General features: G+C 42.2%; 4 protein-coding genes and 1 pseudogene across 10 annotated transcripts; 1 reads left to right on the top strand and 4 right to left on the bottom strand.

Annotated features, from left to right (window-relative positions):
- Positions 1-4665: 4665 nt before the first annotated feature.
- Positions 4666-31978, bottom strand: MALL (mal, T cell differentiation protein like). 4 transcript variants are annotated; one of them, XR_009054631.1, is made up of 5 exons: positions 31790-31978; positions 10381-10548; positions 7610-7732; positions 6254-7535; positions 4666-5850 (listed from the first exon to the last, which is right to left on the bottom strand). XR_009054631.1 is itself a non-coding variant. In XM_057741163.1 (4 exons), exons 1-4 carry the CDS (start codon positions 31892-31894, stop codon positions 5436-5438), a joined length of 411 nt encoding a protein of 136 aa, XP_057597146.1. In that variant the 5' UTR covers positions 31895-31977; the 3' UTR covers positions 4666-5435. The 4 variants fall into 4 exon arrangements, 3 of the variants coding, with proteins under 3 accessions (XP_057597146.1, XP_057597145.1, XP_057597147.1); XM_057741163.1 differs by lacking the exon at positions 6254-7535 and having other exon boundaries at positions 4666-5450; positions 31790-31977; XM_057741162.1 differs by lacking the exon at positions 6254-7535 and having other exon boundaries at positions 31790-31974.
- Positions 31979-43146: 11168 nt separating this feature from the next.
- Positions 43147-105785, bottom strand: NPHP1 (nephrocystin 1). Of its 3 annotated transcripts, none has more exons than XM_057741159.1 (20): positions 105687-105785; positions 102844-102917; positions 92334-92394; positions 91130-91254; positions 84118-84337; positions 83702-83803; positions 80564-80664; positions 80191-80233; positions 79242-79329; positions 77664-77758; positions 75930-76058; positions 65569-65643; positions 62758-62868; positions 61598-61680; positions 59646-59722; positions 58611-58710; positions 49660-49772; positions 47508-47581; positions 45265-45309; positions 43147-43616 (listed from the first exon to the last, which is right to left on the bottom strand). In XM_057741159.1, the coding sequence occupies exons 1-20, from the start codon at positions 105753-105755 to the stop codon at positions 43344-43346; spliced, it is 2058 nt and encodes a 685-aa protein (XP_057597142.1). In that variant the 5' UTR covers positions 105756-105785; the 3' UTR covers positions 43147-43343. The 3 variants fall into 3 exon arrangements, 1 of the variants encoding a protein (XP_057597142.1); XR_009054629.1 differs by having other exon boundaries at positions 43523-43616; positions 47445-47581; XR_009054630.1 differs by having other exon boundaries at positions 43533-43616; positions 45976-47581.
- LOC130856604 (glucosamine 6-phosphate N-acetyltransferase-like) lies at positions 68861-70146 on the bottom strand. Its single transcript, XM_057741160.1, has 2 exons — positions 69625-70146; positions 68861-68962 (listed from the first exon to the last, which is right to left on the bottom strand). Exons 1-2 carry the CDS (start codon positions 70075-70077, stop codon positions 68861-68863), a joined length of 555 nt encoding a protein of 184 aa, XP_057597143.1. The 5' UTR covers positions 70078-70146.
- LOC130856751 (60S ribosomal protein L17-like) lies at positions 98772-99339 on the top strand (annotated as a pseudogene).
- A 4000-nt stretch (positions 105786-109785) lies between the features above and the next one.
- On the bottom strand, positions 109786-110828 carry MTLN (mitoregulin). 2 transcript variants are annotated; one of them, XM_057742848.1, is made up of 2 exons: positions 110401-110828; positions 109786-109883 (listed from the first exon to the last, which is right to left on the bottom strand). In XM_057742848.1, exon 1 carries the CDS (start codon positions 110795-110797, stop codon positions 110627-110629), a length of 171 nt encoding a protein of 56 aa, XP_057598831.1. In that variant the 5' UTR covers positions 110798-110828; the 3' UTR covers positions 109786-109883; positions 110401-110626. The 2 variants fall into 2 exon arrangements, with proteins under 2 accessions (XP_057598831.1, XP_057598830.1); XM_057742847.1 differs by having other exon boundaries at positions 110490-110828.
- Positions 110829-144179: the final 33351 nt, after the last annotated feature.

Below are 144179 nucleotides of genomic sequence, written 5' to 3'. Positions count from 1 at the left end.
GCAGTGCTGCATTGGCCTCAGCAGCCGCCCCGAAGCTGGACCATCAGAACTGGATGGGGCCAGAGTGGGACTGCCAGAGATGCAGCTGAACTTGAGGCAGGGGTCAGACCTGTGTTTACGGTCTGGGCAGCCACTTTCCAAGGGGTTTGGACTTTATTCTGAGGGAAGTAAAGGATTTGGAGCCAGGGAGGGACAGAATCTTATCCACGACTGGCTGTCCGGCTCTGGGGACCCAGGTCCTGGGATTCCCAGGGATGAAGACCTGGGAGGGAGTAGGGAGAAGACAAACCCCAGGTTCATTTAGGGTGTAGAGTGTCTGGGTTCAGGCCGGAGGGGAGGCCAGGCTTTGGGGGTGGAGGGGAAGGCGGGAAAGAATGCGCGTCTCAGGCAGCAGTGCTTTCGGCTGCTGTGTCGGCCAGCTGACCACGGTGGATTAAACAAACAGGGAGTCATCTTTCTCACATAATGAAAATCTGAGCAAAGAGGTGGCTGTGTTGGTCCAACAGTCATCTATATCTGGGCCAATGTCTTTGCCCTCTCCTTGACAGTAGCCTGGCCATGATGTTCTTGTTCAAGGCAGGAATGGGACACGGCTGAGTAGTGGGTGTGGTGGTGCCTGCCCAGCCCACCTCTCCAGACTGATGGACATGCTCCCCCTCCCCTCCAGAAACGACCTGACGCCAGTGATGCCTCATGTGGGAGACAAAGGCTCTGCCCTCTTGACTCAGGCAGGGCAACCCTGCAGGGGTGGCCAGCTCATCCTCCAAGTCCTCGGCTACAACCTCATCGCAGGCTTCTTCCTCCCTCCACCTGGTCCTGCCTCCCCAACCTGTCCCAGGTGCATCTGCCAAGAGCCCTCCCCAGTAAATCTGCATACACACAGCCTCAGTCTCAGAGTCTGTCTCCAGGAAACGAAGTAATGTCTGACCCTTTTATCCACAGAGCAAAAGGTTTCCCAGATCCTGCATCCCACCCTCCCCTGGAGCAGACCTGTTTCTCAGTGGCCAGAATTGAGCCCCAGCTGCAAGGCAGCCTGGGTACATTGCTGCCCTTGGCAATAGGAGGATCCTGCCGGCAAAGGAGGGGCCACACATGGGTGTGGGAACCCTGACTGTCACACATGCTTAACAAGCCGGCACTAATGTGAAAGTGAGAAGAGTGTGATTCAGGGACTCACAACCTTCCTGGGATGAAGTTCTGCATGTTTTGATAAACTGGGTTGTATTTTTCTGTTTCTGGTGCTTTGAGAATGTCTCCTTACAGCTAAGGGTCAAGACAGGGAAGAAAACGTGGAGAAACACCGGGGCTTTGAGCCATGACTTGATGGTGCAGAGCTCTGGATGTGCGGTCCAGATGTTTTCCTCTTCTGTAAGGTGAGGGTGAGGCTCCTCTAAGTAGGCTGATACAGGGAGCAGGGCTGGTGTAGAGGCCTGGGGTAGGGCGGGGGGGGGGGGGCACCCAGGAGGGGAAGGGTGGGCCAGAGATGCCCCTCCTGTCTCGAACCCTCCAGGAGATTCAGCCAAAGGCCTTAGAGAAGGGGTGGAAGTGCGGGGAATGGGGCCAATGGCACACCGTAAGGTAGGCAGAAACCAGTGTGCTTCCTGGATGCCCCGGCGAGTAAATTAGAATAAAAGAGGTGTCTAGGGATTTCTCTGGTGGTGCAGTGGTTAAGGATCGCCTGCCAGTGCAGGGAACATGGATTGGATCCCTGGTCCGGGAAGATCCCACATGCTGCAGAGCAACTAAGTCCATGTGCCACAACTACTGAGCCTGTGCTCTAGAGCTCGTGAGCCACAACTGTTGAGCCCATGTGCCACGACTACTGAAGCCTGAGCTCCTAGAGCCCATGCTCTGCAACAAGAGAAGCCTCCACAATGAGAAGCCCACGCACTGCAATGAAGAGTAGACCCTGCTCGCCGCAACTAGAGAAAGCCCGTGTGCAGCAACGAAGACCCAATGCAGCCAAAAATAAATAAATAAATAAAGTATTAAAAAAATAAAAAAAGAGGTGTCTAGGTGGGGTCTTGAATCACCCAGGTGCATAATCACTACCTCTGACGTTTCTTCTCTGATAAGACACACATATAGGAGACAGAGGGTCTTACACTCCCATACCAGATTTGAATGCAGAGATAAACCCCAACTCAATCAGGCTGAGGTCCACCAGGTTGGTGAAAGTTCCAGGGGAGGCCCAGCGTCACCATGGAAATGTCACCCACACACCCCCAGCCCACGAGTTTCTGAGAGGTGACGGGCCAGCTGCCATGTAATGACCAGGCTAAGATAGAGGCAGGGACATGTGGCCTTGGAGATGGTTGACAGGGGGACAGGTGTGCTGGGAATAAGAGCTGTCATCTTCTGGTGTCCCACGAAGCACCAGGTCCCACCTGGGATAATCTAGCAGCAGAACGTGGGGTTTGAGCTCTGCAGATGTCAGGGGACGTGGGCGCTGATCCCCCACTGCCCATCACGTTGATCAAGAGATACATGTAGCTTTCACGGAGATGTGCTCCATGGCAAATTCCTAACGGGAAGGTCAGTGACAGATCTGGGGGCAGGAGGGTGGGGGCAACTCCCTGTCAACTAGGGATTTTCCATTCCTGCTGAGGTAGACCCCAGAGCTGAGTATGTTGTTTATTTTTCAAATTTTAACTTTTTTTTCCTATCTCATTTAAAGATTATAGCCCCATCATTTGTCAAGGCAGAACTCTGGCAGTCTTGACAAAGCTGCCAATCAAACCTGCTACTGACTTGTTCAGCAAGGACCACAGGGTGTGGCTGGTGGGACCCTGCATCCCAGCACTTGCATCCCCAGCACCCGGCACAGGCTTGGGGCTCAGGACAAGGTCATGGGATCGAGGCAGCAGAGAGATGGGCCCCAAGCTGAGCAGCTGGAGTCTGTCCCCTGTGGACAGATACTCCAAAATAGCAGGAGAGAGGAGCTGAGCTCTGCCCAGATAAGAGATAGAGACCACATGTTTCTCATTCTCAAGGTCAAAGGAGACCTTCGCAGCTATACACACTCAGAAAGGCTCCCTGGAGGTTGAAAAGGGAGTGATGTCAACCTACCTATATGCATCTTTGCTAGAAACCGTCTTGGCTAAGAGATGCATGGGCACACATGGGAGGACCCTGAGACAAACCAAATACAGACTCAGAACCAGGCAAAACAAGATAACTGGCCAAACAAAACCCAGAAGAAAGGCCCCATATAAGTGATTCAAACTACCATGAGGGTGCAACTCTCTCTCTGAGTTTGCCCGTGTGTCTATACACGTGTATTCTTTTTCCTCCTAATAAACACTTTACTTGTTTCACTACTTTCCGTCTTTGTGAGAATTCATTTCTGCAAAGCTGAAGGGCCAGGGGCCTTGTCACTGGCCATTGTGACTTAGTGGCTAGGATTCAGCATTCTGGCTACCGCGGCCGGACTTTAATCTCTGGCCAGGAACCGAAATCTGCTTTAAGCAGCTGCAGTCCGAGGCCACCCGAGATAAGGATGTCTTAGTCTGAGCTCCCCCAAAGACCACCCTGAGGGGGAGGGCTTGGGTGCAGGATCTAGGGAACCCCGTGGGAAAGCGGGGTGGGGGAAGGTGAGGGAAACCCAGCAAAGCCGAGCCTCGGTCCAGGGGGTGCACCCCTGCTGTGGGCTCTGAGGAGCCTGGTAGGGTGCCTCGGGGCTTCCCAGAAGAAGATGGGGGCTGAGGGGGGAGAGTCCTAGAGAGAGAGGAGAGACATCCTGAAGGCAGGAAGGTGGCTGGGAGCTACAGCAGCTGAGGGTGAACTAGGGGGACCCGGGGCTCAGGGCTGGGTCCACAGTGTCTGCCCAGTGGATGAGGGGCCTTGCAATGCGATGGGAGGAAAGGACGGCACCCCATGCAGGAGAGCAGGGACGTGAGGACAGAGGGCCAGGCAAGAGGTCTTCTCCCGCCCACCCAGGCCTCTGCACCTCCCAGGCCCGGCCCGGCCAGGGCATCCCTAACTTTGCTTAAGTTGCATGGCTTTGGTTTCTGGAACTTGCACCTGAACTATTCTTACTGAAATGGAAATGATGCCACAAACCTGAGTGCTGGAGACAGACTCAGCCTCGCTCTGAAGTAGCCCCAGAAGCAAGCCCAGGTGGGCTGGGTCTCAAAACCCCACCCAGGCTGCTCTGGGTACAGGTGCAGGTGCAGTCAGGACCTGTGACGTGCTGGCCAATTGCAGGGCTGACACCACGAAAGCGACCAACTCCCGGCTTTTGATGCTACAAACGACTTTTATTCGAATGTGGCTACTCAGTACATATTTAACAGTGGCCATCCCAGACAGCCACCAGGCAAGACCGTGAGAGACGAATGGTGGCTTTTCAAGCTATGGGGATGATTAGAAAGTGAGCTGTCAAGGAATGAAGCCAGAGTTTTCTCTCCAGTGACTCCCCCTCCCGCTCCCTTCCGCCCTGCACCCCTTCCGTCCCTGCCCCACCCCGCCCCCAGCAGAAAAGAGTTGATGCAAAACTGTAAGCCCTAGAATCAGCAAAGACAAGTCCCTTCCACGTAATAATTTATTTCATTTCAAAACGGCATCGAGCCCATGCAGTTAGGTGGCTGAGCCCTGACTCACATCAGAGACTGAAGTCACGCAGCTGGAACTCGAGCACAGGGACAGAAACCAGACAGCACAGCCTTCTTTTGAAAAACATTTACTTGGAAATCCAGCATCTTGGTTTTACATTTCTCTGTGCCTTTTCTTTGAGAATGGCCGCGAAGTGCAAATGCCTTTGCATGTCCTGGCCCCTGGGAGCCTGTCACTGCAGGAGGCTGGCTGGGTGGTCCCAGGCCCTACCCAGCTGGACCACTGGGGGATGCACACCGAACAGCAGGGACCCTGGGATGGGGTCCTTTCCGGCCTCTTCCATGTCCCACATGTGACAGGAGCCCAGAAGAGAATCCTGGCATGTAACATCCTGCATGCTTCCTTGGTGGTCTTTTCTGAGAGACAAAGAGACTCCCAGTTCTTCCTCCTGACCCAGGCGTCCTGCAGCCCTGCAGTTCTCTGAGCAGCCTGACTTATAGAGAAGCGGGTTACACCCTTCCTTCCCCTAGGTCTTACTGTATAACAATTTTGCAGAGTCAATCGCTTATTTTCCCCACAAATCTACCCTCAAAGCTGATTTTATGCAGGTTTCCCTTGGCTCCCAAAGCTGGGGAGGGAAGGGGAGGGGACGTGAATGGGGGGGTCAGGCAGCATGGAAGGGGGCGGTGGGTTTGGTCCACTGCTGCGAAGCAGAGGCAGGACCACGGGACAGGAACAAGGTCTGTGGGTCTTCAGCACCATTTGATTTTAAGAAAATGATGAAGGTTCCCAAAAACCTGCTGTGGGGAAGCTCGTTGCTGAGGCAGAATCCCCAAACAGGCGTGAGGATGGTAAATCTGGAATTTTCAGCAGTGAGGGCTTCAGATGTTAGTTTTCTAGAAGAGAGATGTTCATTGTCAGATAATTCCAAGAGACACTTTCCTAGGCAAAACAAAACAAAACAAAACAAAACAAAACAAAACAAAACAAAACAAAATAAAACATCCCTCCCCCCAGCTCTTTCATATTCATTGCAATGACTTAAAATGTCCAAATGGATCTGCCAGGGTGTGATTTCATCACTCAGTCTCAAAAGATGGTCTGTTGGTCCCATGATGTCATTGTTGAGCTTCTGTTTATCATCCAGATGGCGAATGTTGAAAACCACTTTTGGGAGCTGATACTCCAGGTTTTAAAAGAGCATTTCCCATGCTGGTCCAGCTCCCTGCTTCTTCAGTGGTAATAGATGCTGAAGGCATGGAGGATGTAGAGCAGGGTGGTGATGAAGGCAAAGAACTGGAAGAGCCAGAGAAGTTCCTGTCTTAGGGATGCTGGTGGTCACTCCTCCCTCCCAGCCCCTGGGAGGCCTGTGTTCTGACCTGCTTCATCCCCTGTCTGCCCAAGCCCTGCCTGGTGTAGCATCTGTCCCACCTGCCTTGTCCTGGGCACTCTTCCCCCACCCCCTTCAGCCACTGTCTGTGCTCTGATGACAAGTTTCACTCACCGGCCTAGAACTCAACTCTGCACACCTGCCTCTCGGCTCCTCTGAGTCTCAGAGGCCACACAAGCTCTCTATGGTCCAAACTGAGCGCCTGAGATTTCCTCAAAAGCTCAGTTGGCCCCAGGACCCCCATCTTGTCCAGCTACTCCAAGCCCTCCCTGCCCCACCCGCCACGTCCAAAGCCATCCCCAAAGTCACCTGCCCGTATTGCCTGATGATCTCTTGGCCCAGCGGATGACTCCAGCCTCACTTCACCCCCCTGCTCAATCACACTCTGTTTCATTCATTCATTCATTCATTCATTCAACAAATATCTTGTAAGCACCTACTATGCTTCAAAAACAACTGTGGCTACAATAATGGGAAAAAATTCAAAAATCCCTATCCTCATGGAGCCTACATTTTAGTGGCAGAAGCAGAAAATAAGTAAGAAAAACCGATAGAGTAGTAGGTAAGGTGGGGCTAAGTGCGCAGCAAGAAACAAAGAAGGGAGGGGCACGGCCTCACCCACAAGCGGACACGTGAGGAAAAGAGCAGAAGGTGGCGAGGGAGCTGCCGTGCTCGTCCTGGAGCCAAGGCCACGGGGACCGCAGGTCCGGGGCAGCAAGGAAGCTGGTGTGGCTGGAGCCGCTGAGCAAGGGCGAGAGCACCCGCAGAGCAGTGGGGGGCAGAGTGGTGCTGGGCCAGGAGCGGGAGGAGGCAGGCAGGCCAGAAAGGCAGCTGAAGAGCCCTGAGGCCACCCAAGCGGGTCACCACGCTTGCCTGACATCTTTCTTACAGTGGGCTCAGCACCCCACACCGCACCTCTTCCTCCTGCTACCTGACCCCTGAGGGAGCCCCCGACTAACACGGGACCTCGCTGGTCATAGCGACCGGTGAGGGTGGACTGGGGCCCAGCCTGGGAATTAGAGCCTCCTGGGAAGGATTAAGAAAGGTTAGGCGGCTCCAGAGGAGGAATCCGTCGGCTGTGAGCCACCCGCCACGCGAGGGCGCCATCCCACCAAGAGAGGAAGGAGGCCACCGCCTGGGGACTGGAAAGGCGGGGCCCTGCTGGCCTGCAGTCTCTGGTTCCATTAAACCTAAGTTCCGGGGGTCCTGCTCACTCGCCTGGACTACCTTCACTCAGATGCCATGAGCCAATATGTTACCCTGTGGATGTCTGTCCCTGAACTAAAAGGACATGGGAACTTTGGTCGTGCTGAGGCATTCAGGCTCCATTCCATCAGTAATGGGAATCGCCAAGGACTTTCCATAAGCGATGTGTATTTTGGAAAAACATATTCTGAGGGCAGTGTAATGGATGTAAGACAGAGCAAAAAAAAGAAAAAGAAGAAAGAAACAAACAAAAAACAACAGAGAGGAGAGATGACACCTGAACTTGGGCTTGGTGCCCTGTGAGCTTGGGCACACCTGATTACACACACACACCTCCTCCCATCCTGCAAGGCTCCTTCAGCCTGAGGGCTCAGAGTCATCTGTCCTGCAAGAGACAGAATTAAACTTCATACATTTCCCTCCCCCATGGCGGCTGTCGTGTTCTTGTCCAGCACTCACCGAGGCTGCCGTGTTTATGTAGTAATTTTTCAGGTCCTCGATCTCAGACACGATCGTGGCGTGCACTTGCAAGACGGCGGCGCTCATGTACAGGATGCCAGTGGTCCCGTGGTACAGGCTGTCCTAGAAGGATGGAGCAGAGGCCACGGCCACCGTCACGCGGGCACGCAAGCAGGTAATGCTTTCCCCCTCTGACTATGCAAATAGTCAGAAGAGGAGGGGGCAAAAGAGACAAATCTGCTCCCGAAACTCCTGCTTTTTTCTTTTGCAGTGTTTCTAGTGAAATTTCTATGTCTTGAACAATAGTGGATCAATATATGGCAATAATAATAGCAATACGAACAAATATTTATTGAGTACTTCTTCCCAGCTAAGCTCTAGGTTCAGCTTTTTCCCCACTTATCTCATTTAACCCTGTCAACTGTGAGGTCAGTACTCTTTATTGCTAGTGCCATTCTGAGGAAATAGATGTTCAAGGCTAAAGTCAGTGAATAAAGGCTGAGCCAGGATGTGAACCCAGGCCACGTTAACACCAAGCCTGTGCTCCTAACCATTAGCGCTGTGAAGACCTGCTGTGTGCTGGGAGCTGATTACATGTGTCATTTCATCTTCAAAGCTAATTTCATAAGGCTGCTACTATTAACATCCCCACCCTACAGATGAGAAAACTGAGGCTTAGCTGACACGTGGCAGAGTCAGGCTAATCTGACTCTGGATTTCAAACTTTTTTATTTTTATTTTTTAATTTAATTTTTAAAAAAATTTTATTTATTTATTTATTTTGGCTGCGTTGGGTCTTTGTTGCTGCCCACTGGCTTTCTCTTTAGTTGTGGTGAGCGGAGGCTACTCTTTGTTGTGGTGCACGGGCTTCTCATTGCAGTGGCTTCTCTTGTTGCAGAGCACAGGCTCTAGAGCGCAGGCTCAGTAGTTGTGGTGCACGGGCTTAGCCGCTCCGCGACCTGTGGGATCTTCCTGGACCAGGGATCGAACCTGTGTCTCTGGTACTGGCAAGTGGATTCTTAACCAGTGCACCACCAGGGAAGTCCCTAGGTTTCAATTTTTGAACCTCTGTGCTAAACTCTTAGCAGCGTCTTCAACGCCACAAGAATGCCACAGTAATCAATTCTGGGAGGAATGTTACAATAGGCAAATCGGCATTTTGCAACCCCTAATGAATATTCATCAATAGATGAAAGAAAGCACTAGAGAAAAAGTTGATGGGGTAATGTTGTTACAGTGAAAGAGGGACCACCAGTCACCATGTGTGATGTGACTTGAAGCCACTTATGAAGTGTTCTTGCCTGAAAGGTTTAATGCATCTTCCACTTAGCCTTTAGGTGCTAACTTCCAGCTTACAGAAAATTCAGGGACTAGAGCAGCAAGTGAATCGCACCAGGAAGAAGCAAACAAACCCAAAATGTGGGACCTTCTACAGGACAGCTGACCACCCAGTTTCTTCAGCAAGTCACCAGCAAGGAGAGCCATTCTAGATTAACAGTACCCAAGAACCATCACTACCAAGTGCAAGTGGGCCTGGTGAGGACCCCAATACGAACAGGTCAACTGCAAAAAGACATTTCAGTTATAATGGGGGAAACTTGAATGTGACTTGCATCTTCGATGATTCTGAGGAATTATTCTTAACTTTATATAAGTGTGTGATAATGTAAGAAAGTTTGTGTATTTTGGGGAGGGATACTGAAGTGTGTAGAATGGAATGACATGATGTTTGGGGTTTGCTTTAAAATTCTTCAGGGGGAAAATAAAGGTTAGGTGAAGCAAGTGTGATAAAATCTTGAAAATTCGAAATCTGGGTTTTGAGTACATGAGGGTCCATAATATAATCTTCCCTACTTTTTGTATATGTTTTGAATTATTCAATATAGAAACATTTTCCATACAGAGTGAAGTAAGTCAGAAAGAGAAAAACAAATATTGTATAGTAACGCATATATGTGGAATATAGAAAAATGGTACAGATCAACCGATTTGCAAAGCAGAAATAGAGACACAGATGTAGAGAACAAACATATGGACACCAAGGGGGGGAAGTGAGGGTGGGGGAGGGCTGGGATGGGATGAATTGGGAGATTGGGATTGCCATATATACATTACTAATAAGAAAAAAAATCAAATTGTACACTTTAAATATATGCAGCTTATTGTATGTCAATTATATCTCAATAAAAGTTCTTTAAAAAAAAGAAAAATTTTCAATGGTTATCAAGATGTTGCGATGACATGAAAAAAATTTAATGACATAATATTAAATAAAAGACTCTACATCTAAAATTACTGGTTCTGTGTGATTTATACGTTTTGAATAACATTTGCCGGGAATATGGAAGAATGAATTGTGATAGGTGACTGTGATAGGACCTTGAGATTGGGGTGACTCTTCTCCTACTAGCATTTCCTTCAATGCTGCTCCAATGATTTCACCATAAATTAAACTTAGAGGGAAAATGCATCAGGATGTGTCTGCTGCGGGAGTAGCTGGGCTGTGTGTATTCCTAACAAGGAAGGCAACAGGGGGGCCGCGGGGCAGGGAATAAAATGAAGGATGGACTCTGGCAGAGGAAGGCTTTCATTCCAATCATTCCGATCTAATAGTAAACACATTCAAACAAAAAATTGGGGTTCCCTAGGGGCCCAGCCCAGGGAAGTTCTCTGGTTCTTCCTCCCACCCAGGAGGCCTGTTGTTCTCACCACACCCAGGGCGTTGGTCTGGGAGGAGCCCAAGGGCCTGGGTTGCTCTCACTGGTTCTTACCAGGATTTTCCAGGACTCGAGTCTTTTGTAAAATCCAAACACGTAAGACAACAGGAACATCAGGGAGATGAGGAATGAAGTGAGTGAGACATACATCACCCATCCTTGCAGCAGTGGGTTTGCTACCTGGGTGGCTGCTACCAGGATCCAGACCCAGCACCCAAATATCTGTAAGAGAAAACCACAGATGAAGGGGCTTTATTGACTGGTGTGGCACACGTTTCCCTTTGCAGGCCTTCTCTCTCCTCCTCTGGCTCTGGTTAAATGCCCTTCAGGTGGAGTTAGATGGGATTCAAGAGGGAAATGGGGAAGGAAGCCTGGCCCCTGAGTCAAGTAAATTTTGTTAGGAAATTCAATTGGTTAACACAGAGGTTGCCAATGGAAGGACTTGGCTAAATTTGGCCTGTGGATGTATCTTCTTGGCTCAAACATTATTGGCATCTAGAGTTTTTGAAACATTTCTGAATAAGTCACCAACATTTAAAATAGGATATTTCACACAAAAAATGCAGATCTCACACATTTCTTGAGAAATCCATAGTTCTGGCCACGGTGAACCCATTTTCCAGACTAGAGTAGGCTGAAACCAGTTGTGACTGTCTCTTTAAAAAGGACCTTGAGTTCTCAGTGGACCACATCCTCAACCTTCCCAATCCCAATGCCATTGTGTGGCACATTCCCTGTTACTCACTTTCAGTGTGGAATAGTATTCTCCTTCTGGCTCCCTTCATCCACTGACAGTGCCTGCCTGGCCCTGTGGATGTTTGGTTTGAAGCCTCCTGGTTATAGTATCTGACACCTTGGAGTGAGTTACCAGTTGGGCAATACAGTTCCAGTTAAATCACCTCTCAACTCTATATAGCCACTTATTATCCCTTTGGTGGAAAAACCAAACCTTTTTCCTGCTGTCTCTGGCTCTGTGTTTGTTTGCTTTGGGGGGTGGGCTTGCAGCCATGTTGGTGAGCCCAGGGAGGAACTAAACGTCCACCAGACAGCACGCTTGGTTAGAGGCCTGGAGGAGGAGGGTTTACACACGTGTAAGCACCGAGGAGTTTTGTTCTTGGTTTGTCTCCTCTCAAAGGAGCCTCCTTAAGATGTCCTGGCAAGTCTCCTGGGTTCCCCCTCTCCTCACTCCTGTTACATCTGTGCTCTTAAACACCACATGCGCTGGTGATCCCAGGAACCCAGCTGCAGCGCATTTCTCTCAGTTGCCTTCAGCCCCACATGCCCGCTTGCCCAATAGATGCCTGTATTTGGATGTCTCTCTGCACTTGTGTGACCCCTGAGAGCAAGTGCCTCATTACAATACGTACCCTCGTACCCCACTTGCCTCACCCCAGTCCTGGTCCTGTCCCTCAAGCTCTTCAAGTCTAACAGTACAAAATCTGAACTCATTGCCACTCCCCAATTCCTTCACAACCCTCATCAACACCTCCTAAGAATGAGCCTTCTGAGGAAGAGAGTTATGGGATTGGGAACGAGTGTACAGTGGCCTCCAGAGATAATGATAATGTTCTATTTCTTTCACTTTATAGTAGGTACATGGGAGGATATCTTTTATTAAGTAATACAATAATTCTGAAAAAGAAGAATTTGTTGGACTATCAGACCATTGGAGATTTAGGGTGATGGGAAACGGGGAGCCAAGGATGGCTTTTGGGTTTGTGGTTTGGAGGAGTCACACTACTAGATTTTTAAAATTTTCTCTAAAGTTACATAATCAAAAGATTTGTCAGTGCAGGTGACTCACATTTCTGTCCATCTCAGGAGATAGCTCATCCCCTTCCCTAGCTCTATTGCCTTTCCACATAATTTTAGAATCAGGTTGTCAATATCTATAATATCTGTCTGCTGGGATTTTGATTGTGTTAAATCTATAGATCAATCTGGGGAGAACTGACATCTTTACTATATGGGTCTTCCAATCCATGAACATGGTATGCCTCTCCAATAATTAAGATGTTGACTTCTTTTATCAATGCTTTGTAGTTTTTAGCATACAGATACTGTACACATTTTCTTATTGTTATGCCTAAGTATTTTATTTTGGGGAGCTATTGTATATAGTACTGTTTTTTTTTTCTTTTAAGTTTCCATTTCCCAGTTGTTCATTGCTGGTAGATAATTGATTTTTTATTTGTCAACAATGTATCCTGCAACTTGCTAAACTTTATTATTTTAAGAAGGTTTTTTTTTTTTCCTAGGGGGAGGGGATGTTGTGTGATAGATTCCTTGGGATTTTCTATGTGTCTCATTAGATTTTAATTTTTATGATTACTAATGAATTGAGCTTATTTTCATATGTTTCATGTATTTCCTCTTCTGCACAACTTTTTAAAAATTGTTTTTATTGGTTACATATTTCTTACAGGGTTGTCTTTTTCTTATTGACTCATAGGAATTCCTTCTAATAGTGTGGACCTCACTGACTGTTATAAATATTTCAGATATACTCTGTCAGCATATGTCTTTCACTTTTTTCCATTTTGTTAGACTTGTTCACTTGTTTTATTTTTTAGATTCCACATATAAGTGAAATCGTACAGTATTTGTCTTTCTCTGCCTTATTTCACTAAGCATAATACCCTCCAGGTCCATCCATGTTGTCACAAATGGCATTATTTCATTCTTTTTTTATGGCTGAGTAATATTCCATTGTATGTATATACCACATCTTCCTTATCCATTCATCTTTTGATAGACAGTCTTCCTCCATATCTTGGCTGTTATAAATAGTGCTGCTATGAACTTTGAAGTGCATTTATCTTTTTGAATTAGTGCTTTTGCTTTCTTTGGATAAATACCCAGGAGTGGAATTGCTGGATCATATGGTAGTTCTATTTTTAATTGTTTGAAGAACCTCCACACGGATTTCCATAGTGGCTGCACCAATTTATGTCTCACATTTTATGATGTCTTTTGGTGAACTGAGTCCTTAATTTTAATGTAATTGAATATGTTAATCTTTTCTTTTACAGACTGTGCTTTTTTGGTCAAGTTTAAGATCTCCTTAATAAATGAAGATATTCTTGCATCTCAGATATTCCTCTGGGATCACTTTCTTTCTTCCTGCAATACAACTGTTAGTAGCTTCTTTAGGAAAGGTCAGTTGGCAGTAGTCAGTTTGATTTGTTGGAAAATGTCCTTATTTCCCCCCTGACAATTATTTCTTTCTAAGGTATTTTCCCACTGTATTCTACATCTTTCCATATTATTCCATTGTGCACCAGTTTCATTGCCACTGTGGAATCTGTCTTAGGTATCTGGCTGCTTTTAGAGTCTTCCTGCTGTCTCTGGTATTCTGCAGTTTGTGCAACAGTGGTACAGCGTGTTGAGATATGGGTGTCTCTTCATTAATTTTGCTTGGTATTAATTTTATATTCAATATCTGATGATTCCATTGTCTTGGTCTTGGTAGCCTGATTCTGTAGTTTGTGGCTTCTGTTAACTTTCATCCCTATTCACTTTTTCCCACTTATGTTTCTCTTGAAGTTTGATTGTGATCATGACTGTGGGGGTATCTCAGTTCTGAATGATGCTCTTAGAGAGTTTCTGGAAGAAACAACTTCACTTATTTCTGTCCAGCTCAGCTGGAAGATACACAACTGTTAGGGCCTGCTCTTCTGGGACTAGCAGCTCTCATCTTACACATAAGCAATACATAGACATAGATACATCACCCCATCCCTTATAAGGCTCCCACTGCTGTTGTCCTGGAGAGGAAAAGCACTTTGAATTTATGGAGAATTCTCAGGCTCTTCTGAGGAGAAAGGCAACAGGAAGAGAAGTCAGAATAGACCAGGGAGTTGACCACAAGGCAGAGCTCCTCAGGTTCTTGTAGGGCTGGGCAACACCCCTGGAAGCCTGGCCACCTCTGAAAGCACCAGCTCTGGGAGCACATCTCCCTAGACCTCAACAAACAATCTCCAAGTGAATTTTGGAAGTTCTAGGCTGGATATGGGACTGCCTGTGTGTGAGCTGGGGCTGCCCTGTCCTAAGGAGGGAGTGTTGAGGAATGAGAGCCACTGTCCCCCTGAACTGGGCTCTTGCATGTTGATCCCAGTGACGGGGGCTGCTGACGCTGCAGGGAGGTGCCAGGGCTTGGCTTCTGGACACCTGCCAAGCACCTTCCCCACCAAGCCATGGGAAGGGCATGAAGATGCTGGCCCACTGCCAGTACCAGAACAATAGTGGCTGTTAGTGGGAATGGCATTCAGGACTTAGTGACTGAACTAGAACCTATAAAATTTTAGACTCACATGAGACCTCTGAGGGCAGAGAATGGTCTGCCTGGTGGCCAGTGCAGGGCCTGGTGCAAAGTAAGTGCAGAGAGTGTCAAAGAGCATTCTTTCCAGTGACTCAATGATAAGCCCACCATCACCTCACTTTCACTAGGGGCTTTACGGTTTATAAAATGCATTCACTCAGATGACCTAATTTCTTCTGTACACCAATTCTAACTCCTTTGGGCTTTCTAAGACCAGAGAGCTGCCGCTTGATACCCGCCACCACTTACTGCCAGCTCACCTGTGCCAGGCCTGGGGAGCAGGCAAGTGTGCCACAGTCCTACCAGGCCTGTCATGCTGGCAAAGGGGTCCCCACCGGCTCCTGCCATCAGAGGCCGCCCCGGGCAGACACTGCCACATGCACACAATCTACGTGTCCCCACTTCATCCTCACCAGGGTCTGTGAGGTGCTGCTGTCCGGGCGGGGACTGAGGTCTGAAGCCACACAGGACAGAGGGTAGGGCACCTGTGGGTTTCGCCTCACGTTCAGATTTCACACCCCAAGGGCAGGGCCTTTGAGCATTTGGGAATCTACTCATATTGCATAGGAATCATCTTGGCACAAGGGTTGCATGATCAATGTTACTCAGAGGAATGTTATTTACTTTTGATTTCCACACCCTCTACCTTCTGAACAGTTGAAGGGACCAGGCCAAGGACAGACTCCAGGTGAATTGAAACCCAGTGGAGTTTATTATCCTGTTTCTGTCTCAAGCAGCCTTGGCTGGTTTCATTACAGGGAAGGCAATTTCAAGTGTTTGCCTTGACTTTTTTTTTAAACTTATATTTAGCTTTCCAAATTTTCTTGGCAACTTAAACTGCTCTCTCCTTTTAATCCTCACTTTGTATTTCTCAAGAGCAGGAGATATTTTTAGATGTTTGGGGCTGGCCTTCAACCTAGAAGAATATTTCATTAGAGGCAGACATTCCGAGCAAGTGTATTTCAAGTACAATTTCAGCAGAGTCTGTTCCTTCAGAACAAACACAGATTACTCATCTATGCATTTTGTAAAGGCTGAACTGAAACTGGAAAGGACCACTTAAGGGAGGATACAGCTTAACAATAAGTTTATTTATTACTCATTCTTCTCTAGAACATGGAGAATAGCTCCCTTACATTTAGAGAGCTGGTTAAAGAACTAGGGGATGAGAACTGGGGTAACAGCACCCAGATGGGAGCGATGCCTGATTCCAGGTCTGAGGCGGGAAGCTGGGCCTGATACCTCATCCTACGAGATAGCAAATACTCCTAAAGTGAGTTTAGGGCAGAAGGATTCAGAAGGCTCCTGCTGGGCAAAGGTGGGACAATTTGACTTTCAAATAAGTACAATAACTACTATGGATTGGACTATACCAACTAAGTTGAAATCCATGAGTTGAAAATGATACTTTTTAAAAAGCCTACTTTGGTCACTTTGGGAGGGTGCTTATTTTGGAAGGCAACTATGTTCACCAGTATACCGCCAATAATTATTATTTTGAAAACTGCTTAATTTAGGAAAAGATTGAAGCCAAAAATATGGCATAAGGGTGAGGAGCTTCTAAAATACATGGATTCCTGAGTCTTAACCCTCAGAGCAGCACCCTGAGTCCTGCTACTCCAGGAACCATCCAGGGACTTTGAGGAAGCCCAAGGTCTGTGTCCTACCCCAGAGGTTCTAATGGGACTGGTGAGGGAGGCTGCGTTGTGAAAAGTTCCCAAGTGATGCAGCTGGGGCTGAGGACCCCGGAGCCCCTCCTTCTGCTTCCAGGCTCATCCACTCCACTTCGTGAGACAGGCAGCATCGTTGCTCCCCGGTTCGAATTCTAGCTCTGCCTGTTGGGCAGGTTAATTAACTCATCTGTGTCTCCATGCCCCAGTCCATCAAACAGAGGGGGTGGGGGTGGCTTCTCTCTCCTGGTTCCTGTGAGAATTAGACGAGTTTCTCTGGCACAGGGTGAGGGCTGAATAACCATTATTGGCCATGTTATTAAGGAGATGGGAGGGAATCGTCCCCAAGAAAGATTCAGAAGAGGGAAAGTCCAAGGCCAGTCTTCCTGAGGGATGGGAAGTTCACTTCTGGAAGAACTGGGAGACCAACCAGCGGCGTGAGTGAGAACATTCCGGGGGCACAGACCCTTTTAAGGAGCTGATGAAAGCTTTGGTTGCCTAGAAAGATGTACCGATGTACATGCATGGTTTTTGTCTACAAATCTTGGGACTCACAGCCCCTCAAAGCCCACCTGCAGTCCCCAGGTTGAAGTCCACTGCCATCTCCAGGTTAAATAATGGCACCATCAGCCAATCTACTATTTCGACAATATTGATCAAGACATTATACCGTTTGCCCCAGTAATTTCACTTTTTGGCATTTGTCCTATAAATCATGCACATGCACAAAATGATGAATGTATGTGGTTGTTTACTGAAGCCTTGCTGTTTAAAGAAAGAAAAGGAAACACCCCAAATGTTCATCCAGACGGAGCTAGTGAAAGCAATTATATCTGCACAGTGGAACACTCAGCAGCCTTCAATAAGAATGAAAAACTCTGTATAAAAAAATGGAACAAACCCTAAGAATTGTACAAGGCAGAGCTCAGCGTGCTCAGTGTGCTATGATTTATATAGAAAAAGAAGAAAATGTATGTTTTTGTGTTTGTGTATATGTGCATTCGTTTGTAGACACACAGAATATTTCTGGAGACTCAATAGATCAGTCAGTGCCCTGGCCTCCTGGGAGGAAAAGTTCTTGGCTCGGAGACAGAGTTCTGAAGCTTTCAACTAATCCAAATCACCAACGTATACATTGAAAGAGAAAGAAGAAAGATGCTGTACTAGATGATGGGTGCTCACTTCAAAAGTCAGAAGATTTTGCAGCAACAGGGCTAGACCTAGAGATTGTCATACTGAGTGAAGTAAGTCAGGCAGAGAAAGACAAATATAATGTGATATCACTTATATGTGGAATCTAAAAAAATGGTGCACATGAACTTATTTACAAAACAGAAATAGAGTCACAGATGTAGAAAACAAATTTCTGGTTACTGGGGGGAAAGAGGGGGAGATGGATAAATTGGGAGATTGGGATGGACATATACACACCACTATATATAAAATAGATAACTAATAAGGACCTACTGTATAGCACAGGGAACTCCACTCAGTACTCTATAATGACCTATATGGGGAAAGAATCTAAAAAAGAGTGGATATATGTATACGTATAACTGATGCACTTTTCTGTACACCTGAAACTAACACAATGTTGTAAATCAATTCCACTCCAATAAAATTAAAAAAAAAAAAGACTTTGAATGAGAGAGACAAGAAGATGATCCTCCTTTGGGGAGGATGGATCTGTCCACCTGGACAGAGCAGTGGGGAGTTGAGGGGCCTTCGAGGGGCTGGTGCTGGGGCTGGGCTGGGCTGCCACAGGGCAGTGAACTTCACACCCTGAGAGCTTCTGAAGACAGAGCTGCCCTAGTGATGACCTCATGTGAAGAGGGAGGAGGCACCAAAAGACGCCCAGCTCAGGTCTGCACCTGGGCTCCTGACCACAGCTGGGAGGCGTGGTCCAGGTGGGGCGGATGGAGATGGTGGTGATACTACGGACGATACCAGCGGCAAGTTTTTCTGCATAGCTGGTAGGTATTTCAGCCTGGCTGGTCCGCTCACCACCAACACTGCATTCCTTTTCTTACCACTTGCCTTAATCTTCACTTGAAGGAAGCCTTCGTGGCCCCTCCTTCCTTTCCTTGTTACTCAGGTGAATACAGGCTGCACCACGAAGCCTTAGAAACTGCAGGCTGGGAGGAAAAGGTCCGACTCGAGGCAGGGAGACCCAGGAGGTCAGCAGTGCCAAGTGAACTGGGGGCTCCCGGCACCTCTCATGGCCCAGGAGGAACGGGCTCCATGAAGGACAAGTTCTGGCCTTGCCCGCGGTGGGAACCAGGACTCCCTGAGGGCTCCCTCTGACGCGGAGATGTTTCGAGATGAAGAAAACAATTGTCCCTCACATTCAGGTAACCGTGGCCCACATCGTGTCAGTCCAGGGTCTTTTAGCCATTGTTTACCCCCTCCCCTTTTAAAACATTGTAGTAAAATACCCAGAACAGAATTTACCATATTAACCATTTTTAAGTGTACAGTTCAATGTTATTAAGTGCACTCACATGGATGTGTAACCATCTCCACCATCTATCCATCTCCAGGGTACCTTTCATCTTGCAAAACTGACACTCTGCACCCACTCAGCAATAACTCACCATTTCCCCCCTCTCCCAGCCCCTGGCAACCACCATTCTTTTGTCCCTATAAATGGGACTACTCTAAGTACTCATGTGAGTGGAATCACAGAGTATTTGTTCTTTTGTGTCTGGCTTATTTCACTTGGCATATTGTCCTCAAGCTTCAACCATGTTGTCAGAATTTCCTTCCTTTTTAAGGCTGAATAATATTCCATTATATGAACATACCACATATCTATTTTACTTATCCATTCATCCATTGATGGACACGTGGGCTGCTTCCACCTTTTGGCTATTGCAAGTGGCCTTGCTGTGAACATGAACATATAACTACATATTTGATGCACATCCTTTAAAAGGGAAAAATAAGAGGAGATGCACCCAGGGGCCGCACTTTGGACCTCACCAGGCAGTTCTGGTGCAAAATGCCCAAGAGTCACAGCTCCTTTGAACAGAGCACCCCATGTTTATGCCACCGTGGCCAGAGCAGGCATCCTTCGGGAGTTTGGTGCCATCCGCTCAAAGTGCCTCAACTCCGGGGTGATTTAAACGGCTTAAACAGCATGCCAGGAATTAGATCAGTTATTATTTTTCAACCCTAAGATTTTAAGTGATTGTATACATAATGTTAACAGCAAAGGAATTTTTCATTATGTTATGTTCCTTCCCAGGCCTACTGCTGATGTGTATATATATATATATATTCTTTACAAAGTTGTAAATCGTGGTGAACATACATTTTGTATTCAACTTTTTATGTTTTTCTACTTTGCTACAAGGCTTAATGATACAGTCGATTCTTGTCACTCAAGGTAGTTCTGTAAAGATGCCCTCAACACTGGCAAGTTGTGAACCGTGAACCACTGCTCCTGGGGAAATACAGAGCTAGGATCCTGCGAGCTTGTGGTCACAATATTTTCATCACCTGATCAACACATAACTTTGTTTTATGTGTGTTTCTGTTTAAAGATACCTTATTTAATATATATTGTGGATTTGTTAACATTGAGCTCTCAGCCAACGGCTCTACAAGCTTTTCTAACATGTATTTTCTACGTAAGGCAAATTGCTGCCTTGTCAAACTTAGGAACACTAGAAATAACTTTAGCAGTGCCCTTGGGGCTATTTTAAATAGCAAAATCACCAACAAAAAGCATAAAAAATATGCAAGACATGGCACTAAACAGACCTGGGAAAGGACCTTGTTTGCAGTATGAGCTGTGAGAAGGCAGGTATGGACCCCAGGTTGAACGTGTGTGTCTCAGATTTGTGACTCAAGTGTTTTTCCGCTCTGCACAGGTCCTCGAATGACAGTGACAACACTGCAAGTATTGATTTGGGGGTTACAAATAAATTATAGTAAGTGAATTTGCAAATGTGGAATCTGTGAGTGATGAGGCCTGACTGTACTTTCAACACCGTTACATTCCATCAAGTTGATAAAACTTCATTTTACTCAATGAGGCCCCGGGGCAAGGAGGTTGGATGGCTCTAGCTTTTCCCTGTTATAGATAATGCCACAGTAAATAACATTGCAGAGTCGGTTGTCTTCTTTGAAAGTCTTTCTATGGAGTAAGTTGCCCAACTGGGCGTACTGATGGGCGGCGTGGGCAAGGAAGGGATGCAGTGGGAGACTTTCCAACATCCATTAGGTTCAACTTATCCTCTGGCTGGGACACAAATGTGACCACCCAGGCCAGTGAGATGCAAGCCTTCTGGGGACTCCTGAGAAGGGTTCTTCCTGCCTCAGGAGACCTGGGGTGAGAGAGTCCTGCCCTTGCCCTGGCCATGGCTGTGTCTGGTATTAAGCCTGGAGCGATGATGAGGAAGAGAAGAGATAAGGAAAGAGACTGGGCTGGATGACACAACTGCACTGCCACAGAACCAGCCCAGGCAGAGCCTGCCCAGCTCCCGGCTTCCCGGGATATAAGATCGGCTGCTTCCCTTCTGTTAGAGCCAATCTGAGTCAGCGAAGGCCCTTGTCACAGTACTGCTGAGGACCTGGGATGCGAGTCTGTTCTCATCACCCACATCCCTCACCCCCTCACTGGCTCCCTGGGACCCCCCAGGCCACACTCGGCCACCACCCGACAGGCCCTGCCTGTACCGGCCTACCTGAGCCCCTGCAGTGCCCCCAGCACTGGGCCTTCCAAACGTGGGCTGAGATCTGTTAGTGGGTGGTGGAATCCATTTAGTCACCACCAGCATTAAAAAGTTGAGTAGACTAGCAGGGACATGAATGGACCTAAAGATGATCATACCAAGTGAAGTAAGTCAGACAAAGACAAGTACCATGTGATAGCACTTATGTGTAGAATCTAAAAAATGATACAAATGAACTTATTACAAAACAGAAACAGACTCAAGGACACAGAGAACAAACTTATGGTTACCAAAGGGGAAGGGGGAGAGGGATAGATTAGGAGTTTGGGATTAGCAGATAAACACCACTATACGTAATGTAGATAAACAACAAGGACCTACTGTATAGCATAGGGAACTATATTCAATATCTTGTAAAAATCTATAATGGAAAAGAGTCTGAAAAAGAATATATATATGTGTGTGTATATATATAATCAGTTTGCTGTACACCTGAGACTAACACAACATTGTAAATCAACTATACTTCAATAAAAAGTAGTTTGTTTTAAAAAAAAAGTTAAGTAGCCTAGAAGAGAAAACAGTGCATTGTCTGTAGGAAAGGGAAATACTGTTTCCTGAATCTTCTGTTTCAATTACACACACTCATACACACAAAGTGGCCATGAAAATACATTTCTTTGGTACATCACAGTCAGCTGTGGAAACCCCAGCTCTAGCCTGCCTTCCTTCCTCTGGCCAAGGGCCTCCGCCCAGGCTAGTGGTGCCCACCCCCACCTCCACAGTGCCCCCCTGCACTGTCCAGGGGGCAGACACTCCCGGGCATCAGCTCACAGCCGTGGCTACCGCAGCAGGAGCCCCATCCCGGGTCCTGGGAGGCCACGCTGAGGCCTGTGTGTGAAGTGTGAGCCACTGAGAGGAAGGGAGAGGGGATGTCAGGTTGTCAGACATGCAGAGGAGTCCTGGAATGTCCCCATCTGTGGTGATGGGACTTTGCATAAATGCACCAGGGCCTCCATGGCTGGAGGGTCCGGGTGCAGCCTCTTTCAGGCCGTCCCCCGGGGAGTGGGGGCAGGCACCCCTGGGCAGTCCTCATGTGGCTGCAGGCTTCCCTGGGGGCAGCACAGGGACCTCAGTGCCCACGTGGGTCCTATTTACCACCCACGAGGCCACTCCCGTCTCTGCATCAGGGGCCCTCAGCCTGCGAAGCTCTCTGGGCTGGCACTGGCATGTCACCTCATTTGACTGGGGAGGAAACCAGTTGTGAGAGGCCAAGTGAGCAACTTCGCACAGATCCCCGTGGAGGGTGGCAGGCCTGGGCTGCAATCCTGGACCCGCAGACCACTGGCATTATTTGGAAGCTCTAACCTCCATAATTCAACCCAGGACCCTTCCAAACACCAGTCACCAGGTCCTGACTCCTGGAGTGAGAATTTTCTCTCTGTGGCTTTAAGGTTAGCAGGAAATTGCCTGCCCAGGCCCCACAGCCGGCCTCCCATGAGGACCCCTCTTATCCGGTCCACTCCAGGAACAATGGTGCTGGCCAGAGCTCCACCCCCGGCAGAACAAGTCTTATAAGGAGTCCCTGGTACCCACAAGGGCGCTCAGGTCTGGGCTGGCCCCATGCCAGGGAAATCAGTGCCTGCCCTGGGGTGTGAGCCTGGGAGGGGCAGGATGCCGCTGGGAGGGGCTGGTGAGTCAACAGCCAGGCCTCCTCTGCCTTCCTCCCCTCCCTCCATCACTTCCTCCCCCAGGACCGCACCCGCCCATTCAGACCCCCTCCACCACTGACCCAGCTTCTCATTGACTCAACAGCACAGATTTACAGTGTCACATAAACTAGGATAATAAAAACATTCTTATTTCTCCAGAGTCTAAAGGGCTTTTTCTTCTTGTCTCAAAAAAACAAAACAAAACAAAACCCACAAAAAAACAAAAAACAAACAAACAAAAAGAAAAAAAAACTAAGCATTTTAGGGGGTGATTTTTTTCCTTTTTTTTTTTTTTAACTTGTACACCTTAGAGAAGTTAGAAACTACAGAAAAGATGTAAAGAAGCGGGATAAATGTATCCTGCTCGTCACAGTGGTCCCCATTCCCAAGGCCACAGCCCTGGTCTCTTCCTCCTGGGCTCCCACTATGTTTTTTAACCTTGGCTCCCTTCACATGTCCCCAGGAAGTCCCCAGATGAGCCCTGGAGTCAGCTCAGGAGAGGTCCCCACCTCCTTCCCTCAGGAACCGCAGACCTCTTGTGACCAGCGGCCATGATCCTGCCCTTCATCAGGCACCGAGGACCCAAGGATGTCACCATTCACTCTAGTCTCAGTTGATTCCTGCTCAGCTTGCTCTTCCCCCGCTAGTCTAAGACCAGACTCTCTTGGAGGGCAGGGACCAGACCAATGTCGCCTCCTCTAGGAAGCATCTCCTGCCTACTGCTCCCCAGTCACTGAGCTGCTGGATGCAGGACTCTGCCCTGTGGTCTTCGTATCCCTGGTGGGGGGCACGGAACCTGGCAGGAAGCAGGTGCGCAGCACGTACTGTTGATCAACTTGAGAAAAGAGCAGCTTGGTGGACTCTACACTCATGGGCAGCTCAGTCTCGTCTTCCTGGGCCTGATGCCCACACAGAGGGCAGCACCTGACGCCTTCTAGGCCAGCCACTGGCCCAGCCACGGACCGGCATTTCTGCCAGGGGCTGGGACCAAATGGGGACAAACACCCATCTGTTTCATCCTCACCCATTTCCTGCTCCATCACCTCCTGGGCCCTAGAGATTCTTTAGGTTGGGAGCAGCTGGGATTCCCTGGAAAGCGTTTCCCACCCCTCCTGACTCCTCTCCAGGCACATAGGAAGGACTAGGCAAGAGAGGACGGTGCTGTCAGAGAGGATGGTGTTCAAATAAACACTGTCCCCACCTCCCACACACACTCCCACCCAGCATCACGTGGGCAGAGAGAGGGGCCGGATGGGTGGGGGGGTGTCTGAGAGCAGTGCCAGGGCAGAGAAGCTAAGCTCAGAGAACCCCTCCAAGGGAAAGGGCTGGGAGGGCGATGTCTTTGAAGCAGGTCAGAGGACTCTGGGGCCCCGAACCCATGTGGGGAGCTGTGCCCCAAGAAACTGTGGGATGCGGACACCACCGACTCTGCTACCACAGGGCTGGGCAGGGATGGAGAAGATCTGACCAGGTGGTGAGAGCTGAGGGACAGGCTGGCTGGCAGGTAGGGAAGGAAGCAGGGAAGGGCTGGTGAGAGATGAGAGGGAAGGGAACCGGCGTGGGGTTCCTCCACCCCACCCTACTCTGGCCTGCTTCCTGCCACTTGCCTACCTGGACAGCACTCTAGAAGCCTCTCCTGCTTCCCATGGAGCTGCCTTGCCCTGGGGAAAGTTCTCCAGGTGGAGAGTCCCTGGAAGGGCACTGGCTGCAGGTGGGGCCTTCTTATCAGCGAGATTTCTTATCTGGGGCTCCCTCGGTCCAGCGGAACTCAGTGTGCTGGGCCCCTCCCTGGTCCCCTCTGCCAAGGAACCGGGTTATTTCCTTCAGGGCATCTGTTGGTTAAGAGGAATCCTCCTGGTGGGCTGACTTTCCAGCAGCAGGCCTGGTGGGCTGTCTTGTCCGAACTGAGAGAGACCACCAGCTCAGGGAAAGTTGCTTATGGTCTGGCTGAATGGTTGGGGGAAGAACAGGACCAGACGTCCAGACACAGGCAGAGGGGAGTGTGTGGACGTGTGGATGCGGAAAGTTAGTTAGTTCCGAGGGTCTCTCAGCTCCAGCCCATCTCTGCCACGCGGGCTGGACTTTGCAAGACACAGTTCCCGGCTCCCTTTGAAGCTGGATCTTTCTAGGCTCTGGCATGGGGAAGACTTGGAGGGGGACTGGAAAAGGAGGCTTTCCCAGGTCCCGTCACTGTCACTCCAGCGGCAGTTGGCTCCAACTCCAAGGTCCTCCTCTGGAGTGACCACTGCCTCGCCGCACCCCCACCCCACCCCTGCCAACGCCCAAGTGCCAGCTGGGCTGGGCTTCCTCTAGAGGGCTGTGCACGGGCCATCTCCCTGCCTGACTCCGGGGATGCATGGTGGTCCTTGTGGACTCATCACTCTCTGGTACTGCAGCATCTCCTTTCTGCTCTTTCAGCCTTTCAACCATTGTTGAAACAATGCCCTCTGTTGAGTCCCCTCTGTGGGCAGAAACTCCTGTGCTTTCCGTCCCCTCCTGCACTCTGACAGCCACCACTTATTGGCCTCCGTGGCTTGTCTCCACCTGCATCAAACTCCCTAAGGCGGGGCCACGTCTGTCTTCTTCCTCTTTATATTCCTGTGGTTGGCACAGGGTAGAAGCTCAATAAATATTTGTTGAGTGAATATATGGGATTTAAGTGGGGCCATCTTCCTCTTTCCTTACAGCATTATTTTATATGCTTGTTAACCTCTCAGTTCTAGGAAGTCTTAGTCTGAACAAACAAATACCTAACCCCTTAATCCAGACCCTTTAAGACGGCCAAGTTGCCACCCTGAGCAAGCTTGTCCTGACAGTGTCCTCGCTCCTGGAGCCTAGGACAAGTGTGGCTGTGCACCCCTACTTTTTACCCTGTTTCCTATCTTGGGGTGCTGGTCAGTGTTCACCCATCACTCCTTTAAGACACGGTCCATGACTTACCATAGTCCTTTTATTACTACCTTTCTAGTCTTGTATCCCCCTGAGAGCAAAGCATGGGGCTGGAGTAGTAGTAGCATCTCAGTAAATATTTCTTGGTTTACAATTGGAATTTGCTCACAAGAGACCCACACCTCCTAGTAAGAGGTCCAGATGACCACCAACAATAACATAGTGTGGGTTCACATTTTTAGACCAGTCATCATGTGCTGATGCTTCCAGGGAAAGTCCTTACTGAAACTCCAGAGCTGTCGTAGGAGATCTTTGCTGCCGCTGCCCCATTGTTGAGGCTCAGAGTGGTTAAGTAACCTGCCCAGGGTCTCACAGCCATTAAGCAGTAGAGCCAGGTTTACCCCTCCCAACTGACTCTATTTTACTGAACCTGAACACACCTGGGGGCCTTCCAGGGTAAGGGCTGGACCTGGGGTCCTGGAAGCCAAAGTGGATCCAGGCAGCTGGGGAGGTTGACATCCAACTGGTTTCCATGTGGCCCCTCCTGTTCTTCTCAGGAGCCTTGCTCTTCCCCAGCCCCCACTTTAATTTTCCTTCCCTTTGCCCTGTTCTCCCTGCCACAGCCTTCCTGGGGCCTCCTTGGGCATCATTGCTTTGGGACTCGGTGGTGTCCTGGCCATGGAGGTTGTTGGCCCCTTGGTCCTGCAGGGGCTGGGCGAGGTCAGGGGAGAGGCCAGGGACCCGGTGTGGAATGGAGGGACAGACAGATGCCACAAAGATGAAGTAAAGCTGGGGCAAATGGAGTTTACTTTTACTGCTCCCCAGAAGTATGGAGAATTGAAAGGGAAGCAGGGGGAAACACGAGAAAGGACTTTTCCTTTTGGAAAACTCAGCTTCTAAAGAAGTGTTATAACAAAGGGGAAGTACCTGCCCTCAGCCAGGCCTGGGGTGAGCCCTAATTCCCCCTCTCAGCCCCACACAGTTGACAGACAGCTCTGGGGCTCAGTAAGCTCCCCCAAAGGCGTTTACATATAAACAGAGTAGAAAAAGAAACAGTCTGAAATGAAGGGGAAGCTGGGGATTTGGATAAGACATAAAGGTGAGCTTCCCCAGCTGGAAGGTTCTAGAATGAGCTTCTAGGGGTTCAGAGTCAGAGTGTTTCCTTCTGACCACTGCGCAGGCACCTTAAAAAGCTGAAAACACCAAATGCCTGACCATCCAAATCGTCTCTCCTTTTAACTGGCTGACTCTCTAGAAACCTTCTTAGCTGTTTCTTTGTAATTAGCCAGGTATCTAATTAATAAGTTAACTAGTGAAAAGGTTGAAACTTAAAAGACTTCCTTGGACTCTTATTCATAAAGGTCTCCCTCAGTCGTAGTCACCGGGATTAGCTCTGTGTCCACTTTTCATTTTATTAAAAAGCTGATGCGCCAACTCACAGCAGGCAGGCAATCAGGTAGTCACATGACACCTGACGCCCCGCCCTCCCCCCCCCCCCACCCCGGCCAGCCACCCGCGCGCTGCTGGCTCTGAAGAGCCAGGCATGGAGGCTGAGTCACCTGGTCCCCAGCCCGCCCAGTGCTGGCACAAGCAGCCTCCCACACTCACTGAGGGAAGAAGAGAGGGAATAAGCCATGTCTGTTCTCACCTTAAAATGCACTGATTCAAAGGCTCCTCATGTTTAGAGCTTATGTTTTGAAATTAATATTGTTTTCAGATGAGAAATCTGAATTCCACTGTAAACCGAACAAAATACAAACTTTAATGTTAAAATCTCCAAAGTCTTATCCACTGCCGGTGGGAATGCAAAATGGTCCAGCCACTCCGGAAAACAATTTGTCTGTTTCTTAATAAAAATGAAACAGACACTTATTATACAACCCAGCAATCACACTCATGCTGGCATTCCCCCAGAGAAGTGAAAATTACATCCACCAAATAACCTATATGAGAAAAAAAAATCTAAAAAAGAATGAATGTATGTATATGTACAATTGAGTCACTTTGCTGTACACCTGAAACTAACACAACATGGTAAATCAACTATACTGCAATAAAATTAAAATATTTAAAAAAAGAGAAAATTATATCCACTCAAAAGCCTGTATGTGAATGCTTATAGCAACTTTATTTAGAACAGCTAAAAACTGCAAATGACCAAAATGTTCCTCACTGGGTCAATGGTTGAACAAACTATAGTAAATCCACACTGTGGAATACTATGCAGCAATGAAAAGGGAGTCACTACTGATACACACAGGACTTGGATGGGTCTTGAGGGCATTATGCCAAGTGGAAGAAGGTAATCTCTAAAGACCACATACTGTACAATTCCAATTATTTCTATAACTTTCTTGAAATAAGAAAATTATAGGGATGGAATTAATAGTTTCCAGCAGTGAGAGAGAGAGAGAGAGTAAAGGAGGACATGGTGGATTGACTATAAGATCTTCATGGTGATGGAACAGTTCTGTGTCTTGATGGTGGTGATTAGGTGAATCCACGCATGAGACAAAATGGCATGGAAATAGAGACAAAGCTTATGAATGTCAGCTACCCGGTGTCGATGTTGCAGTAGAGAGTTTTTACAAAAGGTGTGACTACTCGGGAAGCTGGGGGAAGGTGTGGGAGACCTCTCTGAACTATCTTTGCAACTGCCTATCAATCTATAGTTATGATAAAAGTGTTAAAATGTGCATTTTGGTGTTAAAGACTCTAAAATAAAGCCACTTACGGGACTGCCCGGTGGTCCAGTGGGTGGGACTCTGCGCTGCCAATGCAGGGGTACCCAGGTTCGATCACTGATTGGGGAAATAGATCCTGCACGCATGCTGCCACTAGGAGTCCGAGTGCTGCAACTAAGAAGCCTGAGTGCCACAGCTGGAGGATCCCACGTGCCACAGCTAGGGACCCTGCATACCGCAACTAGAGATCCTACATGCAAGCGGCGAGGATCCCACGTGCCGCAACTAAGACCGGGTGTAACCAAAATAAAATAAAATAAACAAACAAACAAATAAATAAATAAATATTAAAATGAAATAACATAAAACAAAATAAAGCCACTTAAGTAAAGATCTGTAAGAGCCAGCTGCGGGGAGCAGAGCTGGTGGGGAACGCCAGGACCCCCGGTGCCTGGGCCATCCTAGTCTGTCATTGCCATTGACATAAAAGAGCTGGAGGCTGTTGGCAGTGGGAGTGGTATGAGGCCTCAGGGGAGCCCTTGTGGAATTCTGCTCTCCCTGTGTTTTTGGCCCCTCGTTCCGTGGGAAGGCCTCTGCCTGGCACAGGGTCTGCTCTCCAGACTGCACAGTGGACGCTTAGGAAACGGCGGCTGGCGGGAGGTATGCCTGCAGTCACCACCCATGTGCACCCTGGCCACCCCCCTCATGGACCACATCCGAGTGCAGGTTATGGATTTTGCTTTCTCTGCCCCTTTTTGCTGGCCTGAGCGCCCAGTTTTAGAATCCACTTTCTGGACTCATGGCCTTAGAAAAGCATACGTCTGTCCCAGCTGAGAATCTGGGACCCCAAGGCCTGGGGCTCTGTGGTCAGCCCCACAGGCGGCAGACCCAGGCGGCTGGGGACAGAGGGGCTTCTGCTAGGCTGCTCCTGCACTCTCCTCTCCAGCCCAGCACATGGGGATCAGAAATAACCACCAGGGACTCCAGTGGTTAAGACTCCGCGCTTCCACCTAAGGGGGCGAGGGTTGGATCCCTGTTTGGGGAACTGAGGTCCGCATGCCACGTGGCGAGGCCAAAAAGAAAGAAAAGGAATCAACCACCAACTGGACATTCTCCCCTCCTCTCCCATTTACCTCCCCACCCACATCCTAGATATGACACACACTCAGTCCTATAGTCCATGCCAGGAACGCTCATTTAAAGAGAAAGCAGGTGCAGAGGAGCACATACAGAATAAACCCATCAAATATACCCATATGTGTATAAATATGAATGTATGTATCCATATGGATTATAGTTCTTTCTGAATTTTCCAAGTGTTCAACAACTAATAAGGATTACTTATGACCTGAAAATAAAGTCGTGATGAGGAAACACCAGACAAGGCCAAATGGAGGGATGTTGTACAAAATGATCAGTATTCTTCAAAAGCTTCAAGACAAAGATGGAGGAATTGGCCCAGATTCAAGGCAATGAAGGAATTACAGCCACCAAATGCCACGAGGAATTCTGACCTGGATCCTGGACCAGGAAAAAGGACATTTGCAGGGAATTCAGTACAATCTGAACAGTTGATAGTATTAATATAATATCTATGTTAATCCCCTGATTTTGACAGTTGTACTATGTAAGATGCGGCCCTTAGGGGAAGCTGAGTAGAGAGTATGTGGGAACATCTGTACTATTTATTCCTAGCATTGCTATACATCTAAAATATCTCAAAAGAAAAAGGAATGAAATGGAACCAGTGACAGCATCCCATCTGCTGAGATACTCAAGGCCCCAGAGCCCAGCATAACCATGCACTTTTCTCCCCTGGGAATTCCACTGTTGGAGCCCAGCGTCCTGAGGGTGGGGGCACCAGATGGCCCTTCTCACGACTGCTGGGTGCTTTCCTGACTCCGGAAGCCCCATCCCTCCAGTCTCCTGCCGGCTAGCCTCTCCAGGGGTCCAGGCCTTTCCCTGTCTTACCCCCTAGCCTGGAAATCCAGCCTGTCCTTTGAGGTCCAATTGCAAAGTCTCCTCCTCAGTGACAGGCCCAGACCCCTCCCCTAGGGGTCTGTCCTTGCTGGTGTCACAGCTCAGGATCGTCACCCCTCAAGCACTGTCTGACTATAGCAAGGAAGTGCTCGCAGGCCTCCCTGTAGCAGACGGGGAACCTGGGAGGGCAGGGATCCTGTCGCCAGTGGCTGGTGTGACTGACAGGGAACATGTGCTCTATAAAAAAGGGAGGAGTCAACCCCAAGCCTGGCCATTCTTGTGGCTGTTCCGAGGCAAGGGGCACGCCCGGTCAGAGAACGCACAGGAGCTCTGAGATGCCATCAGCCTGGCAGGACGCCCTGACTTGTGTACCCCGGGTACCAGGCCTGGCAGAAACCTGCTTCTCAGGTGGGGTTTCAGCTGGAGCCACCCAAACGTGGGGCCCACCCTGCCTGGCTTCCCATTTTCTTTTTCTTTCTTTCTTTTTTTTTTTAAGGGCATGCCACAGGGCATGTGGGATCCTAGTTCCCCAACCAGGGATTGAACCCATGCCCCGGCAGCGGAAGGGCAGTGTCCTAACCACTGGACCACTGGACCAGCAGGGAATTCCCAATCTTCCCTTTCTTATTGCCTTCAATGGGCACCCTTTAGCCAGTTTGCCAAAAGCTCGCTCCATCAGGCCAGCCTTCCAGACAGATGACAGGGTGAGAGGGCCCTCTGGTCCAGTTGAAAGTTGGAACCACTTTCTGTCTTTTCCTTCCTGCCTGCAGGCAGCACTGCCAAACCCAGAGTTGGTAAGAAAATATCACCCACAAGTGAGATATTTCAGAAGGTGTTCAAAACCCGAAAGAAACTCCTCTGCCCTAGATTGTTCACCAGACTTGCGTCCCGGTCAGTGAAAAGGACTAGTGACAGCCGGACTCGAGTTCTGTTGGACACTCTGGACCCGGCAGGGGTTAGGTCCCCAATTAAGCCGCAGGGACCCGGAGAGGAAGGCAGTAACAGGTCGTTGAGAGCACCCAGGCAGTCTCACTTGACTGGTTTATGGCAGATGTTGTCATAAGCAACCTCCCGTGGGGAGGCCACACAAGTCAAAGTTCATGGTCAGACATGACAATTCAGAAAATACTGGAAGAGCTGCTCTCGGAAGGAAAGACAGAGTGCTCCAGTTTTGAACTTTAGAAAAGCACAAACAAGTAGTTGGAGAGAAGAAACCACATAATAAAAGTCCATCCCCGACATCTTCCTGAGGACCCAGGGTACCTGAGCGGTTCCCCCACACCTCCTATCACCAGGTGTCCTGCCCAGTGACCCCAGTCGGTTTCGTTTTGGGAGGAGGAGACCCAACCATACTGCAGAAGTCCAGAGGCTCTCAGGGAGGGATTAGGAGCCCGGTGGGGGAGATCGGAGGCCACGGCAGCTCTGGCCCTGGTCCCCCTTCCCCAGGGAGCTGCTTCCAGCTCCAGGCTGGCCTCTCCCTGCCGCCACCCCCTCCTATTTTGCAGGTGGCCCCCACGGCCGTACTCACCAGCTCAGGCAAGAAGAAGGCATACGGGATGGTGAGGAAGAGCGAGACCCCCGAGGGCACTTCGGGCGGGGCATAGCTGGTGGGGGGCGGGTCCCGGGAAGCCATGCTCTCCCCCACTGCCTGGCGCCCTGGCTCCGCGGCCCGTGCCCGCAGCCCTTCAAATATCACCTCCTGCCTGACACACCCATCGGACGTCGCCTGGAAGGAAAAAAAAAAAAAAAAACGTTCCAGCCGAGCAGGTCCTTCCACTGGCTCTAGCCAAGAGAATCCTCAGTGAAATGCGGTTTGTGCATCAGGCGGGCTTTTGCCCGGGCTGGGACAGAGCCACTAAGGAAGGAGAGCGGAGCCTCTTCCTAGATTTTTCCTCCTGAGGAAGTTTTGAATCCCCGGCGTGTTACTCCAGGGGAGGCCAGCTACAGCCATCACCTCAACCAGGTGCCCAGAATACAGGCTGAGCTGCTTACGTGGCAAGGACTGTTTACTGAGGACCTACTAGGAGCCAAGAAATCTGCAGGCAACTTTTGTGCTTCCCTCAGCCCAGCACGTGGCTGGTTTGCCCTTTTCCAAGTGAGGAGATCAAGAATCTGCCAGGTCAAGTCAAGGTCACAGCTTGCCCTGCTCCCATCTTCTCCATCCCTGGGGGGCCTCAAGCCAGATGGAGAGGATCAGCTCCTGCCCTGTCCCGGGGACATGGCGCGTCCTCCTCTCTCTGCACCCTCATCAACCATCCTCTTCTTTTATTTTTCTCACCCAGCACATGGAGGAGGCCTCCCTCTTTGGGAAGAATCCACCCCAGCCAGCACCCAAGCCCTCCTCCCCTCCCTGCCCTGGCCCCTCAGCCAGTGCTGCCGGGAGCCGGGCTTGGGGCCAGGTGGTTCCTTCCTGCCTCCCGCCCGCCTGCTGGCCGAGCTCCGGGGCTGTAACCCAGAGGTCAAGCGGCCCCTTTCCCTCTAAAGGAAGGGCCTGGAGATGTGCGCCCTTTGCCTTAGACCTGAGAATCAGCCACCCTGCAGGAAGGCCTGGTGCCCCAGAGTCTGCTGGGGATGATCAGGGTTCAGGGGTCCCTTCTCCCTGCCCTCCACGGCCTCAGTCCTGGAGTGGAGGGGATGCAGAAGGACTGCCCTGTGTGCTGGGGTCAGGATATGTCCACTGCAAGAGGTCAGTTCCTGAGCAAGGGCAGTGCATCCCGGGGCCTGCTCTCCTGGGGAAGGTCGGGGTAGCAGCCTACAGGGTCTTTGCCTGGTCGGAGGAGAGCTGCGTGAGAGCCAGGGGTCAGGAGAGTTTGGACAAATGAGCCCAAAGCAAATTCACTGCAAAGAGAGGCAAGGGGTACGTGGAGTAAAGATCAGGCCAGCCTGGTTGTGCTCTCCTCCAGGCCGGTGGGAGTCTAGGGGGGAGGTGAGGCCCTGATCCCGCCTGCCTTCCGGCCCCACCTCTTTGGCAGGATGAACCCAGCACGGCAGGTGCTGCCCCAGGAATCCCAACTCTTGCCACCTCTCCTGAATGTTGTAAATCAGCTGTGGCCACTCTCTCGGGCTGTAGGATACCTTGGACTCGGCCACTAACAACATGGCACGTAGTCTATGGGAAGAGCTCAGGGAAAGCAAGAAGGAAAAGAACGTTTCTCAGGCTCATTTCTCAGCTACGAAGTAGGGGTAGTACCAGAACCTGGAGCCCCTTAGAGGTTGACAGGGCCTGAGCCACTTCCACCTTCTGAAACAATTCATATGTTAAGAAATGGAGATGTGACAAAACAAGGTTGTAAAAAACTTGGCATATTTTAAACATTGTACATTTGGCCAAGTCATGTTTTATTACATGCAATGAAGCATCGCACACTCTACTGAGGCTCTTGAGAAGAAAACTGTAGGACTCATAGTGCACTACAGGCAGTGGGATCCCAGGACGGACAGAAGTTTAGAGCTGTAAGGACATCTTCGCCTTCGAGCCCAGTTGATGTCCCGCCGGGGCTATGGGTGTGAACACCCTTGGAGACAAGGTCAGAAGCCTGATGTGAGGCTGTGGGCCTTCCAGACTCCTCTGCTGGTCTCCACCTCATGGAACTGAGACTTAGAGTTCATCCTGGAAATCACTCACACAGTACCTCAAACTGTTGGTTACTATCATTTTTTCCATTTTCTCCTTTGCTAGTTGGGGCGAGTCCAATGAGATAGTATATCTGAAAACGCCCAGGACAATTCTGGCGTATGGCAGATGCTTTGTAAGTACCCGTTCATCTAAGTCTAATCCTGAAGTCACTTCTCTTTGGTTCTCCTTTCCACAGCAAGACCAGCACCTCCTCTGTTAATACTTCCATTCTGATTTTCAAAAATTGTTTCAAAATTGTTTTTATTGATACAGAATGTACTTATAGAAAAAAATGCATAAAACGTACAGACCATGAAACCACCACCCAGAGCAAGACATGGAACATTGCCAGACTCCACACAATCATTTCTCCCCCCCTCCTCTCCAGGTGTCTGCTCCCAAGATATCTGACCCCATTGGCTGGTTCTGCCTGATTTTGCATGAATTTCTGTGTGTCTGGCTTCTTTCACCCAACATTATGCCTGGGAAACTCATCCACGTTGTTGTGTGTTGCTGTAGTTCACTCATTGCTGCGCAGTATTCCACTGTGTGAATATTCTACACTTTATCTATTCTACTGTTTATGGACATTTGGGTTATTTCAATTTGGAGTTTTAATTAATAACACTGCTATGAACATTCTAGGACAGCGGTCCCCAAGCTTTTGGTACCAGGGGCTGGTTTCATGGAAGACAGTTTTTCCAGGGACAGGAGGAGGAGGGGAGGGATGGTTCAGGCAGTAATGCAAGTGATGGGGAGCGATGGGGAGTGGCAGATGAAGCTTCGCTCACTTGCCTGCCGCTCACCTCCTGCTGGGCTGCCCGGTACCAGTCTGTGGCCCAGGGGTTGTAGACCCTTGTTCTAGAAACACATCTTTTAGGGCACCTAGGTATGCATTTCTATTGGAAATGTCTTAGGAGTGAAACTGTCGGTCATGTGGTGTGTATTTTTAGCAGATAATGTCAAGCTATTTTTCAAAGTGGTTAAACCATTTATACTCCCACCAATAATGTATGCAAATACTGTTGCTTATAATTGATGTTTGCATGTTTATTATAATACACTTGGTGTTTGTGTGATATGTATTTTCCTATTCTTTTATTTCTAACTTACCTATATCACTATACTTATAATGGTTTGTGTGTGTGTGTGTGTGTGTGTGTGTCTGTGGTTATGATAGAGTTGGGCCTTTTTTTAACTCATTCTGCAATCTGCTGCCCCTCTTTTTTTTTTTTTTTTCTCTTTATGGGCCACTTAGCACGGCTTGTGGGAATCTTAGTTCCCAGACTAGGGACTGAAACTGGGGCCATGGCAGTGAAAGCACTGGACCACCAGGGAACTCCCAACAATTTGTGGCCTTTAATTGGTATTTTTAGACTATTTACATTTAATATAACTATTGATATGTTTGGACTTTGGTCTACCATTTCATTTTTTGTTTTTTATCTGTTTGCTCTGTATTTCATTTCTTTGTTTCCTCTTTCCTGCATTCTTTAGGATTTTAAAAACATTTTTAGTATTCCATCTTAATTTATCTCTTGAGTTTTTTACCATGTCTCTTTGTATTATTTGTTTAGAAGTTGCTCCAGGATTTACAGTATACATAGTTAATTCCAGTCTACTCAGAGTATTTTGCCACTTTGGATGGAATGAAGAATGTATAGGTCCCTTTACCCTTTTCTTTTCAGTTGTAGTTGTCGTTCATATTATAGACGCATACGTTGAAAACCCCATTAGACAATGTTATGATTTTTGCTTTCAACCATTATACATAGTTCTAAAAACTTAAGAGAAAAAATTAATCTGTTTATCCAGATATTTACCATTTCTGTTGCTGTTCCTTCATTCCTAATGCCCCACACTTTCCGCTGGTATCATTTCCCTCTGCCTGAAGAACTTCATTTAGCATTTCTTTCAGAGCGAATCTGTTGACAATAAATTCCCTTAGTTTTCCTTCATCTGAGAATGTCTTTATTCCACCTTTGTTCCTAAAAGGTATTATTGCAGAATATAGAATTCTGGGTTGCCAGTTTTGTTTTCCCTTTCAGCACTTAAAAAATGTTCTGGCCTCTGGTTTGTGATGAGAAATTCTCAGTAATTCAAACTGTTGTTTTCTATATTGAAAGCATTATTTTTTCTTTGGTTGCTTTTGAGACTTTTCTTTGTGTTTAGCTGTATATTTTGAGTCTGATGTGGCTGGGCATGGCTTTCCCTGAGTTTATCTCTTTTGGCATGCACTAAGCTTCTTGAATCTGTAACTTTTAAGTCTTTCATCAAATTTTAAAAGTTTTCAGCCATTATTTCTTCAAAAGAACTTTTTTCCTTCTGTAGTACACTCTTTCTCCCCTTGTACTGAGACTCTGATGAGGAGAATGCTAGACCTTTTGGTATTGTCCCACGGGTTCTTAAGGATTTATTTTTTCCAATCTATTTCCTTTCTGTTGTTCAATTGGACAATTTGTATCGATCTATCTATATCGGTTTACGTTAACCTATTGAACTATCTTTAAATTTACTGACTTTATCATTTGCATTCTGTTATTGAGTTCACCCAATTAATTTTTTTCATTTTGGTTATTGTACTTTTTATTTTAAAACTTCAATTTGGTTCTTTTTATATCATCTGTTTCTCTGATGAGACTATCCATGCATTTCGAAGGGATTTGCCCTTACTTCTTGGAGCACAATTATAATAGCTACTTTGATGTCTCAATTCCAACAACTGTGTCGTCTCAGAGCTGTTGTCTCTTATAGTCTTTTTGTCTTTTCCCTTTGAGAGATGCTGAAATTTTCCTGGGTCTTCAAATATCGAGTAACTGTGGCTTGTACCCTGGGCATTTTGAATATTATGTTATGGGATTATGGGTCTTATTTATATCTTATAGAAAATGTTGATTCGTTCGTTTGTTTGTTTTAGCAGGCAACCAGCCTGGTTAGATGCAGGCTGCAAGTTCCTATTTGCCTTCTCTGGTCTGAAACCACCTGAACAATGTCCGTTTAATTTTTAAGGCTTTGCAGTGCTATTCAGACCATTTTGGCATGTGTGCTAGTCTTGGACCTGGGACCCATCTGGGACGGTAGAGCTCAGTTCTAAAATCCTCAGGCATGCGTTTTAGGGGCAGCTTTGGGGTGAGCTCGGATAGTCACACACTACTTTATGGAGTCACTTTCTTTAGCGTCCTCCTCCCCGTGATCCCCCCACACTCTCCAGTGCCCAGGTGACCCTGACCCCTCCACCCTCACCTTGGTTCTCTGGCTAAAAAGCCAGGGTTTTACTTTCCCTGCTCTGCTGTGCCAAAAAGCAACAAGATATACTCATACAGAGAGAGAGAAAGAGAGAGACAGACAGGGAGAGAGAGAGAGATTTCCCCTCATGCTCCTAGGACCACAGTGCCTTTGGTCAGAGAGAGGGATGCCCCTCCTCAGAGTTTAGTCACCTGTCTGGCTGTCACTGCCATTGCCCCCCTTACTGTCCCTAGATTCACTGGGGGCAAGAGAGAATGGGGAAAAAAACCTACAAATAAACATGGGTTTTCTATACTCTCTCTGACCTGTACGGGCTTTCTTTCCCATTCCTCAGTCCAGAAATGGAGGGCTTTCGTGGAGATGTTTCTTGTCTGTATCCTGAGCACAGTTCTGGGTTTCATGTTGTCTCTGAGCCCAGGACTGGAGAATCTGGAGAGAAAAAGTGGGAAACTCACTACCAGTTTGGTAGTTCTTGGAATTCTGGCTTTCTTCCCAAGTCCTCTCATTTCTGCTTATTTTTCAGAGTCCTCAGAAAGCTGTTCCATGCATTCTGTCCAGGGCTTTAGTTGCATTCAGTGGGAGTAAAGGCTGAAATATCCATTTCTATTTGACCAGAACCAAAACTCCACCAGCCCATTTTGATTCTCCACATAGCGCTTATCACTACCTCATTTTTTTTTTTAAATATTTATTTATTTGGTTGCGCTGGGTCTTAGTTGTGGCTTGCAGGCTCCTTAGTTGTGGCATGCGAACTCTTAGTTGCAGCAGGTATGTGGGATCTAGTTCCCTGACCAGGGAAAGAACCTGGGCCCCCTACCTCAGGAGCGTGGAGTCTTAACAGCTGGACCACCAGGGAAGTCCCACTACCTCATTTTTTTGTTTATTGATTCGCTTGAATATTGTTTGTCTCCTGCCCCTCCCTAGGATTTTGGCTTCAGGGGAACAGTAACTTTGTTCCAATTGAATACTGCCTGCCACACAGTAAGCACTCAATATATGTTTTCGAATGATTGAATCTACCCTCTTGGTCAGAAAAAGACTTTGGCGACAACTGCTTCTCTCTCTTTTTTTTTTTTTTTGTTTTTTCGGTCTCCTCTTCCTCAAACTCTCTCCTCACCAATAAATCACTTTGTACATTTTTCAGAAGAGATTTTTTGGTTGCCTGATATATAAGGTGCAGACTGGGAGAAAGACAGAGATGCTTGAGGAAAACAGACAGTGTATCCAAGAGTTGAAGAATCCATCCCAAATGGCTCTAACAACCAGGGGGATTCATTACCTCATGCAGGTAAATAAAGATGAGAAGTTGGCTGAATGTTGGCTTCAGGTGAGGCTTGATCCAGTGACTCAAACAATGCTACCAAGGACCTAAGATGCCCTGTTTGCCAGCCCTGCCTGTTGCTGTCACTACTGTTGGCTTTGTTCTTAACCTCACTTGATGCTACCCCCCTGCACACACAGCTCTAGCCTCTTGCTTCCTGGTAATGAAATTGCTGTAGCACACAGTGGGTCTGGATCTCATATCTCCTGCTACGCTGAGCAGGGAAGGAGAGGGCTCTGGAGTAAATCTTCTGGGATTGGCCCAATCCCCATCCAATCACTGTGACCAGAGGAGTGGGATATGTTGATCTCCTTGAGCCAATCATAGCCCCTCCTGGAGCTGTGATGAAAGGGTGTGTGTGTGTGTGTGTGTGTGGTGTTATGGGGGCTCCTTCAGAAGCAGTAGGGGGGTGAAGCTAATAAGAGAGAAGTCTATGGATATTGGGCAGCAAAGGCACCAGATGTCTGTGCACTTGCTTCCCCTTGTAGAAAGAGCAGCCCAGCACTCCCCCTTCATGCTGCAGGGACACTCATGTCCCACTGGCTCTGGCCTGCTCATTCAGACACAGCTGGATTGTAGCTACCATCCCCACAAATCAAGGTCACTTCGACTCTCAAACAGGGGAGTTAGAATGCACACACCCATAGGACCAGGCTTGGGAGGGGGCTGTGGTTAATGGTGTGTTTGTGGCCATCAGGCTGAACTGAGTCTGGGTCCCACTGTCCTTGGGGTCTGAGCAGGCACAGAATGCTTCACGGTCAAGGGTCAGACTCATGGGATAAAGTTTGGGTCATCCAGAGAGACCTACCTGGAGAAGGGCTCTGAAAGCCTGGAGGCTTTTTTGTTATCTCCCCACGTGGCCTCTTCGAAAGGACAAAGTTCTGCAAAGTTAATCTTTGTTGGCAAAGTCAGATACAGATGAGCGGGTTAAGGTCCAGCCTGTCTCCAGAGCAGAAGAAATGGACTACACAAAGTCCCGGGTTCAAGCTGTTTTCCATCCGTGATTTCTGATTTCCATTTTATACTCTGCCTGCAGGCCCACGTGCCCTCATTCAGCGTCAGTCACTGAGTCATAAAGTCTGAGGCCTCCGTTCTCCTACCCAACATGGCACAGCCCTTCACTCACCATCCATTTTTCCCTCCTCCCATCCCTCCCCGTTGAAATCTACGTGATTGCTCGACTAGTGCCTTTGAATATCAGAATTTCAGCCAGCAATTCTGGCTCTTGAAGGATCCACGTGTTATGAAATCCACATACTCCTGAGTTTCAGACAGTGAACGGTGGGAGTTCAGAGAGTAAGGGATGCATCCAAAAACTGAGCAGAAGCCCGTTGGTCCCCAACGTGGGACGGTGGTGTTTGGAGAGGCAGAGCATGGATAAGAAGGTCTACCTGCGCTGAGCACTTACTCGGTGCCCGCTGCAGGGCGCTAAATGCCCCAGCCACGGGATTGCTGGAATTTAAATATCACAGCGACAACAGAAAACACAGGGAGAGGTCTTCCAGCAGTCTGTGCCCTTCTTCATGGCTCTCACGTGTGATCACTTCCACATCGTGCCGTGTAAGTCAGGACAGGGATCCCAGCAGGGCTGCTCCCACCGGGTCCTCAAAGCCGAATGCAGTGCCTGGAGCGTAGTAGGTGCTCAGCAAATACAGAGTGAACAAACGGGCAATTATAACCCTCAGATGCACGGTGCCTTGAATCAGTAGGGTTCGGTCTCAGATTCTCTGTTTTGAGGAAACAGAGCACAAAGCAGCTAGGTGACAGCCAGCTCTGGTCACCTCCAAGCCCTGAGAACACCTCCCAACTTGGAATGCTTCACACCAGAGGAAGTGAGCGAGTCCACGACACAGGATGTCCTGCAACACTGTAAACTGACAAAGCCCTGGGCTGGCAGATGCCACGCCCAGCGTCCTCCCTGGTCCTTGGGGGTTTCCCAGATGCTGCTGGGTGGGCATATCCAGGCTGCTCCGTTTGTATGTGGGATCATGCATTTCAACCCGTCCCTTGTGAGTTGCTCTGGCCTCAATCTTAGACCATAAAACCTCGAGTGACTGAGGTTCTATCTGCTGTGTAGAGCATGCCCCAACCCTCACCATCCAGCCCAGGCCTTTGCAACATTTTCTACCTCCAGCCGACCTGATGCATGGGATGCGCAATCTATTGTATGAGGCTGGAGGTGGGGGGAGAGGGCCGCGTCGTTTACAGTTTAAAATCACCCCTCCCCCACAATGGTTCTGACGCGGGGACCCCCCTCCCAGGCACCATGCACTTGGTGCCCTCCTGCTGCTCCCCTCCTCGGTTCACAGTTAACTCGGTGTGTTGCCAACTCACGTTCCTTGACGCTGACCCCCCAGGACTCATTTCCAGGATGTTTTTGGCTCCTTGACAACCTCTTCCTGTTTTGGAAGCGAAAAAGTAGCATTAAAAAGCCAGAGAGGGTTTCATTGTTTAAAAAAAGAAAAAGAAAAACAACTCCACTGACTGAAGAGGGAACGTCAGTCTCTCACCGGCAGAGAGACTGCCCTCACCCCACGGAACATCCCCTCCGTGCAGGCTAACTGCTTTTGCGCCTTACTTTTGGGCCTAAGCATTACTGAAACGGTTTTCTCTCCTGTCTCCATGTTTTTCTTATGGGTCAGAAAGTCTGAAGTTGGCCAGATTCGTTAACCATGACACATTTCAAACGCACACAGAAGACAGTCTGTGAAAACACCCTCTGAAGAAAGCTCCCTCTCTCCACGCTGTACATTCATTGAAAGGAATTCACCAGCAATGTTTTCTTTCACTCAAAATGCCCCACCTCTGGCTTGGTGCTAAGAAAAAGCTAAACGATTAGAAAAATTAAAGGGTGGTAGTTAGGAATTAAAGATTCTACAAAAAAATGACCTTCACAATGGGGAGTGACATGGCTTCATGTTCTTTCAAACAGGACAACAGGGGCCTAAGATGCGATAACTCGAACAGAATGGGGAGATCTCTGTACACACTCTTGCCACCTCCGTTTGCAAAGGCGGGAGCCCCTTTCCCATTGCCGGCACGGGGGAGGGCCATGGTCCCAGAGGGAAGGAGGCACCACTTTGGGAAGGGGACGGGCAGCTCATCATGGTGGACAGATGAATGGTGCCTGGGCACGCTGCTTCCCACACAACACTGAGGGTGGGCGTGGGGGGGGGGTGGAGATATGCTGAAATCCTTTTTCTAAGGCCAAGTTCCCTCCTGACATGGGTTGCTGGGGGCCCTTTCACACCATGTTAATTTCGGAGCTGAAGGCCAAATTGTTTTGGTTAAGGGTTTAGCGTACGCTAACTAAGATATAGCCCAGGAGTTTTATAATACGATGGATCTCTAAAAGTAAACGCCTCCTTTAAGGCAGCACGCTGTCAAAACAGGTTCCTGAGTTAGTACTCTGATAACTTAGGTTAAACTCTAATTTGATTGTAATTTTCCTCCAATAGCCTTCTCATGTTTTATTCTCACATACAATTCTTAAATGTTTGCACTGATGAGGGAAATGTCTTAGGTTGTAGATTATACATGGTGTCTCTACATGGCATGTTAGTTGTGCCACTTACTAGCTCTGACCTTAGGAAAATTAAATAATCTGCCTGGCCTGTTTCTTCAGCAGCAGTCATACAGGAAAAAACTGGTGCTGGTCTCCTATAGCAGCTGTGAGGGGTAACCTAGTAAATGAGAACATACACAGCAGGCACTGAACAAATGCCAGCTGTACTGTTATCATCAACAGCGAAGGCTTGGGACAATTTACCAGCAGCCACAGCTTTATTTGAAATGCAACAAAACCTTTGTTCTTTGACACAGGGGAGGGTTAACTTACTCCCCAAAGCTTAGAAATGTTTGTTTGTTTGTTTGTTAAGAGCACTAAGTATATGGACTTAAAAAGGTAAAACTAGATTTTATTTTTATATATAATTAGAATAAACCACATTCAAATATTAGACTAAATTCAGTGATTAATAACACAAACTTCTCAGATTACTCTGATTTCCCCTTTTCACAACATAAATTTTATTAGCAAGAATCACACATTTAATATATTCTGGATCCTAGACTCTTATCAGATATAGCATTTGCAAATATCTTCTCCTATTCTGTGGATTATATTTTCCCTTTCTTGAATAATCATAAATTTAGCTTTTGATAAAATCTGGCTTTTATCAAATCTATAGATACAGTCAACTTAAATTTGTTAGTTGGTATTTAAATACAGAATGGATGGACAACAAGGTCCTACGCTAGGATAGATGATAACGGAAAAGAATATAAAAAAGAATGCATGTATATATGCATATATATATGCATACATATATTATATATATATATCTGAGTCACTTTGCTGTACAGCAGAAATTAACACAACACTGTAAATCAACTATATGTCAATTAAAAAAAAAGACTCACAGATATAGAGAACAAACTAGTGGTTACCAGTGCAGAGAGGAAAGTGGGGAGGGGCAAGGTAGGGGTAGGGGATTAAGAGGTACAACTAGTAAGCATAAAATAAATAAGCTACAAGGCTATATTGTACAGCACAGGGAATATAGCCAGTATTTTCTAATAACTTTAAATGGACTATAATCTTTAAAAATTGTGAATCACTACAGTGTAACAAAATAAAACAAAAATTTGTTAGCTGGTTTTTGAAAACAATTCTCTTTAAACTTAGATATAACAGTATTCTTTATAAACATTTATTTCTTTGTATTAACACATTCAAGTTATCAGATAAATACTTCTTATAGAATGTGGCCTGTACTAAAAAGAATAAAGCCTAAGTTATGATGGGACAGTTTTACTTCTGGTTGTGTCATGTGATTCAGGTCGTCGTGGAGGGTCTATCAGATTCAGCAGGAAGCAGAGGATCAAGGGCCACTGCTGTCAGGCTGCATTCTTTCTTACTTCACCCAAGAAGTCATAGGTCTGCTCTGAAATGTCGAACGGTTCATGGACCCCCTCTGGCGACAGCAGAGCCTGGAGGGAGCCCTCGTTTTCTTGGTTTTGCTTGAGGAACTCAGTGATGACTTTCCATCGGGCGGCCTCGGTCTCCTCCTCTGCCCACCTGAACGGGGGCAGGAGCGCAGAGTGGAGGAGAGGGAGCACACAGTCGTGGTAAACCAGGAGGAACATGGTCTTCAGGAGCTCCTTGTCTCTCTGGGAAAACACCATCACCACCAATGACTGTGAGTGGACCACGTCATTACTTCTCAAGTGTTACATTCTATGGACTCTGTTAACTAGAAGCCATCTAGGGGGTGGGATGGAGGTGCCATTGGTGCCTGGCAGGTAATTGGTTCTGAACCAGCTGCTCAGTCAGGACGTGGACAGGACAGGAGTCACCGCGGAGAGAGATCAGCGGTTCTCTCTGAAGGTCTGTGAGGGGCTCCTTGAGGCCACGGCTCCCCCTGAGCTTCACTGAGTGCCTCGCACATTCCATCAAGGAGACTGGGGTGCCGGAGTCTAATTCTTGGGACAAGGGTGTGGTTCCAGGTAAATGGAACTAAGATACAGTGTGAAGTCAGCGGTATTGCTGAATTAGGTCAAGGTGATACAGGAGAAGGGTGGCCAGGGCTCTGTGTGAAATCCAGAGAAAGGCGCCCCAAGGAGTAAGAATGTGTTGTCAAGCCCACCTCCCCCATAACAAGAGCATGGCACTATCCACACAGGCAGGCGGCCCGGCTCCGACAGCTGGGGTGGGGATCGCAGCCGGCACGGTGGGCTGCACTGAGATGTGGCCCCTCCAGGGACGCCATGTGTGGAGGGCCAGCTTCCACAGGCCCGAGGCCCAGCCCCTGTCCACTGCTGAGCTAGAAGAGCATTAAACCTGCCAACTGGTCAAACAGAAGCTCAAATGAGGGTACAATACATAACTGCTTTTTTTTTTTTTTTTTAAGTTTTAGTGTCCTTCTCCCATGTTCCTTGAGGAAAATGAAAAGTTTGGATTAGAAGTCCAAAAACCATGGATCATGGGCCCAATGCAGCCCATCGGAGTCTCTTTTTAGAAAGAGTTTTATAGAAAACAGCCCTGCTTAGGTGTTTACGTATTGCCTGTAGCTGCCTTGTGTTACAATGGCAGAGCTGGGTATTTGAGGTGGAGAGCACGCGCCCTGCAAAGCCAAAAGTATTTATTCTCTGTCACTTTACCAAAAAAGTTTGTCAACCCCAGACTAGAGCAGTCAAGCCACTACTCACTGATCACTGCAAGTTCTATTTCGTAATGACCACGCTCTCCTGCCACGTAAGCACAGCCATGCGTGCTTTCAACGTGTGCTACAGCTTATGCCAGTTTTCTTCCTTCTCCTTACCTGATATGGACTTTGAAAGCTAGGGGCATTTTTTTTTTTTAATCGGAGAAATTTGATAGCCAACTGGGACACTTTGGCTTAGAAATTTCTCCTCAATTCAGTAAAACTCAGTGATCTGAAGTGACTGTCTTGATCAAGTGTTTCTATTTTTTTTTTAAATATTTATTTATTTATTTATTTTGGCTGTGCCAGGTCTTAGTTGCGGCATGCGGGATCTAGTTCCCCAGCCTGGGATTGAACCTGGGCCCCCTGCATTGGGAGCAAGCAGTCTTACCCACTGGACCACCAGGGAAGTCCCCATTAAGTATTTCTTTTTACACTTGGAATCGATCACCCCTACCCTTCCTGGAAGGTGTCTCTGTGACCGTAATAACATGGTTTAACTGTCGAGAGGGATCGTGACCACAGCTATTTCAGCTAAAAAAGAGGCGTGATTAGGATGTGCAGCAAACGGTGAGCACAGACCATGTGAGGCTCAGGGTGGACAACCACGTTACCTTCTCTGATCTTTTTAACGTACTCTCTTTCTCAGCCCAGGAACTCTAAAAAGCAAATAGAAATATTATGTTAATCTGAGTATTCACAAGTCTTTGACACACGTCTGCAACTTCACTCTGTAATTAAACTTACGGACAGGATTACAAACGCTGTACAGAACCTGCACATATAAGAAGTGAATCTCTAATTAGGTCTCAAGTGCTAATGGCCCAGAACCAGATCGACTAGGCGGGATGTATCAGCAAATGATTCCTCAGGAACCCGTGGTTCTGACAAGTCAAAACTAATTTAAGAACAGAATCAGTGAAATGCTAACACATCTGTGCAAACTGCACCAATGCAGCACCTGAACAATAAAATACTATTCAGCCTTTTTTTTTTTTTTTTTTTGGCTGCTTTGGGTCTTCCTTGCTGTGCGTGGGCTTTCTCTCTAGTTGCAGTGAGTGGGGGCTACTCTTGGTTGCAGTGTGCGGGCTACTCCTTGCAGTGGCTTCTCTTGTTGCAGAGCATGGGCTCTTAGGCACACAGGCTTCAGTAGTTGCAGCACTTTGGGCTTAGTTGCTCTGTCGTACGTGGGATCTTCCTGGCCAGGGACTGAATCCGTGTCTGCTGCATTGGCAGGCAGATTCTTAACCACTGCACCACCAGGGAAGTCCCCACTAAGCTTTTAAGGTAAGAGAGTCATGAAAATAGAAAACTCTGCCAAATACCATACTTCTCGACAGTTCTGTCTGCCGAGATGAGGACCACGGTCAGGGAGAGATAGCATGAAGTACAGCTTTGCAAGTAAATATTTCCAATCTGTGCACACAGCTTCACAAAAACATCTTTAAAGAAATAAAAAACTCAGAGTTCAATTAACCCCACACAAGTATGAACTGAAGACCTTCTAGGGTCCAGCACAGTGCCGTAGCCACCGTGGGCTCTCGTGAAATATCTGTTGAATGAATCAATGTCTGCATGTTTTGTATAACAAGCAAATATTATGATACTAATGCTTTACAGGGGAAGAGAGAGAAATCCTGCATTATCTAACTATAGTGCCAGATGAACTTGTCTGAAATTACGGGTAAACATGCCAAGAACATTTTCTTACATCTTACTGCTAAAACCTCATCATTACTATTGACACCCCCACCCCAGCCAAACCAGCACATGAAACAAAGTCTAATAAAAACCTCTGTAGGTGAGACTTCCTCCTTTCATCTCTGCCGGGCCCTCTGACCTCCCTCCTCATCAAGAGGACTCACCTCCCAACACAGCTCCCCTCCCTCCTGCATGTGTGCTTTTCCACGTCTCTGTGCTATCAGGGGTCTTCCTAAAGCAAAACCCTTCAGGGACGGCCCACCACCGACCGTACTCTTCACCCACAGGACGAGACTCAGACCGACCCTGACCGTCGAGCGACGACATCTGACGTGCCAGACTGGGTGGTCTGCCCTCCTCAAGAACACGCCCTATGCCTCCCTGCCTCAAAGTGCTTGCCCATGCTCCCCCTCCCGGCTGACTCTTCCTCTCCCTTCTCGGCATGTCGAAGCCCGACCTGGCCCCCAGCCTTTTGTTAGGTGCACCTCACCGAGGACCTCTTTAATGAACCAGGCTTCTGCTCCCCATTTGCTGCCTTCTTTAAATCTGCAAGGACCTGGATTACACATCCCTGCGGCACTCATGTTACCTGAGTATTTGCCTTGCAGGCATACAGGTCTGATGTTGTTGACGCTGATATTTAAGTTGAACTTTATGAAACTGCCACTTCTGAAGGCCAAAAAATGGCTAAAAGGTACAGATTTCATAGGGTTCAACTCAACATCCAGCTGCTATTTCATTTAGCGGATAACATGTGTTGAATTAAAATACAAACGATACGCAGGCCCTGACTCTCCCCTGAAAACTCAGTCAGTTCATCTAACAAACCATGCTGGAGTTTTGCTCTTAGGACACAATCAGTGGCCATCTTAAGTCAAGGAACAAACAATAGGGAAGAGGCTGTAGTGGTGTATACAGCAGGCACTCCATCTGCTCATTGGGTCGGGGAAGGCAGCCCTGTGAAAGTAACATCCGTGCTAAGAAAGGACAGGTGAGACCAGGTTAGCGAGACAACAGACGGGGATTGGGAGACATTATCCAAATAGGGCAAAAACAAAACCCACAAAAAGCTAGCGTCGGTGTTGGAACTCACGAATGCGTGTGTTTAACCGCTTTCAGAACCCGCCAGGTTTCCCTCACGACACACACCACCCACCCTGAGCGCATCCATTATGTCAGGCTGCTCCAGGAGCCTGGGGAAGGTGGCCAGCACTGGGTTACTAATTAAATCTGAAATACAAAAGAATAAAAAGGATTTTATATAAACTTCATCTGATGTGTTTTATAGCAACAGACATAGAAACATTCGTTCAGATTAAAATGATTGTGCCACGTGATTTGCTGATAACACATTCTACCCACTTTAATCTCTCGGAGGGCTGGAAGCCACCCCCTCAGCCTCCATCTGTCCCCACATCCACACCCCAGGAGTTCTGAAATGAGTCTGGTACCAAGTAGATAAAGCTTTCAGGGTGGGAGTCACGTGGCTCTGAACAGACTCGAACATTTTGTTCCTCTTTCTTTGTTTTTTGACAGCCTCTCTTTCCTCCTCATGACTGACGTGTGGTGTGGTAAGAGGCATCTTCCAATTAGGAGGCACCCACGCTCTCGAAGGCTGAGCGGGAACCAGGAGGCACCGAGGGAAAGGAGGCGGAGGGCGGGGGCTCAGGCCTGCCTCCAGTCCACCGCTGCTCAGGACCCCAGCCCGGGGCCAGCAGACGGCAGCGGCTGACACTGGAAGGAACCAGGAGCTGGGGAGTCTGGCCATGTGCCTGAATACTATGCAAGAGAATACTGATAGTTCGCAATGAATAACAGCACCTGGAAGGCTGTGCAAACAGGCCCCCCAGGAAGGACACTTCAGAAATGGCAAGGGCCAAAAAATAAAAAATTAAAACAAAAAAAAAAGAAAAGAAAAACAAGAAATGGCAAGGGCAATGACTTCTATAATCTGTGTCCTCAGTAGAGGAAAATCCTTTCTCTAGGTCTTACTAGGTTTATGCTGATGCAGAGATTCAGATGAAGTCAACAATTCTGAGTAGCCTTCTCCTTACCTATAGGAAACCTAATAAGCCTTATGCTCTTTAAGGAGTCATGTCATTCATGACATTTTTCTGGAGTCATTGAAATAAATTCAAAGGCAAGTGATTAAAAGGCTTAAACTGTCCTTCCTTTAGAGTTATAATTATTCCTTGAGAAATGTTGGTGCTTCTCTGACTACCTATCCAGGCGGTGCGTCCCTGGGAGGGGACTTTTGTCTAACCATGAACTGCACTTGCCCACAAGTGCCAAGCCATCATGGGGTTCTCTCTCCCTTTCTCTCTATTCCAGCCACACTGGCCTGCCTTCAATTTCAATCCTTCCAGTACACTCAGGTTTTCTTGCCTTGGGTCTTCAGACATGCTGGTTCCTCCGTTCAGAAAGGATCCGCCCCTATCCATCTCCCCTGTGTGTCTAACTCCTCTCTCAGGTCTTATCTTAAATATTCCTTGCCCAGAGAAGCCTTCCCTCCTCCTACACATTAATTCAGGTCTTCCTAGTGCATGCTCTTGTTGCATATCTCCCTTCAGAGCACTTGAGGCTGAGAAGGATTATTCACGTGGTTTTGTGTTTGAAGTCTGTTCCTCCACGAGGGAAGGGATGACGATGCCTGTCTCATTCATCACTGGGTCCTGGCACAATGCCTGGTATATACCAGGCACTCAATAAAGAATATCCAATAAAACTAAACTTTTTTTGGAGGTAATTCTCACAACACATGCATATCTCTGTGCAAATTCAACCATGTGTGACAACTCACTGATTTTTTTAAAATTACTTTTTAACATTTTGCTTGGAAAAAGTTTCAAGCTTACAAAAAAGTTGCAAGAATAAAAACGGAACCCCTGAATACCTCTTACCTGGATTCACCAATTTTATCAATTTTTAAACTTCCCGCATTAAGAACCAGTTATTCTGGGTAATTTTGGTCTTTTCCCCAAAAGATGATAATACATACCAAACACATAGTAAAAACATTACTAAAGACATTAAGGGAAAATATGATTATATCTGAAATTTAGGATCTCAAGTCTCCAGAATTGGAAAGGTGAAAAGTGTATATTGTAAAGATCGATACACATGTGGAGCTCACACAGGATGCTGAGCACAGTGATTTGCATCCTAAGTAACTGATTGACACTGATGCTCTTCTAAATATTTTATTCCAAATGTCACCTTCAGAAGCAGAAGATAAAGGCTGGCAGAGGCTACATTTACTCAAAGCAGGATGCACTGTTGTATGTAAGGAAATGGCAGAAACCTCTCACCCGCACTGTGCATGCTCATCCTGTCTTTCAGGAGCACGTCTCCAAGAATCTGGCGATAAAATATCAACAAATGAACGGAGCACATACTTCCAATTAATATCTCTGGCAGTAGACTATTGAAGAAGAAAAAAGTTGTATTCATTAAACAATCCCCTACAATCCAACCTATGGTGTTTTTTAAATGTATACTTATTACTCTAATGAAGAGTTCCAAGTTTTGCATCATTATTGAAAAAAGTTTTAATAATTTTAAGGAAAATGTCCACTATAAGCTGGCCCTGTTAAACTTCAGAAAACTTTTATTTTATTTATTTTTATTTTTTTTTTCTTTCTTTTTTTTTATTTATTATTTTTTTGGGGGTACACCAAGTTCAATCGTCTGTTTTTATACACATATCCCCGTATTCCCTCCCTTCCTTGACTCCCCCCCCCTCGAGTCCCCCCCACCCTCCCCGCCCCAGTCCTCTAAGGCATCTTCCATCCTCGAGTTGAACTCCCTTTGTTATACAACAACTTCCCACTGACTAGAAAACTTTTATTTTTATGTGTATACTTTCAAGTCGCAACTCTGGGTTACCACCACTTCTGTGTTTCCATGTTTGCATATACACTCATGTTAAATGTCAAATAAAAGAGAAAACTCATCAATTATGTGTTTTAGAAGAATGAGACTAGTCAGCACAAGTTTTAACAAAGCCATGCTGCTGCCCCACCTGATGTGACGAATGCAGAGGGAACACGGGTTCAGACTGTTCACGGTGCTGGGTGGAACACGGGAGGGTGTGGCAGATCAGACTGAATTCTGACTTTGCTACTTTCTAACTATGTGATTTTGGGTGAATTATTTATTCTCCTTGTGCTTTGGTTTCTTCATTTGTAGAACACAGACAGTCATACCTGCATCTCAGGTTACTAAAAAGATTAAAATGAGGTAAATGTGGAATGCTAAGTGCAATGTCTGATACATGCTGTAGTAACGTCTCAAGAATAAAAATATTTCAATACTGAAGTCAAGTTGATATCAGTTTAAAACAGACTGTAAGAAGAGTGAAGTGAGTCAGAAAGAGAAAAACAAATATTGTATATTAACACATATATGCAGAATATAGAAAAATGGTACAAGTCAACTGGTTTGAAAGGTAGAAACAGAGACACAGATGTAGACAACAAACATGGACACCAACTGGGGGGGGGGGGGGATGAATTGGGAGAATAGGATTGCCATATATACATTACTAATAAGGAAAAAAATATATCAAACTTTACACTTTAAATATATGCAGTTTACTGTATGTCAAATGTATCTCAATAAAAGTTCTAAAAAAAATAAAATAGACTGTAAGAACTTTAAGATGTTGTATGTAATCCTCATGGTAACCACAAAGAAAAATCTATAGAATATACACAAAAGAAAATGAAAAGGGAATCAAAATGTATCATTACAAAAAAAATCAATTAAAAACAAAGGGAGGAAATGAGGGACAAAAAATAATCTTAAGATGTACAGAAAACAAATAATAAAATGGCAGTTAAGTTCTTCCCCGTTAGTAATTACTTTAAATGTAAATGGATTAAACTCCCCCATATCCAAAGATATAGATTGACAGAATGGATTAAAAAAAAAAAAAAGGGTCCAACTATATTCTATCTACAAGGGACCTACTTTAGATCTAAGGACAGTCATAGGTTGAAGACGAAAGGATAAAGATATTCCATGCAAACAGTAAACAAAAGAGAGGAGGGGTGGCTATACTAATATCAGACAAAACAGACTTCAAGCCAAAAAAGCTGTTACAAGAGACAATGAAAGATATTATATAATGAAAAAAGGGTCAATTCATCAAGAAGATACAACAATTATAAACATATACAATAAACATCAGCGCTTCTAAATATATGAAGCAAACATTGACAAAAGTGAAGATAGAAATAGATCTACAATCATAGGAGGAGACTTCAATACCCCACTTTCAATAAGGGATAGAACAACCAGACAGAAGATCAATAAGGAAAGAGAACTTGAACTACACTGTAGACGAACTGTTACTGACAGACATATATAGAACATTCTGCCCAATAGCAGAATATACATTTTTCTGAAGTGCACATGGAATATTCCACAGGATAACCATATGTTAGCCCACAAAACAAGTCTTAACAATTTAAAAGACAAATTATACAAAGTATATTTTTTTTTAAAATATCTTTTCTGATCACAATGGAATGAAACTAGAAATCAATAGCAGAAGGAAAACTGGAAAATTCACAAATATGTGGATATTAAACAACATACTTTTAAGCAACCAGTGGCTCAAAGAAGAAATCACATGGGAAATTAGAAAATATCTTGAGACAAATAAAATGAAAACACAACACACTGAAACTTATGGTATGCAGTGAAAGCAGTGTTAAGAGGGAAAATTTATAGATGTAAATGCTTACATTAAGAAAAAAGAAAGATTTCAAATCAACAATCTAACTTTATACCTTCACTGGTGAATTCTACAAAACACTTAAAGAAGAATTAATACCAATCCCTCTCAAACTCTTCTGAAAAACTGAAATGGAAGGAATACTGCCAAACTCATTCCGTGAAGCTAGCATTATCCTGATACCAAAGCCAAAGACACAACAAAAAAACTACAGACCTATATAGCTGATGAATATTGATGCAAAAATCCTCAACAAAATACTAGCAAACATAATTCAACAGCACATTAAAGTTCTATATACTATGACCAAGTAGGATTTATTCCCAGAAGGCAAGGATGGTTCAAAATAAGAAAATCAATCAATGTAATATTCTACACTAACGGACTGAAGGAAAAAACCCACATGATTTTCTCAATTGATGCTGAAAAAGCATTTGAAAAATGCAACATATTTTAATAATAAAAACACCCAACAAACTAGGAATATAAGGAAACTGCCTCAATATAACAATGGCCGTATGTGAAAATCCCACAGCTAACCTCATGCTCAGTGGAGTATGGAAGCGTTCCCTCCAAGGTTAAGAACAAGACAAGGATGCTTGCTTTCACCACTTTTATTCAACATATTACTGGAAGCCCTAGCCAGAGCAATGAGGCAAGAAAAATGAATAAAAAGCGTCTAAGTTAGAAAGAAAGAAGTAAAATTATTTCTGTTCACACACAACATGATTTCATATGTAGAAAACCCTAAAGATCACACACACACACACACACACACAAAACTGTTAGAACTAATAAACAAATGCAACAAAGTTGCAAGATATAAGCTCAACATACAAAAGTCAGTCATGTTTCTACACATTAACAATGAACAATTTGAAAAGGAAATTAAAACAATTCCATACAATAGCATCAAAAGACAGAAAATATTTGGGAATAAAAAATAGAAATAAAATTTCAACCTCGAGATTTCAAAGTAATAATCTGGAACTATGACAAGTGAGCACTTTAAAACTTGATACCTGGTACACACTAAATACTGGGAATACTGAGCACCAGAGCTAACCTTAGCAGATACTCAAGAAAATGTCTTGACGCATTCTAAACATACATTTTCTAAGCATTATTTTTAGAAATACATGAACTCTGTCACTAAGCATGAAGAACGACCACGTAGGAAATCTCAAAAACCTTGCAAACAATGTCCTCTATCACAGAGGAAGATGTCTTTGGGCTAAGAAAAACCACCTAAAGTTAAAAAAGAGACTTTAACTTTGGAAATTAATGCTTTATTCTAATTTCTAGGATGAAAATTTTATTTTTTTAGTGGAGTATAGTTGATTTACAATGTTGTGTTACTTTCTGCTGGACAGCACAGTGAATTAGTTATACATATACATATATCCACTCTTTTTTAGACTCTTTTCCCATATAGGTTATTATATAGTATTGAGTTCAGTTCCCTGTGCTATACAGTAGGTCCTTATTAGTTATCTATTTTATATATAGTAGTATATATATGTCAATCCCAATCTCCCAATTTATTCCTCTCCCACCTAGGATGGGAATTTTAGAAGGGAAAATTAATCACAAAAATAATATCCAGGCTTCCAGCCTATTGGAAGAGAACAGAATGGATGTGACCCCTGGGATGGTGCAGGAGTAATGGGTCCCCATGGGGAGTTTCATGGAATTTAGATAAGTATCCTTGACCACTCCCTAACCCTTGCATTTCTAGAAACGCCCAAAAACATAAGATAAATTCTCTTACCACACTTACATAGCATTTGGTACACAGAGCCAGAAACCATCTTTTTTCAACCCTGCTAAAATTCTGATCTTGTATATACCTGACTTAGATTTCAGACTGGCTGCAGGGAACATTTAAGCTGCCTGATGCCACCACATGCCTTCCTGGTGTTCATGCTGTGATTCCCAAGGGCTGTTCTACATCCCGCCCTCTGGTCTATGGCTCATGTGGGCAGTGTTTCAGCTGCATGCCCAAACTCATGCCTCATGCTGAAAAACAGCCATTAATTTTGTGAGGGGAAGGGGTGGAACCTTCCTTCCATTCTCTCCCCTCCTTCTCTCCCAGATGGGCCTGCTCCATCTGGCAGGCATCGCGGCCAGCCTGCAGTAGAGGCCTTCAGCGCCCACGATGCGGGCACTCCTTTCCTTCTGCCACCTCCCCATGAACATGAAGCAACGTGGCCGGCTCTTTATCAGAGTTTCCTTTAGGGAAATCTTTTGATTTTCCCAAACCCAAGATAACCAGGAAGCTCTGAGCTGAAGCAGTAAAGATACACTTCTTTCTAACTTCACAGACCAGCAGAAGTGCAATGAACACAGTAATGGGCCCTGGGCAAGTAACACTATTACTTCCTTTATTTTTAGCAACAATATAATGGAAGTGAAAGAAAAAAAAAGATGGAATACATCAAAAAGGCAAAGAAAAATAAACAAATTTATAGCAAATGTATACACAGGTAATAGCCTACCGCCACAGACCAGTATTTCTCAGTGTTCAGAACCCGTGCACTCGGAGTCTGGGTCTAAATTCAGGGCTTTCTCTCATCAGGGGCTTAAAAGCGTGAGTTTGGCCAAATCATACGAAGTTAAACCCCATCAAAAAACAGCTCCAGGGACTTCCTTGGTGGTGCAGTGGTTAGGAGTCTGCCTGCTGATGCAAGGGACACGGGTTCCATCCCTGCTCCGGGAGGATCCCACATGCGGCGGAGCAACTAGGCCCGTGCGCCACGGCTGCTGAGCCTGCGCTTAGAGCCCATGAGCCACAGCAACTGAGGCCCGTGTACCTTGAGACTGTGCCCCACAACAGGAGAGGCCACTGCAGTGAGAGACCCGCGCACTGCAGCAGGGAGGAGTCCCCGCTCACCCTCACTAGAGAAAGCCCATGCAGCAGCAAAGACCCAATGCAACCAATAAATAATTAATTAATCAATTTAACTGAAAAAATAAACAGCTCCAAAATCAAAGGCAAGTCTTGGTGAAACGGAAGTATCTACTTGCTCCCTCCTCCATCTCAGCGGATGGTCAACACAATCACAGTCATCTCCATAAAAGAAGACCCAGGGACAGGATTCTGGTTCTGTTTCTTTGGTCAAGAAGATGAGTCCACATTGATTCATCTGCATCTTCACAGGGCCCCTGACAGCCAGAGGAGACACACACGGAAGACTGCTGGCTGCTGAGAGGGCAGGAGGAAGCCAACCACCAAGGATACCGGGGAAACTGGGCACTAACACAGATTATAACTGGACTTCGCGCCCTCGGCCCTGCCCGCATTATTGTAGGTCCCTTTGCGTAAAAATAAGAGCCCCTGTCCTTTCTCCTTCAAGCAGAGAAATCTGGCTAAACAAAGGTGAAGTTTTTTGGTTTGCTTTGTGTGTGTGTGGCATAGAGGATCCTAGCTCCCCGACCAGGGGTCGAACTTACATCCCCTGCAGTTGAAGTGAGGAGTCTTAACCACTGGACTGCCAGGGAAGTCCCAAAAGATGAAGCTCTTCAGCAAGGGAGAGTGGGGACAGAGGTGGGATGGGCTTTTGGAGGAGAGAAGGAGGAGGGCTGTTTGTAGCGTCATCTGCCTTCTTTTCCCGCCCACTGCAGGTGGCAGGTCAGGGAGAGGAGACTGAGAAGGGTCAGCCCCGCCTCAGGTTCCACCTCCAGGGCGCACAGGCCTAAACCCAGCCTCTCATCCTGAACCCACAGCACAGCCCTCGCACCACACCCATGGCCCTGCAGCAAGCCCGGGGCCTCTGGCTTCACTGTGCCCACGGCCTGTCTCTGGGAGAGGCTGCCTGAGGCCGGCGGGCCCCAAGGCCCACACTTGGCACTACTGGGAGAGCAGAGCACATCTCTGGATAAGGCAGAGTGGAGCGGCAATTTCAAGACAGCGCTCAGGTCTCTCTCTGGGCTCTGGAAGGAGAGAGCAGCACACACCAAGACGAGGTGGGGGAGGCCAGGGACCGCGGGAGGCAGAGCAGAGCTCCCGACCACTTTTACACCAGCAGGAAGATCTTTACTTTGAAATTATTTCAAACATTTTTCGGGTGCCTATTGTATGCTGTAGCCAATAAGGGCTCACTTCCTGAGGCTGGGGATGAGGACTCCGGACCCTTCTCTGAGAACCCAGCACACAGAAGAACATTCACTGCTTTGGGAGAATGGGCCCACCCACCTGACCACCGCACCCCCAGTCAGATTTGATCTCTAGATCGTAAAGCATATCTGCAAACTGGTATCTGGGGCCAAAGAAACACTATTAAGAGCTGTACTTGACAGACATGCTTGGGAGTGCTTCAGACCCTCGGAAGTTTATCAACAAGAGAGGTAGCAGGAGGCTGACGAGGTAGGAAGAATGAGGCCAAACAGGATTCCAGCTTTACTTTTACAAAGACCTCTACTGTGCTTCTTTTTTCAATCTTGAAAAATAAAAATTGTCCAAGGAAAGACTGGCCAAAAAAAGGGAATTCATAGGCTCTATGAACATCGAGGGAAAAAAAACCCAAGAGAATGAATACTACCCATGAGCACATAATTAATGGTTATTGAAAGATTTAACTGTTAACACTGTAATCATAAAACACATTTCAGTACTAGAGATAAGAACAAGGGATATTTAAACTGGGAGCATGATCTAGAATGAGAAAAGCAACCATTCGCAGAGGTGGGCCAAGGTTCCCTGCTTCCCGATAACCCGTGAGCAGAGAGCAGGTCATGGTGGGACCCATCAACTGCGTCAGTCTCTGTTCCCCAGCCCGGCTCCTCCCTCCGCCCCTCCTGTCGGCTGTGTGCTCTGCACATCTCCACGTCGTCGAGTGGCACCTCTTCTAAACCTTCAAAGCCTATTTTGAATCCCTCCCCGATCTTAGCAGCACATTCTCATTTGAACAAATTTTAGGACAGTACCAGCCGCTGTTGTTATCTTTCCATCCATCTAGACATATGATAATAATAGTAATAATTATAGCTGGTACTTACTGAGTGTTACTGTGCGCCACGCACTATAAATACTAGCTAAGTGTTTTATATATTTTCTTTTCCTTAAACCTCATTAGAGCTTGATGGGGTTAATATTATTATTATGTCCGTTTTAAAGATGTAGACATTGAGACCCTGAGAAAGATGGTAAATGACCTGTCCAAGAGGTTACTGAGTTAGAAATGGATCGACCTGGGATTCTGCCAGTGTAAAAGCTCCCTGATGAAAATGTAACCATAAGCTACCACTAATCATTTACTAAAATGGGCAAAGCAGAAAAAAACTGATCATATTAAATGTTGTCAAGAATATGCAGTAACTGGAACTCTTACACATTGCTCGTGAGAGTGTGAAATGTTCTAGTCATATTGGAAAACAGTTTGGCAGTTTCTTATGAAGTTAAACAAACACCAGATGATACAGCAATCCCACTCCTAGGTATTTATACCCACGAGAAAGGAAGACATACAAGAATGAGTCAAAAATTATCTGCACTCTGGCTATAGAATTTACAGAAGTTTTAACATAACCGACGTGCGGCTAATTTTTGACTCACCCTCGTATATCCACACACAAAACACTTCATCTGCAAATATTTAGAGCAGCTTTACTCATAATTGCCCAAACCTAGAAACAACTCAAATATCTATCAACCAGTGAATAAATAAACACATTACGGTATATCTGCCAAATGGAATACTAGTTAGAACACAAAGAGACGAACCACTAACACACGCAGGCGCACGGATGCCTCTCAACTGCGTTTGGATACATGAAAGAAGCCAGACTCAACAAGCTACACAGTGTGTGATTCCATTTGTAGGACATTCTGGAAAAGGCAAAACCGTTGGCCAAAAAAACAGATGAGCTGTTGCCTGAGTCCAGAGCCGGAGTGTTGATTACAAAGGGGCACGAGATCACTGTTTGGAGTGATGGAAATATTCTCTATCTTGACTGTATGGTAGTTACATGACCGTGTATACTCGTCAAAACTCAAAGTTAAACTAAACAGGGCAAGTTTTATTGTATGTAAAGTATACCTCAACAAACCTGACATTTAAAAAAGTTCCCCAGGGAATTCCCTCGCTCTCATTGCCGAGGGCATGGGTTCAATCCCTGGTTGGGGAACTAAGATCCCACAAGCCCCATGGCACAGCCCAAAGAATAAATAAATAAAGAAATTCATGATGATTTGAAAAAAAAAAAAAAAAAAAAAAAAGAGTTCCCCGAAGTTCCATAAGGGTAGGATCATGGATGATAAGCCCTGGTTAGTCAAAAGCTTCTACACTATTTCTGACCACATCTGTCATCTGTGCTAACCAGTAAAGAGAAGAGTAAGCTAATCTGAAATGCATTATTATCCCATTTCCCTACTGATCTTTGGCAGAAGAATTAGTGAGAAAAAAAAAAAAAAAAAAACTAACCAAAGGTGACCAAGCAGGAGGAAAAACCAGAAGCAGAGATGGTCCACAAATGCTCAGTGAGCCCAAGTTCACTGGACAGGTAACAGCAGGTACCAACCTGAGCATGTTCCTTGATCTTCTGTTCAGAGATCTCAGTTTTATTAGAAGTTGAGGCTGCCTTTTCATCGTCATCATCTGATGGAAAACGCTACCATGTGCTTTAAAAAAATGAAAAATAAATCTCAAAACTTTAAGTGCTTAGGCAGTGAATGCACTAAAACAGAGTATTTTACATAAACATTTTTATGTAGAAAATAAAGTATTTTTCAGCACCAGTGGTGCTGAATTGTATGAAAGGCAGGAGTCACCCACACACCCTAAATGAACTGATAAAGTGTTATGTGCCCTAACAATCTTCAGAAGGTACCCAACAGGCCTGCCCCGGGAGCTGCCACTACATCAGATACTTTGACGGCATCATTGCTGCCAGATGACAAAGAAAAAGGGAGTTTAAAAAGCATATCTGACTCCACGTAGAACCAACTGCGCTTCTGAGTCCAAGTAGAACTGCATCCCAGATCCCAACTCCTTCCTGTTCCATGAAGGTGGGACGGCAGCAGTACTGTGTGTCCTAAATCATGAAACAAGGAGAGGGATGTCTGAGGAGCAAGAGGGGAGTTTCAAATCCATCAGGCTCTGAGTTCCAAGAGGCAAGGGCCATATCTGCCTTACTCTGCATTTTCCCTTTATCTAGCACAGTGCCTGGTCAATGAACACATTCAAAGACGCTCAGTATTTGTGGAGGGCAACATGGCATGTATATCACAATTTCAAATGTCTACACCCTTTGATCTAGCAACAGGCAATCAATGAATTGGTCTAATAATTCTGTGGCCCAGTGTTCAATGAACAGGAACCAGTACAGGGTCCTCATGCTTCCTAATTTCCTATGTTACAGTCTCAACCATGCTACCAAGAAAATAAGCACTTAGATAAAAATGGCTAAGATTTTAATATCAAATAACATATTTAAAAAAATCTGAATTCAAGTGAAAAGTGTTACGCTTATTAGACTATAGTTATCTTCTCTGATGCATCTTCCGCTTGCCTAATCTCTAAGGAAAGGAAAAAAAACAACACAGAAGAGTGGTACCTCTTCTAGATACCGAAGGGTCCACTTCAACACCTTTTTCATAAGGGGTGCCTCCATTCAAGAAAAGTTCATAAGTTCTACAAAAGAAACATATACCATGATGGATACATGTTATAGACATTGAGAAACAGGAGAGTCAGTATTGGAACATTTTTTAGCACAGACACATTGATGGACATTTTATTTATATCTCATTGGTAAACGAGAATGAAAGTTGTTGATCTCTCCATGGGGTTATCATCTTGGTAAATAGAGTCTCCTTCTTAACTATGAACCATAGAAAATACATTTTTCCACATTAAAATGAGAAAGATTAATTAATGTCATTAAAGTATTTTGACTTTAATGACGTGCTATTTAAACGCATTTTTCAAATGTTTCAAATCATCATTGGAAATAAAGCTATTATGAATTTATACTATTTTTAAAATATAAAAGTAACATGTAGATTGTTGTAAAAAGCTAAATGGCATAGAAATCATAATAAAAAATAAGAAATCCCTCCCCCTTCTTTCCCCCCCTAGTTTGGTAGCCCCTTGTCCTATCTATTTCTCTACAAACGGAAACAAATACATACAAACAGTAAATCTTAAGCTGACACACGTTTCCTTTTAAAGTTGCACACTCTGCAAGTATGCAAGCAGAAGGTAAGAGGCCTCTTTAGTCCTGAAGCACCACCTCCCCAATTCTGCTCCCCAGAGGCAGACTCCGGGAACGGTTTACACACATGCACACGAACACAGTTCTTTGTGAACAGAACTGGAGTCAGCACACACACGATTCTGCAACTTGCTGTTTTCATATAATAATATGAAACATTGGAGATGTTTCTGTATCAATACATAGGCCTCCACCTCATTTAAAAAAAATAGCTATGACTTCACTTTAAGAAACATTGGACAGACACACTTTTCCCTCCCACTAAGCACAACTAAAAGCCCTGAACATTATTAAAAAACAAACAAAAAAATCACAAGATATCTGGGCTTCTATATCTATAGGCAGTAGTTGGGGAAGTTAGGGGTGATGAAGTGCCCCTCCCTCTCCCACTGGGGTGACATCAGAGGACTTTTACCTCTGTCCTGTGGTAAGGAGGTCACGCCCACCCCTTTGGTGTCAGCAGAGGTGGAAGAAGGGAGCATTATCTGAATTAAACCTCTGGGGTTAGGAACTATTATAACCCCTCATTTTAAAGATGGGGGAAATTGAGGCTTGGAGACATTAAGGAACCTGCTCACAGACACACAGAGTCCAAGCTACAGCCCTGAATTCTGTTCCAAATCTGAGATCTCAATCATCATCCTACTGACTGCCGGTTTGTATCTTTTCTGTGAGCTTCTTGTTTACATCCTAGACTTAGATGTGTGTGTGTGTGCGCGCGTACACACCCATTTTCAAATTTGGATTCTCTTCTTAATTTCTGAGAGCTCTTTTTATATTAGGGATAATAATCTTCTGATTATTATCATATACTGCATATACTTCAAATATATTACAAATATTTGCTTTTGGTCTTAAATTTTTATTTGTTTACAGTAGCTGCCACTACAATTTCCAAGTACTTACAGAAGAAAGGCGGAGTTACAGAGGACCTGGGGACCCCAGACTCAGCTTTTCCACTCTTTGGCGAAAATTAGGCTCCACAAATTTCAGCACCATGAAATGTGCTAATACCAAAGGAAATTACTGAAAGAATATTCTCAGCAGACAACTGGTGCAAACATCTTTTAAAATACCTCTGCTACATGTGTCATTTCTTCCCTACTAGGATGAGATCATGTGTGCTATTTTCATATACTACCTAAAAGAACATTAAAATCAACATTGAAAGCCCTTTCCCCACAAGTTACTGAAATGTTAATAATACACTCTGGAAACCTGAGGTAACTAGACTCTAAAAAATGAATTTCCACAAAATTACCCATTTGGAGGGAATACATAAGCCAACTTACTTTGCTGGAATAGGAATTCCACTGGCATCAAGAAGTTTAAGAAACACCCAGCCACAACTTAATTCTCCTCTTTCACCAGTTGACTAGAAAATAAAAAAGTGTGTGAAACTTAATGTCTGAATCAGTCAAGTCTATAAGCACATACCAAGTTCTTCTAAAAGGAATAAAACTAGTATTTGCCTTAAGAACTAAAAAATTCTTCACAAGAAAACAAAGTGAAACCCAGTGGAATCTATTTGACTTGCAGGCCAGATGGTAAAGGCAGGATATAAAGTGAAAATATTCTCTTGTTAAATTGCTCCTGAAAAACCTTAAGCCTGATGATATGACAACTGCTCCTGCTGCTCGTTGAGTGATACACACATGCTGTGTGGGATGATCCCAGATCACATCAATGCTACGTGAGAGTAGGAGGCTCTGTCTCCGTGAGAGATGGGAGGAGCCAATCAAATCATTCAAGGGTCTTTCTGCTCAGAACTTTACCTACACTGTCAACTGTCAGAGGCACCTGGGGTTCACCTGGGGGACCTGCTCCTGTCCCACCCACCCGCAACACGTAAGGAAGAATCTGCCTTAAAGAAATGAAAGGACGGTATTACACCGTTAAAGTAATAACAGTGGGCTCTCTGGGTTACCACGAAGCCAAGCACACATACTACACGTATCAAGCTATTATTAGGATATGGAAATATATAATCACTAACACAGACCCACACCCCCTGATTCAAGAGTTTACATGATGTAAATTAATCCAAGTTTCTGGTGTTCCCTTCATAAAAATGACCACTCTGCCAGGTCCCTTAATTAGAACCCTCATTTACAAGGTTAAGGGCACTCTGACCCTCTAGGACAGAGCTAAGGCGCTGTGCTGGAAAGCCGCTGAGCATCCTTCATCACTTTCTGCAAAGTCCCACCTTTTTCAAATCTTCTTTAAAAGCACTGGAGTTCACTCAAGCTATAAGTGAAAACATATGGACTTACTTTAAACACTTCTGAAAAGGCAGCATCATAAAAAAATGACAATCACTGTCATTCTCATTCCTCAAGAGATAAAATTCTATTAAACATAAAAACCTCAATTATTTTACTAAAAACAGACATTAAAAAAACCTTCCCTATTAACTGATACATTAGAAAGCTTTATCTTTCAACTGACATACATTGCGAATATAAGAAATTCCAAGTTCAAATAATATTCCAAGATCTGGAGATGAAGAATTGGACCTGATGAAACAGTCACCGTCAAGCAAGCAGGGCAAGATGCCAGTAACCTGAAACAATACCAAAAACTAAAATTACTAATAAACATGAAAAATGGAGGGAGGATAAACAACAGGGTCGTACTGTAGAGCACAGGGAACTATATTCAATATCCTGTGATAAATCATAATGGAAAAGAATATGAAAAAGGATGTATATATATGTATAACCAAATCACTTTGCTATACAGCAGATGTTACCATAGCATTGTAAATCAACTACACTTCAATGAAATAAATCTTTTAAAAACGGAGGGAGGGTTCAGCTCTATTGGTCTGTAAATGGTTTTTGCCTCTGCATCATAATAAAGGTCTTTTAAAGGAAACAAAAAGCAGATGGATAGGACTCATGTATACCAATGACTTGAAATTTTAAAATGTAATTTTTGTGTTAAAGAAAACTACCTTTACATTCACTTTGCTTAGAGCAGAGGCTAATGTGAAACAAGCACTGTACCAAGGTCTCCAGAGGCATCACAGAAATAGTTTGATATATGATGAGATTTTTTTGCTGGGGGTGGGGGGAGAGGGCCGTGCCTCTTGGCATGTGGGATCCTAGTTCCCCAACCAGGGATGGAACCTGTGTCCCCTGCAGTGGAAGCATGGAGTCCTAACTACTGGACCACCAGGGAATTCCCTGATAAGATATTTATATTAACCACTGACCTTTGTAAACAGAGCTAAAAGTATACTCTGCACACACACTTGCTCAACTTTGCTCAGGCGTGCTTTGGAAATTTTCCTTTCCTTCTCTTTTGCCCTTTCCATTCCCTCTCCCTGAACAACCACATCCCACTTCATTGCCTATAAAATCCTACCCACCCTTCAATGTCTGGTTTCTCTTCTATAAAACCTTCCCTGAGCCTAAGGACTAGAACTAACTTCACCCTCCCCTGTGCTGCCACAGCACTTGGATCCCCACAACCATGACAGTCTGCCTATGTGACAGGTATCAACAGCACCCACCCCACAGAGCGACTCTAAGGGTTAAATGAGAAAACGCACATAAGGGCCCACCTCAGTGCCTGGCACGTGCTCAGAGCTCCATAAACAGAGGATGTTGGTGTTACACGTGTACACGTGTCTTCTTTACTAACATGTAAGGTACCACAGTACCTAGGAAGCGTGCCTCACACCTAACAGACGCCTCATTTCCCTCAACAAAGTGACATATACATATTATTTACCCCTCCAAACTGTTCATCTTGATATCCAGGAAAACACTAGACAATTCTACCCTAACCACTTCACAGGCACAGAGACGTGCTATCAGAACTGTGAAGTACTGTGTCAGAATGTAAGCAGTTGGGGGACTTCCCTGGCGGTCCAGTGGTTAGGACTCTGTGCTTCCACTACGGGGCGTGAGGGTTCAATCCCTGGTTGGGGAACTAAGATCCAGCATGATGTGCGGCGTGGCCGAAACATTAAAAAAATAAACAGAATGAAATTTAAAATTAAGAGTAGAGCAATCATATTGTTGCAATTAAAAAATGTAAGCAGTAGGATGCTTAGAAGATCAAACTGAACTTGGAGGAGTCATGCTATACACAAGTGTTGACACACGCAGCCCACAGGTGAGGTGGCCGGGCCTCCTGCGTGTGCTGTGGCTCAGTGAACCTCTATCTTGCTGTAAGATCTTCTGATGCAACAGGAGAAGGTTAATGAAGGCTTCTCAGGGGCAGTGACACAAGGGAGTTAGTTGTGGGAGGGAAGTAGTGAAACTCTGGAGGTAGAAAAAAAGTAAACAGAACTACAGACAATTAACATTATTAAAAGAACATAAAGACCTCTTCATCTCCACTGGCATCTGTGTGGCACTGACTCAGTGGTTTGAAGCCACTGAACCTCATTCCAGCCTTTGTTTGGCCCAGTCTTACAGTCCCTGGGTGTAGTGACCAGTTTCCTAGGCGTCACCCTTGATTTTATCTGAAGAAAGCACAGCTCTCACGAGCACAGCTGGAGACTGCATTTTGGAAAAACACTTCCTAAGTGTTCTCTTTCTGTTTTCATTTTTCATCAGAGGGAATTTTCTAGAATTGAACTTTGTGATCCATTGAATGAGATGATTCATAGGCATTATAACTTTGGTGAGTCAGAAACACAAGTAATTTTTATCAAAGTCCTCAAAGAACATTAAATAATCTGAAGATTCAAATCTGGCCCCATATGTTGTGTTAAATATAAATTCATTATTTCAGGAATATACTTTGACAATCTTGCCTTACAGCAAAGGCTAATGTTAAACAAGTACTGTACCAAGGTCTTCAGAGGTATCACAAAAATAGTTTGATATATGATAAGATTTTTTTTGGGGGGGGGGGTGTCCGTGACACACAATGCGTGACCAGGGAGCAAACCTGTGTCCCTTGCAGTGAAAGCAGGGAGTCCTAACCACAGGACCGCCAGGAAATTTAGAAATTAATTTAGGAATTAATTGCATAATACTTAACAGGTAAAAGAAGTTCACGTTTGGGACTTGCCTGGTGACTCAGTGGTTAAGGCTGCGCACCCAATGCAGGGGGCCCGGGTTCGATCCCTGGTCGGGGAACTAGGTCCTGCAGGCATGCCACAACTAAGAGTTCATGTGCTGCAACTAAGAAGCCTGCCTGCTGCAACTAAGACCCAGCACAACCAAATAAAAAAAATAAATTAATTTAAAAAAATTTAAAAAGAAGTTCATATTTCATTCCATTCACTCAGCAGATTACTTACCTGGGGAGAAAAGGTCCATGTTTTGGGTTTCTTAGGTTGCCATGTGGCCCTGACTGTGTGAATGTTGCTCAGAACCTGAAATGAAATTTTCCCGTCTGAAATCACATTGCAGAACGCTCTCTGAAACATCACCGCTTCCATGTCCCAAACAGTTAACAGTGGAGCAGAGGGAAAGGGGGATATTTTATTTCTTACTTTGTGCAACTCTGTAATTCTTCTTTCTTTTTACATCAGGCACATACATAACTTTTAAAATGGTTAACAAAAACAAGCGTTATAGCACTTCTTTATAAAACAACAAAAGAACTGATAAATGAATTCAGACTCAGATCTTGGCACTAGCAATAGATTGTATTAAGTGAAACACAATATCTGAGGTAGATTAACCAGAAAATTAAGAGGAATTTTCGGTATAAACGACCTTTAAAGATATATGACCCTCAAGGGCATCTTATGTGCCATCAAGACAGACACTGCTACCAGCTCAGATACACGGTTACAGTTCTCCCCAAGATCTGTAGGCCTGTAAAGTATATTCTTCCTGGAATTTAATCTCTTATAAAATGCTACTGCAAGAATTTTAGTCCCATAATGTACACAAAGCAATGGAATACAAAAGGAGCAAGAATTGTTAAAAAAAAAAAAAAACCCAAAAAAGAGTACAAATTCTATTAAAGTTATGGCCAAAACTGACATCTTCCAGAACAGATAATATACAATTTTTTTTAGATAAAGATATTTTTGTATAGTGCTTCTAAAAATAAGCTTTAAAAATAATTAGAAATCATCCCGAACATGTCCTATGAGGTCAAGTTCAATCCACTGCCCTCTGTGTTGCTACTGGTAGGCAATTAGGAGGATCTTATGGGCAGCTAAGTTGTTTTCCACGTAGAAAATCTCCATTTCCTTTGACAACTAATACATATGAATTTATTTAAACTCTTCCTCAAATGATGCATATTCTCAGCATGGGCTCTTGCAATACAAACTCCTTCGATTACTACCTGGTGTCTAATGTAAGGCTGCATTTTTTTTTTTTTTTTGGCACACGGGCTTAGTTGCTCTGCGGCATGTGGGATCTTCCTGGAGCTGGGATCGAACCCATGACCTCTGCATTGGCAGGCGGATTCTTAACCACTGCGCCACCTAGGAAGCCCCGTAAGGCTGCATTTTATTTATTCTAAGGTCCTTCTTGGTTTTTCAAGAAGTGTTTCCCACTTCTAAAATCTAAGAAGTCCTTTGCAATCATCGAAATTGAGATCTCATACTATCTCTGCTTTTATCTTCTCAACTTGGAGAATGCTGATTTTGATTCAGAAGTAACTTATTCTGCTGGATAAGTTTAATCCTTGATTTATTGACTCTGAGAGCTAAAAGGACTTAGTCCAAACATCTCATTATACATTTGAGAAAACTGCAACTAGAGAGGGTGAATGACTGGCTCAGAATCATTGTTTTCTGCATAAAACCAGAACATAAGGATGAAATAATCTAAGATTCAAAAAGTTTAGAGGTTTTTTCACTTAGCAAATGCACCAAGAATATATAAGGACTTCTGCTCAAGATGAATTTATGCTTCAACACAGCTGTTCTGCTCCAAACATAAAGCAGTGACACTTAAAAAGACAGAGGAAAACTCAGAAGTGAGACGAATATTTCAATGGCCCATAAACAGAAGAGAAAAACAAAGAATAGGGTGAGACTAAAGCTGGGGTCTCCTGGGCTCTGCGTCTAGAGCAGGATGTGGTGGTAAGGAGCCGGATTTGTATGTCACAGAGGCTAATGGTACTCAACACACGACAGAGGAACAGAGACAGCCTTACTGCTTGCAGCCAGCATGGGGAAAGAAAGATGGTGGCCAGCCTTCCTCCTCACAGGAAGTAAAGAGCCTAGGTAGGTAAGAGGACAAAGACAGAGTTTTGACACCAGGATCGGAACCAAGTGAACAAGTGAACCTTTTAATGAATCGGTGATGTCCCTGACATCACCTCAGATCAAGAACGCTAAACTCCACTGTAAGACCTGGTTCTGGACTGGAGTTTGGAGGTGGAGGTGGTACTGATGGTAGCAACCACAACACTATTAGATTGGCAGGGGTTGGAGGGGGGAAGTAACATGTCTTCTGCATAAAATGTGCTTCTAAAGACACACGAAGAAATCAAATACTAACAATACAAGAAACAATGCTGAGCACAGATATTAACAAAATATGTCACTATATGTAAGTACATATTTATTGTTTTTTTCATGTGAACAGGTTTAATGTAACATGGAATGAAGAAGATTAGAACCAGTAGTGAAGTATCTAATTCTTATTTCAACTTAAAAAGAAATAAAATAAATAAAACCAAAGTAGGATAGTGACCAGAGTAACAGTACCATTATAATCACATTAAATAGAAAAGCTCCCATCAACATTTTAAGAATGTAATAATAATAAATGCAGTATGATACATTTTAAAGTATCCCACTCAATTTTGTAATCCATTTTCATAAAAATGTTACTCAGAAGAGAGGCTTTGGACACTCCGGAAAGATGAGAAATCAGGTTAGAAATACATAATATGCCAGGATTTACTATTCACTGTTAAAAAGTACCTTATGTTTCTCTTAGATGTTTTAAATGAATAATTATATATTTCACATATAAGACAAGTGGTACTTCAGCCTCATATCAACTTTTAGATGTACATTTAAATCGTCACATTTTATAAGTTAATTTTCATTTATACTTATTTGAAAGGCTTCCCAGGTTGTCTGCCGGTATAGTATTAGGGTCAGCAAATGTTGGACTGCACTACATTTAGTTATACCTAACATCCAATTTCACATAATATATGTGAAATGTTACACCCATACGTGGTATTTAGATAATTTCTTTGAAACAAAAATATTAATTTTATGAATGTGATAAGAAACAACCTTATTCACTGTGTGCTTTTTTTTTAATGAGCAGTACAGATAGCAGACATATAACTCCTTACTACCTATACTCTGACTACTAAGAAATGAAGCCAAACTTCAGAAAAATACAATGCAAGAAAAGATTCAAGTTAAAAATATACTCCTTTGGTTAAAAATCATCCCCTTAATAATTTCATTTGTAATCTAAACTCACCATGCCCACCAGCCCAAAAGTAATCTTCCAAATGTCATTATACTTGTATTATAATTTTTTTTCAATCCAGTATTTATGGAAGTCACTGGGTTGCAGCAACAAAATATTTTAACTCTAGGAAGAGTATAGTCTTGTTGCATCAGCTCCTTTGACAGATGTCTTTCTTAAAAGGTTTTACTTTAGAAACCTCCAACACGTGTAGTTTTCTTCAGATACTGTATATCCAAACTTTTTATAGAAACCAACATTTTGTGGTAGACATTCAAGGGTAATCTTTTTTTTTTTTAATTTTATTTATTTATTATTTTTTGGGGGGTACACCAAGTTCAATCATCTGTTTTTATACACATATCCCCGTATTCCCTCCCTTCCTCGACTCCCCCCCCCACCCTCCCTCGAGTTCCCCCCATCCTCCCCATCCCAATCCTCTAAGGCATCTTCCATCCTCGAATTGAACTCCCTTTGTTATACAACAACTTCCCACTGGCTATCTATTTCACAGTTGGTAGTATATATATGTCTGTGCTATTCTCTCGCTTTGTCTTAGCTTCCCCTTCACCCCCCGCCCCCTCCCAAACCTCGAGTTCTCCAGTCCATTCTCTGCATCTGCGTCCTTATTCTTGTCACTGAGTTCATCCGTACCATTTTTAGATTCTGTATATGTGAGTTAGCATACAATATTTGTCTTTCTGTTTCTGACTTAGTTCACTCTGTATGACAGACTCTAGGTCTATCCACCTCATGACATATAGCTCCATCTCATCCCTTTTTATAGCTGAGTAATATTCCATTGTATATATATGCCACATCTTCTTTATCCATTCATTTGTTGATGGGCATTTAGGTTGTTTCCATGTCCTGGCTATTGTAAATAGTGCTGCAATAAACATTATGGTACATGTTTCTTTTGGGATTATGGTTTTCTCAAGGGTAATCTTATAGCAGTTCAGTTTCTTGCTTAGCAAAGTAAGGGATGAGAATAACAATTTGCCAAGCTGCTTTCTTCTGCATTCACCAATGACCACATCATCTTCCACTCTTCCTCTCTTAGCACAAGAATGGATGAATTTATGTGCTATTATCAGAGTTGCTGTAGCAACTATCTGTCCTAAAGTGACATCTTCCACAACTGTAACATAATAATTCCCAGATTTCTTCACGTGCTCAAAAGATTTTATAAATTGTTCTGGGTTGACAACTCCAGTCTCTGTCAGCTGACCCAGTACCTTAAAAAAACCTCTATTTAAATCAGCAGTACAAAGACGCCTCAAAACCAAACCTTCTCCAGGATGTGCTGGGGAAATGGCTGGAGAAAATGTAGCTGTATTCTGATTCCAGTCCACTTCTTTGGGTAGACTTGGGTCAAACATAGGCGTTTCATCAGGCTTCATATTTGCAGTAAGGTCCACGGAGGTCCGCAACCGGCGCTCCTCTCCACCCGGGCGCACAGCACTGGATCCGGATCCGGATCCTGATCCCGATCCGGATGCGGATCCGGCTTCAGCGGCAGCCCCACCCCCGCCACCTCCCGCGCCGCGTGAGCGGCGGCCCCGACCCATATTTATTGTTGTGTGTGTGTTTTTTTTTTAAAACATGTTTGCATGGAAAAAAAAAATTCTAGGCAACGATGACAAGATGGGGGCAGCAGGAAACTAAAGCATGTTAGTATCTTTGGTGTGTTAAGGAGAAAGAAAGAAATAACGAGTGATTTTAGATTTATGAGAATAATCTACAGCTAAGTAGGTAGGCTAAAAATTTACATATTGCAAACTGAGAGGCTTCAACAGAACTAGGTGACAAGGCCATGGGTAGCTGTTATGTTTTTTTCTGCATGTTTCTATGTAATTGAAATAGTTCCCAATTTAACAAATATTGCTAATTCAAATAAAAGTCAGATTGTGGTATAAAACACATGTAAAAGGAAAAGAATAAACAAATTGGAAGCATGTAATGTTCTAAGATAAGAGTCTAAATGTGAGATTTATGCTTGTTTTCTATTTCTCTTATTATTGGCAAAACAGGTATATAATTAGCTGATGTATTATTTCTTTCTGAGTTCTTAAGGGTTTTCAATCAATTTTAAGGATGAAACATACAATGATGGTTAATTGTGAAATGTGTCAAATATACCAGACAAGTTAAAAGAAACTTACAGTGAACACCCATAAGCTTATCACCTAGATTCTGCCATCAATATTTGACTATACGTGCTTTATCACATATATCATCTGGCCATCCATCAATTCACCTAATTTTTTGATATACTGCAAACTTGCAGACATAAGTAAACTTTTCTTTAAATATGTTAGCATCCATATCATTAACTAGAGTTCAGTATTTGCTTGGTTTGTTTTTTTTTTGATGGAAAATTTAATACAGTGAAATTCAGAAACTTTTTATCTTCTTGTAATGTGCAGTGTGGAGAGGAAAATGGGCTGGCTAGGGTCACAGGTCCTGAGGAATGACACAGTGAATGCTGTCCCTGGAGGCCTAGAGAGGAGCCAGAACTTCCATCAGGGCCCCAAAGCAATGAGGCACACCTCCCCCCAGGGGTGTGGGCAGAGGCCAAGTGGGGAATCTGGACTTCCATTCTCACCTGGCTGTAATGGTGTCAGAGTCCTGCTAAAATAGAAGTTAAACTTATTAAGATCGAGAGACTCCCAACACTCAAGATGACCAGGATACAATTTAAAAAAAAATCGTTCATTATACCAAGTACCAGGAAAATCTCAACTTGAATGAGAAAAGACAATGAAAAGATACCAACACTGAGATGACACAGATGTTCGAATTATTTGACAAGCATTTTAAAGCAGCCATCTAAAAATGTTTCAATAAACAACTATGGAGATGCTTAAAAAAAATTTAAAATATAGAAAGAAATACAAAGTGTCAAGAAAGAAATAAGGAAATCTAACAAAAAATGAACACTATAAAGAAGACCCCACTGGAAAGTCTAGAACTGACAAGTACAATATCCAAGATTAAAAACAGGCAGACAAAAAAAATTTTTTTTTAATTAAAAAAATAAAAAAAAAACCCAAAAAACAAAAACAGGCAGACACACATACCTACACAAGTCACTGAATACACAACCACAGGACAGAAGAGAAAAGAATCAGTGACCTTGAAAATAAAAAAACAGAAATTATGCAATCTGAAAAACGGAGATAGAAGAGATGGGAAAAAATGGTCAGAGCCTCAGGAACCTGTGGGATTATAACAAAAGATCTAACAATCATGCCATCCAAGTCCCAGAGGAGAGGGAAGTTTGGAGCTGGAAAAGTATTTGAGAAAATAATGGTTGAAAAATCCCCAAATTTGGCAAAAGACATAAACCTACAGTTTAAAAAGCTGAGAAAACTCTAAACAGGATACACCCAAGAAATCCATGACAAAGTACATAAACTTCTAAACACTAAACACATTATCTTGAAAGCAGAGAGAAACACCACCTAGACTCACCCACAGGGAAAAACCAATTCCAATGACAGTGGATTTCTCATCAGACAGAGGCAAGAAGGAAATGGAACAATATTTTTTGAGTGCTTAAAGAATAGTCAACCTAGAATTCTATATCTAGTGAAAATATCCTTCAGGAATAAAGGGGAACAGGCATTCTCAGATCAAGGAACACTAAGACAATTTGTAGCCAGCAGATCTATCCTAAAAGAATGGTTAAAGGAAGTTCTCTAAATAGAAAAAACATGATAAAAGAAGAAATCTCTGAATATCAGGAAGGAAGGAAAAACAATGAAGAGTAAAAACAAGGGTAAATATGACAGATTTCAGTTTTCTAAATCATGCTTGGTGGTTGAAACAAAATTATAACTGTGTGATGTGGTTGTCAATGTATGTAGAGAAATATTTAAGACAATGCTAAAGCAGGGAGGGTAAAGAGGACTGAAGGGAGGTAAGGTTTCCACACATCACCTGAACTGGAATGTTGAACTAGCCGAGTGTGGGAAGTTATGTGGGTATAAAATCATACCTACATATTCTAGCTCAGCCACTAAAAAAGCTGTACAAAGAGATCTACTCCACAACTCAGCAGACAATTCAGAATGGCGTTCTAAAAGATGTTCAGGTAACACACAGCAAGACAGGAAAAATAAAACAGAGGAATGAAAAAGAGGGAACAAAGAGAAAAAATAAAACAGCAGACTCAAGAGTTAAGACTCTCCTCCAGGATCTGCCTGCTTTGGGATGCTTTTCAGAGCCTTGAGGGAGTTGCTTCTTGTAAATTTTTACCCAGAATTTACAGTTGTCATCATTGGGCAAGTTACTTGGAGAGGAGCTTAGTCATTATTGGAAGTGGTACCTCATTAATTAGTTTTAGTAATAATGCTTTTTATTTGTAACTTGGCTTAGATTTATTAAAGAAGTATTCTGAAGTAAATAGCATGAGTGTATAACAATAAAATATGTTCTGTAACTGCTGGATTCTGGGAAATTTGACATAAATTTGTTTCATAAACTGACTTCTATTATTTTTATATAAAATAACTTCTATTTTGATATATTATTCAAAATAAAATTCTAATCTTTGTTTTACGTTGTCATGTATGAGAACAGCGAGAAGTACAGCAAAAAGTATGCAACCAGGTCTCAGGAAAAATAAGGTAATTCATCTTTTCTTGGTCACTGGCGACACCCACTGGCTCATTTTTGGCAGTGGTTTTTGTGCAGAGCATGTAGAAATAAGGAAGGATCCTTACACTAACACAAATTCATTTATTTACTCCCAGTTCAGGTGAAAGAAAGGCATGCTCCTCGTACTGTGAGTTAGGAGGATACTCAGCAGGAGCAAAGATAAACCCACAGACTCCTCCACACCTGACCTGCTCTCAGTGTTCTCCATCTCACTGCACGTCACCACCATCCACCCAGATGTGGAAGTCAGAGACCTAGCTTCATGCGTGACACCGTGCTCTCCCTCACCAGCCACATCCAACCCATCACCAACCAAACCGTGTTGAGTTTTGCCTCCTAAATATCCCTCCAGCCAGAGCTCTCATCTCCACCTCCGTGTCCCTAATCTACATTACCACTGTCATCTCATCTGGTCACCTTATGATGCTCTATATATTGGTCTAAGTGCTTTACTTATACTAACTCATTTAGTCCTCACATCGACCACAAGGGAAGCACATGAGAGAGAGCAAGGGCGAGTCATTTGGTCAGCGTCCCACACCCAGCTGGTGGAGCCAGGGTTAGTTTCAGGCAAAATGGCTCCAGATTTTATTTTCTTGAAGGTGACATTTGCTTTGACCACCACACTGTGACACAGCCTCCAAGTGGTCTACTCAGATCCCTCTGGCCCCCGCTCTAATCCATCTCCAGAGAGGAGCTAGCGATCATCCCCAAACATACACCTAAGTCGTATCCTTCCTCCAATGACTTTCCCTGTTTTTAGAATAACGACGAAACTCCCTTATATCATGGCTTACAAGGTCTTATGCTGTATCTCCTGTTTTATCCCATCCTACACCTCCTCTTGCTCCGTCCACTCAGCCACACTGGCTCCCCTTTCCAAGTCCTTGCCTGCCAAGGCCCTTGCCGGTACTGCTCCTTCGGCCAGGTACACACTCCCCTTTTTTCTTTACCTCCTTATGCCCTATTCACCCCTCAGATCTTAAGACAAGCATCACTCCCTCAGGAGGTTAGACTATAGAACTGAGAATTCTTTTCCAGTGCTATGAATTTCCCTCTAAGCAATGTTTTAGCTAACATCCACAAATTTTATGCTGCTTTTTCATTTTTTATTCAGTTCAGAATATTTCCTAATTTCCCTTGAAATCTCCTTTTATCCCATTGATTATTTAGAAATCTGTTGTGTAATTTCCAAGTATTTAAGGATTTTTCCTGTTATCTTTCTGTTTCTGATTTCTAATTCAATTCTATGTGATCAAAGACCCTACACTGCATGATTTCAATTCTTCTAAATCTCTTCAGGACCATCTATTTTGGTGAATGTTGTATATGCACTAAAGAGAATGCATATTCTCCTATTTGGGGGTGAAGTGTTGTACAAACGTTAATTAGATACAGTTTGTTCGTGGTGTTATTCTGTTCTTTTATATTCTTGCTAATTTTCTGTCTACTTGTTTTACAGTATCGTAGAGAGAAGTATTAAAGTCTCCAATTATCATTGTGGCTTTGCCCATTTCTCCGTTCAGTTCTATCCATTTTTACTGCCTGTATTTTGAAGCTTTGATGTTAGGTGTATACACATTTAGGATTCTTACATCTTCTTGGTGAATTGTCCATTTTATCACGTAATGTACCACTTTATTAGCCCACTGTGGCCCCTTTTGCCTGGCCAAGCAATAAGAGCTACTCTTCTCTACTTCACCCAAAACTCTGTTTCCATGTTTCTATTTGGCAACGGTGAATAGAGGCAGAGTTTCGGCAACAATTATTTGTTTTCTTTCTTTCTCTCTTTTTAAAATTTCTTGATCAGTCTTACCAGGCATCTCTCAATTTTATTAATCTTTTCAAAGAATAAACTTTGCCTTTTCTGATTTTATCTTGTTTTCTATTTCATTAATTTCTACTCTTACCTTTATTATTTCCTCCATTCTACTTCCTCTGGGTTTGACTCACTCTTCCTTTTCTAGACTCTTGAGTTTGAGCTTAGATCACTGATTTAAAATCTTTCTTCTTGTCTAATATATGCAATTAAAGCCATAAAGTTCCATCTATGCACTGTTTCAGCTATATCTCATAAACAAAATCAATTAATTGAGTCATTCAAATTTTTGGGTACCGGGTGAAAAATATTCTCTGAGGAACCAGAGAGGAACAGAACTGAAAAGGACACAAGGAAACTCTGTCAGGTGATGGTAATGCACCACATGCTGACTGGGAGGTTGGTTACACACATGTGACACCTGGCAAAAATGCAGTGCTCTACACTTGAAACCTGAACTGTATACAATACTAGAAATTGGGCATCAGTAGCTTTTTGTAAGTGAAAAATCTAAGGCTCGGAGGAGTTAACTGTGATGTATAAACATCACACACTTAGCAACTGAAAAAGCCAGGAGTTAAGTCTGTGTCATCAGAACCCAAGAAGGTTGCACTCTACCACACGTTATTTTATATAGATACTTATGCACACACACACAGAGAGAGAGAGAGAGAGAGAGAGAGAGAGAGAGAGAGAGACCCGGTGCAGTACATGGTCACCATGTGGTATTAATAGGTGGTGAGAACTGCTCTAACTCCTTGGCAAGCTCACCTTACTGCCGTCGAACAGACAGAGGCGCACGTGTCTGCTCAGAACCTGGATGCTCACTCCTGGGAGAGGAATCATCTTACAGCTCCAGAGGGTCAGAATCAAGGAAACACGACTTGGCCTTGACCGAATCTGAGAGAACAATTAGTTATGAGGAAGGTTTACTTTTGTGACTTGTAAGACAAATTCATTTTCAAAGCACTTTTTGTAAATGCTTAGGAAAATGCACATAGAATAAAAAAGAACAAAAGAAAAAAATTTACACACAACATACACACACACAGAAAGTTTCAATTGTCTGTTTAAATCAAAACTTTAGGTAAAATTTTCATAAATATTTATAATTAAAATATTTGCATTTTTTTTGTTAAATACACAAAAATTGTGATGAAAAGAACAGTCAGTACCATCAAGGAAAAAGAATGACCTGACCACAGAATCGACTGTATTCCAGGTTCGTTCTTACAGCCCATTCTTAACATAAGGCGGGTCTGCGGAGAAAGTCACCACAGCATAATAACCCTTGACACCTGGAGTAAATATTATGCAGCTAGCTCCTCCTTGTTTCAGTTCCAAGCATTTATATACATTGTTCCTTGGCTTCTTATATAGATGCTTTGACAGCGAGAAAGCACTGACCATTGAATGCAGTTATTCAATTCTACTTCACAAGATGATTCAGAATGTCAATTAAAAAAAAGTGGCATTCTAGTTTTTTTTATTTAAGAACATCTTCAACTCTTAACATTCTGCTTTATGGCCCTGGGCCTTTCCATTTAAATAACATATCACTGCAAAAATCAGCCAATATCTAACAGTTTGTCACCTTTTCAATTTAAGAAATGAGAGCTGAATATTTAGCTCTCTGGGTACATAAAATTCATAAAGTTCATAAAATTAAACACCATTTATTCAAGTACTAGTGCACTACACACACCAAATACAACATATTTGTTGACTTGCAATAAGAGATACTTAATGCTAAGAAAGTTCCAGGCACTGTTCGGGTTGAAAGGGAAAAGAGCACTAAGATTCTGCACTGCCCCCCAACAAAACCTAACCACACCGGGTCCTCTTATTCTTCCCTGAGGCTCTGGGGGAGGAAGGGAGAAACAGTAGGAGATAAACAGGAAGGGGAGTGAGGTGCTCGAATGCAGTTTACATCTATGAAAGAGGGGGAGGGGAGTATTATATGTCAAGAGCATTTCCTGCTTCAAATACGGGGGATACCAGGAATCCTTCACTCCCAAAATATAATCAGAAAGTACTGCCAAGTTCTTCATTCCTATTTAATTAAAATAATATTACTACTACTACCAATAATGATACTGGCTAACATCTACTAAGCTATCATCACGTGCCAGGCACTGTTCTAAGCCCTTCACACATACAATGCAATTCTCATAATAACCCTATGTTGGAAGTATTATTACTATTTTTCCCTTTTTATGGATGAAAAAACAGAGGCAAAGAATAAGACAGACACCTAGTATTATTTCCTTTACAACAATGGGAGAGGAAAGCAATGGAGACAAGAAATAAGATAAAGTCAAGGTAACAAACTCAAGTTTTGTCTCAGCTATGAAACTGTCACTGTTTCAAAATTACAACACAGAGGCAATTTTTTTGTTTGTTTTTTGTTTTAAATGCATTAATCAATTTACATGTTATCTGTATACTTGCAACCATGACAAAATCTGGAAAAGTTATAATTTTACTGACAGTAACCATACTTACAGAGCCTGTTTTAGCATCCCACATTAGATCTCTGAAGGCCAGTTGTGAAGGAGTGAGCTCTGGTTGTAAGAAGTAACTTGCTCGAAATTGATTCCCTGCAAAAATAATTTTTCGTTTATTTTCTTACAAAGAATGAATGAAATTCGAAACCCCCAAACCCACGAGGTTATGGTACAAACCTAGGACACAGACGTTGACAATGCCAAGCTGTTTGCTAGAAACTTGTTTCCTAAGACAGACGTACCAACAGAGATAAGAACAAGAGTGGGAAACGTAAAGATAGAAGCACGTAAGAGCAGATCTTAAGCAGCTTTAGGAAGGATCTTAGAGATTTGTCAGCCAGTAACATGCCCCCTGATAAGGGTGATCCATTCAGATATTTTTGTAAAAGGCAGCAAATCTGTAAACACTTTTTGGATATTTTAGGAAAAGTATATAATCATTAATTTTACTTCTTAACACCAAAACATTTAATACTGTTCTTCCATACTTTAGTCATGAAGGATACTTATTACAAAGTCATTTATACACTCAAGAAATCATTTTTGAGCTCCTACTCGGCCAGGTACTATGTTAGAAGCTGGAAATACAAACATGAATCCGAGAAATACGGCCCCTGTCCTCATTAGCTTACAGTTCAGTGGGGGAAACAAGAAAAATAAGTAGACAAAAGACTACATAAAATAATTATAAGCTGACTTAGACCTATAAAGGGTGCTCAAGTGGATGGGAGTAGGAAAACCTACAAGGAAGGCGTCTCTGGGAAGGTGGAATTTACCCTGAGACCCAAAGCATGAGAAGCGGGGATTTCCTGGCAGTCCAGTGGTTAGGACTCAAATGCTTTCATGCCAAGGGCATAAATCCCTGGGTGGGGAACTAAGATCCCGTAAGCCAACAATAATAACAATAATAGATAGATAGATAGATAGGTAAAAAGAGATTTATAATTAAAAAAAAAAGCATGAGAAGGAGCTGGGTGTTCAGGGTGGGCTGAGAAGAGCCTCTCAACAGAAGAGCCTCAAAGCAGCCTCTCCACAGATGACTCAACAGCTCAGGGTACACAGGGCAGCCTCCTCCCAACGCTATTCCTCTTTAAAATGAGCTTATGAACAAATGTCGCCAAGTACAGGGCAATCCAAGGATGAATAAGAAAACAGAAACAGTGAACAGAGATAACTCTTCACAAAAGTCTTGCTGTGAAGAAAGCAGAGAAAGTGAGGCTTCATCCAGAATGGGATAGAGCTGGGGGTGTTGGTTTGTAAAGGTGGGACGTTTTAGGTTTGCTAGGACTACTGATGAGGGGATCAGCCAGCGGGGGAGGGGAGAGGGGGCTGAAGATACAGGAAAGGGCTGATCATTCAAAGAGTCGAGTTTCTGAAATAAAGGAAGAGGGCTTGACTTCTGATAGGATCAGGGCTCCTTCCTCCTTCACAGGCAAGATGAGGGAAAAGATGAGCTTCCAAGAGATGTGAGATGTAACATCTTTTTCAACGACTTGCTTTGACTGTGCCAGAAAAATTACATGTGAACCATGACTGCTTAACTAAAAGTCTCTGGTGGTTGATGGACACCTGTTACCTTCCTCCAGAAGCTGGAAGAGTGTGGAAGGCCTGAACCCAGCAGGAATAGCTCCCATCGTAGTCAACACGTCGACGGTGTTTACCTGCTGAAGAGAGTAAAACAAAATTGATTTGCTTGGTTTCATTCACATTTCACCTCTAGGATACTCTCTCATTATCACTATAGCAATTACAACCCCCAAAGAAAACTACAAACATACAGACTTTAGTGGAAGAATACAGCAATTTAATCCGCAATTATGAGAAGACGCTAGTGCTGAATCCAGGCCTCTCCCGAGGACCTAAGCCCCATGCAGTGCCTAGGGAGCCAAGCTCTGTGCTCCAGACCTGCTGCTTCCCGCACAGGCCCCATCAAAATGGCCTATCCTGCTCCACAAGGTACTGCCATGTCACAGATGAAGTGATTTCATAAACTGATATGCACTGAGGAATTAATAGCTTATTTTGTATATGTACACACACACATACATACACACGCATGTCCATGTAAGTGATAAGTAGGGTAAAAAAGTCAGAAAGGATATCTTTACTAAACGGTTAGGGATGATTACTTATGGAAGGAGTGGATTCGCATTTTGTTATGCAACTTTTTAAATGATAGGACTATGGATAGTTTCTTACTTTTTTGAACTTTTTGGAATTTTTTATATAACTAAAATTTAACAACTGTCTTTATCCAAATGATAGAAAATTCAAGCAGAATCAATGAGAGATATTTCCAAGTGCCCAAATCTACTCTTAGAGAAAAGACTAATAATAAATGTTACTTGGAGCACAGGCTCACTAAACCAGAAATATATTTTAATGCTTTGTGCATTCCATGCCCTGTACTCTGCTTAAGATCCAATGCTTTCATTTAACGTTTCCATCCTGTTTTGAATCTGAACTCTTATCAGAACTATTAGGTAACAAAACGAGACACTATTAACAAGACAGGAGATACCAACCTCTGAGATGGCTTTTCGGACAGCACTCCAGTGAGAGTCCGTTCTAGGGAGAAACAGTAGCTAGATGAGTGCACGGAAAGGTTATGCCTATTCACTCAATTAGGGAACTTCATTAATCAAAGAGTAAAGTATACAACTGTAACTTCTGAAAATGTAACAGTGTCTACATGAAACTGAGAATGATACCATGTGCTAAAAGTAATCACAAAGTTTAAGGTTGTAATGATCTTTAAACAACCAGTATTATGAAAAGCCCTGCTCCCAAACTATAAGTTGTTTCTATTTCAAAAATGCTTGAATTATTTATAATAGTAAAAATAAACAAATAAGATGTTTCCTAAACCTACTTTGATGTCCCCTCACACCTTTTTACCTTTGTTTAACTTCTGTTCCTTCTGCCGTTTCATCCCTCACCTCTAAATCTTCTTCACTGCCTTCTTCACTAGATTCTTGGCCTTCTTCTTTATTATAGGGCTGAAAAATTATTGAAATATGAAGTGCTTTTTGCTTAATGCAAAAAGCAACCAATAAATGTACTTTCAGGAAGACTCAAGTGTAGGCAGGGATTTAGTATATGACGAGCATATAAAAAATCAATGGGGAAAGATTTCAATACATGGTTGATAATGTCACCATTTGAAAAAATTACAAGGATAGAGGTAGAGAGTAAGTTTAATCAAAATAAATGAGAGATGGAACTTATTCAAATAAAAACAGAAGAAAAGTTATTTTAGAAATAAAAGAACTATAGAAGTGTTAGAAGAAAGTAGTCTTGAGATGGGGAAGCCCTTTCCAATCATGATACCAAAACCAAGTTGATTTAACTACATAAAAAATAAACATGGCTGAAAGTCAACAAAGAGGACATCTGTCTCAAGTTTCTAAGGATTAATATACTTATGATCAAGATATTACAAAAACTCTCATAAGTCAATGATTATCAAAAATCCCTTAGAAAAATAAGTAGAAAAGGCAATGTACAAAGAAAAAATAGAAATGGACATAAAACAATTGAAATGATGCTCAACCTAACTAGCAATACAATAAATGCATATAAAAAACAATAATGAGTCTTTTTTTTTTTTTGTCTATCATATTGGCAAAAAGACTGATGACCCATCACTGGCAGATGCATAGACAAACAAGCACTCTCCACTGCTGTGGATGGGAGTCCAAACAGGCATAACTTTCCTAAAAAGCAAAATGGCAAAATAAATCAAAATACAAAGGTGTAAACCCTTTGCACCAGCAATGAGCATCTAGGAATTTATTGAAGGGGAATAACCAGATGGTCTATAAGGTGCCTGTGCAGACTGATCACAACACTGGTCCTTCCTTTCTAACAGAACCCCTGATTACAGCAATGAGTCAGCTAAAAGACTACATTTCCCAACCCTCCTGGCAGCTAGGTGTTGTCAAGAAACTAAATTCTGGTCAAGGAGATATAACTGGAAGTTTTTTGTGTAACTTCCAGGAAATCTTCTTTAAAAGACTGCAGCTCATGCCTTTTGACTTCTTCTTTCCCTTTCCTCTTTCACTGCTTGGAATCGTTATAAGATCTAGCAGCCAACCTAAAGAGATAACAAGCCTAGGGAGAGCTGCTCACACAGCACCGCAGAGTAAAATATTAGACAGGGCCTTACCATTCCTTGACTGCCCATCTCCACACTTCCTCCACATGCAAGAGAAATGTGCTTCTACCTTATTTAGGCCACTGTTTTGGAGATCTTCTGTAACACGTAGCGGAAGCTAATCCTATCTTCTTTGCAATATCATTTATAGTTATTATAGGTTGGAAACAACCTAAATATCCATCTATATGAGACTGGAATACTATGCTACTGTTGAAACAGATGATCCAGACCTGAGCTGGGCAATAGGGCAGCCACCTGCCACCTGTGACTACTGACACTTGAAATGTGACCAGTCTAAACTGAGGTATGCTATTTAAGTGTAAAATATACATCAGAATTTGAAGACTTAGTATGAAAAAAAAGGAAAGGATTTTAAAATATTGATTAAATATTGAAATGATAATGTTTGATACATTGCATAAAATAAATTATTAAAAATAATGTCACCCATTTCTTTTTTAAAATGTGTGTGGTATACTGAAAATATATATTTGGTCTTTATGCCCAGTTCCTGGCACAGAGTTCCTAAAATTTAGAATTTCCTGTGTGACAGGAGTGTCTTTTGTTATTCATAACAAGCCCCTTTCAAACATACTTGAGTTTATGCTGATGAGGTCACGGCTTTGGGGGGGGTGGGGGCACAGTGCTGGTGGCCAGAGGAACCAGTGAGTAGAAGACAGAAACTTTTAGTGCCTCCCACCCCCGCACCATCAGGGAGGGAAAAGGAGCCAGAGATTGAATTCAATCACCGACGGCCAATGATTCGCTCCATCGTGTCTATGTAATGAGACCTCCATAAAACACCCTAAAAGACAGGGTTTAGGGAGCCTCTGGGTTGGCAACCACTCTGAAGTGCTGGGAGGGGGGTTCCCAGGTGCACATGGAAGATTCAGGCCCCACTCCCTCCCTCTCCCAATACCTTGCCCTCTTGCATTCGGCTGTTCCTGAACTAAATCCTGTATAATGAGCTGGTAAGCAGAAGTAAGGTGTTTCCTGGGTTCTGTGGGTCCCTCTAACAAATTACTGAAACTGAGGAAAGGTGTGGGAGCTTCCAAATTTACAGCCGGTCACTCAGAAGCACAGGTAGCCCTCGGTACTTGTGGCTGGCACCTGAAGTGGGGCAGTCTTGAGGCCCTTACCTTGTGGGGTCTGTGCTAACTCCAGGGGTTAGTGTCAGAACGGAACTGAATTGTTGGACACCTGCTTGGTTTCAAAGAATCAGTGTGGAAAAACAACATGTATTTGGTGTCAGAAAATAACCACACAGTTGGTGTTAGAAATGGTACGAGGAAAAACAAGACATCTCAGTGTGGCTACTAGAAAATTTTAAATTACATTTGTGGTTTGCATTATATTTCTATTAGACAGCACTGATATATATATATATATATATATATATATATATATATATATATATATATATATATATACACACACACACACACACATATATATAGGCACAGAAAATGACCATGCTATACTATGAAATATGAAAGAAATAGGCTACAAACATGCATATACAGTATGTCCATATCTTAGTAAAGGATCATGTAGTTGCTGAAGTTAACACAAAGTTAACTGTGGTTTTGTTTCACAACAAAGAATAAATGCCTATCAATTTCTATGACCAACATTAATCCACAGAATATCTTCATTGTGAGATAACATTCTAGGGCTCACCTACATAAGAGCACTTCACAGGTCCCCAGAGCTATAACACACAGTATTTTTCCCATGCTCTGTCCCTCTAAAACTGAGGCAAATTCTGTATCTTAAGTCATTTACTAGTCAATTGATCAAAGAATACATCTTAGTGTTTTATCGTAAATGAAAAAAAGTCTTGAAGGAGAAAAAGGAAATAAACAAAAAAGACTAACCTCCAAGTAGGTTCTGGGAATAAGACCTTTGTTTCCTTTGGCGTTCTCAGCCAACCACCAACCATCAGGGTTTTTTTCAATTATAAGGAGAATTTCCCCTTTCTTAAAGCAAAATAAAAGTAAAATTTTTTAAATTAAAATTCATCCCTAAATTCAGAATTAGCAGTATGAAAACTAACTTCAGAAACAGAAAAGCATCTACTCTTTTCACCATTTTACTACCAGGTAACTTTGATAACAGAATTTTGCATGACTACTGCTTATAAATCATAATTATGACTTATTTTATTTAAACAGACTGAATCTTTAAAAAGTTACTATCAGGAATATCTATCCCAGGTATACAGGTAGCATTTTCTTACTCTGTTAGGTATGCAAATGCAACCTTAGGTTAGCTTCCGATCTGTTTCTACTACCTTAAATGTAAGGTCTCCGACTTGCTGAGCCGTAAAATCTCCAACAGCAATGTATTCTCCACTGGTGGCCTCTTGGTGAAATTCATCTTTCTGTTTCTCTTCCTCTTCCTCGTCTGTTTCTTCATCCTCCCCCTCACTTCCTTCTTCACCTTCCTCTTCTTCTTCTTCATCTCCTTCAGCAGAACTGTCACCTTCTTCTCTTTCAGTAAGCACCCCAGCTCTGCAAAAAATAGTTCTTTGATAAGGGTCACCTGATATAACATATAAGAACAGATCCAGATCCAGTACAACTTCTACATATAGGAGAACTGGCCCATATTTGGAAGTGGCAAATAGATGAAATAAAGAGAAAGTGCAACTAACAGTTTCTACCATCTAGCAAAGAATATGTGACCTGAGGGACTGAGGGTGATGAGGAGTTAATATATCTGGGGAACATATGTGCTGTGGTGGAGCATGTGCGGGACTTGAGACCAAGAGACTTGCATTTAAGGCTTGGGTTCATCCATCCAGCAGATGCTGCTTGAGCATTATTGCACAGTGGTTAGAGCATGGACTCTGAGTTTAAATTCTGGTTCTATCTCCTTCTCATTGAGTGACCCTGGGCTCCACTTCTCATTGGTAAAGTGGAGATAATAATAGAATCTGCCTCATAAAGTTGTCATGGAAATTAGAGGAGTTACAAACTTGCAAAGTGTTTACAACAGTGCCTGTCCATAGCAAGCTTTCAATAAAAGTCAGTGATGGTGATGGTGATGTTATAAGTCGGGTTCCATGTCAGACACAGTAGATACAAAGGTATACTAGACACAATTCCCTGCCCTCAAGGAGGACAATGAAACAATCTAGCAGACGGATAATTACAATATAGTTTAATAGATACTGCAGTAGAGGTAAACACAGGATACTAAGGGAGCACGCAAGAGGGACACCTGACCTAGACTGCATGGGTGGGGATCAGGAAGGGCTTAGAATTAGGTATCCAGGGATGCGTTGGAATTAATCAGGTAAAGGGGGAGTAGAAACGTAGAGGAGGGAGTGGAGAAAGGAGGCTCAAGCTCAGGGAACGTCAAGTAGCTCAAGAATGGTAGGACGAACCTTGGGAGAAATGAGCAAGAGATGAGGTGGAAAAGAAGTGAGCAGAATGCAGCCCATGTGAGCTTCATCTCTAAGGTGTTCCCGAAAAATGAAGGCAGGGAAGGGCATGATCCGTTCTGTACTTCAGAAAGATGATCAGGCTGCAATGTGGGCAAGAGGCTGGAAGAAGGGCTAAAGGCAAAGGTGGCTGTTCAAAGTACAACATGAAACAGGATAACTAAGAATTTGGGATGAAGGGAAAGGTGTTTGGGAAGGATACTGAGGAGGTAATATGGGAGGTGAGGGAAGAAAGAGGAGCTAAAATACTAGCTTGGATAAATCGTTAAGTCTCCCTGAGCTTTATTTATTCATTCGACATTCAGCAAAGTCATCAAACATTTACTGGGCACCTACTGTGTGACAGACACTAAGTGCCGGGGTGTAACAATGAACAAAACAGAGGTCTTTGCTTTCCTAAAGCTTACATTAGAGAAGCTTATCTTTAACATGGGATAACAATACTTTGATGCAAATGGCCATAGCTAACCATAAAACTAGCCAAGTAGAGCCAAACATCGCTTCTTTATTATGCTAATACAGTAAATTTCAATTATTGATTTTTCAGTGTTAAACTAACCTTGCATTCTGGAATCTATCCCACTTAGTCATGATGTATTGTCATTTTTATAGGCCCTGGATTCTATTGCTAACATTTTATACTGAGTTTGTGCATTTGTTCATGAAGGCCTTGTATTCTTCTTATAATACTCTTATCAGGTTTTGAAGTTACTTAACTCATAAAGTGATTTGGGAAATGTTTCTTTTTCTCTTCTCTATAAAGACTATAAATTTATTTACTTATTTATTTATTTTATTGGCTGTGTTGGGTCTTTTTTGCTGTGCGCGGGCTTTCTTTTTAGTTGCAGTGAGTGGGGGCTACTCTCCGTTGTGGTGCGTGGACTCCTCATTGCTGTGGCTTCTCTTGTTGTGGAGCACGGGCTCTAGGCGCGTGGGCTTCAGTAGTTGCAGCACATGGGCTCAGTAGTTGTGGCTCATGGGCTCTAAAGCACAGGCTCAATAGTTGTGGTGCATGAGCTTAGTTGCTCCGCAGCATGTGGGATCTTCTGGAGCAGGGATCGAACCCGTGTCCCCTGCATTGGCAGGCGGATTCTCAACCACTGCACCACCTAGGAAGCCCAAGACTTTATAATACTGGTATTATTTCTTACTGACAAATGGAATATTTATAAATGGAATATTTCCTGCCATATCAATAAACAAAGGATGTCACAGTCACCAATGACTGCAGCCCTCCAGCGTGAGCTGGTGAGCCCTGAGGAAACTCAGGATGTGAAAATACAGGCCCCAGATAGCTAAGGTACATATCAAAGGAATGATTTCAGTGAGCCCAGACTCTTGCATCTTCTCATACTTAGAAAACCGCTAAATTCCTTAACTTGAGATATCTGGTTTTCTCTATTTAACGATAATCTTTTGACGTTTCCAACTACCTGTGCTTTGTGGCGAAACTCCTGTATATCCTGGCTCCTCCCCTCACCTCCTGGGAGCAGTTTCTGAGTTATCTGAAATGCTGTCTCCTGGGCTGCAGTCCTCATTTTGCCCCAAATAAAACTTAACTCGCAACTCTGACGTTGTGCACATATATTTTTTTAAGTCAACATCACTTAAATGTTTGCAGAAATTTATCAGTGAAGCAACCTGAGGGTTTATTCTGTGGAAAGGTTTTAATTACATATTCAACTTCTTTAGTAGACATTCTGGTAGGATTATTAATGTTTTCTATTCATCTTGTGTAAATTGAGTACATTTTATTTTTCAAGGAACTTATTTTATCTAAATTTTCAAACATATTGGCATAAAGTTGTTCATAGTATCTTCAGAGTGTCTTTTTAATTTCTGTAGACTCTGTAGTGATTAGTTTTCTTCCCAGTTTTATTGTTGTTATTTTCTTTCTCCTTCTCTTTTCTTGATCAGGCTTGCTAGGGATTTACCCATTTAATTAATTTTTCCAAAGAACCAACTTTTGGTTTATTGATTTTATCTACTGCACGTCTGTTTATTATTCACCGTCTTCTGCTCTTATTATTTCTTTATTTCTATTTTTCTTGGGTTTAATTTGTTATTCTTTTCCTGGCTTTTTAGGTTGGAAACTTTAGTAGTTTTCAACTTTCCTTCTTTTCTAAACCATGCATTTAAAGCCATACATTTCCCTCTAAGCACTGTGTTAGCTGCAGCCCACAGTTGCATTTTATTATCACTCAAAATATTTAAAGATTTCCATTGTAATATTTTCTTTGACCCTTAGGTTATAGAGAAGTATGTGACTTAATTTGCAAACATTTGGGGATTTTTAGTTATTTTTCTATCATTTGAGTTCTTTAAAAAATTGAGATATAATTGACATACACCATTGCATTAGTTTTAGATTGTCATTGAGTTTTAATGTAATTCTAAGTCATCAAAGACTATCTATTGCATGATTTCAATCCTTTGACATTTGTTGACAATTGCTTCATGGCCCATTATGATGTATTTTGGTTAATGTTATATGTGCACTTGGAAGACAGGTATATTATCTAGTTGGATACAGCATTCTACGAATATATTTTTAATTAGGTAAGGGTGGTTAAGGTTTGTGCATTATATAGCTTTCCTTCAGTACTAACAATTTTTGCTTTATATGTTGTAAAGCTATCTTATTAGGTGCTTACATATTAAGGATAATTTTTTTCCTATTGAATTGATCCTTTTATTATTATAAAATGTCTTTATCTATTAAATTACTTTTGACCTTAAAGTCTTCTTTGTCTGATATTACTATAACTGCATCACCTTTGTTTTGGTTAGGGTTAACATGGACTCTCTCTTTCCAATCTTTTACTTGCAACCTTTAAATGACCTCCAAAGCTGAAATGCTGTGTCGTGTTCCCAAGCACAATGGGCTGTGATGCATCTAATGGAGGAAATAAGTGTTAGATTTCTTCTAGCATGAATTATAGGGCTGTTGGCTATGAGTTCAATGTTAACGAATCAGTGACATATGTTAAATAAGGTATCTTTATACAGAAACACACATAAAACAAGGATATGTATTACACAGGTGACAAAAACATTGTGACCAGAGCCTCACAGGAATCTAGCTGTGTATTTCCCCTAGAAGCTATGGTTTACTATTCACTTATTCAGTGTTTGCAGCAACTTTATGGAATATAACCACTGAAAATAATGAGAATTGACTATATATTATAAATTCTTAAATATATATTTTTCTTTACACAATCATGTTTTTTTTAAAGACGCTCAGAAAAGAAAAATATAGTCTTTTCTATTTACCCACATACCAGTACTTTTCATTCCTTGCAAATCCAAGTTCCCTGTAGGATCATTTCTTTCTAGCCTAAAGGACTTCCTTTAGAAAATTTTTCAGGATTTGTTTGACAAATTTCCTCAGCTTTTGTTTGTCTGAAAGTGTCTTTATTCCACTTTAATTTCTGAAAGATACTTTTGCTGTATACAGAATTCTGGGTTGATAGATTTTTTTAATTTCAATTCTTTTATGATGTTACTGCATTATCTTCTGACCTGTATTTTTTCTAACAAGATGTCAACTTTAATTTGAATTGTTGTTTGCCTGTACACTTATTTCTTTATTTCCCTGGCTGTTTTTAAGATTCTCTATTATTTTTAGTTTTCAGCAGTTTAACTCTGATGCACCTATGTGTAGTTTTCTTTTTGTTTATTCTGTTTGCGGTTGCCTGAGCTTCTTGGACCAGTGAATTGATAACTTTTTTAGATCTCAATTTAAAAGTGTATTGAAATATTTCTTGTGCTCCATTCTCTCTCTCCTCTCCTTCTGGGACTTCAACTACACATATGCTAACTTTTGACCACATCCCAAATCTTTCTTACATTCTGTTCTATTCGTCTCATTCTTTCTTCTTTTTGTGTATGAGTTTGAAAGTTTTTCACTGCTCAGTTGTTGGGTTCACTGATATTTTCCTCTACTGTAACCAGTCTTCTGTTAAACTGTCCAATTTTTCTTTTATTTCATATATTGTGTTTTTTAGTTTCAGAATTTCCATTCTGGTCTGTATTTGTTTCCATTTCCCTGCTTAAGATTCCTCTCTAAACAACCAATCTACCCACCTCTCCAGCAGATTCTCTAACATATTGAAAATAGTTGTTTCACCACTCTAGTTTGCTAATTCTCACATCTGGGTCATCTAGGCTTCCACTAATTATTTTTTCCCTTTATTGTAAGACATTTTCCACCTTTTTGAAGCTATATATTAAATCAGATTTAGAAAGTCCTCGGCCATTATTCCATCAGATATTATATTTTGCAGTTATAGAATATTTGGTTATTTTCTACATTTGAATTCTCTTAAAATACACCACCTTCTTTTCCATTTCATCCATCTTTTCTCCTATTTTCTTTAACATATTAACCATACTGTTGGGAAGTCCTTGTCAGCTTACTCTACTATCTGGTTCAGTTCTGGCTCTACATTTATTGACTTTCACTGCTTAATTACTGATTATTTATTTTCCCCTACTTTTGTTGCATTTCTAGTCATTTTTTACTGGACACTGTGGATAATACATTTAGAGACTCTGGATTATGTGGTCATCCGTTAAAGAGTGCTGAATTGTGTTCTGTTGCACAGTTAAAGGAACTTTTCCTGGTTTTAAACTTTGTTGGAAAAGATTTACTTCAGTTTTGTCTGTATTCCAAGATCACAGTTCTTAACATTAGGGTGTTTTCTTAACTCCTAGGGCATGGGCCCTATGTGATCTCCAACTAAACGCCTGAGGCATTCACCAAGATCTCTTTACTCTAGCTGGGTACAAACTCCAACATTTTTCCAGCATTCTGAGACTGCCAGAATCTTTTAAGCTCTCAGGGTCCCAGCAGGCACTTTGTGCCAGGCCCTTGGGAATCATGCTCTGTGTAGCCCAGGAGTGCATTCAGATGTCTGGAGTTGTCTCTCTGCAACTCTCTTCCCTCTCCACACAAGTACCAGCAGCTTTAGCAAGTCCAGAATTTCTCTCTGCCTCCTCACCCAGGAGGAGCCTGCTGCTCCCTGTTTGGGATCCACCTTCCTACACGACAGCCCATAAACTAAGTCCAGGGAGAGGATCTGGGTAAATACAGGACTCAGCTCTTGTGTCTCCCTGTATTAAGGATATCAGCCCTGCTTGGTTGGTATTCAGTGAGTTCAAAGAGGCATTTTGTATATTTTGTCCAGATTTTACAGTGTTTGTGGTAGGAAGGGTAAGTCTAATACCAGTCACTTTGTCATTCTCAGCACTGGAAATCAATGGAAATTCTGGAATCGTTGCATCTATATCCTTCAGCATTTTTTCCCAGGATACAGTGTAAAAGTATGGAAACAGCATTTGAAGAGTCTAAATAGTTGATTTTTTCCCTTTTGCTTCCTATGAATTGTGTCTGTTTATATCATCAAGTTTTCTTTCCATGTTACAAAGGCTATTATTGACATCCACTCCAGCAGGAAAAGAATGCATGTTTTTGCCTCCAATTTTTAAAGAATATTTATGAAAAGAGGAAATATGCAAATAGACGATCCAAATAACTTTCTTTTTACACATCTGACACTGACACTAAAGGCATGATCCTTATCTTCTAACATCTGTTTATTGAGCTTTCCAGATCTGTTTTGTTTCCCCAACTAGCTTATAAATCACCCGAGGGCAGAGATTATGGCTTCTACTTCTTTACATCTCTCATGGGATCTCAGACTTTCTACTACACACAACAAATAAATGGTGACGGACTGACTGTCACTGCCATTTGTTTTTATCTATATACGACTTTATACTGAGTCAAACATTAAAACTGTTGGTGACATAATATCTGAAAGAAAGAAAGGAAGGAAGGAAGGGCGCATACTCAGTGACATTTTCTCTCCTTGTGGACACAGCGAGTTCCTGCAGTTGGTGGGTGAGCTTATCCAGAAGGTTGTGCTCCTCCTCTTTCTTCTGGCTGTAATTCCCAACAGGTGCAGGTTCATCAGCCTACGAGAGAATATAAGTCTATTTCACTAAAAAAAATTTAAAAAAAGATTTGTTTCCTATTACATTTATATTAAAAGTTAAAAACTCCAATAAGAGCTATAAGACAAAGCAAATATCGATATGAGACTATGCCTACCTCAGAGAAATCAGATGAAAAAAAATGTAGATTATATGTTGGAATGTAAACCAAATGACAAAATAAAATTACATCTCTTGTTTTTTCTTTTGTTTTCTTGCTAGGTATTACAGACCCTCTATAGTCAGTAAGGGACAAGTTCCAGACAGAGGACCAGCTTTGGAGTCAAAATGACAAGTGCCAAGTCCAAGTTCTGCCACTTACTGGCCATGAGACTTTGGGAAAGCTGCTTCACCTTTGGAAGCCTGAGTTTCCTCATTTGTGAAATAGGAATAGTTAGGTTTCCTATTTAGGGTCAGTCTGCCTCCTGAATTAAAGAGTTTTGCATCACTGGAGAAATGCAGAAGAGACACTCATTGAACACCTGTAGCAGCAAAGGAGATTCGTACACAGGCAGGCAGATGACTTTCGAATGCCTTCCACCCTAAGTGCTCTATGAGTCTCTGGCCCTGGACACCTAGCCGAAGCTCAGGCTCATACTAAAAGAGGAAATCCTAATGGGAACTGCCAAGAGTAACTTCTAGTTCCCCTTATTTCTGCAGATTCACCAATATCAGAGCTGCCATGTGATACAAGAGGCTTCTCTACCACTCACCCTCAGGGCCAGATTATGTACTCTCCCCACAATGTAATTAAAATGAAAACGATTCTAAACTGTAAAACATAAAAGTTACACAATGCAAAAATAAAAATAGCTTCTTCAGGGTTTTTCTGAGTCCTCAATGCTGGGTGAGTTCATTAAAGCTGAACTTTTGTCAGTATCTGGAGCCCTGGCTTTTCTGCTCCCAAGCAACACAGTAACCCCATCAGGAAGGTCAGCACTGACCACAGTTACACTTCACCACCCACGTGAACCCAGGAACTTACCTGCTCTAATGAACTGCCACTTATTAAATTTTTGGGCAAAGACAGAATTTTTTAATATGATTAACTTAATACTTACTTTGTTTAGTTTTTGAAGAGCATTTTTATTTTCATCTATTGCCTGTTTTAATTGGATACATCTAAATTGCAAAAAAGAAAAAAAAAAAGAAAAAATTACTGATTTTTTAATTGTCAGAACCAAAAAGCTGTTCTATAAAATCAAACATAAGTCTTTAAGCAGGCAAGGCAATTTCTACTGCATGAATGATGTTTAAAAATTCACATCCATTAGCTTGGCTGATCCTCACAGTCAAGATCTCAGGTATGAAGTATGACAACCAGAACTCAGAAACCTTCAGTGACTCTGGGCTTCAGTTTCCTATCTCTAAAATAAGGAAAGCACTGGACTTTAAAAATGCTTCTCCAGCTCTAAAATTCCATAAACCTAGGATGCAGCCAAGATGACAAAACTAATAATGAGAGTGACAGCTAAAATTTATTTTTCGCATCACAAATACTGCTAAGCAGTTTATAAGCAACACTCCAGTTGAAGAAAGTGAGGTTCTAAAAAGTGACCAGAGCTAGTCAGAGGGAGAGTAACCATGTGAAGGCAGCGTTTAGGATTCTACAGCTGGCCTCTCCCCACCACAGCACACTCCCCTTGTGAACTTGGCCCATCCAGATGGGTACAGTGTTTTAGTTATTTCATGGACAGCTCATATAATTTGGCTTAAGTTTCAGACATCCAAATTAGAAATATAAAAACAACTGAGTTTGGGGTTAGTAGAGGCAAACTATTGTATACAGAATGGATAAACAACAAGGTCTTATTGTATAGAACAGGGAACTATATTCAGTATCCTGAGATAAATCATATGGAAAAGAATATACAAAAGGATGTATATATATGCATAACTGAATCACTTTGCTACACAGTAGAAATTAATACAACATTATAAATCAACTATACTTCAATTTAAAAAAATAGAGAGAGAAAAAATGACCAAAGATGGGCTACAGCTAGTGATGAGTTTTCAAAAATCAAATGTTTTCTCCACCAGCAACCTGAAAAAGTCATTATTTTTTATGTTTTCTTTCCTTTTCTTTTTTCTTCCAGAGACTAATAAAATGAAATAAGCAGTGAAAAGGGGGACAAAAATTCTTTGTGCAAGAGGCAGAAAAGAGTAGAAACATCAACCTGCAGCTGACCCTGCTAGTTACCTAACCCAAAGCCCTTCTGCCACCCTCCACCTTGCTGGCATGCTCGGCCTCCACTGCGGGTAGGATGGGGGTCTGGCCCAGCGCTGGCCAATGAAACACAAATGTGTTGGGCATTTCCTCCCATTTTATTCTCCCTGATGGAGCAGGTAGAGAACCACCATCCTTTCTGTTTTTAGGTACTGATGCCTGAGGACATTGTAATGGTGTGCAGAGCCATCACTGACAAGCTGAAGATAACAGAGCAGAATGACAGCAAGGGCTGGTCCTTGAGGACGTCAGAGGCCACTGATCCACCCTGGGAGAAGCTACCTCCAGACTTTTTGTTGCGTGAGACTGACAGTAAAGCTACTGGTTTTAACAGATGCCCTGTTTCTTGACCAAACGAATCCTAACTGAAACTTAGACCCAGAGATTTCATCTAAGAGCCAGGGTAGAAAACTATTTTTATACGAATAAGACTATTTATTATACTTATCTCCATATCTATAAAATTATTAAAGTCCTCAAACTGTTCAGATATTTTAAGACTTCTGGATCAGGATAAAAATGAAGCACATGTTCATCTTCACTGCCTCCTGAAACCCCACAGAAAATGATTACAGTATTTTAAAAGGTAATGAACACTGAACACAAAAGAATGAAAGAGGGACCACCTGTCAACAAGATATTTCAACAAATTTCTGCTGCATGGAAAAAAGATGGGAGCATGTTCTTCTATAAAGAGAGGAAGATGTCACACAAGCATAAGAGAGACACGATCTGTAGGGTAAAAAATACCATGATTTGGGTCAGCAGGTATGAAGGACAGAGGATTAATTAAAGTATGTCTAAGGGAACGCACTATGAAGTTCTACAGATGAAAAGACATGCCTGATGGCTGGGGTTTGATTTATATATTAATTACATATTATACTATATTATCTATTTTATATAAATTAAATCATTTCCATAACATCTAAGCTATAAAGAAAGAAAACAGTCTTAAAAGCAAACTAAGGTCTTTGGGAGAGACTAAAGATACTGATTAAGTTTAGATTTAGTTAAGGCCCTTTTCTTTTTTTTCAACTTCTTCATCTTTATTGGAGTATAATTGCTTTACAATATTGTGTTAGTTTCTGCTGTACAAGGTGAATCAGCTATATGTATACATATATCCCCATATCCCCTCCCTCTTGAGCCTCCCTCCCACCCTCCTTATCTCACCCTTCTAGGTTGTCACAAAGCTTGAGCTGACCTCCCTGTGCTATGCAGCAGCTTCGCACCAGCTATCTATTTTACAATTGGTAGCGTATATGTCAACAGTACTCTCTCACTTCGTCCCAGCTTCCCCTTCCCCCACGCTGTGTCCTCAAGTCCATTCTCTATGTCTGCGTCTCTATTCCTGCCTTGCCACTAGGTTCATCAGTACCATTTTTCTAGATTCCATATATATGCATTAGCATACGGTATTTGTTTTTCTCTTTCTGACTTACTTCACTCTGTATGACAGACTCTAGGTCCATCCACCTCAATACAAATAACTCAATTTCGTTTCTTTTTATGGCTGAGTAAAATTCCATTGTCTATATGTGCCACATCTTTATCCATTCATCTGTTGATAGACACTTAGGTTGCTTCCATGTCCTGGTTATTGTAAATAGTGCTACAATGAACACTGTGGTACATGTTTCTTTTTGAATTATGGTTTTCGCTGGATATATGTCCAGTAGTGGGATTACTGGGTCTATTTTTAGTTTTTTAAGGAACCTCCATACTGTTCTTCATAGTGGCTGCACCAATTTACACTCTTACCAACAGTACAGGAGGGTTCCCTTTTCTCCGCACCCTCTCCAGCATATATTGTTTCTCGATTTTTTTGATGATGGTCATTCTGACTGGTGAGGTGATACCTCATTGTGGTTTTGATTTGCATTTCTCTAATGATTAGTGATATTGAGCATCTTTTCATGTGTTTGTTGGCAATCTGTATGTCATCCTTGGAGAAATGTCTATTTAGGTCTTCTGCCCATTTTTGGATTGGGTTGTTTTTTTGATATTGAGCTGCATGAGCTGCTTGTGTATTTTAGAGATTAATCCTTTGTCAGTTGCTTCATTTACAAATATTTTCTCCCATTCTGAGGGTTTCTTTTTGTCATGTTTATGGTTTCCTTTGCTGTACAAAAGCTTTTAAGTTTCATTAGGTCCCATTTGTTTATTTTTGTTTTTATTTCCATTATTCTGGGAGGTGGGTCAAAAAGGATCTCGCTATGGTTTATGTCATAGTGTTCTGCCTATGTTTTCCATTAAGAGTTTTATAGTGTCCGATCTTACATTTAGGTCTTTAATCCATTTTGAGTTTATTTTTGTGTATGGTGTTAGGTAGGGTTCTAATATTCTTTTACATGTAGCTGTCTAGTTTTCCCAGCACCACTTATCGAAGAGGCTGTCTTTTCTCCATTGTATGTTCTTGCCTCCTTTGTCATAAATTAGGTGACCATATATGTGTGGATTTATCTCTCGGCTTTCTATCCTGTACCATTGATCTATATTTCTGTTTTTGTGCCAGTACTTTGCTATTCGGGGTCTTTTGTGTTTCCATACAAATTGTAAAATTTTTTGTTCTAATTCTGTGAAAAATGCCATTGATAATTTGATAGGGATTGCATTGAATCTGTACATTGCTTTGGGTAGTATAGTCATTTTCACAATATTGATTCTTCCATTCCAAGAACATGGTATATTTCTCCATCTGTTTATGTCATCTTTGATTTCTTTCATCAGTGTTTTATAGTTTTCTGTGTACAAGTCTTTTGTCTCCTTAGATAGGTTTATTCCTAGGTATTTTATTCTTTTTGTTGTGATGGTAAATGAGATTGTTTCCTTATTAAGGCCCTTTTATAATAAGTCTTTGACTTTTTAAAAAGTCCATTTACAGAAAACCTGAGCCAGTTCACTCCCCTTTCTCTTATCTCACACCTCTCTGCTCTCCCTCCTTATCAGAGGACTCCTCCCCTGCTAAAAATTAATGAATGACCTGGGGAGAATTACAGCTGCTAAAGAAGTTTCGGATACAACAGGGTAAAGCCTACCCTTTTCTGGTGCTGGGGGCTCCTCAGGCTAAAGGTTAGTTCCCAGATCCCTCAAAATCCCTGCACATGTATAAAAATGTCATTCTCATTCAGGGGGTAGTACTAGTAGGAAAGAGACCTATATATACAACAGTAGAAGAACCCATGACAACTCTCTAGAATAATCAACCTAGTCCCTCATTCTTTGGAAAAAAAAAAAAAAAAGTAATAATCCAAGGACCATTGGGCATAATAAAGAAAACCAGCAACATAGAAGATAAATTAAGACTAACCAAAAGTAAACAGGTAAAAAAATCTGAGCCCAGAGTAACCAAAGACAACTCTGAGAACAGAACTTAAAAAAAAAAAAAAATCTCCCAATCATGGAAGTAGTAAGGAGATAAGCTAAAAACAGGAACACAATGTTATGAAAAAAGAAAAATTAAATAACAAGAAAAAAACATTTGTAAATTAACAATACGGCTGCTGAAATAAAACATGCACGGAAAAGTTAAAAGAAAAAGTCAAGAAGACCTCCTAGGCATAAGCAAAAAAACAAAGAAACAACTAGTGGGGAGAGACCTAGAGGAAAAGTCCAGGAAGTTCAACACGTGACTCAAACATGTTTCAGGAAGAAACAGATAATTAGAAGTAAAAAAAATATATCTTTTAGTAAATAAAAGAAATTCCTAGAGCTCATGAGAGACAAGGGTTTTCAAACTGAAAAGACCCACTGAGTGTTCAGAAGAATTAAAACAACACCTAAAATACATTGTGATGAAATTTCAAAACACCAATGCTGAGGAGAAAAGCCTCAAATAGAGGTCAATTACAAAGGAATAACCATGAAACTTCTCAGTGTCACTGGGTGTAAAGAAACCAGACAGTGTCTTCAAAGGTTTAAGTAGAAAAATTTTTTACTCCATATCCAGCCAACTATTAATCAAACATAAGGGCTGAATGATGTTTTCAGGCATGCAAATATCAACGTGTATTTTAAAATGATCGCGAGGGGATCTTTTTATACACATAGAAGACTATTCCTTGGGTTGAAAAATAGTTATTTGTGTATTAAAATAAAATTTAAAAATCTGGTTTTCCCTGGGACTTCAATTCAGCATATAACTGTTATTCTATTTTAAAATCTAGTAAAGCACGTACAATTACCTTCACTTTCTCTTTCATTATTGTTTGATTAATTCAACTTGAACTAAATTCCTTAAGTAATCAATCCTACTAATGAATGTAATTAATTAAATTCCCACATCTTAAATTCATTTAATTTTATTTTGCTTTTAAGCACTCTGAATGCCTGACTTAAGTAAAATTTTTTCAAGTATTCTAATGAATCATTTAAACTAGTAGCCCACATCTCACATCCATTTGAATGTTATAAATTCTTTAAATGCCCAAAATATACAGATTATTTTAATGATGTCCTAAACTTAAGACAAAAGTAATAATGGTCTAATTTGATTTAGGTCTTCATATCTATGTAATTTTAAACTTTATTTAATTTTAAACTCTCCCAGGGATTAAAAAGAAAATTCAAAACAAAACAAAAAACAATCATCCATCATAAGAACAGTTTTCCCATCTCAAGGGAGTTAAGGTCACCGTCCTAAGCAAGGTGAAACTGCTAATAGAGAGAGACTTCTGATAGGTCACAGGATCTGGGGCTACATTGGCGCCAAGGACCTACCATAATTCGGCCTAAGCCACTGATGTTCACTTTGAGCTGTTTTTATAGTTGCTGTCACAACAGCAAGTCCATAACCTTCAGGCTTAAGTTGTTTTCTCTTAGACCCAAGTTATACCATAATCTAACTGTTGCATTTGATTCAAATGGACTAAAGGCTGCAACTCCACTAAGGTTGTAGGGAAGTTCCTTCTCTTGTTTGACTAAATTCTGCATTTCTTGGACAAGTTTCTAAAAACATACAGCCCACCAAAACTGAATCAAGAAGAAAACAGATAATTTGAACAGACCGATCACTAGAAGTGAAATAGAATTTATAATTTAAAAAACTCCCTGAAAACCAAAGTCCAGGACCAAATGGCTTCACTGGGGAATTCTACCACACATACAAAGAAGAACTATACCTATCCTTCTCAAACTCTTCCAAAAGACTGAAGAGGAGGGAACACTCCCAAAGTCATTCTATGAAACCGCCATCACCCTGATACCAAAATGAGACAAAGACAACACCAAAGCTTTTCTGGCAAGCAGCCTGAGGTGACCTCTAAAAATGCTTCGCTATTCACTTGACCCAGAAAACCCCACAAGTTATGCAAGTCAAGAGGTTCAAATCTTCACGTACATTTTAAGAACACTCGTGAAACTGCCCAGGCCATTAAGGGTATGCATATCCGAAAAGCCACCAAGTATCTGAAGGATGTCACTTTAAAGAAACAATATGTGCCATTCCGTCGTTACAAGGATGGAGTCGGTAGGCGTGCCCAGGCCAAACAGTGGGGCTGGACACAGGTCGGTGGCCCAAAAAGAGTGCTGAATTTTTACTGCACATGCTCAAAAATGCAGAGAGTAATGCTGAATTTAAGGGCTTAGATGTAGATTCTCTGGTCATTGAGCACATTCAAGTGAACAAAGCCCCCAAGATGTGGCAAAGGACTTACAGAGCTCATGGTCGGATTAACCCATACATGAGCTCTCCCTGCCACATTGAGATGATTCTTACTGAGAAAGAACAGATTGTTCCTAAACCAGAAGAGGAGGTTGCACAGAAGAAAAAGATATCCCAGAAGAAACTGAAGAAACAGAAACTTATGGCCCGGAATAAATGCCACAAAAAATAAATGCAAATGTAAAAGCAGAAAGAAAAAAAAAGACAACACCAAAAAAGAAAATTACAGGCCAATATTTTTGATGAATATAGATACAAAAATTCTTAACAAAATATTAGCAAACTGAATCCAACAACACATAAAGAAGATCATACACCATGATCAAGTTGTCAGGGTCACAAGGTTGGTTCAACATATGCAAATCAATGTGATACACCCCATCAACAAAAGAAAAGACAAAAACCACATGATCATCTCAATTAATGCATAAAAAGCATTTGATAAAATTCAACATTCATTCATGATAAAAACTCTTACCAAAAGGGTATAGAGGCAACATATCTCAACATAATAAAAGCTACTTATGACAAACCCACAGCCAACATAATACTCAATGGTGAAAAGCTGACAGTCTTCCCACTAAAATCTGGAACAAGACAAGGATACCCACTCTTACCACTTCTACTCAACACAGTATTGGAAGTCCTAGCCACAACAGTCAGACAAGAAAAAGAGATAAAAAGTATCCAAATTGGAAGAGAAAAGGTAAAATTGTCGTTATATGCAGATGACATGATATTATATATAGAAAACCTTAAAGACTCCACACAAAACCTACTAGAACTGATAAACGAATTCAGCAAGGTAGCAGGATAGAAGATTCACATACAGAAATCGGTTGCATTTCTTTACACTAACAATGAAATATCAGAAACAGAAAGTAAAAAAAAAAAAAAAAAGCCTTTTAAAATCACATCCAAAAAATTAGGAATAAACCTGACTAAGGAGGTGAAAGATATGCTGAGAACCATAAAACATTGATAAAGGAAACTGAAGATGATTCAAAGACATGGAAAGATATCCCATGCTCTTGGATTGGAAGAATTAATACTGTTAAAATGGCCAGGGCTTCCTGGGTGGCGCAGTGGTTAAGAATCCGCCTGCCAATGTAGGGGACACAGGTTCGAGCCCTGCCCCAGGAAGATACCACATGTTGCGGAGCAACTAGGCCCATGTGCCACAACTGTTGAGCCTGCACTTTAGAGCCCATGAGCCACAACTATTGAACCCATGTGCCGCAACTACTGAAACCTACGTGCCTAAAGCCCGTGCTCCGCAACAAGAGAGGCCACAGCAATGAGAAGCCTGCGCACCGCAACAAAGAGTAGCCCCCATTCGCTGCAACTAGAGAAAGCCCGTGTGCAGCAACGAAGACCCAACACAGCCAAGAAATTAATAAATTAATTTTAAAAAAAAGGCCATACTACCCAAAGCAATTTACAAATCTAATGTGATCCCTATCAAATTACCCATGACATTTTTCACTGAAGTAGAACAAATAATCCTAAAATTTATATGGAACCATAAAAGACCCAGAATTGCCAAAGCAATTCTGAGGAAAAAGAACAAAGCTGGACGCTTAACCCTCCCAGTTTTCAGACAATACATAAAGCTACAGTAGTCCAAACAGCATGGTATTGGCACAAAAACAGACACGTGGATCAATGGAACAGAATAGAGAGCCCAGTAATAAACCAACACACCTATGGTCAATTACTCTTTGACAAAGGAGACAAGAATATACAATGGAAAAAGACAGTCTCTTCAGCCAGTGGTGTTGGGAAAGCTGGAGAGCTGCATGTAAACCAATGAAGTTATAACACATACTCACACCACACACAAAAATAATCTCATAATGGCTTAAAGATTTAAATATAAGATGTAACACCACAAAACTCCTAGAAGAGAACATAGGCAAAACATTCTCTGACATAAATTGTAGCAATATTTTCTTAGATCAGCCTCCCAAGGCAATAGAAATAAAAAAGCAAAAATAAGCAAATGGTGCCTAATCAAACTTACAAGCTTTTGCACAGCAAAGGAAACCATAAGCAAAATGAAAAGACAGCCTATGGACTAGGAGAAAATATTTGCAAATGATGCAACCAACAAGGGATAATTTCCAAAATATACATATAGCTCGTACAACTCAGTAACAAAAACAAATAAACAACCCAATCAAAAATGGGCAGAAGACCTAAACAGACATTTTTCCAAAGAAGATACACAGATGGTCAATAGGCACATGAAAAGATGCTCAAAATCACTAATTATTAGAGAAATACAAATCAAACTACAATGAGGTACCACCTCATGCTGGTCAGAATGCCATCATTAAAAAGTCTACAAAAAACTAGCGTTGGAGAGGTTGTGGAGAAAACTGTTGGTGGGAATGTAAATTCATGCAGCCTTTATGGAAAACAGTATGGAGGTTCCCCAAAAAACTAAAAATAGAGCTGCCCTATGATCCAGCAATCCCGCTCCTGGGCAAACATCTGGATAAGACTCTAACTCAAAAAAATACACGCACCCCTCTGTTCACAGCAGCACGATTTACAGCAGCCAAGACATGGAAGCAACCTAAATGTCCATCAACAGATGAATGGATAAAGAAGATGTAATACACACACACACACACACACACACACACACAGTGGAATACTACTCAGCCATAAAAAAGAATGAAATACTGCCATTTTCAGCAACATGGATGGAACTAGAGATTATCATACTAAGTGAAGTAAATCAGAAAGAGAAAGACAAATACCACATGATACCACTTACATGTAGAATCTAAAATATGACACAAATGAACTTGATGGAAGAGAAACTGACTCACAGACACAGAGAACAGAATTGTGGTTGCCAAGGGAGGGATGTGGGGGTGGGGAAGGGATGGATTGGGAGTTTGGGATTAGCAGATGCAAAGTATTATATCTAGAATGGATAAACAACAAGGTCCTACTGTATAGCATGGGGAACTATACTCAATATCCTATAATAAACCATAATGGAAAGCATATGAAAAAGAACATATATATAATATATATACATATATACACACACACCCATATGTATGTATAACTGAAGCACTTTGCTGTACACCAGAAACTAACACAACATTGTAAGTCAACTATACTTAAATTAAATAAATTAATTAATTAAATATATCTTAAATCCTGCATTTCTTATCGATCTTAAAACATTTTTATTGTCTTCTCACTTTAATGTCTTATAGCTAAGTAATTTTAGACATATTAACCAACCATTGTGAACCTTAATTTTCTCTTCTATATTATTGAGTATCTCACAATGTTATCGTGAAAATTACTTCAGAAAAAGTTTTTAGAGTGTGGACCACAATGCTTGGAACATAGAGAGTACAAAATAAATGTAAGCTGCTTCTTTTTAACATTTGTAATTCACTATTTAATCTTATCATTCCAACATTTAGACTTGGTAGACATGGATAATTGTAAGAAATATTTTAAAATACATTTTGGAAAATTTCATTCATTGTTACCTCAATATTATTATTTCCCATTATTATTTTGTCTTTTTAGAAATTTTATTAATTAAAAAAAGAAATAATGCCTGAATCTCTATGCTGTAAATACTGCTCAGTGAAATGTGAGTACAGTCCCTACAAAGCTGACATAATTTAGTATGCTTTACCTTTGGTAAATATCTCGCCTTTTACTGGCTTCTAGAGCTCCTTTCAATCGACTCTCAGAAAGCAACCCGTCAACCTACAATAAACGGAGATCGTTTAAAATATAATATTGTTAAACACCATATAACCTTAGGAAATAAAACTTTAACTCTTTTTTCCCAATATTTTATAATGAATAAACAAACAATGACATTGAAAGAATTTTACAGGGAACGCCCATATACCCACCATCTAGATTCTACATTAACATTTTACTATACTTTTATGATCCATCTATTCATCAATTCATCTTACTTTTTATGTATCTCAAAGTAAACTACAATCATCAACATATTTCCCCTTAATACACCATGGGTATTACTAACTAGAGTTCAATATTTGGTGTAATTGGGATACCAAATTGTATGCTCTAAATATATGCAGTTTATTATATGTTAACTGTATCTCAATAAAAGTTCTAAAAAAAATTTACATACAAATGAAATGCACAAATCAGTACACATTTACTGAATTTTGGCAAATGCATAAACCCATGTAATCCAAATCACTACCAATGTATAGAAAATTACCATTACTCCAGAAAGGTCCCAGAAAGTGCATACTCTTGTGTAATCATTTCACAAGAATGTCTCTGAGATACTTCCACATTGCTGTATGTATTGTTAGTTTATCCCTCCCTATTGCTGAGTAGTATTCATTGTATGAACAAACCACAAATTTTTTAATCCTCATTCTTATATCTTATATTGTGACTTAGGAATTTCCAAACACTACCTGTCACTTTGCCAACATACCCACAAAAGAGGCACATACATCTTTGGGTTCCATAGATGATGTGGAGAAAATAAAGCTGATTAAAAAAAAGAGAAATAAAAACTCTCTATTGTTCTCTACTCTTGCCATTTTGTATCTGTCTGTTATTTACAAAATTCACACACGTGGTGACAGAGTCAGTCATCACAGGCACAATTTAGATGGGCTCTTGATCACTTGTCCCATGGATATCAAGTTGGAAATCTGTTCCATTTTTTGCTTCAGGTGTCCTCTGTGGGGCCAGGGTAGAATGAACTCACATTATGATAGACCCCTTCGCAAACACCAAGGGAATCAAAAGGCTCCGGAGCCAATTTGTCTCCATCTTGAATAATCCTGGTAATAGTTTGTTTTGTTTCATCTTTGTATTAATAATAATCTTTGTAGTTTACTTCTACAACATTTCCTGGTCCCCTCAATGTCCCATTAAATTTAAAACTAAATACAAAACCATATTAAGCACCTGGTCAAAGCTCAGCTTAAGTCAATGTCTCATCAAGTTTTATTTTTACTTCTACCAGAAGTATATTCTGTTGTACCAATAGAGTCCCTTAAGAAATATTTATCCATCCAATCCTTTGTACTTTTTAAGTGAAAGTCCAAAACTGGATAAAATATGAGCATTCAGTACATCTGTCTGCTAAAGATTATAAAATAATTCTATTTAGTGGAAACTTGGTAATAGATCAAATGAAAAATTAAAAAATTAGCAAAGTGAAATAGGAATTTCAGAAAATAAATTAACAACCCATTAATTACTACTTACTTTTTTCTTAAACACTTTTTTTTTCTTGGCCACACCATGCAGCCAGGGATGGAATCAAGGCCCTTGGCAGCGACCAGGGATGGAACCCTGACCAGGGATGGAACCAAGGCCCTCGGCAGCGAAAACATGGAATCCCAACCACGGGACCAACACAGAGTTCCCTTTCTTAATTTTTAAAGTAATGTCAAAAAGTATGAAATGAAACATAATAGTCATTAGCATTCTACCATACAGAGTTACCATGCTGGCATGTTTCCTTCATCTTTTTTCTGTGTATATTACATAGAAAAATTTTAAATTGAAATGTATTCTTTTCCTAACAACATTTTATCACGAATATTTTCCCTAATGTTAAAATCTCCTTAAAATTTTAATCGCAGTATTATATCCCAGCCTAAGTTATTGACCCATTCCCCTACTACTGATCATTTCAGTTGTACCCAGCCTTCTGTATTATAAGTAATACTATGATGAATACCTCCATACCTCAACCTCTGTCTCAATTTTTTTATTATCATGTAGGGTAAATTCCTGGAAATGGAATTACCCAGCCTAGGAGCATGAATAGTTGCTACATCTTGTCAAACTGCTTTCCAGAAATGCTGTGCCTCATACCCTGGAGCAGTGTAAGTGCCTGTTTCATCACAGCCTCCCCAGTACTGGGTATTGTGATTTTTAAGTGTCAGTGATATCTTATTTCCTTTGCAATTACTTGATTATATTTTAAGTTAAATTTTCTCATGTTTATGTGTTACTGGTATTTCTCCTTTAGTGCAAGTCCTTTGCTCATCTGTCAGGTCTTCATATTTTTCTTATGTATCAGGACTATTCCTTGACACCTCTTTCGCTTGGAATCAGGTGAAGAAAAGACACTCAATAGCCTCCACTGGATGAGGGATTAAGGAAAGGCGGAATGGAGGGTGGAGGAGAGTGATGCTGGGCGCAGAGATGGTTGGAAAGATTATTAAAAGTTTAGATTCGGAGGTAAGATGGGTTAAGGGAGTTGTTAGGTTGGAGATGGAGCTGTTAGGGTGAGGTGGGGGGTAGGGCAGCACTTAGTCGATGGTCCCGATTTTCTAGCCTCCCCGGGTTGGGTTGGGAGTGTGAAGGGTTAGAATCAGAGTTTGGTGCTGGCTTGGTTGGGGGTGGGGTAGGTTGCAACTTGGAAAGGTAAGTGGGTTAGGGTAGGCTCTCCGGGTTAGGGTGCGCCCCAGAGCTCGCCCGCCGCCAGAGCCCAGGTCCCCCCACTGGACAGCCAGACGGTACCTGCTGCTTCAGCTCCTGACTGCGGCGCTGCACGGACTGGAGGGGATCGCGCTGCCGCCTGGCCAGCATCTCCCTCGCCTCGGCGCGGAGCTCACGCCGGTCGCCAGGGAAACCAAGGCGGCGGCACCGGAAGGTGACGCCATCACCGCGCGCCCGCCTTGCAGCCCAGAGGCGGGGCAGGCTGGCTGGTGTGGGAATGCGGGGATGATCCTTTCTTGAGGAAGTCGCACCGCCAGCGCCGCAGGTCGTGAGCTCTCTGCTCAGGCTCACTGCCCAGCTAGTCACCTTTTCCTCGCCGATCCCAAAGGATTCGGGTGGAGGTGAGGGAGAATGCCCCGCGGCGTCGGAAACTACAAGTCCCATAATACTCAGTATTACCACGACATTTCTGCTGGGGTACTCGGTATCTTGGCATTTGTTTTCTGACACCACTTCTGCTAAACTAATCTTGATACAATTTAAGCATTTTAATGTCTTAAACTAACTGCAAGCATAGCTTTCCTATATGACCTTGATGGGATACGTGGTTCTGGCACATAGTTTCACTTCACAAAGGCAGTTTTTAATTTTTTGCCACCTGGGATACTGCTGAAGTATCACTTCACGTTGTCCATCCTGAGTTCTGTGAGGATGGTGACTCTGTTCTGCACAATTCTGTGAGCATGTAATTCTGTGAGCTCCGTTTTACATCTCTCAGGGAAGCTGTAATAACATTTCCCCAAGTGGGACTCAGTCCTATTAAATGCAATTCCCAAACTCTTTCCACTACACGAAATAAGAATGACAACCAGAGTTCACTTTTCAAAAGATGAACCACACTGATATGTGTTCTTCAGTACAACACACAAGTTAATACCACAGGCCCAACTTCCATGCTATTCACGTACTTTCTTCAACAGAGAATGACAAGTGCCCACCTCACTGAATTTCCACGCTGAACACATCCCCACAAAGCATCACCCAGATTTGGTTACAGAATGTGACCAGCACCCTAGTAGTCTTCTACTCCTTCTAGTCCCTGCCCATCTCCACCCGCTAGACCAAAAGTAAACACTATCCCAATTTCTAACTGTAAAACTGTCTTGCCTCTTTTTGAACTGAATGACGGAATCATGCGGTGTACTGGCATCTTGTCAGGTTTCTCCTTCAACCTGCTGGTGCAATGAATCTCTATCATTGTGTGGGTTGCAGTTTATTCATTCTCATTGCTCTCTAATGTTTCATTGTATGACATCCTCTAATATACTCATCCACTCTGCTTTTTTGTATCTCATGTCTCTATTTTAATTAATTTCATTATGACTCATGATACTTAAAAGTTCACTTAAATAGCCATAGTATTTCCATTAAAAATCTAACAAATGAGGAAGCAGTAAGTGCTATAAAGTATTCTTAGATGGGTTAATAAATCGGTACTCCTAAGTGATCTTGTGTGAGGTAAGCAAAAAGAAAAAAACGGGACCTCCCTGGTGGTGCAGTGGTTAAGAATCTGCCTGCCAATACAGGGAACATGGCTTCCATCCCTGGGCCGGGAAGATCCCACATGTCACGGAGAAACTAAGCCCATGCACCACAACTACTGATCCTATGAGCCACAACCACTGAAGCCCCTGTACCTAGAGCCCGTGCTCCACAAGAAGAGAAGACACCGCAATGAGAAGCCCATGCACTGCAACAAAGAGTAGCCCCCACTTGCCACAACTAAAGCCCGCACACAGCAACAAAGACTCAATGCAGCCAATGAATAAACAATAAATATATTTATAAAAAAAAAAAGAAAAAACTGCACTAAAGACAACCCATCATTTATGAAATCCTTATTTATTTTACATATGTCTATAAGGAAACTTTAAAAAAAAAATCTACCTGCTTTATAGGGATTTCCCTACTTTAAATGGAAAATTTACAGGGTCATGAAGATGAAACAATTCTATTGGTAAAAATAAACAAATAACCCGCCTACACATATATATGTATGAAGAATAAGGAAGGATGCAAAAAGATTTATTACTCTTGTTCACCTCAGGTAGAAAGATGACTTTGATTTTATACATTTTTGTACGCTATTCAGAGTGAGAAGCATTTATTCCTTACGATTCCTGGGTCAGTAACATCAATATCACCTGGGAGACTGTTAGAAATGCATATTCTCAGGCCTCACCACAGACCTACAGGATCAGAATCTAAACTTTGATAATACCCCAGTGTTTCGTGTGCACATTCAAGTATGAGAAATACCACTTAGGTATTCGCCATGATGTAAGGAATGAGATTACTCAGCTAGCTGCCTTCTTTTTCATTAAGCTACATTCCGTTTGATTTGTAATTCTCAGTATAGTCACCTTAACACTAGTTACTGCTTCTCTGTTGTCATCCCTTGATGCCATTATGAAAATCAGAGCAACCTACAACAAGACAGTTTTGCAGTGAGGTAGCCAAAACCAAAGCAAACCATGGCCATTGCTTCTCCTAAGCACAAGCTATTTCATAAAACTCGTTATGATTTTCTTCCATCAGTGTGTTACAATGAATATCAACTTTGCATGGCTGCCTCACAGGAGACACTGAAAAAGAATTTAACAGCTTTCTAGAGACTCATAGTGTAGAACTAGTGGCTAACATGGAAAAAAGTAGCATCTCCGTGTAAGGCAATATTTTCAGGGAAAAAAACAAAGACAAATGGGGCGAGGGGTAGAGAGTCCAAGGAGAAACAGTGAAAGGCAATGTCACGGGGAACTGTCCACCACAGAGCTGGGGACACATGGACACAGGGTAAGGCGGCAATAGGCAGAAAACAAGGGGCAGATTAAGAGTGGTGTGGGGTGGCTGAAAAACATGTAAGGCCCAGACGGGCCTTGGGGGTGAAAAGCACAGGCCCAGAGGGGCAGGATGACAGAACACTGAGGTGAGACAGGAAAGGGAGACGAGTGCGTCCAGGAGCTGCACAAGTAATGGGAAAAGAGTCATAGTGGAAAGACCAGGTCCACCAGGAACATGGCACAAGAACAGGCCCAAACTGGCAGAACCAGTCTTAACCTAGACTATTAACTGGACACATACCAATAGTCTGGAGGCACTGTGGATGTGCCGTTAAGAAACCTACCTTGTCTCAAAGAGCCTCAACTCTTTGAGCCTCAGTGAGGAATGGTAACTCAGATACTTCAGCCAACTGCAGCCCAGATGGAATGGAGCACTAAGAACCAACATTCACAGAATGAAAAGAAATTTAGAAGTAATAAAGCATAATGGCCCCAGTAAAATGAAAAAGGAAAAAAAAAAAGCTTTCTGTGGAAACACCTTTCCTGAATTTTCTTAGGTTAATATGGAGCTCATCTCAAATTTGCTGAGAAACAAAATTAATCTTTATAGGAATGAGCAAGAGCAGGGTTCTAGAAAACACCTCCTGAAAATCAAAAATAATCAGGGACTTGGTCACTCACTCTTGATTTTTAGACACAGTCATCCCACGGTATCATCAGAGGATTGATTCCAGGAGCTGCCACGGACACCAAAAATCCAATGATGCTCAAGTGCCATAGTTTGCCCTTCCCATCCACGTTTCCGCATGCGCAGACTCAACCAGCCATGGAGAGTACGTGGAGAGTGGTCCATTTACATGTGGATTTATTCAAAAAAAATCTACATGTAAGTGGACCTGTGCAATTCAAATCCATGTTGTTCAGGGGTCAACTGTAGTTGGGATTATCACTAACCTCCTTTCAATAATGCTTCTCCCTCACATGTATATTCCATAATAACACAAATGAAATTTTTGTCAGCAAAAACTTATACTTTGTTCTTGGAGTATGTTGTCACCCTCAGAAGTGTAAAGGTCTTATATACATAACCCTTACCTCAGTTATTTTTACACAGCCGTCTGCTTTCCAGAATAGGTCCAGCAAAACTGCTGACCAAAGGGACTCATAATGGTTCTTAGACCAACTTTGCTTTGCTGCTGTACCAAGGAACTGGCATAGATTCCTTAGAAAACAAGACATCTGATCAAAATCAATAATTATAAGTTTTGAGCAACCAGGTCTCTTAATGCAGTAAGCTACATGGCAAGCAAGATACTCCTTTTCCTTTCAATAAAAGGTTCAAACATGTTTGTATTCTTTTATTTTAAAAATAAAATTGATTCATACAGTGCAAGGAGAAACTATTTCTATCCAGTTCTCTAGATCCATCTTCAACAAGCTGTTGGAAACAGAAGAGAGAAATAAAAATTAGAAATACACAATGGTTCACGTCAAAATATTCTATTGTTTAGTTAAACCATGAACAACAAGATTTGGTGTTACTGATGAGAAAACTGAGACCCTGGTAATGTGCAGAGCTCTGATGAAAAAGCCGAGACTAGATTCAAGGCTCCTGACTTCCAACCCATTGCTCTTTCCGCTTTACAAGCCCGCCACTGACCTAAGAATTTAAGCTGGAGATGACAATACATGAATGCAAAGATGTACTATGGTGCTACCAAGGGTATTCTTTAAAATAAGTTGATAAGTGGGGAGGGGAAAGGTGGCAGGAACACCGCCACGGCCCGTCTTTTCTTTTTCTATTCTTTCCAGCATTTCCCATTTTGAAGTTTAATGTCAAGGTGCAACAACATTGCACGTGGTAAGGCAGTCCCGTTAAACTACGACACCAAAGTGTGAGTTATTAGGGAAAAGAGAACTTTCTCCTCTTTCTGGTGCCTGTGGGGGCAATTCACCTCCTGTGCGCTCTCCAAAGACCCTCCTGCCCCAAGATATCCGTCGGTCCCCAGTCTCCCCTTAGAGCACCCCTATAAGTGTTGCTCACAGGCTCCGGGAAGAGCCCGACACTGAGGGCGGAGAGCTTGAGGCGAGCCTGGCTTCGGCCGGAGTCCCGCGCCGGAGACGCAAGGTGGCCTCGTGGTGGCCGCGCGGGGGCCGGCGGGGACCGACAGCGCGGGGATCTCAGGCCAGGTCCAGCTTCTTCTGCGTCGCCGCCAGCTTGTCTTGCAGCCTCTTCTTCCTCCAGTCCAGGTAGCGTCGCCGCAGCCGATTTGCCTGCCAGCCCACCAGCACTCCGGAGGCGAAGGCCACCAGCACGGACAGCTGCAGCGTCCTCTCGGACACGTTCGCCATCACGGCCCCCAGGCGTGCAGCCCGGCCTACGGCGGGGCGGCGGGGTCAAAAAGCGCGGCGCGTTCAGGGGCGGGGCGAGGGCCGTGCGTACCCAGCGCATCCTGCGGCGCGTCTCTTGAACCTTACAGATTCGTCGGACTCACCTTGTGCTGAAGACGTGTCCCGCCCTTGGATATCCCCATCTTTCCCTCCTCTGAGCGCCTAAGATACTTATTGTTTGACATTCATCAGGTGTTGCCTCGCGCTATTATTATTAGCTAATTTCGGTGGTGCGTCTTTCCAGCCCCTTTTTGTATTTTTTCAGCAGTAGAATGCGAGGTAAGTATGTGACTTTATATTTTCTGGGAACCCATTTAAAAACATGCAGACGCCGGTTTGCAAGGCAGTAATAGAGACAGATGTAGAGAACAAACATATGGACACCAAGTGGGAAAAGCGAGGAGGGTTGAGGGGGAATGAATAGGGAGATTGGGATTGCCATATATACGTTACTAATAAGAAAAATAATATCAAATTGTACACTCTAAATATATGCAGTTTATTGTCTGTTAACTGTATCTCAATGAAAATTCTTTAAAAAATGCAGATGGATGAAATTATTGTTTATAATGTGTTTTACTTAGCTTAATATACATACAGGATGTTATTTGAACGTGTAATCAGTATAAAATCTATTAATGAAATCTTTTATTCTTTTTTTATACTAAGTCTTTGAAATCTGGTGTAGATGTTATAACTAACAGTACATCTCAATTTGAACGCTAAATTTTCAGTGGAGATACTTGATCCGTTTGTAAATTCATGAAAGTTAGTTGAAAAATTAGGTTCATATACCCACATTGTTGCAAACACATGTAAAAATTTCTCTAACTGAGTTATCAGTTTTTTTTTTTAAAGAACTTTTATTGAGATGCAGTTAACATACAATAAACTGCATATACTTAGAGTGCACTATTTGGTATCCCAATCTCCCAATTCATTCGAGTTATCAGTTTTTAAACTAAATTTTAATAAGTTGTTTTTTGAAATTCAGAAATCAGTTCTTCATTCACACTAGTCACATAAGGGGCTAGTGCCCACCGTATTGAAAAGCAAGGTTTAGAGGGCCATGCTATTCCAGAACTAACACTGGGTCAGCGTTGTTGGGATAGAGGGAAAACAAAGTCTAGTGATGAAAGTCATTCTGGTGGACAGACCCTAAGGTAACCCCCAAAGATTTCCACTCCTGAAGGCTATGCGTTTGTGCAAGTCCTTCCCCTTGAGTATGGGCTGATCTGTGATTTGCTGGGAGGTCACTCCTGTGATTACCTTATGTGATATAAAACTTCTTAACAGACTCAAGATTCCCTTTGTGGGCTTGATGAAGTAAGTAAACATGTTGGGAGAGGCTCATATAGCAAAGAACTATGGGTGGCCTCTAGGAACAGTGGCAAGCATCCAGCCAACAGCTAGCAAAAAGCTAGAGCCCTCAGTCCTACAACCACGAGGAGATTAACTTTGCCTATAATATGGATAAGCTTGGAAGCCGATTCTTCCCCTGTGCAGCCCCCAGATGAGATTACAGCCTGGCTGATGCTTTGATTGTAGCCTTGTGAGAACCTAACAGAGGACCCACATGCCTGGACCCCTAACCCATGGAAAGTTGAGATTATGAGTGTGTGCTGTGGTAATTTGTTACACAGCAATAGAAAACAGTTACAGTCATGGAAGGGAGACCAGCACGGGAAGGCTGAACTGTTTTAGAGCAGAGGCTTGACCTAGCCTCTCTGTAGATATCAGCAAATGGACTTTCATACTTGAGATGAAACCTATCTTATTAGGGTGATGATAAAGACAGCATTGGGTCCAATGTGAATTCAAGTCTGCCATGCTGAACAATCATTTACTTAGCACATATTCCTTGAATGTTGCAGTAGGTATTGGGAATATAGAGGTGAATATGGCATACCACCTGCCCTCAGAGCTTAGTGCAGAGTGAAAGAGATGGAAAAAAGATAATTGTGACACCTTCTGATGAATTGGATAAACGGTTAAGTATGCAGCTTAGCCTTTAAAAAAGACGAGAAAAACCCTCAGAAGTCTTCTCTTTCTATCATATTCCATTCCATCTATTAGTCAATCCTGTAGGTTCTAGTGGAAGAAATTTTCATATATTGAGGTACAGGAAAGTCATTCTGGCTTATACATGACATGCCTTGAACTTTATGCTAACTAAAACAGCCTGTCTTATGGCCTGTCAAACATACATTGTTCATCTGGTTTAACCATTAAAGAAAAGACTGTTGCCCACCCTTTAGTAATACAAAGGGATAAGTAGCCACCCACTGCAGTTGCCTACCTACAGTGCCCGCTGAGGGAAATTCAGGGGGGAAAAAATGGGTAGGTTATTCTGTGATTTGAATAGATGGTCATCTGTAGATAGTTAAGACACATACCTCAGGAAGCATTTCAGTGACCCCAGGTTTTTGTATCTTCTCTTACATAGAAAGGTTACAATCATTAACTTGAGATATCTGTTCTCTGTGATGAGCAGTGACCTTTTACCAAGATGTATGCTTGACTAGGTGTATTTCCTAGAAAAAAGAAATCACGTATATACACTGGATCCTCCCCTACCCCTTCAGAGCAGTCCTCTCAGAGCCGAGAGGCTGTTTCCCCAAGTTATAGTCCTCAGTTTGGCTCAAATAAAACTCTCTTCTATTCTTATTATAGACTATTCATTGATTATTTGCATCAAGAGTTCTGTTTTCAAAGTATAACCAGAATTAAACTTCTTCTCACCACTTCTCACTTTACTGCTACTACTGGATCCAAGTTACCGTCATCTCTTACCTGAGTCACTGCAATAGCCCCTGTCAGGTTTCTGTGCTTCCATATCTGTCGATGACATTCTGTTCTCAATACAGCATCCAGAGTGAGACTTTGTAATCACAAGTTGGAGCACGTAATGCCCCTGCTCAAACGCTGCTGTGCCCGAAGCCCCTGCATAGTCGGTTCTCCTCCACCCCTTACATCTCACTGCCCTGCTCGCTGTTTCATTTGTTTTTCTGCTCATCGTCTCTTGAGCTCACTAGGCACAGTGCTCCCTAAGACTTATCTGCATGTGTAGTCTTCCTGCCCAGCATACTCTTCCCTCGGATACCTGCACGACTAACTCCCTCACCTCCTTTAGGTTTTTGTCAACTGTCACCTTCTCGATAAGGCCTACCTGATTATTTAAAAATCACAAGCCCATATGGAATCCAGAAGAATAGTACTGATGAACCTAGTGGCAGGGCAGGAATAAAGAGGTAGCCCTAGAGAATGGACTTGGGGACACGGGGGCAGGGAGGGGACGAAGTGAGAGTGTAGTATTGACATATAAACACTACCGAATGTAAAATAAATGGCTAGTGGGAAGCTGCTGCAGAACACAGGGAGATCAGCTTGGTGCTTTGTGACGACCTAGAGGGGTGGGATGGGGAGGGTGGGAGGGAGGCTCAAGAGGGAGGGAATATGGGGATATATGTATACATATAGCTGAGTCACTTTGTTGTACTGCAGAAACCAACACAACATTGTAAAGCAATTATACTCCAATAAAGATGTATTAAAAAAAAAAGTCACAAGCCAAACACATGCTATAGGATTTACTTATTACACAAATAGTGTATCTCCAGCTCTTCCGCTATAATGTAAGCTACTTGAGGGCAGGGGTTTTTGTCTCAGCTGTATACTGATGAATCCCAAGTGCCTACAACAGGGGCTGGCACGTGACAGACACTCAATAAACATTTAGTGTTGATGGCAGGCAGGGAGTGGTCAGAGGAGGCTTCTTTGTGGGTGGCTGAATTGAATCTTGGAAGATAAGTAGGATAAATCAGAAGAAAAAACTAAATTTCCCTGAATCTTAGTTTTCTCAGTTGTAAACTAAGGAGTTTGGTATGATTCAATAGCTCTAAGGCATTTTTAAAAGGCAGTTTTGGCAGCCTGACATTGTGTACTCGGGCCACTGGTGTTTTTGCAAATTTGAACTTCACTTGGAATCCTTGCCTTATCCCTAAGTGGCCTTTGGGTTAAAAATAAGCCAGATGGTAATTCTCTGGGGGTCCAGTGGTTAGGACTCTGCCCTTTCGCTGCTGAGGGCCTGGATTTGATCCCTGATGGGGAACTAAGATCCCAAAAGCAGCGAGGCACGGCCAAAAAAAAAAAAAAAAAAAAAAAAAGAGGAAGAAAAAAAGAAAGCCAGATCATGTACACTGGAGCCTTAAATATGGGAAAACCCTAGACACATAGACCTGGCAGAGACCATGGAAATGCCCTTATTTTAGCAGGAGGGAACTCTGGCCAGAAGGAAAAATAAAGCTTCTGGAGAGGAGACAGCAATGTAAGATTTAAATTCTTCTTAAAAAGTCAGTGTGTCTCTGGCTTGAGACTTTGTATTTTTCCCCCAGGTACACTGTTTCAACAGGACATTTCAGCAGACTTGGTAATGGTCAACCAGCTTTGAGGTGGTGATTACTGTGGATTTACAGGCTGAATACTCAAGTGTAATGAGTTAATTGATTACAAGAGTGTCTTTTGAATAATACATTAACTGCCACTGATGAGTTTGCTGTTTGAAGTGCTTGCCAGGGGGAAAGATATTACCATTTACGGTATTAGACTTTTATTCGTTGTTAAGTTCATTTAAAGTATCGTGTATTGCAACTAGAAATTATCATACTAAGTGAAGTAAGTCAGAAAGAGAAAGACAAATACCATATATGACTTATATGTGGAATCTAAAATATGGCACAAATGAACCTATCTACAAAGCAGAAATAGACTCACAGACATAGAGATCAGACTTATTCTTGCCAAGGGGGAGGTGGGAAGGAGAGGGATGGACTGGGAATTTGGGATTGGTTGACGCAAACCATTACATTTAGAATGGATAAACCACCAGGTCTTTCTGTATAGCGCAGGGAACTATATCCAATCTCCTGGGATAAACTGTAATGGAAAAGAATATTAAAAAAAAAAAGAATATTAAAAAAAGTATATATGTAAAGGAACTGGTTTCCTCTACAACTCTAGGACCACAAGCCACAAAGCAGTCATTCTACACTCTAAAGCCCCCATAAAAGGTTGAGCTTTGCCATGGTTAAAACAGAACATTCAACTCAATAGGTCCTTGAGTTCTGGTCCTGAAGAACTCTTGCTGGGCCAGTCACCCCCAAGCCTCAGGTCCACACCCTGAGTCTCAGAGTCTAACTGCCAAAGCCTTTGTTTCCCATTCTCATCCCCTGAACTGTTGGATGTGGGAAGAGAAGTCCCTGCATGGTTGGGTGCTGTGCTGAACAAACTCACCTGCCCCCACCAGTAAGTACACACTCTAAGAGGCTGGGGCTGAGGGGAGGTGGGCAATCAGTATCAAGTAAATGTACCTGGTGGTGTGATTTCTCTGTGTGAATCATTTCCTCCCAGTACACAATCAAAAATGCAAGGGATGCTATGCGGAAAGCTGATTCTTCTCTTTGGCAGGAACCATAAAACTCTTCAAGTCTGCCTCTCTGTTCTATAATTCTGGAGACATGAACAGTAGAATGGCCTCCTGTAATCTTTTCAGAGAGAACAGAAAAATGCTTCTGAATAAGACACCAAATCAGTCTCCTCATAACTTTGAGGTAAGTGGCCACCTATAACTCACTAACTATCACCAGTATTTCCTGAGTGCATATTACGTGCCAGATATTTAGTGCAACATAGTCCATGCTGAGCCAACCTCAAGGATGTAAAGTCTTGGAGAAAAAAATGACAGCCACCAAATCCACACACAAAGAAATACAGCATCACAAACACTGATGACTGCTTAGATGGAAAAGTACCACACACCATGTCTGAGGGAACACAGAGGAGTGTAATCTAGGTTGGGAGGATGGGAGGGGTCAAGGGAGGCCTCCTGTGGACTTTGCAGTTAAGACCTGAAGCGAGACTTAGGAGTAGAAATAGGAGGGAAGGGCCTTCTCTTGGCTGAGGGAATGCATTTGTGAATGTTGTGAGGCTGCAAATGGCAGAATCAGTGAGAACTTGAGTGGTAGGAGAGGAAGGGAGGTAGGAAAGGCTTTCAGGTTACCCTGAGGTTTTTTTTTTTTACATTTTAATTTTATATTGGAGTATAGTTGATGAACAATTGTGTTAGTTTCAGGTGTACAGCAAAGTGATTCAGTTATACAATATATGCATCTATTCTTTTTCAAATTCTTTTACCATTTAGGTTATTACAGAGTATTGAGCAGAGTTCCCTGGGCTATACAGTAGGTCCTTGCTGGTTATCTAGTTTAAATATAGCAGTGTGTACATATCAATCCCAAAGTCCTAATCTGTCCCTTCCCCCAACCCCAGGTCACTGTGCCACTCTGATTTTATTCACAGTGAAATAGGCAGCCTTTTTTTTTTTTAAGCAGGGGAGTTGCATGATCTTGTTTGCATATTATTAAAATTAATCTGATTTCAGTGATTTAACAGGAAGGAAACCAAACCTTTCCTTTCATGTACACACACACACACACACAGATTTATGCTAATCTGGGAGATCCAGTTTAGGTGATTGTAGAAAGGATGTTGGGAGATCACAGAAACCTTTTGCCATTTCTGCATTCCATTGGAGAGATTCTAAAATATTTGACTTAGTCCAATTGTATAGAGTCATTGCTATTTCAGAAAAGTTTGATACCCGTTGTACCAATATCCAATTAAACCCAGAAATCCTTCTATCTTTCAGTGGTTGGTCTTGGATAATTTTCATTAATTTGTAATCTCTCCTTAGCTACTGTTCTTCCTTCAGCCAGTAAATCTTGGCAATCCAAGTGGAAACTTACATGTGAGAGAATGAGATCACAGAGATGGGTGTAAGAGCCAAGCTCAGATCCCAAATAGGAATCAGTATGCTGTGTCATAGTCCCATAGGCAGAGCTTTCAGGCCACAAGTCCCAGTTACAAGTCACCACACCCAGGGAAGTCCAGAGCCATGCCTTTCCACCAGGCGTTTATACTCCACGCATGGTCCTTGTAATCTAGATGAATTTTACCAGTCAGGGCTCATTTTTACCATAAGCCACGTAGACATTCCAGCTCTGTCAGGTTTCTAGGGAAAAGAGGCTGGAAAGATAATCCAGGGTCTTCATTTATTTATTTATTGTAGCTTGATTGTTCTTTTTTTTTTTTCTGTGCTTGATATTTTATTTACTTTTAAAAAAAATAAATTTATTTATATATTTATTGGCTGCGTTGGGTCTTCATTGCTGCACTTGGGCTTTTCTCTAGTTGCGGCGAGTGGGGGCTACTCTCTGTTGTGGTGCGCGGGCTTCTCTTGTTGCAGGGCACGGGCTCTAGGCTCACGGGCTTCAGTAGTTGTGGCACATGGGCTCGGTAGTTGTAGCTCGCAGGCTGTAGAGCATAGGCTCAGTAGTTGCGGTGCTCGGGCTTAGTTGCTCTGCAGCATGTGGGATCTTCCCGGACCAGGGACTGAACCCGCGTCCCCTGTACTGGCAGGCGGGTTCTTAACCACTGTGCCACCAGGGAAGTCCCATTTATTTACTTATTTTTATCTTTTTATTTTGGACTGCTCTGTGCACTGCTATGAGACAACTGCTGAGAAACACCTGACACTGCCAGGTCAGAATACTGTTTCCTAACCTCTATCCTATCCAAGTGTGGCCTATTATAGTCATTGAGTTTGATTGTCTAGTTAGACCCAAGACTAGTCACTGGTGGACATTACTGTAAGCAGCCAGTTCTCCCTTGTACCAGTTTATGTAATACATCTACTTTATTGTTGGAATACCTAATGATTGAGAATATAGATTTGTTTGAGATCTGTGAGCAATTAGCAAAATAGTTATACCTCACTTTGTCTCAGTACCTAACCTAAGCACCATCTTCTCCTCACTGTAATAGATTTATATTTGACTTTCTTTAGTGTCCCAGTTAATAAAAATGGTCAATATTACTTGCTTTCATCTGGGGAAATAAATAGTCCACCTAGACCCAGGAATTCACTGAGACCTCATCATAGTTCTCCCAAGTCTTAAAACTATAAGGATATGCTATTCTCATAGGTGATCTCTTCTTAGGTTCCTCTAATCTGGACAGACACTTTAGCAGAAAAGATATACAGAAGACTGGCATATGAAGTAATGTTCAACATCATTAGTTATTAGGAACATGCAAATTAACACTATGATGAGATACCACTACACACCTATTAGAACAGCTAAAACATTTTTCAAATGACAATACCAAGTATGTTGGCAAAGATTCTGAGAAACTAGAATTCTCATACATTTCTAGTTGCAGGTGCAAAATGATGTAATCCCTCTGAAAACAGTTGATCAATCTCTTATGAAGTTAAACACATGCTGACCAGTTGATTCAGCCATTCCCTTCCTAGGTATTTGTTCTAGAGAAATGAAAATTTATGTTTACCCTCAAATCTGTACATGAATTTTTTAGCAACTTTATTCATAACCACTAAAAATTGGAGAAGACCTACATGTCACTTCATGGGTGAATGAATGAATAAACTGTGGTATATCCATTCACTGCAACAGCACTTAGCACCAAAAGGGGATTACACTTGATGAACACGGCAATAGGGATGAATCTCTAAAGCATTTTGCTACATGAAAGAAACCAGACTTCAAACTGTATGATTCTACTTATACGACATTCTGGAAAAGGCAAAACTATAAATTGGATAACAGATCAGTGGTTGTCAAGGGTTAGGGCAGGGGAGAGACTTGGCTACAAAGGGGTAGCACAAAGGAATTATTTAGGGTGATGGAGTGGTTCTGTATCCCAATTGTGGTGGTGGTTACACAAATGTATATGTGTGTTAAAATTTATAAAATTGTACATTTTTAAAAAGTTAATTTTGCATATTTTAAAAAATCATAAAAGGTAAACCCAACTGATTTGGAACTATGTCCACATAAAACTTGCACATGAGTGTTTATAGCCTCTTTATTCATAACTGCTAAGACTTGGAAGCAACCAAGGTGTCCTTCAATAGGTAAAAGGATAAAAAAACTGTGTTACATCCATCCAATGGAATATTATCTACGAATAAAAAGAAATGAGCCCTCAAGCCATGAAAAGACATTGATTAATCTTAAATGCAAATTGCTAAATGAAAGAAGCTATTCTGAAAGTCTACTTACTGCATGATTCCAATTACATAGCATTGTGGAAAAGGCAAAACTATAGAGATAATAAAATATTGCTGCTTACCATAGGTTTGGGGGAGGGAGAAGTGTTGCACAGTGTAAAAAAGCACAGTGGATTTTTTAGGGTGACAAAACTACCCTGTATGATACAGTAATGGTGGATACATGACATTATGAATTTGTCAAAAACCCGTAGAACTTTACAACACAAAGATTAAACTGTAATATATGCAATTTGGGGGGCAGTTTTTTTGTTGTGGTGGTAAAAATACATGACATTATATTTACTATTTTAATCATTTTTAAATGCAGTTATCACAACTATTGATTTCCAGAACTTTTTCATCACCCCAAACAGAAACTCTGTCGCCACTAAATAAGTCACCCTACCCCTTCTCTCCAGCCCCGTAGTAATCTCTATACTACTTTCTGTCTCTATGAATGTACCTTTTCTAGATGCCTCATATAAGTGAAATCATACAATATTTGTCCTTTTGTGTCTGCCTTATTTCATTTAACATGATGTTTTCAAGATTTATCCCTGTTGTAGCATGGATCAGAATTTTATTTCTTTATGACTGAATAATATTCCATTTATATGAAAAGACCGCATTTGGTTTACTCATTCATCTGTGGATGGACACTTAAGTTGTTTCTACCTTTGGCTATTGTGAATAATATGCTATGAACATTGGTATCCAAGTACCTGTTTGAGTCCCTGCTTTCCATTCTTTTGTGTATATACCCAGAAGTGGATTTGCTGAGTCATATGGTAATTCTATGTTTAACTTTTTGTGGAACCCCCATTGTGTTTTCCACAGAGGTGGCCCCATTGTACATCCCCATTAGCAATGCACCAGGATTCCAATTTCTTTACATCCCTACCTTAAAAAAAAAAAAATAGCCATCCTGATGGTTGAGATGGTATCTCTTTATGGTTTTGATTTGCATTTCCCTAATAACTAGTGATGTTGGGGTTCTTTTCGTGTGCTTATTGGCTTTCTGTATATATTCTTTGGAAAAATGCCTATATAAGTTCTTTGCCCATTTTTGTTTTAGATTGTTTTTGTTGCTGTTGTTGATTTCAGTAGCTCTTTATTTATTTTGCATATGAATCCCTTTTTAGATGTATGCTTTGCAAATATGTTCTCCCATTCCATGGGTTGTCTTTTTACTGACTTGAAAATGTCCTTTGATGCACAAAAGTTTTACATTTTATCAAGTCCAGTTAATCCCTTTTTGTCATTGCCTGTGCTTTTGGTGTCATATCTAAGAAATCATTGCAACTCCCATGTCATGAAAATGTTCCCCTATGTTTTCCTTTAAGAATTTTATAGTTCTAGCTCTTAAATTTAGGTCTTTGATTTATTTTGAGTTAATTTTTGTATGCAGTTTAAGGTAAGGGTCCAACCTCATTCTTTTGCATGTGGATATCCAGTTGTCCCAACATCATCTGTTGAAGATACTGTCCTTTCCCCATTGAATGGTCTTGGCCTCCTTGCTGAAAATCAATTGACCATATATGTGAGGGTTTATTTTTAGACTCTATTCTATTCCATTGATCTATGTGTCTGTGCTTATGCCAGTACCACACTGTTTACTGTAGCTTTGTAGTAAGTTTAGAAATTAGGAAACGTGAATCCTCTAACTTTGTTCTTTTCTATTTTTTATTTTATCATGAACATCCTCCTGGATGTGAAGTGGTGTGTCGTTATTTTGACTTGCATTTTCCCAATGATAAGTGATGTTCAGTATCCTTTCATGTGATTATTAGCCATTTATATATCTTCTTTGGAGAAACGTCTTTCCTCCACTTTAAAAAACTGGGTTGTTTTGTGCCCTTGTTGTTATTTAAATTCTGTGTATATATTTTAACACTATAAACCATAATTATTATTGTTTTACAGCCAATATTCATTAAGATTCAGCTACATATTTAACCTTTTCATTGCTCTTCATGCCTCCTTGTATCTCTGTGCTTCCATCTAGAATTATTTTCCTTCTGCCTAAAAATTCCACTTCGTATATTCTGTGGTACAAATCTGATGCTAAATAAATCTCTCAACAGTAATTTGCCTAATTATCTTTATTTCACTTTTACTTTGAAAGGATAATTTTCAGGGTGTAGAATTTGAGGATGGCAGTTATTTTCCTTTAGTGCTTTGAAGATATCATTAGCTTTTCTTCGTGCTTCTATTGCTTCTGTTGAGAAGACAGCCATCAGTTCTATTTTTGTGTCTTTCATGGTGACATAAATTTTTACTTTTCTCCTGGCTGATTTTAGGATTTTCTCCTTTAATTTTTAGTAATTTTGTATGCTATTCTTAAGTGAGTTTTTATTTGTATTGATCCATCTTGTGTTCATAGTTTCTTAGATCTGTGACGTTGTTGTTGTTGATTTTTTTTTCTTGTGGTGCCACACAGCTTGCAGGATTGTACTTCCCCACCAGGGGCTGAACCAGTGCCCTAGGCAGTGAAAGTGCAGAGTCCTAACCACTGGACCACCAGGGAATTCCCTGTGACTTGTGTTTTGATCAGTTTCAGAAAATTCTTGGCTACTTCATTTTATTTTATTTTATTTTATTTTATTTTATTTTGACAATAAACAGCATATATTTAGAGTGTACAATTTGGTATCCCAATCTCCCGATTCATTTCCCCCCAACCCTCCCCGCTTTCCCCACTCGATGTCCATGTGTTTGTTCTCTACACCTGTGTCTCTATTTCTGCCTTGCATTTCCTCTTTCATAGTTGTTAGCATTTGCCTTATGTATTGAGGTGCTCCTATAGTGGGTGCATATATATTTATAATTGTTATCTCCCCTTCTTGGATGGATCCCTCGATCTTTATGTAATGTCCTTTCTTGTCTCTTGTAACATTTTTTATTTTACAGTCTATTTTATCTGATATGAGTATTGCTACTCCGGCTTTCTTTTGATTTTCATTTGCATGGAATATCTTTTTTCATCCCCTTACTTTCAGTCTGTATGTGTCCCTAGGTCTGAAGTGGGTCTCTTGGAGACAGCATATATATGGGTCTTGTTTTTGTATCCATTCAGCCAGTCTGTGTCTTCTGGTTGGTGCATTTAGTCCATTTACATTCAAGGTAATTATCGATATGTATGTTCCTAGTACCATTTTCTTAATTGTTTTTGTTTTTGTAGGTCCTTTTCTTCTCTCATGTTTCCTGCTTAGAGAAGTTCCTTTAGCATTTGTTGTAGGGCTGGTTTGGTGGTGCTGAATTCTTTTAGCTGTTGCTTGTCTGTAAAGTTTTTGATTTCTCCGTCAAATCTGAATGAGATCCTTGCTGGGTAGCGTATTCTTGGTTGTAGGTTCTTCCCTTTCATCACTTGAAATATATCATGCCACTCCCTTCTGGCTTGCAGAGTTTCTGCTGAGAAATCAGCTGTTAACCTGATGGGAGTTCCCTTGTATGTTATTTGTCATTTTTCCCTTGTTGCTTTGAATAACTTTTCTCTGTCTTTAATTTTTGTCAATTTGACTACTATATGTCTTGGTGTGTTTCTCCTTGGGTTTATCCTGCCTGGGACTCTCTGTGCTTCCTGGACTTGGGTAGCTATTTTCTTTCCCATGGTAGGGAAGTTTTCAACTATAATCTCTTCCAATATTTTTTCAGGTCCTTTCTCTCTCTCTTCTCCTTCTGGGACCCCTATAATGCGAATGTTGGCATGTTTAACATTGTCCCAGAGGTCTCTTAGGCTGTCTTCAGTTCTTTTCATTCTTCTTTCTTTATTCTTTTCCACATCAGTGATTTTCACCATTCTGTCTTCCAGCTCACTTATTCGCCCTTCTGCCTCCGTTAATCTGCTATTGGTTCCTTCTAGTGTATTGTTCATTTCAGTTATTGTGTTGCATATCTCTGTTTGTTTGTTCTTTAATTCTTCTAAGTCTTTGGTAAACTTTTAGATCTTTGCATCCAGTCTTTTTTCTATAAGTCCTGGATCATCTTCACTGTCATTATTCTGAATTCTTTTTCTGGAAGGTTGCCTATCTCCTCTTCATTTAGTTGTTTTTCTGGGGTTTTATCCTGTCCCTTCATCTGGTACAAAGTCCTCTGCTTTTTCATTTTCTCTATCTTTCTGTGGCTGTGGTTTTCAGTTCCACAAGACGAAATACTGCCGATACTGCTTGATACTGCTGTCTGCCCTCTTGTGGAGGAAGCTATCTAGGAGCCTCCTGTGTGCTTCCTGATGGGAGGGACTGATGATGAGTAGGGCTGGGTGGGTGGAGCTCAGTAAAGCTTTAATCTGATTTGGTGGGCAGAGCTCAGTAAAACTTTAATCTGCTTGTCTGCTAATGGGTGGGGCTGTGTTCACACCTTGTTGGTTGTTTGGCCTGAGGCCACCTAGTGCTGGAGCCCACAGGCTCTTTGGTGGGGCTAATGGTGGGCTCTGGGAGGGCTCACACCAATAAGCACTTCCCCAAACCCCTGCTGCCAGTGCCCCTGCCTCCTTGGCGAGCCACCTGCCCCCCCATCTCTGCAGGCAACCCTCCAACACCAGCAGGTAGGTCTGGTTCGGTCTCCTATGGGGTCACTGCTTCTTCCCCCTGGGTCCTGGTGAGCACGTTTTTTTGTGTGTCCTCCAAGAGTGGAGTCTCTGTTTCCCCCAGTCCTGTGGAGGTCCTGCAATCAAATCCCGCTGGCTTTCAAAATCTGATTCTCTGGGGATTCCTCCTCCGGTTGCTGGACTCCCAGGTTGGGAAGCCTGATGTATGGCTCAGAACCCTCACTTTAGTGGGTGGACTTCTGCAGTATAACTGTCCTCCAGTTTGTGAGTCACCCACCCAGCATTTATGGGATTTGATTTTAATGCGATTGCGCCCCTCCTGCCATCTCATTGTGGCTTCTCCTTTGTCTCTGGATGTGGGGTGTCTTTTTTGGTGAGTTCCAGTGTCTTTCTGTCGATGATTGTTCAGCAGTTAGTTGTAATTCCGGTGCTCTTGCAAGAGGGAGTGAGCGCACATCCTCCTACTCTGCCATCTTAATCCTATCTCTGGCTACTTCATTTTAAAATATTGCTTTTGCCCATTATTTTTCTCTTCTACTTTTGAGATCCCTCTGTATTAAACATTTTCACTCTGTTTTATATGAACTTTATGCTAATTTCAGACTTTCTACCTTTTTGTTTCTTCATGTTTTAGTCTTAATATTTTATTCTGATCTTCTTTCACTGATTCCCTCTTTATCTGTGTCCACTCTATTGTGAAATCCATCCATTGACTTCTTTTTTTAAAATTTACTTTATTTATTTATTGGCTGTGTTGGGTCTTCACTGCTGCACGCAGGCTTTCTCTAGTTGTGGCAAGCAGGGGCTACTCTTCATTGCAAAGCATGGGCTTCTCATTGCAGTGGCTTCTCCTGTTGCAGAGCACAGGCTCTAGGCGCAGGGGCTTCAGTAGTTGTGGCGCATGGGCTTAGTTGCTCTGACGCCTGTGGGATCTTCCCAGACCAGGGCTTGAACCCGTGTCCTCTGCGTTGGCAGGTGGATTCTTAACCACTGAGCCGCCAGGGAAGGTCCATCCATTGACTTCTTTTTTTATAAATTTATTTATTTATTTAATTTGTTTTTTTATTGGCTGCATTGGGTCTTCGTTGCTGCACATGGGCTTTCTCTAGTTGCTGCGGGTGGGGGCTACTCTTCATTGTGGTGCGCAGGCTCCTCATTGTAGTGGCTTCTCTTGTTGTGGAGCACCGGCCCTAGGTGTGTGGGCTTCAATGGTTGTGACACATGGGCTCAGTAGTTGTGGCTCACAGGTTCCAGGGCACAGGCTCAATAGTTGTAGCGCGCAGGCTTAGTTGCTCCATGGCATGTGGAATCTTCCGAGGGCAGGGCTCGAACCTGTGTCCCCTGCATTGGCAGGTGGATTCTTAACCACTGAGCCACCAGGGAAGTCCCATCCATTGAGTTCTTAAATTCAGTTCTTTTATTTTAAAATTCTAGAATTTCCATGTGAATCCTTTTTATGATTTTTGGTTCTCAGTCAGGATTCTCCATTTGTCATTTATTATGCATATTAACCCTAATTATCTTAAGGTTTCTGTCTAATAATTCCAAATGTCTATATTTCCTATGAGTCTGTTTTTATTATCTATTTCCATCTTGTCTTTCTTCAACTTTCACCTTTCTAAGAAAAATTCTTTTTTTTTTTTTTAGCTCTTTATTGGAATATAATTGCTTTACACTCTTGTACCAGTTTTTGAGATACACCAAAGTCAATCAGCTGTATTTATACACATATCCCCATATTTCCTCCCTCCCGTGACTCCCCCCACCCTCCCTGTCCTGGCCCTCTAAGGCATCATCCATCATTGAGTTGATCCTCCTTTGTTATACAGCAACTTCCCACTGGCTATTTTACAGTTGATAGTTTATGTATGTCTATGCTACTCTCTCACTTCGTCCCAGCTTTCCCTTCACCCCCTGCCCCCCTCAACCTCGTGTCCTCCAGTCCATTCTCTGCATCTGCATCCTTATTCTTGTCTTGTCACTGGGTTCATCAGTAGCATTTTTTTTTTTTTTTAGGCCAAGCTGCTTGTGGGATCTTAGTTCCCCAACCAGGGATTGAACCTAGGCCCCAGCAGTGAAAGTGTGGTGTCCTAACCAGTAGACCAGCAGGGAATTTCCTAAAAAATTCTTGATAATTTGAATCTGTGGACAATACCTTAATCCAAAGAGGATTTATCTTGCTTCCAGAGAGGAACTTATTATTCTATTCTCCCTCTCTATAATTATACATTCTTTTACTTTTGGTATTTTCCCTAGAGGTTACAATAGTCATCTCTGAATTATTAAGACTAACATAAATGTGTCCCATTAGGAATTGAGTGAATTAGAAGCTAAGCTTCAGTCGCTCTTCATCCTACTTTATAGACTGTATCCCTTTAGGGTTCCTCCTGAAAGCCCAAGGTGTTTAACAGGGCTCTGTCTCTGGCAGGTCCTGAACTCGAGTGTTTGTTCTCCCATCACTGACACATCACCAGCTGTACGTTCAGCATCTCAGCACCTCACCTGCTGCTCCTGGCTCAACCTCTCAGTCCCCACTTGCTAGCTGGCAAATGCCTTGAAGGGAGAGGCTGAGCCAAGTCTGAGCTCACTCTCTGGGTTCTTTCTTTTCAGGATGTTGGCTCCTTCCAGCTCCTTGCTGCCTTAGATCTTGAAAAAAAAAAAATTTGTCAGGATTTTCTAGTTATTCTCAGTGGGAAGTTTGTCTGAAACAAGCCATTGCTAGAAGCAAAGTGCCATATTAAAATTTGACATATTAAAATCAAATTGTCATACCAGGCTTTCAGAGGGATTCATTGGAATTCAAATACCACCTTCTAACATCCATTTAAAAACTACGTGAACAAGCTCTTCATTAACAGTGTCTTTCCAAATTTTATCCTATTTCAATATGTATTTTTATGCTTGTGAGTCATTTGTTCATATGGACCCCATATGTAGTGGGGAGGAATATATATGTGTATATATATATGTGTTCACATTTAAAAAATTTTCTTGTAACTCAAATTGTCTTCTGGATTAAATTATCATTGCAAGTATTACTAGAAGACAATTAATCTAAAAATAAATGTTACAACTTTGATAAATATTAAACATAAAAAAAACTCATTTAAGTGCATGACCCACTGATGTGGACCAGGCTGATTTTTTTCCTATTCATGTATGCATGAATGAATATTACTTATTGCTAGCATTAAGCAATAATTTTATTCCTTTTTATAAAATAAGATGGTCACTGAAGATTTTTTGCATAAGTAAATATATGGAAATGAAAAGTTTTGTTAAATGTCATTAAGTCCTTTGAACGCCTTCTAATTTATTTTCCTAAATAAGTCCATAGTGTTCTGCTATGAAAAATTATTTATAGTGATTCATCATCTGACATCTCTTTTGATCTTCTTTTAATTTTGTTGAACTCGAAGACCTGGAAGCCATTTGACTTGCAAAAAGGCTTTTTACCCAGTTATCGAAGTTTCATTTCACTTTCTCAATACCTATAGCAACATTCCAAATTATTCTTTTGTTTTACTGGAGATTCCTCAAAAACATCAAAAAGAGAATCCCTATTTCATCCAGCAATCTCACTTTTGGATATTTATTCCAAAAAATTAAAATCATGATCTCAAAGGGGACAAAACAAAGCAAAACAAAAAACAAACAAATTATTCTTTTGTTTAAAGTAAGAAGAGGTAGCACGTTATGGTAGGATTTAGAAAAGGTACATTTCTTGTACTTTCTTTTTTTTTTGCTAAGTCAGTGATTGTATATGAGAACAGTTTTAGAAAAAGAGTTTATTTGAAATTAGTGCAAATTAGTTCCCTTCAAATGATTCCCCTATGGAAGTCCTAATGTAGATGCATAATGTACAGTACTGTACAGAGGTACAGATACTGGCAGCCCAGGCTGAAGACCAGAGAGAGGGAAGAGCCCTCTGACAGCAGCCGGTCGCCATGTGCAGCAAAGATAGAAGCTAATGAGATGCTCTGTTTCTCTCTTGGCTTGTGGAAGAGAGAGACAGAGGACCTTTTGGGCCACACAGGCATTGCTACTCTTGGAAAAGTTATGGAAACAAAAAGTCCTTAAGAGGAAGCTGATCGATTTCCTGCTGATAAGACAGTGGGATCAGATATTGAGTAAAAATTGAAAGAAAAGTGACCATATGTGTATCAGCTAGGCACGTGAAAAGTGTACATCAGTTACACACACCCACATGAGTGCAGTGCATACACTTACACACACCCCTTCATTTCATCCTGCTCAAACCCCACTTCACAAGCTACTGTCCAGTTTCTTTCCATCATTGCCAAAAACGCTCCAAGAGTAATTACATTGGTTTTCTCCATGTTCTCGCTTCTCATTCTCTGCTCAACCCACTGTTGTCCCCTTCACTCCACTGCAACTACTCTTGCTAAGGTCACTGGTGACTTTCTTGTTAAGAAATCGAGTGACCGTATTCAGTCTTCTTTCTGCTCAGACTCATGATGGTACTTGATCCTCCGTCTTGGAAATTCTTCTCTGTAGCAAAGGAAACATTCTCACATTAAGAAATGAATCAACCACAGGTATTTATTATCATGGAGCTTGAAGGGAGAAAACCAGACAATGAATCTTAATGTTTTCTGTTTAAGAGGTGAATTTAAGATGCCCTTATTCTGTGGCATTATAGAACACAGAGGGTGAATCAGTGGACTGAGAGACAGATGTCATAGTGGCAGTAGGTACATTACTTCCTTCTAACTCAAAGACTGGACAAGGAGCAGCAGCACCAGGAGCATCCAGAAGTTTGCTAAAATGCAGGATCTTGCTTCTCCCCCCACCCCCCACTATCCCAGACCTACTGTCTTATTATGTGCATTTTAACAAGATCCCAGTGATTCATAGGTACATTAACATTTAGGAAGTGCTCACTACATGATGGGTGAATAAATTTAATTTCTTCTAAGAAACATACTCTAACAAATATAATTTCTAAAACACATACAGAATGAGTAAATGTAACTCCCCGTAACGAACAGGGTTAAAGACCATTTTCCAGAGGTGAGATCAATTAGCTAAAGTCAAGATGTCTCGAGGAACTTCTAGCTAACAAACTAGATAACAAGGTTAAAATAAGTATTTATTTGTCAGGAAGGAAATTTAACCTCAATCTGGGTTAAAGCTCACTTTTTTAGTACCCTAAAGGTAAATGCTTTTTAGTGTAGCTACCAAAATAATGGTATTTTATTTAACAGTGCCGAGAATCAGTTATCATTAAGTTCATAGTGCTTTAGAAAATTTTTCAATGGACTGGATTTATTAATGAAGAGCTATGACAAAAAACAGGCTTTAAATTTGCAAAGCTGAATTTCATCACAATACTAGAGAAACATAATAATAGGAGAAATGCATTTCTTTATTATTTTTTAAGAACTTTTATTGAGATACAATTGACACAATAAACTGCATATATTTAAAGTGTAAAATTTGGTATTTTTTTTCTTATTAGTAATGTATATATGGCAATCCCAATCTCTCAATTCATCCCACCCCAACCCCCTCCCTCCACTTTCCCCACTTGGTGTCCATATGTTTGTTCTCTACATCTGTGTCTCTGTTTCTGCCTTGCAAACCGGTTGATTTGTACCATTTCTCTATATTCTGTATATATGTGTTAATATATGATATTTGTTTTTCTCTTTCTGACTCACTTTACTCTGTATGACAGTCTCTAGTTCCATCCATGTCTCTACAAATGTCCTAATTTCGTTCCTTTTTAAGCCTGAGTAATATTCCATTTTATATATATACCACATCTTCTTTATCCATTCATCTGTTGATGGACATTTAGGTTGCTTCCATGTCCTGGCAATTGTAAATAGTGCTGCAGCAAACATTGGGGTGCATGTGTCTTTTTGGATTACCATCTTCTCTGGTTATATGCCCAGTAGGGGGATTGCTGAGTCATATGATAACTCTATTTTTAGGTTTTCAAGGAACCTCCATACTGTTCTCCATAGTGGCTGTATCAATTTACATTCCCAACAGCAGTGCAAGAGGGTTCCCTTTTCTCCACACCCTCTCCAGCATTTACTGTTTGTAGATATTCTGAGGATGCCCATTCTAACCGCTGTGAGGTGATACCTCATTATAGTTTTGATTTGCATTTCTCTAATAATGAGTGATGTTGAGCAGCTTCTCATGTGCCTCTTGGCCATCCATATGTCTTCTTTGGAGAAATGCCTATTTAGGTCTTCTGCCCATTTTTTGATTGGGTTGTTTCTTTTTTTGATATTGAGCTGGATGAACTATTTATATATTTTGGAGATTAATCCTTGGTCTGTTGATTCATTTGCAAATATTTTCTCCCATTCTGAGGGTTGTCTTTTCATCTTGCTTATAGTTTCCTTTGCTGTGCAGAAGCTTTTAAGATTCATTAGGTCCCACTTATTTATTTTTGTTTTTATTTCCATTACTCTATGGGGTGGGTCAAAAAAAGATCTTGCTGTGATTTATGTTGAAGAGTGTTCTTCCTGTGTTTTCCTCTAGGAGTTTTATACTGTCTGGCCTTACATTTACGTCTTTAATCCATTTTGAGTTTATTTTAGTGTATTGTGTTAAGGAGTGTTCTAATTTCATTCTTTTACATGTAGCTGTCCAGTTTTCCAAGCACCACTTATTAAAGAGGCTGCCTTTTCTCCATTGTATATCCTTGGCTCCTTTGTCATAGATTAGTTGACCATAGTTTATCTCTGGGCTTTCTATCCTGTTCCATTGATCTATATTTCTGTTTTTGTGCCAGTACCATACTGTCTTGATCACTGTAGCCTTGTAGTATAGCCTGAAGTCAGGGAATCTCATTCCTCCAGCTCCATTTTTTTCCCTCAAGATTGTTTGACTATTGGGGTGTTTTGTGTCTCCATACCAATTTTAGGATTTTTTGTTCTAGTTCTGCAAAAAATGCCATTGGTAATTTGATAGAGATTGCACTGAATCTGTAGATTGCTTTGGGTAGTATAGTCATTTTCACAATGTTGATTCTTCCAATCCAAGAACATGGTATATCTCTCCATCTGTTTGTGTTGTCTTTGATTTCTTTCATTAGTGTCTTATAGTTTTCTGAGTACAGGTCTTTTACCTCCTTAGTTAGGTTTATTCCTAGGTATTTATTCTTTTTGTTGCAATGGTGAATGGGATTGTTTCCTTAACTTCTCTTTCTGATCTTTCACTGTTAGTGTATAGAAATACAAGAGATTTCTGTGTGTTAATTTTGTATCCTGCAACTTTACCGAATTCATTGATTAGTTCAAGTAGTTTTCTGGTGGCATCTTTAGGATTTTCTATGTATAGTATCATGTTATCTGCAAACAGTGACAGTTTTATTTCTTCTTTTCCAATTTGGATTCTTTTTCTTTTTCTTCTCTGATTGCTGTGGCTAGGACTTCCAAAACTGTGTTTAATAGTGGTGGTGAGAGTGGACACCCTTGTCTTGTTCCTGATCTTAGAGGGAATGGTTTCAGTGTTTCACCACTGAGAATGATGTTTGCTGCGCATTTGTTGTATATAGCCTTTATTATGTTGAGGTAGGTTCCCTCTATACCCACCTTCTGGAGAGTTTTTATCCTAAATGGGTGTTGAATTTTGTCAAAAGCTTTTTCTGCATCTATTGAGATGATCATGTGGTTTTTATCTTTCAGTTTGTTAATGTGGTGTATCACATTGATTGATTTGTGTATATTGAAGAATCCTTGCATTCCAGGGATAAACGCCATTTGATCATGGTGGATGATCCTTTCAATGTGTGGTTGGATTCTGTTGGCTAGTATTTTCTTGAGGATTTTTGCATCTAAATTCATCAGTGATATTGGTCTGTAATTTTCTTTTTTTGTAGTATCTTGGTCTGATTTTGGTATCAGGGTGATGGTGGCCTCATAAAATGAGTTTGGGAGTGTTCCTTCCTCTGCAATGTTTTGGAAGAGTTTGAGAAGGATGGGTGTCAGCTCTTCTCTAAATGTTTGATAAAATTCACCTGTGAATCCATCTGGCCCTGGACTTTTGTTTGTTGGGAGATTTTTAATCACAGTTTCAATTTCATTACTTGTGATTGGCATGTTCATATTTTCTATGTCTTCCTGATTCAGTCTTGGAAGGTTATACCTTTCTAAGAATCTGTCCATTTCATCCAGGTTGTCCATTTTATTGGCATATAGTTGCTTGTGGTAGGCTCTTGTGGTGCTTTTTATTTCTGTGGTGTCCGTTGTAACTTCTCCTGTTTCATTTCTAATTTTATTGATTTGAGTCCTCTCCCTCTTTTTCTTGATGAGTCTTGCTAGAGGTTTATCAATTTTATTTATCTTCTCAAAGAACCAACTTTTAATTTTATTGATTTTTGCTATTGTTTTCTTTGTCTCTATTTCATTTATTTCTGCTCTAATCTTTATGGTTTCTCTGCTTCTACTAACTCTGGGTTTTGTTTGCTCTTCTTTCTCTAGTTTCTTTAGGTGTAAGGTTAGATCGTTTATTTGGAACTTTTCTTGTTTCTTGAGGTAGCATTGTATCACTATAAACGTCCCTCTTAGAACTGCTTTTGCTGCATCCCATAGGTCTTGGATTGTTGTGTTTTCATTGTCATTTGTCCCTAGGTATTTTTTTATTTCCTCCTTTATTTCTTCAGTGATCTCTTGGTTATTTAGTAACGTATTGTTTAGCATCCATGTGTTTGTGTTTTTTACAGTTTTTTTCCTGTAATTGATTTCTAATCTCATAGCATTGTGGTCAGAAAAGATGCTTGATACGATATCAATTTTCTTGAATTTACCAAGGCTTGATTTATGACCCCAAATGTGATCTATCCTGGAGAATGTTCCATGTGCACTTGAGACGAATGTGTAATCTGCTGTTTTTGGATGTAATGTCCTATAGATATCTATTAAATCTAGCTGGTTTATTGTGTCATTTAAGACTTGTGTTTCCTTATTAATTTTCTGTCTGGATGATCAGTCCATTGGTGTAAGTGGGGTGTTAAAGTCCCCCACTCTTATTGTGTTACTGTCGATTTCCTCATTTATAGTTGTTAATATTTGCCTTATGTATTGAGGTGCATCTATGTTGGGTGCATATATATTTATAATTGTTATCTCCTCTTCTTGGATTGATCCCTTGATCATTATGTAGTGTCCTTTCTTGTTTCTTGCCACATTTTTTATTTTAAAGTCTATTTTATCTGATATGACTATTGCTACTCCGGCTTTCTTTTGATTTCCATTTGCATGGAATATCTTTTTCCATCCCCTCACTTTCAGTCTGTATGTGTCCCTAGGTCTGAAGTGGATCTCTTGGAGACAGCACATATATGGGTCTTGTTTTTGTATCCATCCAGCCAGTCTGTGTCTTTTGGTTGGTGCATCTAGTCCATTTACATTCAAGGTAATTATCGATATATATGTTCCTATTACCATTTTCTTAATTGTTTTGCTTTTGTTTTTGTAGGTCCATTCCTTCTCTTGTGTTTCCCACTTAGAGAAGTTCCTTTAGCATTTGTTGTAGGGCTGGTTTGGTGGTGCTGAATTCTCTTAGCTGTTGCTTGTCTGTAATGGTTTTGATTTCTCTGTTGAATCTGAATGAGATCCTTGCTGGGTAGAGTATTCTTGGTTGTAGGTTCTTCCCTTTCATCACTTTAAATTTATCGTGCTACTCCCTTCTGGCTTGCAGAGTTTCTGCTGAGAAATCAGCTGGTAACCTCATGGGAGTTCCCTTGTATGTTATTTGTCGTTTTTCCCTTGTTGCTTTGAATAACTTTTCTCTGTCTTTAATTTTTGTCAATTTGACTACTATGTGTCTTGGCATGTTTCTCCTTGGGTTTATCCTGCCTGGGACTCTCTGTGCTTCCTGGACTGGGTAGCTGTTTCCTTTCCCATGTTAGGAAACTTTTCAACTATAATCTCTTCCAGTATTTTCTCGGATACTTTCTCTCTCTCTTCTCCTTTTGGGACCCCTGTAATGCGAATGTTGGTGCATTTAACATTGTCCCAGAGGTTTTGTAGGCTGTCTTCTTTTCTTTTCATTCTTCTTTCTTTATTCTTTTCCACATCAGTGATTTTCACCATTCTGTCTTCCAGCTCACTTATTTGCCCTTCTGCCTCCGTTAATCTGCTATTGGTTCCTTCTAGTGTATTTTTCATTTCAGTTATTGTATTGCTTATCTCTATTTGTTTGTTCTTTAATTCTTCTAGGTCTTTGTTAAACTTTTCTTGCATCTTTTCGATCTTTGCATCCAGTCTTTTTTCAAAGTCCTGGATCATCTTCACTGTCATTATTCTGAATTCTTTTTCTGGAAGGTTGCCTATCTCCACTTCATTTAGTTGTTTTTCTGGGGTTATATCTTTTCCCTTCACTTGGTACAAAGTCCTCTGCCTTTTCATTTTCTCTATCTTTCTGTGTCTGTGGTTTTCAGTTCCACAGAATGAAAAACTGCTGATACTGCTTAATACTGGTGTCTGCCCTCTTGTAGAGGCTATCTAAGAGGCTTGTACATGCTTCCTGATGGGAGGGACTGGTGGTGGGTAGGGCTGAGTGTTGCTTTGGTGGGTGGAGCTCTGTAAAACTTTGACCCACTTGTCTGCCAATAGGTGGGGCTGTTTTCCCACCCTGTTTGTTGCTTGGCCTGGGGCAACCCAGCACTGGAGCTTAGAGGCTCTTTGGTGGGGCTGATGGTGGACTTCAGGAGGGCTCAAGCCAATGAGCACTTCCCAGAACCCCTGCTCCAGTGTCCCTGTCCCTGTGGTGAGCCACAGCCACCCCCTCACCTCTGCAGGTGACCCTCCAACACTAGCAAGTAGGTCTGGTTCAGTCTCCTATGAGGTCGCTGCTCCTTCTCCCTGGGCCCTGGTGCACACACTACTTTTTGTGTGCTCTCCAAGAGTGGAGTCTCTGTTTCCCCCAGTCCTGTGGAGGTCCTGCAATCAAATCCCACTGGCCTTCAAATTCTGATTCTGTGGGGATTCCTCCTCCCGTTGCCAGACGCCCAGATTGGGAAGCCTGATGTGGGGCTTAGAACCCTCACTCCAGTGGGTGGACATTTGTTGTATAACTGTTCTCCAGTTTGTGAGTTGCCCACCCAGCAGTTATGGGATTTGATTTTATCGTGACTGTGCCCCTCCTACCATCTCTTTGTAGCTTCTCCTTTGTCTCTGGATGTCAGGTGTCTTTTTCTGGTGAGTTCCAGTGTCTTTCTGTCGATGATTGTTCAGCAGTTAGTTGTAATTCCAGTGCTCTTGCAAGAGGGAGTGAGTGCACGTCCTTCTACTCTGCCATCTTGAACCATCTCCCACCAGCCTTGGACTTCTCATTTATTATTTTTTAACCAAACTGTGTTCGTTTCCTACCACTGTAGTAATAAATTACTACAAATGTGGTGACTTAAAACAACAGAAATTTATTTTCTCCCAGTTCTTGAAGTCTGAGGTCAAGGTATTAGTAGGGTCTCTCTCTCACTGAGGCTGTAGGGGAGAATCCTTCCTGCCTCTTCCTAGGTTCCAGTGACCCCAGGTGCTCCACTTCACTCTAGTCTCTGCCTTGTCCTCACATGGCCTTCTCCTCTATGTGTGTGTTTTCTTCTCTTCTGTCTCTAAGACACTTGTCATTGGTCTTAGGGATCACCCAGGTAATCCAGAATGAGCTAATCTCGAGATCCTGAGCTTAATTACATCTACAGAGACCCCTTTCCCAAATAAGGTCACATTCAGAGTTTGGACATGGATATTTTTTGGGGGGAACAATTTTTGGCCTACCACACAAACTGAAAAAGTTTCTCCCATAACACCTTTTACCATTTAAGATGGATGTTTTATTACCATTTTTCTAGCTTTTACTTTTGTCTACATGACCAGCTCGGGGCCTTGGTTTTTCAAAGTTCTTTTGTCAAGAATCTCCTATTTTGTCTTCTTTTTGTTTGTTTGTTTCTTTTTCAAACTGCTAAACTTTTAATTTCTGGATGCAGTTTCATTTTTAGTCAGGGCTAAATTAAAGAACAGAAGGCTCAAACTTTTCGGTTTCCATATCTGGTTTCCTGGACTTATCTTTATGCAATCTCCTACCTCTCCAATCATCTCTCTGTCTCTCACTGAGTCCTCTTCTGGCCATCCCTATGTTATGATGTTTTTCTGGGTGCCTATTTCTTCTCATTCTACGTATTCCATCTAGAATATTCTATTTATCCAAATCTATATTTCCCCAACTTCTATTTAAAGTACTATGTCTATATTTCCACCCAACTACTAGACATTTGGTTGTGAATGTCCCTCAGACACTTCAAGGTCAACATGTCCCAAACTTACCCCTAATGTTCTCCACCCTCTATCCATTCCATTTCTGCCACAGGATGCTGACCTATTTGACCCCATCAGTGGGCTCCCTTACCCTCTGGCTTCTGGTTGTTTTTATATGAGGGGAGCTCCTGAAGGATATTAGGAGGAAGAAGAGTGAATTTAAGATATTCTCCCCTCCTTCTCCATGTAGATCCCTCCCTTCAAGGGTGCTTGCTCTGGCTGTGCCCTTTAACTGACAGTTGCTACTCTTTTCAGGCAACCTTCTCTACATGAGTCTCTCCTTCTGGGTTCTAGTAATGGCTCCCCCATCCCCACCATTCTTTGGACCTAGGAGTGTAACAGCTCCACTGATTTTAGGATCCTCAGTGGATTTGTCTTTCCTGATCTCAAAGGGAATAAATGGACCCTGGCATGATAGAGGCCAAGGGGTGATACTTAGCTGAGATCACAACACATGCAGGGGCTGTCTGAGTGTTCTGATTAGCAGACGTCTGTGACAATGGTTCTATCAATTATGAAGTCCCTAGAAGTGAACTAGTTGTGAAATCTTCTAAGGTACTTAACATATAGGCAGAAAAACTCTAGTCTGTTAGGCAGAAATCTAACTCCATTTGCCACAGTGGAGATTCATGGCCTGTGATCCAGCCCCAGACTAAGCCAGGTTTTAGATCCAGAGGCTCTTTTTAAATTTTTTAAGTCTTTATTTTTTATTTTTATTTTTTGGGCTGCTTTGCACATCTTGCAGGATCTTATTTCCCTGACCAGGGATCGAACCCATGCCCCCTGCATTGAAAGCACAGAGTCTTAACCACTGAACCATCAGGGAAGTCCCAATCCAGAGGCTCTTAATTGGGGTGCAGGCTGGGTCCCTTTGAGTAAAGTCTTGCCGTGGAGCCACCGCTGCACACTGTGAATCTTCCTCCACACCTTCCCCAGGGGGGCCTGCAACCTATCTGCCAAGATGACCGTGCAGTAGAGAAAGGGAAATACCAAGACCTTCTGAGGGTTGTAGGAAACTAGCTCTGAACTTATGGAGTCCTCTGCAGCCCCAAGTGCCACTGTGTTCCACTGATCAGAGTATAAGGTTATGGAGGTCAGGTTATGGTTGAAGGTTATGGTCTGAGTCCAAGAATCATAGACCCTTCCCATGAGGTTTTTACCCCATTCCCAGAATAGACACTGGAAATGGATTTAGTTGGAAACTAGCAGAATCTGCACATTGGTTCCATGACAATTAATGTTGATTATTGTGGTAGCAAAAGCCAAGAGGAATTCCCCAGAACTTCTCTTCCCTTCCTCACTGCCAAGTTAGTAAACTAAAAGCAGTGCTATCTCTCCAGGGAATTCAAAGATTAGTATTGTCATCAAAGACTCAAGAGATGTAGGATGTGGGTCCTGGAACATCCTGATTTAATTTGCCTGTTTAAGTGAGAGAGAAGGGGAAACCTACCTGAGGAAGAAAGGAAAAGGGGCTCACATTTCCCTTTTGCACTGGCTGTCTCTGAAGGCAACCCTGTCTCTGTACTCTCTCCTCTGCCCTCCAGGAGCAGCCCCTTCCCCTCATCCCTTTGGCCTGCATGGACACTGATTGCCAGCTCTGCCTTACTAGCCCTAGGGAACTATGCATTCCTTACATCCCACCCACACCTCTGTAAGTAGTCCTTTTATTAAACCCTCCTTAAATTTTCCAAATTTGAGTGTCGCATCTGTTTCCTGCTGGGACTCAGAGTGATACATCCCCCACCCCTACTCCCAAAGACCTGCTCTTTCTCCTGTATTTCATACCACATCAGCTTTACAATTTAGAGCTCTGTGTATGTTACTCTGACACACTTCTCCTGAGCACCTAGCACATACCCAAGAGATTGACTTGAAAATGAATGGTTGGGAAAGAGTAAGACCGAGAGGTGCGGCTTGTGCTGGGTGCTGTGTATGATGTGTATAAGAGATAAAGCAACAGTAAACCCTGGGGGGCAACAAAGTAATCGGGGTGGACATTCCCAACTCCCCTGCACTGGGAAACAAAACACACTGTGGTGAAAAAGACTTCTGGGTAAGCAGAGACATTTATGTAAATTCTCACTGCTGCATCACAGTCCAAAAGGGGATGTCCTTGTCTTTGGCCATCACATTGAAATGACCATAGCTCTTTCAGAAGTGGCCTGCTTGGAACAAGTCCATCCATCTAGTTACCATAGGAGCAAACCTGGGTCTGTAAGGCACCGTCCATCCTCATTTGTGGATTCCACATTTATAAATTCACCTACTCATTAAAATCTATTTGTAATATACAGGTCAACACTCGTGATGGTTTGCAGTCATTCATGGACGTGTGCAGAGCAGTGACAATTTTGAGTTGTCTGACGTGCACGTTCCCAGCTGAGATCGAAAAAGGTCCTGTCTTTTTTTCAGCTCTTGTCCTGTAACCGTGTCCTTTCCCATTTGTTTAGTGCCAAATATTTTTGGCATTTTTGTGCTTTCTGTTGGTGACTTTGCTGTTCAAAATAGCTCCCAAATATACTGTCAAAGTGCTGCATAGTGTCCTGAGCTCAAGAAATCTGTGCTGTACCTTATAGGGAAAAGAAGTGTGTTAGACACAGTTTGATGAGGCATGAGTCCGAGTGCTGCTGGCAATGGATTGAATGTTAATGAATCAACAAGTGTGTATCAAACAAGGTGTCGTTTAGACAGAAATATAAACAAAGTCATGTTGATAGGTTAATGAAACACTGTGATCAGAGGCTCACAGGAACCTAACCTTCTATTTCCCCTAGAAGCAATGGTTCAGGATTCACCAACTCAGTCTTCACAGTGACTCTATGATGAGAACAATGAGAATCCACTTTTTGAGATTCAGCACTTCTAAAAATCTAAATTCCACGCCAAGAGGCTTTTTTCCCCCTTCCTTTGTCCGTTCCTTCTTCTCTCCCTCCTCACTTCCTTCATTCGTTCCTTCCTATCTTTCTTTCTAATACCAGGAGTTTGAAAACTCCAGCTATTAGTCCTCAGAAACACTGGTGAATTGTTTGTAGTTGGTAGTGTAGCTCAGTGGTTCCCCAACCCCATCAGGCATTGAAATCACCTGTGGACTTGTTACAAAATACAGTGCAGAGGGCCCAACGCCAGACCTGCTAAACCTGCATTTCCAGAGGCAGATGCCCTTGGGCATCTATATTTTTAACAAGTGCCACCAATGATTCTGTTGAGCAGCAGGATTTGGGAAACACTGATGTAGTCAGATGTGAAAACGTATTACGTATCCATTCGTTGTGTATTTCCTTTTCTCTTCTTTTCTGTGTTGGCCTGTCAGCCCCATCACATAATTGGCTCACCGTGTGTTTCCTACTATTTTACCTTCTCTGTCCAGTTTCTAGAATATTTCTCCACAAAGTGAAAGCTTCAGAATTGATGACTCAGAGTGAACCAAGGAGCCCGTGACCGTTTCCAGATTTGCCTCCAAATAGGTGGGTGATTAGTGATGCAGGTTAGATTTTCTTCACCAGATTTTAGGAACAGGAGCATGTCTGTGTTGGATACCTGATGTGCACCAACAGAAATTCCAAGTGACAGAAAGAGGGCATTTTTTAGGAGCTATCTTAAAGTAGCTCTCAATTTTAATGCTCCTAAGTTTGAGGAGTCAAATCAGAAAGAATTGTAAATTTTAAAAAATGTATTATGGGTAATTTCAAATATATACAAAAATAGAAAGACTAATATAATGAAGTCCCATGTCCCCATCACAGGGGGACTTCAACATTTATCAATCCACCTATGGACAACATTGTTCCATCTCTATGCCTGCTCACCTCTCCTCATCCTGGATTAGTTTCATGCAAATCTCAGACCTCCTGTTACTTTATCCATCACCATTTTTCCTCCCGGCCACCCCACACAGCATGTGGGATCTTAGTTCCCCACCAGGGATCGAACCTGTGCCCCCTGCAGTTTGGAAGCACAGAGTCTTAACCACTGTCTTAACCACTGGACTACCAGGGAATTCCCTATCCATCAACATTTTGATATTTACCTCTAAAATATAAGGACTCTTAAAAATAATCAAAACATCATCATCACATCTAAAAATTTAATAATGCCTTAATAGTACTAAATATCCAGTCAGTTCAAATTTCTCTGATTGTCTCATCATTTTCTTTTTCAATTTGTTTGTTGAAGAAATCAGATGATTTGTCTTATAGAGATTTCCACAATCAGAATTTTATTAATTGCATCCCTTTCATGTCACTGAACACTTTCCTTTTTTCTTTGTACAGGCATACCTTGTTTCGTTGCACTTCAGTTTATAGTGCTTTGCAGAAATTGAATTTTTTACAAGTTGAAGGTTTGTGGCAACCCTGCGTTGTCAGATGATGGTTAGCATTTTTTAGCTATATCATATTTTAAGGTATGTACATTTTTTAAAGAAATAGTTATTGCACACTTAATAGATTACAGTATAAACATAACTTTTATATGCACTGAGAAACCAAAAAATTCATGTGACCTGCTTTATTGCAATGTTCACTTTATTGAGGGGTCTGGAACCAAATCTGCAATATCTCCGAGCTATGCCTGTATTCCCCGAAACTGATAGTTTGATCTGGAGACGATCACATTCAGGTTCTAGTTTGGGGCACGAGTATGCCATAGGCAGTGGTGTTTTCTCCTGTAACGAGGCAAAAGACATCTGTTCTCCCCGCCCCCTACTCCTCTCTTTTTATATTAGCAGTCATGGATAACCGTTGCCCATATCCAATACCTTATCAGGGATTGCAAGTGGTCATATTTTAATTCTACAGTTCTTCTTCATGTCTCAGCTGGAATACTTCAATAAAAAGAAACTTCCTGCCCACGTGCCCTAGAGCCTGCGAGCTGTAACAAGAGAAGCCACCACAATGAGAAGCCCACACACTGCAACAAAGAGTAGCCCCCACTCCCCACAACTAGAAAAAGCCCATGTGTAGCAATGAAGACCCAAAATGCAGCCAAAAAAAAGAAAAGAAAGAAAGAGGAAGGAAGGAAGGAAGGAAGGAAGGAAGGAAGGAAGGAAGGAAGGAAGGAAGGAAGGAAGGAAGAAAGAAAAAGAAAGAAACTTCTTATCATCCACTCTTAACTACCCTGAATATCATTTGACTAAGAAAGGTGGGATAGGTGCTTGAATCTTCCCCTCCGTTTACCAGTTTTCTAAATAACGAGTTGGTCCCCTAGCATTCTCTAGCTGTAAAAGTATCATTAGAAACTCACAGTTTTTAACACACATGGTATGTTTCAATCTATTATCATTATATTCCTCATTGGTGTTGAAATCATTCCATCGTTGGCTAGCGGAAGCTCTTCAGGTTGCTTCCAAAGTCCTCTTGACATGCTCTTAGTAGTCCCAGATAGCCTCCTTCTTTCTGATGTGACAGGGTGTTCCAGGCTCATTTGTATATTTCCTTCTGTGGACCTGGAATTAGCCACTTCTCCAAGGAGCTCTGATTCCTTTTATTAAAATAAGCTATTTAGAGACCACACTCTGAGTGTTGAGGTGTCCTTATTCCCTCATTCCCCCAAAGATAATCTTTAAAAAGGTTCTAGTATATTCTTCTTTTGGTTTTTAATACAAGCAAATGTGTTTATATATTCATAACACCCTCTTAGATAAATGGCAGTATTTCCTTTTCACTTTTCTCCACCTTACTTTTTTCAGTTAGCGTATCCTGGCCATCACTTCACGTGATACAGAGATATCCTCTTTCCTTTCAACAGTTCAACAGTACTCCATCGTGTGAAGGTACCGCAGTTTATTCCACCAGTCCTCTCCTAATGGCCATTTGAGTTGTTTGCATCCTCTTCTATGCAAATAACAAAATCAGTGAATTTGTAAGATGAAAAGAAATGTATGTACAAGTATGAAGGGTTTATCTTACCCAAAGAGAGGACAACTCCTGGGAAATGATTTCTAGGCCCCTGGAATGTCCTGCCTGATAGGAGTGTTTTTGTTTGCAATGTTTTGGACGTTGAGCACAGTACTAGTTCTGATTTCTGGAGGAAGAGAAGACAAAAGGTATTAGCTAAACATCTAGGAGAGGCTAGAGATGAAAGGCCAACCATGTGGGCAGTATATAACTAGCCCCAAATAAAAACTCTGGACACCAAAGCTTCCTTGGTTGGCAGTCATCTGTGCTCACTGCCACACATCATGGCCAGGAGGAGGTACCACTGTCCAGAACTCCACTCAATCAGACGACTGGAAGCTCTGAGTTTGGGTCCCTCTTGCACTCTATGGACCCTGTCCTATACACTTCTGCCCTTGGCTGATTTATCCTTCCTGGTAATAAACCACAACCATGAGCATAACAGCTCTCAATGAGTTCTGTGAATGTAGCAAATTATTGAACCTGAAGGTGATCGTGGGACATCCCCAAATTCATGATTCGTGTTGGAAGTGAGGGCAGCTTTGTGGGGACTGTTTCCTCAGACTCTGCCACTTGGCTAACTTTTCATAATAAGAAACTAAGTTATTTTGAGAGAACTGCTTTTTTTTTTTAAAGCGTGGACTTCACAAAAGAAAGGACTCAAACAAAATAGAATGATAAACAGAATGTTATGTGGAATAATCCACAAAAATTCTTTATTTTATCTATTGTTTTAATAATGGGCCTCAATTTTGTTTATAAAACTCTTAACTTGTAACAGATCAACTTTTCAGGCTAAAAACCTTTTTGGACTCGTGTGTGGCTTCAACAGATACGTAGCTAGTTCAGACTGGAGTTCTGGCACTAGCCCTCTGCCTGGCGGGGGGGGGGGGGGGGGGGTGAGGGGAACAAGTGATCACCTCTCCATGAGGGCACAGGGGAGGTGACCAGGGAACTTGAGAAAATTGTGTCCTCTAGGAACTGAAAGCACAGAACAGCCTCCTGCATCCTCTTTTCTGTGGTTACTTGCAAGGCATTTATGGAAACCATTCTGCACCACTTCCAGAAATGTCCATTCAACCAATACTTATTAAAAACCTTTTAGTTTCCAGACACTGTTTCAGGTGCTTGGGAAATATCTGTAGACAAGATCAAGATTTCTACCCTTGTGGAGATGATACTCTATACAGCAGCAATAGACAAGAAATAATAAACATGAGAGATTAAAAATTAGGTAGTAAAGTGGAGGGTGATATGGTCACGGCAAGAAAGTAAAAGATGAGGAAGAGGGCTCAGAAGAACAGGAGTGGACAGAAGAATTAAGTAGGATGGTCAGGGTCCGTCTTCCTGAGAAGGAAGGGAGCACCCCACCTGAAGGGGTGGGGAGCTGGGCAGGTGGGTGCTAGGGAATGAGCCACTGGGCTGAGGGAATGGCTGAGCAAAGACATGTTTGAGAAACAGAGTGGAAGCC

Source organism: Hippopotamus amphibius, chromosome 7 (genome assembly GCF_030028045.1).
Source record: "Hippopotamus amphibius kiboko isolate mHipAmp2 chromosome 7, mHipAmp2.hap2, whole genome shotgun sequence".
Taxonomy (NCBI): Eukaryota; Metazoa; Chordata; class Mammalia; order Artiodactyla; family Hippopotamidae; genus Hippopotamus; species Hippopotamus amphibius.
Note: the sequence above shows the minus strand (reverse complement) of the source record. Positions and strands in the feature narration are given on the sequence as shown.

What these genes read in the sequence shown, in the direction of transcription:
- MALL (XM_057741162.1), bottom strand. Translation starts at nt 31,894, where the DNA reads ATGGCTTCCCGGGACCCGCCCCCCACCAGCTATGCCCCGCCCGAAGTG. An exon ending in CCTTCTTCTTGCCTGAGCTG is followed by an intron (nt 10,549 to 31,789) that starts GTGAGTACGGCC and finishes TTTCTCTTACAG; the next exon opens with ATATTTGGGTGCTGGGTCTG. An exon ending in ACATAAACACGGCAGCCTCG is followed by an intron (nt 5,851 to 7,609) that starts GTGAGTGCTGGA and finishes TGGCTCTTCCAG; the next exon opens with TTCTTTGCCTTCATCACCAC.
- LOC130856604 (XM_057741160.1), bottom strand. Translation starts at nt 70,077, where the DNA reads ATGAAGCCTGATGAAACGCCTATGTTTGACCCAAGTCTACCCAAAGAA. An exon ending in GCAAGAAACTGAACTGCTAT is followed by an intron (nt 68,963 to 69,624) that starts AAGATTACCCTT and finishes TTAAAAAAAAAA; the next exon opens with AAGATTACCCTTGAATGTCT.
- NPHP1 (XM_057741159.1), bottom strand. Translation starts at nt 105,755, where the DNA reads ATGCTGGCCAGGCGGCAGCGCGATCCCCTCCAGTCCGTGCAGCGCCGC. An exon ending in AGGCGAGATATTTACCAAAG is followed by an intron (nt 92,395 to 102,843) that starts GTAAAGCATACT and finishes TTTGCAATTTAG; the next exon opens with ATGTATCCAATTAAAACAGG. An exon ending in AGGAGAGAAAATGTCACTGA is followed by an intron (nt 84,338 to 91,129) that starts GTATGCGCCCTT and finishes TATTTTTTGCAG; the next exon opens with AGCTGGGGTGCTTACTGAAA.
- MTLN (XM_057742848.1), bottom strand. Translation starts at nt 110,797, where the DNA reads ATGGCGAACGTGTCCGAGAGGACGCTGCAGCTGTCCGTGCTGGTGGCC.